The sequence below is a fragment of the Eleutherodactylus coqui genome, chromosome 6, assembly GCF_035609145.1.
Source record: "Eleutherodactylus coqui strain aEleCoq1 chromosome 6, aEleCoq1.hap1, whole genome shotgun sequence".
In the NCBI taxonomy this organism is placed as follows: domain Eukaryota; kingdom Metazoa; phylum Chordata; class Amphibia; order Anura; family Eleutherodactylidae; genus Eleutherodactylus; species Eleutherodactylus coqui.
Genome location: NC_089842.1, coordinates 223,434,646 through 223,578,824, shown reverse-complemented (window position 1 = coordinate 223,578,824; position 144,179 = coordinate 223,434,646). Strand labels below are relative to the sequence as shown.

The 144,179-nt window shown below is 48.4% G+C and overlaps 2 protein-coding genes across 5 annotated transcripts; one reads left to right on the top strand and one right to left on the bottom strand.

Moving 5' to 3' along the window:
• Positions 1-33,800: 33,800 nt before the first annotated feature.
• On the bottom strand, positions 33,801-95,035 carry TRIM46 (tripartite motif containing 46). Of its 4 annotated transcripts, none has more exons than XM_066608941.1 (10): positions 94,875-95,035; positions 56,097-56,340; positions 53,509-53,852; positions 51,585-51,728; positions 50,151-50,246; positions 48,843-49,096; positions 48,613-48,734; positions 47,666-47,965; positions 42,124-42,421; positions 33,801-34,602 (listed from the first exon to the last, which is right to left on the bottom strand). In XM_066608941.1, the coding sequence occupies exons 2-10, from the start codon at positions 56,332-56,334 to the stop codon at positions 34,224-34,226; spliced, it is 2,175 nt and encodes a 724-aa protein (XP_066465038.1). In that variant the 5' UTR covers positions 56,335-56,340; positions 94,875-95,035; the 3' UTR covers positions 33,801-34,223. The 4 variants fall into 4 exon arrangements, with proteins under 4 accessions (XP_066465038.1, XP_066465041.1, XP_066465037.1 ...); XM_066608944.1 differs by lacking the exon at positions 94,875-95,035 and adding an exon at positions 94,541-94,555; XM_066608940.1 differs by lacking the exon at positions 94,875-95,035 and adding an exon at positions 89,390-89,488.
• A 61-nt stretch (positions 95,036-95,096) lies between these two features.
• On the top strand, positions 95,097-99,168 carry KRTCAP2 (keratinocyte associated protein 2). Its single transcript, XM_066608939.1, has 5 exons — positions 95,097-95,209; positions 96,621-96,775; positions 98,656-98,719; positions 98,842-98,908; positions 98,996-99,168. The coding sequence occupies exons 1-5, from the start codon at positions 95,206-95,208 to the stop codon at positions 99,114-99,116; spliced, it is 411 nt and encodes a 136-aa protein (XP_066465036.1). The 5' UTR covers positions 95,097-95,205; the 3' UTR covers positions 99,117-99,168.
• The last annotated feature ends 45,011 nt before the right edge of the window (positions 99,169-144,179 follow it).

The following is a 144,179-nucleotide window of genomic DNA, read 5'->3' as shown; positions in this document are numbered from 1 at the left end:
GGAGCGCGCACATAGACACACTAAGAATCTTTGCATGCATTCCAGATCTCCAGGTCACCTTGTTTGCGCTTGTCCTATCAAACTGGGAAACTCCTCCACCTAGGGCCAGTTGGAGAGGCTACCCTAGGTGAGGATTGCTCCTCTCCCAGGCTGAACTTACCTGTAACTATAGCTCTTTCCGGTGTCCAGGTTTCAGCGGCGGCCTTCCTGGATTCCGGCTCTGCCGGCATCTTCCTTCAACAAGCTTTGGTGGACCGCTACCAGATTCCTGTCCGGCGTCTTGAGAGACTACTCGTGGTAACCACTGTTAATGGTAGTACCCTCTCTGAGATGATCCGGTTTGTCATGGAGCTGCTGGAGTTGAGGATTGGCGCTCTATGAACACTATGCACACTTGGTGATGCAAATTGGTCTGGTCTACCCTCCAGCAGTTTTTCAGGAATTTATTAACGACATTTTCAGAGATCTCCTTCAGCAATGCGTTGTCGGGTACTTGGATGATATCATTATTGTTTTCCCTAGATATACTCTTGCACCGGAGACAGGTTTGCACGGTGCTCCAGCATTGGAGAAATGTGTCTTTGAACAGGAGTCGCTCCCCTTTTTGGGATATATTCTCTCCAAGCAGGGATTGAAGATGGGCCCTGAAAAAGTCTCTGCAGTGTTGAATTGGCCTCATCCCTCCGGCCTTTGGGTAATCCAACGATTCCTGGGCTCTGCGAACAATTACGTCAGTTTATTCCTCACTTCTCCTCTCTCACTTCTCCCATCTCTGCTCTCACACAAAAAGGAACTGATGCCAAGCAATGGCCACCGGAGGCAGAATCCGCTTTTCAAGCTCTAAAGGTAGCCTTCTTATCTGTGTCCGTGCTGCACCGACCAGAGGGTACAAAGCAGTTCTTTCTGAAGGTCAATGCTTCGTCTTCGGATGCACCTCTGTGTATATATTGAGGAGAATCTACCTCACCTCTATGTGCATATACTGAGGAGAATCTACCTCACCTCCATGTGTATATACTGAGGAGACTCTACATAACCTACGTGTATATACAAAGGAGAATCAACCTCACCTCTATGTGTATACACTGAGGAAAATCTACTTCATCTCTATGTGTATATACTGAGGAGAATCTACCTCACCTCTAAGCGTATACTGAGGAGAATGTACCTAGCCTCTATTTGTATATAGTAAAAAGAATCTACCTCACCTCTGTGTGTCTGTACTGAGGAGAATCTACCTCCCCTCTATGTGTATATACTGAGGAGAATCTACCTCCCCTCTGTGTGTATACTGAAGGGAATCTACCTCACCTCTATGTGTATATACTGAGGAGAATCTACCTCACCTCTATGTGCGTACACTGAGGAGAATCTACCTCTTCTGTGTGTGTATATACTGAGGAGAATCTTCCATACCTCTATGTGTATATACTAGGGTTGCCACCTTTGTCATGAAAAAATACCGGGCATGGTAATAAAAATGGGCCGTGGCTTATCACTAGAAAAATAGCGGCCAGGCCAGTGAATTACCAGCCAGGTGGCAAACCTAGTATATACTGAGAAGAATCTAGCTCACCTCTATGTGCATATACTGAGGAGAATCTACCTCACCTCTATGTGTATATACTGAGGAGAATCAACCTGACCTCTGTGTATATACTAAGAAGTATCAACCTCACCTCTATGTTTATGTACTGAGGAGAATCTACCTCACCTTTGTATATATATACTGAGGAGAATCTAGCTCACCTCTCTGTGTATATACTGAGGAAAATATTCCTCACCTCTATGTGTATATACTGAGAAGAATCTACTTCACCTCTATGTGTATACACTGAGGAGAATCTACCTCACCTCTATGTGTATATACTGAGGAGAATCTACTTCACCTCTATGTGTATACACTGAGGAGAATCTACCTTACCTCTCTGTGTATACAATGAGAAGGAGGAGAATACCTCACTTTTCTGTGAATATGCTGAGAAGAATCTACCACACTTCGAAGTGTATATACTGAGGAGAATCTTGCTTACCTCTATATGTATATATTGAGGAGAATCTACCTCAACTCTATGTGTATATACTGAGGACAATCTACCTCACCTCTATGTGTATATACTGAGGAGAATCTTGCTCACCTCTATGTGTATATACTGAGGAGAATCTACTCCACCCCTATGTGTATACACTGGAGAATCTACCTCACCTCTATATCTATACATTGAGTAGAATCTACCTTACCTCTCTGTGTATATACTGAGGAGAATCTTCCTCACCTCCATGTGTATATACTGAGAAGAATCTAACTCACCTGTATGTGTATATACTGAGGAGAGTCTACCTCACTTCTATGTGTATATACTGAGAAGAATCTACCTCATCTCTCTGTGTATACACTGAAGAGAATCTACCTCATCTCTCTGTGTATACACTGCAGAGAATCTACCTCACCTCTATGTGTATATACTGAGGAGAATCTACCTCACCTCTAAGCGTATACTGAGGAGAATGTACCTAGCCTCTATTTGTATATAGTAAAAAGAATCTACCTCCCCTCTATGTGTATATACTGAGGAGAATCTACCTCCCCTCTGTGTGTATACTGAAGGGAATCTACCTCACCTCTATGTGTATATACTGAGGAGAATCTACCTCACCTCTATGTGTATATACTGAGGAGAATCTACCTCACCTCTATGTGCGTAGACTGAGGAGAATCTACCTCTTCTGTGTGTGTATATACTGAGGAGAATCTTCCATACCTCTATGTGTATATACTAGGGTTGCCACCTTTGTCATGAAAAAATACCGGGCATGGTAATAAAAATGGGCCGTGGCTTATCACTAGAAAAATAGCGGCCAGGCCAGTGAATTACCAGCCAGGTGGCAAACCTAGTATATACTGAGAAGAATCTAGCTCACCTCTATGTGCATATACTGAGGAGAATCTACCTCACCTCTATGTGTATATACTGAGGAGAATCAACCTGACCTCTGTGTATACACTAAGAAGTATCAACCTCACCTCTATGTTTATGTACTGAGGAGAATCTACCTCACCTTTGTATATATATACTGAGGAGAATCTAGCTCACCTCTCTGTGTATATACTGAGGAAAATATTCCTCACCTCTATGTGTATATACTGAGAAGAATCTACTTCACCTCTATGTGTATACACTGAGGAGAATCTACCTCACCTCTATGTGTATATACTGAGGAGAATCTACTTCACCTCTATGTGTATACACTGAGGAGAATCTACCTTACCTCTCTGTGTATACAATGAGAAGGAGGAGAATACCTCACTTTTCTGTGAATATGCTGAGAAGAATCTACCACACTTCGAAGTGTATATACTGAGGAGAATCTTGCTTACCTCTATATGTATATATTGAGGAGAATCTACCTCAACTCTATGTGTATATACTGAGGACAATCTACCTCACCTCTATGTGTATATACTGAGGACAATCTACCTCACCTCTATGTGTATATACTGAGGAGAATCTTGCTCACCTCTATGTGTATATACTGAGGAGAATCTTGCTCACCTCTATGTGTATATACTGAGGAGAATCTACTCCACCCCTATGTGTATACACTGGAGAATCTACCTCACCTCTATATCTATACATTGAGTAGAATCTACCTTACCTCTCTGTGTATATACTGAGGAGAATCTTCCTCACCTCCATGTGTATATACTGAGAAGAATCTAACTCACCTGTATGTGTATATACTGAGGAGAGTCTACCTCACTTCTATGTGTATATACTGAGAAGAATCTACCTCATCTCTCTGTGTATACACTGAAGAGAATCTACCTCATCTCTCTGTGTATACACTGCAGAGAATCTACCTCACCTCTATGTGTATATACTGAGGAGAATCTACCTCACCTCTAAGCGTATACTGAGGAGAATGTACCTAGCCTCTATTTGTATATAGTAAAAAGAATCTACCTCCCCTCTATGTGTATATACTGAGGAGAATCTACCTCCCCTCTGTGTGTATACTGAAGGGAATCTACCTCACCTCTATGTGTATATACTGAGGAGAATCTACCTCACCTCTATGTGTATATACTGAGGAGAATCTACCTCACCTCTATGTGCGTACACTGAGGAGAATCTACCTCTTCTGTGTGTGTATATACTGAGGAGAATCTTCCATACCTCTATGTGTATATACTAGGGTTGCCACCTTTGTCATGAAAAAATACCGGGCATGGTAATAAAAATGGGCCGTGGCTTATCACTAGAAAAATAGCGGCCAGGCCAGTGAATTACCAGCCAGGTGGCAAACCTAGTATATACTGAGAAGAATCTAGCTCACCTCTATGTGCATATACTGAGGAGAATCTACCTCACCTCTATGTGTATATACTGAGGAGAATCAACCTGACCTCTGTGTATATACTAAGAAGTATCAACCTCACCTCTATGTTTATGTACTGAGGAGAATCTACCTCACCTTTGTATATATATACTGAGGAGAATCTAGCTCACCTCTCTGTGTATATACTGAGGAAAATATTCCTCACCTCTATGTGTATATACTGAGAAGAATCTACTTCACCTCTATGTGTATACACTGAGGAGAATCTACCTCACCTCTATGTGTATATACTGAGGAGAATCTTGCTCACCTCTATGTGTATATACTGAGGAGAATCTACTCCACCCCTATGTGTATACACTGGAGAATCTACCTCACCTCTATATCTATACATTGAGTAGAATCTACCTTACCTCTCTGTGTATATACTGAGGAGAATCTTCCTCACCTCCATGTGTATATACTGAGAAGAATCTAACTCACCTGTATGTGTATATACTGAGGAGAGTCTACCTCACTTCTATGTGTATATACTGAGAAGAATCTACTTTATCTCTCTGTGTATACACTGAAGAGAATCTACCTCATCTCTCTGTGTATACACTGCAGAGAATCTACCTCACCTCTATGTGTATATACTGAGGAGAATCTACCTCACCTCTAAGCGTATACTGAGGAGAATGTACCTAGCCTCTATTTGTATATAGTAAAAAGAATCTACCTCCCCTCTATGTGTATATACTGAGGAGAATCTACCTCCCCTCTGTGTGTATACTGAAGGGAATCTACCTCACCTCTATGTGTATATACTGAGGAGAATCTACCTCACCTCTATGTGTATATACTGAGGAGAATCTACCTCACCTCTATGTGCGTAGACTGAGGAGAATCTACCTCTTCTGTGTGTGTATATACTGAGGAGAATCTTCCATACCTCTATGTGTATATACTAGGGTTGCCACCTTTGTCATGAAAAAATACCGGGCATGGTAATAAAAATGGGCCGTGGCTTATCACTAGAAAAATAGCGGCCAGGCCAGTGAATTACCAGCCAGGTGGCAAACCTAGTATATACTGAGAAGAATCTAACTCACCTCTATGTGCATATACTGAGGAGAATCTACCTCACCTCTATGTGTATATACTGAGGAGAATCAACCTGACCTCTGTGTATATACTAAGAAGTATCAACCTCACCTCTATGTTTATGTACTGAGGAGAATCTACCTCACCTTTGTATATATATACTGAGGAGAATCTAGCTCACCTCTCTGTGTATATACTGAGGAAAATATTCCTCACCTCTATGTGTATATACTGAGAAGAATCTACTTCACCTCTATGTGTATACACTGAGGAGAATCTACCTCACCTCTATGTGTATATACTGAGGAGAATCTACTTCACCTCTATGTGTATACACTGAGGAGAATCTACCTTACCTCTCTGTGTATACAATGAGGAGGAGAATACCTCACTTTTCTGTGAATATGCTGAGAAGAATCTACCACACTTCGAAGTGTATATACTGAGGAGAATCTTGCTTACCTCTATGTGTATATACTGAGGAGAATCTACCTCACCTCTATGTGTATATACTGAGGAGAATCTACCTCACCTCTATGTGTATATACTGAGGAGAATCTTGCTCACCTCCATGTGTATATACTGAGGAGAATCTACTCCACCCCTATGTGTATACACTGAAGAGAATCTACCTCACCTCTATATCTATACATTGAGTAGAATCTACCTTACCTCTCTGTGTATATACTGAGGAGAATCTTCCTCACCTCCATGTGTATATACTGAGAAGAATCTAACTCACCTGTATGTGTATATACTGAGGAGAGTCTACCTCACTTCTATGTGTATATACTGAGAAGAATCTACCTCATCTCTCTGTGTATACACTGAAGAGAATCTACCTCATCTCTCTGTGTATACACTGCAGAGAATCTACCTCACCTCTATGTGTATATACTGAGGAGAATCTACCTCACCTCTTTACGTATATACTAAGTAGTATTTACTTTAGCTCTATGTGTATATATTGAGGAGAATCTACCTCACCTCTCTGTGTATACACTGAGGAGGAGAATACCTTACTTCTCTGCGTATATGCTGAGGAGAATCTACCCCACTTCTCAGTGTATATACTGAGGAGAATCTTCCTCACCTCTATGGGTCTATACTGTAACAAGTCCTCCAGAGGGTGGGGGGCGGCAAAGACACTCTGGACTAGAAGATGCATAAAACTTACGTCAGTTTTATTTCAGGAAAGCAGACTCCCAGCAAAGTCCATTCAACTTAATATGTGCAGAGATGCACCACGCAGGGTGCTCAGAGGTTTTCACAGGTCTACGCAGTAAGGTTGTGCTTCCTCCTCAGCTTGTGAGACACTGACTCCTTGGAAGCTGCAGTCTATTATGCCCCTATTAATAGGGTCAGTGCCTACAGCTGAGCCTCCTAAGAATTAGGGTGAAGTTCTGGACTGGACCGCCACCCTGTCGTGACCAAGAGCCTGGAAGGGAGATATACTCCATCCACAACTTCACCCTTTAACTGCCTACATATCCCCCCCCCCCCTCTTCTCCAGACTGGTGGGGTGGGCCTTTTTGGTGATCAGACAATGCACCCTAGACAGGGCATCAGCATTACCTTGTGACTTGCCTCATCTGTATTCGAGGGTGAACTTGAGCTCCAGGATACGGGGGCATGATCTGACACCAATTTGAACTCTCTCCCCAAAAGATAGTACCTCAATGTTTCTAGTGTCCATTTTACCGCTAAACATTCACATTCCACAATAGCGTAATTCTTCTCCGCAGGAGATAGATTCCGGCTTAAATGCAATACTGGATGTTCTTCCCCATTTATGGACTGGAACAATACTGCACCCAACCCTACATTAGAAGCATCCGTCTCCACAATAAACTCTTTCGAGAAGTCGGTTGTGATCAATACTGGCTGTTAGCAAAGAGCAGACTTTAAACTTTGAAAGGCCTGCTCAGCCTCAGGTGTCCATGCCACCATTACCGACTTGCCCCCTTTCGTCAAGTCCGTAAGTGGTGCTGCAATGGAGGCAAAGTTAGACACAAACTTACAGTAGTACTCGGTCATTCTTTAAAAAGCTCTGGCCTGTTTTTTTGTTAAAGGTCTAGACCATGCCTGTATGGCCTCTACCTCGTTGACCTGGGGTTTAATGACGCCATGGCCAATAACATAGCAAGGTACTTGGCTTCCTCCAGTGCTAGTGCACATTTTCCAGGGTTTAAGGTTAAACCTGCCCCTTTTATGGCATCCATGACCACCTGTACCTTCCCAAGGTGAATCTCCCAATCAGTACTATAGACTACGACGTCGTCTAGGTACGCGGCAGAATAGTTACAGTGAGAATTCAAAATCCGATCCATTAACCTTTGAAAGGTAGCAGGCGCGCCATGTAGTCCAAACAGCATGTCTTTGTACTGAAACAAGCCCTCTGGGGTTGAGAAAGCCGTTTTCTCTTTGGCCTTGTCAGTCAGAGGTATTTGCCAGTACCCTTTGGTAAGGTCAAGTGTGGTGATATATCTGGCATTACCCAGTCTCTCAATTAATTCATCAACCCTGGGCATGGGATATGCATCAAATTTGGAGATTTCGTTTAACTTCCTGAAATCATTGCAAACCCTTTGTCGATGAACCCTTTGTCAATAGGAGACTTGATCAGATGGCCTCCAAGCTTCTATGTAGAGGTTGTGCCCCTAATATCTGAGGTGGTTAGAAAGACCCGCATGCTTGACCGTGATACATTGCTGACCCCCAAGGTGAGAACATCTAATACTAAAAGGATTCCATTTATCTCCACATACAGTGGATACAGTGGCAAGGTATCATCAATCATTAATAGACATTGGTCGATGTTAACAAGGGGGATCAGTAGTGTACCTGAATTCAAAGAACGCCCTATGATGGTATATAGGAGGCCACCGAACCTACGAGACAGGTTGGTGAAAACCTATATCCCAATTGAAAAATCAATACAGTGACTTCTGGCGACATTGAGACATGGGAATTTCCCATGTCTACATTGTTCCTGCTGTGGGAATTTGGTAAAAAGGGACCTTTTCTCATCCATCCACAGGTAAGAGGTATAAGATTAAAAGACACTATACGTGTGCTTCACACACATTATCTATTTGGTTACTTGCCCATGTGGATTGTGCAATGTGGGCGAGACAATCATGGAGGTTAGGAGCTGAATCACAAAACACAAAAGTACAATACGCACGAAGTGTCTTGATTTGCCAATTCCAAAGCATTTTCACAAAAAAAAAAACATAACATCAGTCAATCACACTTTCGCGTCATTGACAATGTACCTCCATTGGAGAGGGGAGAAAACAGAGAGGCTCTACTTAAAAAACGAGAACTACACTGGATCTTTACCCTGCATACCATGTATCCGCATGAATTGAATATGGAATATAACTATCAGCCGCATATTTAACGCGTATCAGTTTCTTCTGTATGTGTAGTGTGTCCCTGTAATTTGTGTTTTTAACAGTTTGCTGTCTGTCGTTTTTAGGTTCGATGTGTGGTCCACCTTCATATTCCATGTCGCCATCATCTTTTGCAAGTTTGGTGTCATCCCGGATTATTAATTGGATAAATAAATTTTTTTATTGAGGGAGGCAATATAGGGGGCGCTGCGCTGTGGAGGGCTTTGTGGATGAAGGTAGTAAGTTTAAATTGAATTCTGTATTTAACGGGCAGCCAGTTCAGTGACTGGCACAGGGCAGAGGCGTCCGAGTAGAGGCTGGCTGCTGCATTCAGGATGGATTGGAGAGGGTAGAAACTGGTGCAGGGGAGGCCGATCAGCAACGAGTTGCAATAATCGAGCCGTGAGTGGATGAGGGCAACGATAAGCGTTTTTAGCGTGTCTATGGTGAGAAAAGAGCGGATTCTTGTGATGTTCTTGAGGTGAAGCTGACATGTTCGGGCGAGAGATTGGATGTAGGGGGTAAATGAGAGATCGGAGTCGAATATGACCCCAAGGCAGAGGGCATGTTGTCTAGGAGTTATGGTGGCGCCACACACTGAGATGGAGATGTCAGGAGGAGGGCGGTTAGTGGAGGGTGGAAACACCAGTAAGTTAGTTTTAGAGAGGTTTACTTTTAGGTAGAGAGAGGACATGGTGTTAGAGACAGCGGACAGACAGTTGGTGATGTTTGGGAGGAAAGGTGCAGAGATGTCACGGGAAAAGGAGTATAGCTGGGTGTCATCAGCATAAAGGTGGTATTAGAGGCCAAATCTCCTGATGGTTTGTCCAACAGGGGCTGTGTAGAAAGAGAAATGGAGGGGGCGGAGGACCGAGCCTTGGGGGACCCCAACAGCAAGGGAAAAAGAAGGAGAGGTAGAGCCAGCAAAGGAGATGCTGAAAGAGCGGTCAGATAGGTAGGAGGAGAACCAGGAGAGAACAGTGTCCTTTAGGCCGATGGAGTGAAGCATACTGAGGAGGAGTTTGTGGTCGACAGTGTCAAATCGCCTCTCGATTTGGCTGTCAGTAGGTCGTTTTATAGCCTTGTAAGGGCAGTTTCTGTCGAGTGTTGGGGTCGGAAGCCAGACTGTAGGGGGTCGAGGAGAGAGTTCTCTGATAGATAGCTTACAAGGCGGGAGTAAACCAGGTGTTCTAGTAGTTTGGAGATGAAGGGGAGGTTTGAGATGGGTCGGTAGTTGGCAGCATCAGTCGCGCCAAGAGTCGGCTTCTTTAGCAGTGGGGATATGATGGCATGTTTGAAAGATGCCAGAGATCAGAGAGAGGTTGAATATAGTGGTGAAATGGCAGATGACCACTGGGGAGAGGGATCGGAGGAGGTGTGAGGGGAGAGGGTCACTAGCGCAGGTGGTGGGGCGAGCAGAGAAGAGCAATTTGGAGACTTCTTCCTCTGTCATGGGTCTGAGTACAGACAGTAAGCAGGAGCTAGATGTAGTGCTGACAAGACTAGGGTCAGGGCTAGTCTGGGATTGGGAAGTTATTTCTTGACGGATGTCATCAATTTTCTTTTTGAAGTAGGCAGCCATCTCTACAGCACTGAGATCCATCAAAGGGGGCTGCGGTTTAAGGCTGAGAAGGGAGTGAAAAGTATCAAAGAGCTGTTTATGGTTGTGCGATAGTGAGGAGATGAGAGGTGACTTGTTTAGGGCGAGGTTGTAGGTTTTGAGCATGAATTTGTAGTGGAGAAAGTCTGTGGACATTTGCAACTTCCTTCACAGCCGTTCAGCACTTCTAGAGCACCGCCGGATGAAGCGCGTGTAAAGGCACTACTGGCCTTAAAGATGGACTACAAAGACTCCATGTTGTCTCTTTTTACATTTGCTTGTCTGCTATAATACACATATTGATACAAAATACAAAATATAATACACAGAATATATTTGTATGGTTTTCAACTTTCACCTAGAATTATGTTAGATTTCACTCTGAATAATCCACCTGGAAATATTAATTGGATTACCACAAGGTTTCTGTCCTGTTCTTATCTTTAGATAATTCTTGCCGAAGCTTACTAACGAGCTTACAGGAATGTATCTCCAGATTGACACCTGCACAGAGGAGGACATACTTATAAGAAGCGAGATGTTTTAAATCACTATATGTGCTTATTAATTTTAATTGTATTTGGCATAAAGCCACTCGCTTTGTAAAATCCTATAAAGATTGAGTACATTGTACAATAAACCAGAATGCTACACAGATACCAGCATCTCTGTGTGTCCCTGCGTTCTCATGACTGGTCATATCACTTTAATTTGGAGCCAAGCAGCATATAAGCATTCCTTTGAATGTCCCTAACAAACTGACGCCTAACGTGGGGATCGAGATGACTGAAGGATGATTATTGTACCCCGATTCTTGGATCATGGAGGAGAGCAACCTGGAACCACAGACTGAAAAACAGAGCTGTACGGTAAGGCATTATCTTGCCAATCTTATCTGTTTTTCCTGGTTGAACTTTCTCCAGATCTGAGGGTAGGTGTGCATGCTTCCTTGTAATACCTCGAGTCCATAAGAATCTATGGGCTGAGTATGCTGTCTGGGTGGTAACATGTTTGCATGATAGTGGGTTCTTGTTTCTGGTTTTGTTTCGTCCTAAGGTTAGCCTGTAAAATATGGGGAAAGTCCCATTTAATCCTTTAACCGACCTCTGAATGGCACGGTGTAAAACTGAGGAAGCCATAATAATGAATGAAACGGTGTAAAACCGAGGAAGCCATAATAATGAATGGCACGGTGTAAAAACCGAGGAAGCCATAATAATGAATGAAACGGTGTAAAACCGAGGAAGCCATAATAATGAATGGCACGGTGTAAAAACCGAGGAAGCCATAATAATGAATGGCACGGTGTAAAAACCGAGGAAGCCATAATAATGAATGGCATGATATAAAACTGAGGAAGCCATAATAAGGAAGGGCACGGTGTAAAACCGAGGAAGCCATAATAAAAGGGGAAAAACTATAAGTTTAGGAACCCCTGGTAAGCCTCTTATAGGTATAAGAGAAATAGTAGAGGCGGACGGAAGAAGGGTGGAGGCTGGAAGAGTAGGGGAAGCAAAAACTAAAATAAACCATAGTATGCTTATGTTTTGTCTTTATTGCATGATTGTTTGCGTATGAGTGAGTGGCTGAGATGAGTGGAACTGATCTGTGAATCCTGACCTACAGGATGCAAATATAAATCTGTGTCCCACTTAACAGAACTATCAGATCAGCAAAGCTGTAAAGAGGTACCTGCCGACAGGGCAATGAGTCTGGACGTGGCCCCTGGCATTTTTAATGGCCAGGGATTGTTTTATGTGTATGAATGTTTAAAAACAATAAGCCTCTTGGTGTACATAAGCCGCCAGCCGTGGGCAATATTGCTGGTAAAGAGGATAAGGTATGGAAGACTGCAAGGATGCAGTAGGTAAAAGATGTACTAAATTGTTAGAGCAGGCGGGGTATAGCATTAGACCCCCAGCATTGAAACAGGTTTGCAGAAAGCATCTAAAGGGGCAGTAGTGAGCCCTGGAATCTCCCTACTGACCTCTATACAGGTACAACATTTGGGTTGCGAGAAGCCTCGGTAGAACAGGACTAACTTTAAATAGTAACTCCTGGGGAAATCTTCTTTTGTAAAAGAGGAAAAATAGAGTCAGGGAAGGGATAAGAGGGCTCTAAGAACAGACAATATGGGAAACGTACAGGGCAAGGAGTATGCCTATATGGAAAACAGCTAGAGAAATAGTAAAAGACAGAGAAAGCAAGTTAGCCGTGGAGAGAGAATGTAGTAAGTTGTTGAGAAAAGCAGGTGTTTAGAATTTTGGGAAAATGGAGTCTTAGACCAGCAAGTTTGGGAAAGATTCAGAGATAGTCATGAAGGTTGGATAAAAGTATGTTAGACAGATGGATTGAGGCAAGTGTAGATACGGCAGTAATGGGTTATCAGAGAAAGGGAATCCTTTAATAGTCTGTGTTCCCCTGTGACATTAAGCAAGTTAATGCAGAATCTGTGGACAATTATGTGGCAAATAACCACTATTGTATGTCTCGATGTAATCTTTGTTTTACATTTTAGTTTCCTTCATACAAGTGTAAGAAAGTTATACCCCACTCACATCTGTGGGGGCTTTTAAGAATACAAGGGTTAAAAATGCAGAAAATGTTGCGCTGTCCTAGCATGTTTTTTTTTCTATGTGTTTAACTATTCCCTGCCGTTGAACCAAAACAACTTTGTTCAGTCTGTGTTTCATATTCTCAGAGAAATATACCTCTTGTAATTACTAATGAGTAATGCTGTTTAAAGTCTGAATATTCCGGCTGCTTTCTAATATCTTAGCTATTATTCTGTTTCACAGAGAGATAAGTCAGAGTTAGTTAGAAAGGGGGCTGTCATTCTGTGACCGATTCAGGGTCATAGAAAGAAGGAAGTCAAGCGTTAATGAAATAAGAAACTTGTAATGAATTACGTGACTTATACTGTCTTAAAAATAGAAAACATATAGGAATCTTAAGGTATATTCTTGCTGTTCTTTGTGTAAATTTTAGTTCTGTAATTGGTTGGACGTGTGTATAACTGCTAATTGCTGTTAGTATTGTAGTCTGTCTCTGAGAATGTTCTGTAGGAGAAATGCCTCTAGTCAGCCTTTCTGTGGAGGCTTAATATTAATATGAGAGAGACAGACTTGACCGCATGGATGGATGAGAGTTAATGACCAATGTTCAGGCTGCGATGAATGTAAAATGTGTGATGTAGATATTGACTGGGGATAAAAGTTTTTCTCCCCCCTCTGCATAAGACTTTACTTGTTTGTGATGTGGATGTGCAGATTGTAAAGTTTAAATGAAAGCATGAAGAAACACGCAAATGGCCAGTATAGAAGGGGTGGAGCTAGATGATGTAAAAGTATGTAATGGGTCATCCCTCTCTTGTTCACAAAGGAGGGGGTAAGAATCTTGGGCAGTCAGGAAAAGTTTTTTTTCTCAAATTTGATGAGACATTGAAGGCAGGATCAGATTAATAATGAATTTGCTTAAAGGATATCACATTTCCAATGTGGATAGATGTTTGTAGATTATTCTGCCTTGTTGTAATTCATGTCTCTGTTATTGGCACTGATATCTTACAAGCCTTATCTGCATCCATCAAATTCTCACCGGATGGATCGGTACAGGTTGAGACCTCAGGTGCCAGTTTAGAAGAGTTTTGTAAGCTAACTGCTCTGTTGGTGAATTTGGCTCATGTGTTTGTCTTGACAGCTACTGCAGAAACTCAGCTTTTCGCAGGTCCTGACAAATGGTGTGCCACCTCCAAGACAGACATAGGGAAATTGAATGTACCCCCTATGATGGTATATCTGAAGCCAGGATGCACACCCCTGGGTCAAACAGTATCCCCTTAGTTTCCAACAAGAAAAATGCTGATTGGGGAACAAGTGGGAGACTTGGTTCCGATGGGGGCTTTGCGTGAGATACGTTCTCCAGCAATCACCCCTCTTTTTCTAGTCAAGAAAAGACAGGGTCAGCCAGACACCTATCGCATGTAGGTGCTGTGGGCTGATGATTTGGAAGCCTGCCAAGAGGCCACAATTTCACTGTTAAATTTTTTTGCAGAAAAGGTCTGTAAAGCCTCTAAAGACAAACTCCAATTCTGCAAAACAAAGGTTGTTCTTCTGGGTCATTGCTTAGCCCAAGGAACTAGACATCTGACAGAGGAACGAAAGGCTGCTGTCCAGGCAATACCCGTACCTACATCTGTTGCCAGACTCTGCACCTTTCTGAGCCTTGTTTCATACTGCCGCCCATGGATCCACTCTGTTTCCTCTCTTATGCAACCACTCTATGACTGTCTTTCAATCATTCTTTTCTCTCTCACCCCTGAAGCAGCTCTCTAGCCTTGGGTATTCCCAACTACACTTTACCCTTTATTCTTTTCTGTACTGAACTTTCTGGTCGTGTGACGACAGTATTGACACAAAAGCACGGAGGACAACCACGGCCACTTGGATACTACTCCATGAGGCTGGATCCAGTGGCTCGAGGAGCTCCCTCATGTGTTTGTGCAGTGGCAGCAGTACAGGCAATGGTTGACAAATCTTCTGGGTTGGTATTGGACTACCCCATAGTGGTCCTCACCCCTCCTGATATTCAGAGCATACTCACGCAAGTGCAACCCAAGCACTTATCTCTAGCCTGTCAGATCCGGCTACAATGTGCTCTTTTCATGCCCCCCCCCACTAATATTTCTTTTCAATGTTGTACTACCTTGAACCCGGCTGCTCTTCTTCCAATCGAGTATCCTAGTTCAAATGGGGGAGGAGGAGGCATAGGTGATCTAGGTATTACTGATTAGCTATTTTTTAAAAATTTTTGCAATAACATCGTGATCTATTTGAAATAGAATATCAGCATGATTGTCTAGCATTGATGCAACAAGAAAAAACAGTTACTGGAACCCCCTTTTGACAATGCAAATTTGAGCGTTTTGTAGATGGTACCAGGGTGAGGATGGACAACTCCTCACCGGATATGCAGTGGTCACACAATAAGATGTCCTAAACTCAGAAGCTCTGTCTCCGCATGTCACAGCCCAAGAAGCAGAACTGAAGGCCCTCACTGAGGCGTGTAGAGTGGCAGAAGGTAAGACGGCAAACATTTACACTGATTCCCGGTATGCATTTGGCATAGTTCATGATTACGGCTCAATATGGAAGGCCAGACAGTTTCTTACCTCAGCAAGACAGCCAATTAAGAATGGTGCAGCGGTGCAGAGTCTCATGGAGGCCCTACTCCTACCTGACAAAGTGAAAAGCTCACACCAATTCCTACACTGGAGAATCATGAGGCAACACCCTCGCAGACCACACAGCAAAGGCAGTGGCCCTCAAGCCGTGGAAGAAAGAAGAAAAGAAGATGCTGACAGCATAAGTCAGAGACAAAAACTTTGGACATTGACAAAACTTTGGACATTGATAAAAATTTGGACATTGATATGCTAAAGACTTTACAGTTACAAGCCAGCAAGGAAGAAAAGGACAAATGGACTAAATATGGTAAAAGCAGGACAGGACAGCATATGGTGAACAGTCAACAGAACTTGCCTACCCCGGTCCCTGTACCCCAAGATGGCCAAGCTGGTCCATGGAAAGACGCACTTATGAAAAGCAGCAATGATGTTGATGCTTGAACGAGGACGGGTGACTCCTGGGTTCTCTGTAGCTGCTGCATCATTTGTCCAGTCATTTGTCCACCTGGAAATATTAATTGGAATATCACAAGGTTTCTGTCCTGTTCTCATAATTCTTGCCGAAGCTTACTAACGAGCGTACAGGAATGTATCTCCAGATTGACACCTGCACAGAGGAGGACATACTGATAAGAAGCTGAGATGTTTTAAATCACTATATGTGCTTATTAATTTTAATTGTATTTGGCATAAAGCCACTCGCTTTGTAAAATCCTATAAAGATTGAGTATATTGTACAATAAACCAGATGCTACACAGATACCACCATCTCTGAGTGTCCCTGCGTTCTCATGACCGGTCATATCACTTTAATTTGGAGCCCAGCAGCATATAAGCATTCCTTTGAATGTCCCTAACACACGTTTGAGGCGTGAGCCAGGGTTGCCACGTTCTACATCGGATGGCTTGGATCCCGGGGGGGCGCCGCTTCATCCAGGGCATGTTTGAGAGCGGTGTTGTAGTGAGCGGCAGCCAGGTTGGGGCAGGAGAGGAGAGAGATAGGGGACAGAGAGGACTGTAGGGATTCAGCAAAGTCCTGGGTGTGAATGGCTTTAAAGTTCCTGTAGGTACGGTAGGTAGGTGGGTCTGGAGAGATGTTAGGGTGCGTGACAGAGAAAGAGAGGAGGTTATGATTCGAGAGCGGGAGAGGAGAGTTAGTGAAGTTGGAAGCAGAGCAGAGCTGGAGGAAGACCAGATCCAGGGTGTTTCCATCCCTGTGAGTGGGAGAGGCTGTGAGTTGAGATGTTAGGTAGTAAATGTTATGTACAGGGGTACAGGTGATACATGACAGGACTGCAGGAATATGTAGGATAGTAGATGTAATGTACATGAGTATAGGTGATACATGATAGGACTGCAGGTACATGTTAGGTAGTAAATGTTACGTACAGGGGTACAGGTGATACATGATAGGACTGCAGGTACATGTAAGGTAGCAGATATTATGTACACCGGGACAGGTGATACGTGACAGGACTGCAGGTATATGTAGGTTATAGATGTTATGTACAGGGCTACAGGTGATACATGACAGGGCTGCAGTTACCTGTAAAGTAGTAGATATTATGTACATGGGGACAGGTGATACATGACAGCATTGCAGGTATATGTAGGTTATAGATGTTATGTACAGGGGTACAGGTGATACATGACAGGGCTGCAGTTACCTGTAAAGTAGTAGATGTTATGTACAGGGGTACAGGTGATACATGACATGGGTTGCAGGTACATGTAGGGCAGTAGATGATATGTACAGAGATATAGGTGATACATGACAGGACTGCAGGTTCATGTAGGGCAGTAGATGTGTACAGGGGTACAGGTGATACAAGACAGGACTGCAGGTAGATGTAGGTAGTAGATGTTATGTACAGTGGTACATGTGATACATGACAGGACTGTAGGTACATGTAGGTAGTAGATGTTATGTACAGTGGTACATGTGATACATGACAGGACCGCAGGTATATGTAGGTTATAGATGTTATGTTCCGGGGTACAGGTGATACATGATGGGACTGCATGGACATGTAGGGAAGTAGATGTTATGTATAGTGGTACAGGTTATACATGACAGGACGGTAGGTACATGTAGGTAGTAGATGTTATGTACAGTCGTACATGTGATACATGACAGGACCGCAGGTATATGTAGGTTATAGATGTTATGTACAGGGGTATAGGTCATACATGGCAGGACTGCAAGTAAATATAGGGCCATAGATGTTAAATAAACGGGTACAAGTGATACATGACAGAACTGCAGGTACATGTAGGGTAGTACATGTTATGTAAAGTGGTACAGGTGATACATAACAGTACTGCAGGTGCATGTAGGGCAGTAGATGTAATGTACAGGGGTACAGGTGATACATGACAGGACAGCAGGTGCAGGTAGGGCAGTAAATTTAATGTACATGTAGGGCAGTGGATGTGCAGAGGGGTACAGGGGTATAGATGTTAAATAAACGGGTGCAGGTGATACATGACAGAACTGCAGGTATATGTGGGGTAGTACATGTTATATATAGTGGTATAGGTGATACCTAACAGGACTGCAGGTATATGTAGGGAAGTAAATGTTATGTACAGGGGTACAGGTGATACATGTTAGGTCTGCAGGTAGATGTAGGTAGTAGACGTTATGTACAGGAAAAAAAGTAATACATGAAAGGACTCCAGGTACATGTAGGTTATAAATGTTATGAACAGGGGTACAGGTGATACATGACAGGACTGCAGGTACATGTGGGGTAGTAGATGTTATGTACAGGGGTACACGTGATACATAACAGGACTGCAGGAATACGTAGGGTAGTAGATGTAATGTACAGGGTTATAGGTGATACATGACAGGGCTGCAGGAATACGTAGGGTAGTAGATGTAATGTACAGGGTTATAGGTGATACATGACAGGGCTGCAGCTACATGTAGGTAGAAGATGTTATGTACAGAGGTACAGGTGATACATGACAGGACTGCAGGTATATCAAGGTAGTAGATGTTATGTACAGGGTAAAGGTGATACATGACAGGACTGCAGTTGCATGTAGGGCAATAGATGTTATGTACAGGGGTATAAGTCATACATGACAGGGCTGCAGGTATATGTAGAAAAGAAGATATTATGTACAGGGATGCAGGACAGGACTGCAGGTGCATGTAAGGTAGCAGATATTATGTACACGGGGACAGGTGATACGTGACAGGACTGCAGGTATATGTAGGTTATAGATGTTATGTACAGGGGTATATGTCATACATGACAGGGCTGCAGGTATATGTAGTAAAGTAGATGTTATGTACAGAGGTACAGGTGATACATGACAGGACTGCAGGTGCATGTAAGATAGCAGATATTATGTACACGGGGGCAGGTGATACATGACAGGACTACGAGTACATTTGGAAAAGTAGATATTTTCTACAGGGATACAGGTGATACATGACAGGGCTGCAAGTACATGTTGGGCAGTAGATGTGTACAGGGGTACAGGTGATACATGACAGGACTGCATATACATGTAGGGTAATAAATGTTATGTACAGGGGTACATGTCATACATGACAGGACTGCAAGTACATGTAGGGCAATAGATGTTATGTACAGGGGTACAGGTGATAAATGATCGGACTGCAGGTACATGTAGGGAAGTAGATGTTATATAAATGGGTACAGGTGATACATGACAGGACTGTAGGTACATGTGGGGTAGTACATGTTATGTATAGTGGTACAGGTGATACATGTCAGAACTGCAGATACATGTGGGGTAGTAGATGTTATGTACAGGGGTACAGGTTATACATCACAAGACTGCAGGTACATGTAAGGTAGTAGATGCTATGTACAGGGGTACAGGTGAGACATGTCAGAACTGCAGATACATGTGGGGTAGTAGATGTTATGTACATGGGTACAGGTAATACATGACAGGACTGCAGGTACATGTAGGTTATAGATGTTATGTACAGGGGTACAGGTGATACATGACGGGACTCCTAGTACATGTAGGGCAATAGATGTTATTTACAGGGGTACAGTTGATAAATGACAGGAGTGCAGCTACATGTAGGGAAGCAGATGTTATATAAATGGGTACAGGTGATACATGACAGGACTGCAGGTACATGTGGGGTAGTACATGGTATGTACAGGGGTACAGGTGATACATGACAGGACTGCAGGTATATGTAGATTATAGGTGTTATGTACAGGGGTACAGGTGATACATGACAGGACTGCAGGTACATGTGGGGTAGTACATGGTATGTATAGTGGTACAGGTGATGCATAACAGGACTGCAGGTATATGTAGATTATAGGTGTTATGTACAGGGGTACAGGTGATACATGACAGGACTGCAGGTACATGTAGGGTAGTAGATGTTATGCACAGGGGTACAGGTGATACATGACAGGACTGCAGGTACATGTAGGGTAGTAGATGTTATGCACAGGGGTACAGGTGATACATGACAGGACTGCAGGTACATGTAGGGTAGTAGATGTTATGTACAAGGGTACAGGTGATACATGATAGGCCTGCAGGTACATGTAGGGAGTAGATGTTATGTACAGCGGTACAGGTGATACATAACAGGGCTGCATGTACATGTGTGGCAGTATATGTTATGTACAGGGGTACAGGTGATACATGACAAGACTGCAGGTACATGTAGATAGTAGATGTTATGTACAGGGGGACAAGTGATACATGACAGGGCTGCAGGTACATGTAGGGTAGTAGATGTTATGTACAGGGGTACAGGTGATACATGACAGGACTGCAGGTATATGTAGGGTAGTAGATGTTATGCACAGGGGTACAGGTGATACATGACAGGACTGCAGGTACATGTAGGGTAGTAGATGTTATGTAGAGGGATACAGGTGATACATGACAGGGCTGTAGGTACATGTAGGGCAGTAGATGTTATGTACAGGGGTACAGGTGATACATGACAGGACTGCAGGTACATGTAGGGTAGTAGATGTTATGTACAGGGGTACAAGTGATACATGACAGGACTGCAGGTACATGTAGGGTAGTAGATGTTATGTACAGGGGTACAGGTGATACATGACAGGGCTGTAGGTACATGTAGGGCAGTAGATGTTATGTACAGGGGTACAGGTGATACATGACAGGACTGCAGGTACATGTAGGGTAGTAGATGTTATGTACAGGGGTACAAGTGATACATGACAGGACTGCAGGTACATGTAGGGTAGTAGATGTTATGTACAGGGGTACAGGTGATACATGACAGGGCTGCAGGTACATGTAGGGTAGTAGATGTTATGTACAGGGGTACAGGTGATACATGACAGGGCTGCAGGTACATGTAGGGTAGTAGATGTTATGTACAGGGGTACAGGTGATACATGACAGGACTGCAGGTACATGTAGGGTAGTAGATGTTATGTACAGGGGTATAAGTGATACATGACAGGGCTGCAGGTACATGTAGGGTAGTAGATGTTATGTACAGTGGTACAGGTGATGCATGACAGGACTGCAGGTACATGTAGGGCAGTAGATGTTATGTACAGGGGGACATCTAATACATGACAGGACTGCAGGTTCATGTGCGGCAGTAGATGTTGTGTACAGGGATACAGGTGATACATGACAGGGCTGCAGGTACATGTAGGGTAGTAGATGTTATGTACAGGGGTACAGGTGATACATGACAGGGCTGCAGGTACATGTAGGGTAGTAGATGTTATGTACAGGGGTACAGGTGATACATGACAGGACTGCAGGTACATGTAGGGTAGCAGATGTTACGCGCAGTGGGGTTGGCACCAGTGTGGCTGCTAGTTGCATATTTGCCAGGGTTGGGGACTGGCATATTTCAGGTTCTTCAGCTCTCGGCACACCATGACCCGTGTCGCCTGGCGCTCTGCCCTGCACATACTGCTGGGATGATGTCCTGTGCCAGCAGCTGATATTTCCTCCAAACATCAGGGAGTGGCAGCACCGCTCACAGAAGGCCTCCTGCAGACTGGCATCACATCAAGAGTTTCCCCACAACTGGACTGCCGATCCATCTGATGCATGAATATGTGAGCTGCATGGGTGTATTATGTGAGCGCTATATGGTTGTATCATGTGGGAACTGTATGGGTGTATTATATGAGCGCTATAGGAGTGTATTATATGAGAGGTATATGTGTGTATTATGTGTGAGTTATATGGGTGTATTCTATGAGAGATGTATGGGTGAATTATGTCAGGTCTATTTGTATGTATTATGTGAGCATTTTATGGGTGTATTATATTAGGACTGGATAAGTGTATTATGTGAGGGCTGTATGTGTGTATTATGTGAGCACTATATGTGTGTATTAAGTGAGCGCTGTATGGGTGTATTATGTGAGTACTATATGTGTGTATTAGGTGAGGACTGCATGAGTGTATTATGTGAGGGCTGCGTGGCCGTAAATTGTGAGGGCTGTATGGGTGTATTATGTGAGGGCTATATGGGTGTATTATGTGAGGGCTGTAGGGGTGTATTATGTGAGGACTTCATGGGTATATTATGTGAGGGCTGTATGGGTGTATTATGTGAGCGCTGCATGGGTGTATTATGTGAGGGCTGTAGGGGTGTATTATGTGAGGACTTCATGGGTGTATTATGTGAGTGCTGTATGGTTGTACTATGTGAGCGCTCTACGGGTGTATTATGTGTTATCTGTATGTGTGTGTTATGTGAGAGCTGTATGGGTGTATTATGAAAGGCTGTATGGGTGTATTATGCGAGATCTGCATGTGTGTATTATGTGAGCGCTGTATGAGTGTATTGTGTGAGAGCTGTATGGGTGTACTATGTGAGCGCTGTACGTGTGTATTATGTGAGCGCTGTATGGGTGTAATATGTGAGGGCTGTATGGGTGCAATATGTGAGGGCTGTATAGGTGCAATATGTGAGGGCTGTATGGGTGCAATATGTGAGGGCTGTATGGGTGTATTATGTGAGGGGTGTATGGGTGCAATATGTGAGAGCTGTAGGGGTGTAATATGTGAGGGCTGTAGGGGTGTAATATGTGAGGGCTGTATGGGTGCAATATGTGAGGGCTGTATGGGTGCAATATGTGAGGGCTGTATGGGTGCAATATGTGAGGGCTGTATGGGTGTATTATGTGAGGGCTGTATGGGTGCAATATGTGAGGGCTGTATGGGTATATTATGTGAGGGCTGTATGGGTGCAATATGTGAGAGCTGTAGGGGTGTAATATGTGAGGGCTGTATGGGTGCAATATGTGAGGGCTGTATGGGTGCAATATGTGAGGGCTGTATGGGTGCAATATGTGTGGGCTGTATGGGCGCAAAATGTGAGGGCTGTATGGGTATATTATGTGAGGGCTATATGGGTGTAATACGTGTGGGATCTATATGTGTATTAATGGGTGTATTATGTTAAGGCTGTATGCATTTATTATGTAAGGGCTGTATGGGTGTATTATGTGAGCGCTGTATGTGTATATTATATAAGAGCTGTAGGGGTGTATTATATGAGGACTGTATAAATGTATTATGTGATGATTGCATAATTACATTATGTGAGGGCTATATGGGTGTAATATGTGATCGCTGTATGGTTGTAATATGTGAGGGCTCTATATGTGTATTTATGGGTGTATTATGTTAAGCTCTATGGGTGTATTATGTGAGAACTGTATGGGTGTATTATGTGTGGGCTGTTGGTGTGTATTATGTGATCGCTGAATGGGTGTATTATGTGAGGGCTGTATGGGTGTATTATGTGTGGGCTGTTGGTGTGTATTATGTGATCGCTGAATGGGTGTTATATGTGAGAGCTGTATGTGTGCATTATGCAGATTTATTATGTGAGGGCTGTATGGGTGTATTATGTGAGCGCTGTATGGGTGTAATATGTCAGTGCTGTGTGGGTGTATTTTGTGCGGGCCGTACGAGTGTATTATGTGAGGGCTGTATGGGTTTTTATTGTGAGGGCGGTATGGGTGTATTATGTGAGGGCGGTATGGCCGTATTATGTGATGGCTGTATGGGTGTATTATGTGAGGGCTGTATGGGTGTATTATGTGAGGGCGGTATGGGTGTATTATGTGAGGGCGGTATGGCCGTATTATGTGATGGCTGTATGGGTGTATTATGTGAGGGCGGTACGGGTGTATTTTGTAAGCACCATAACGTTGTTTTACGTCAGTCATGTACATAATTGCCTAGTTATTGGGTGCCGATCAGTAAACATATCTACTAGCTTTGTCCACTGTGATAACTTTGGCTCATTCTCAGATTTGGGGTTCAGGGTTAAATAGCTGTCCGTGAAGTTAGAGCATGACAAGAATGAACAATATACCGCCTGGTTTATGCACAATACGCTCCGTTGCGGCGAGTATATTTCCCGCTCGTCTCTGGAATCCCTAATTTCTTCGCACTGGCATATGCACAAGTATGTCCGCCGCTGCGGGGCATAGTTGTGCATGAGGTAAGCCAAACTCTGCACTATTGACCACGCATAAAAAAGGACGAGCGGTAAGTCCCGTATAAAACTGCGTGAGTCGCGCAGAGCTGGCCTAGTAACAGTAATATCACTCAGGAATCACGCCAGGGAAAACAAAGCCATTAAAGTCAATGGTGCTGCCATGTGATTTTCACACCCGGAGGCCATTTTCACATGAGCGCAAATCCTCCGTGACTCTGAACTCGATTCTTTAGAGTAAGCGATGTTTACTCTTGCGGTGATGCAGATCGTGGCGGGTTCTTTTTTTTTCGTGTTCCTCGGGACACATCACAGTGGGCGCCTATAGACGTCACTCGTTTCTCGCAGTCCGTACGATGTTATATACGAGGTTTGCCATTGAAATCAATGGGAACACCTCCGGCCCGCCATTGCGCGAGAGGATGGGAACTTCCCACAAGGAAAGCGAGGCGATTTTGCCTGAAGAGGATAAGTAAGGGCTTAAATACATGGCCTGCGCCGCAACGGCGCATGTTGTCGCATGAACCAATGACGTTTTTTTTAAACGCGCAAGAAAAACAGACCCCTCTTCATGGGCGGGTGTCGTGCTTTACCTTTGCGTAGGAATATTTTGTGAGAATCACGCCCCTGAGAACGAAGAAATCCCATTGAATACAAAATGGCTGCCAGCACGGTCGTGTGGTTATGCCCTAAACGCAGGTTGACGAGTGCGATATTCGGACAAGTTTCTCAGCCCCCGTGTTGCGCTCGCCCTGTGCAGGCCGCCTTACTAGAATGGTGTCTGTCCTGCTAAGGGTTAATGCCCGCTGCGGACGCTCTGTGGCACACCCCTCCTCCAGATGCGAATTAGTACTGAAACACGGAAGCGAGACAGGCCTCATGGGGTGTGATCGTACACGGCGCCAGAGACCTGCACCAGCACTGCAGTGTATTATGTGGGCATTGTGTGATGGTATTACATTGGTACTGTAGTAGTAATTTGGGCACTAAATGGCGGTATTATTTGGGCGCTGTAGTGGTAATGTGGGCATTGGGGATGTATTTTGGGTACAGTATATGGTAGTATTACTTGGGCACTATATGTCACTATATGGTGGTATTACGTGAGCACTGTTTGGCACCATATGTTGGTATTTCATCGGCACTGTATTGCAGTACATGGTATGGCACTTTATAGTGGTATTATGTGGGCACTGTATGGCAGTACATGGTGGTCTTATGTGGGCACTGTATTGCGGTACATGGTGGTATTACATAGGCACTATATGGTGGTATTATGTAGGCACTGTATGACAGTACATGGTGGTATTACGTGGGCACTGTATGGCACCATATAGTGGTATCACATGGGCACCGTATGGCAGTACATGGTGTGAGTACATGGGCACAGTATGGCATTATTAGGTAGTGTTATGTGTGAGAACTATATGTCAATACATAGTGGTATTACGTGGGCACTGTATGGCAGTACATGTTGGTATTACATGGGCGCTGTATGGCAGTACATGTTGGTATTACATGGGCACTGTATGTCACTATATGGTAGTATTACGTGGGCACTGTATGGCAGTACATGGTGGTATTCTGTGGCCACTGTATGGCACTATATGTTGATATTACGTGGGCATAATATGGCAGTACATGGTGGTATTACATGGCCAGTGTATGGCACTATATGGTGGTATTACATGGACACTGTAAGGCAGTACATGGTGGTATTATGTGGGCACAATGTGTCAGTACACGGTGGTATTACATGGGCACTTTATGGCAGTACATGGTGGTATTATGTGGGCACTGTATGGTACTATATGGTGGTATTACGTGGGCACTGTATGGCAGTACATGGTGGTATTACATGAGCACTGTATGGCACCATATAGTGGTATTACATTGGTACCGTATGGCAGTACATGGTAGTATTACATGGGCGCTGTAAGGCAGTACATGGTGGTATTAAATGGGCACTGTATTGCACTATATGCTATTAAGTGGGCACGATATGGCAGTACATGGTGGTATTACATGGGCACTGCATGACACTTTTTGGTGGTATTACGTGTCACTGTATGGCAGTACATGGTGGAATTACATGGGCATCATATGGTGGTACAAGGAGGTGTTATGTGGGAGCCATATGGCACTAAATGGTGGTAGTAAATGGGCACTGTATGTCACTATATGGTGCTAATACATGTGTACTGTGTGGCAGTACATGGTGGTATTACATGGGCACTGTATTGCAGTACATGGTGGTATCACGTGGGCACTGTTTGGCAGTATGTGGTGGTATCATGTAGGCACTGTATGGCAGTACACGGTGGTATTATGTTGGCACTGTATGTCAACATATGGTGGTATTACGTGGGCACTGTATGGCAGTACACGATAGCATTACATGGGCTCTATGTGGCATTATATGGTGGTATTACGTGGGCACTGTATGGCAGTACATGGCGGTATTACGTGAGCACTGTAAGGCAGTACATGGTGGTATTACGTAAGCACTGCATGGCAGTACATGGTGGTATTATGTGGGCACTGTATGGCAGTACATGGTGGTATCACATGGGCATTGTATGGCACTTTAAGGTGGTATTACGTGGGCACTGCATGGCAGTACATAGTGGTATCACATAGGCATTGTTTGGCAGTACGTGGTGGTATTATATAGGCACTGTATGGCAGTACATAGTGGTATTATGTGGGCACTGTATGTCACCATATGGTTCTATTACGTGCGCACTGTATGGCAGTACATGGTGGTATAACGTGATCACTGTATGGCAGTACATGGTAGTATTATGTGGGCACTGTATGGCAGTACATGGTGGTATTACGTGGGCACTGTTTGGCAGTACAAGGTGGTATTGTGTAAGCACTGTATGGCAGTATGTGGTGCTATTATATGGGCACTGTATGTCACTATATGGTGGCATTATGTTGGCACTGTATGACAGTACATGATAGTATTACATGGGCACTGTATGGCAGTATATGGTGGTATTACGTAAGCTCAATATGGCAGTACATGGCAGTGTTACGTGGGTGCTGTATGGCAGTACATGGTGGTATTACGTGGGCACTGCATGGCAGTACATTGTGGCATTATGTGGGCAGTGTATAGCAATACATGGTGGTGATACTTGGGCACAGTATGGCACTATATGGTGATATTATATGGGCACTGTATGGCAGTACATGGTGGTATTACATGGGCACAGAATGGCACTATATGGTGGTATTATGTGGGCACTGTATGGCACTATTTGGTGGTATTATGTAAGCATTGTATGGCAGTACATGGTGGTATTACATGGGCACAGTATGGCCTTATATGGTGTTATAACATGGGCACCGTGTGGCAGTACATGGTGGTATTACATGGGCACGGTGAGTCACTCTATGGTGGTATTATGTGGGCACTGTATGGAAGTACATGGTGGTATTATGTGGGCACTGTATGGCACCACATGGTGTTATTACGTGGGCACTGTATGTCACTATATGGTGGTATTATGTGGGCACCATATGGCAGTACATAATGGTGTTACGTGGACGCCATATGGCACTTCATGGTGGTATTACTTGGGCACGGAATGCCAATACATGGGGGTATTACGTGTGCACTGTATGGCACTATATGGGGGTATAATGTGGGCACTGTATGGCAGTATAGAATTACATTACATGGGCACAGTATGGTACTATATTGTGGTATTAATTGGGGCATTATATGGTAGTAGATGATGGTATAACATGGGCATTGTATGGTACTTTATGGTGGTATTGCGTGGGCATTGTATGGCACTTTATGGTGGTATTACGTGAGTACTGTATTGCACTATATGGTGATATGATGTTGGCATTGTATGGCAGTACATGGTGGTATTATGTAGGCACTGTATGGCAGTACATGGTGGTATTGTCTGGGCACTGTATGGCGGTACATAGTGGTATTATGTGGGCACTGTAGCATGTGACCTACATAGCTAATACATTGGGCTATTTCTGGCTCTGCACATACGCAGATGAGTCTGCGGTAAAGTAGCACCAGTAACACCCGCGGGGTCACCCACATCCATCCTGTAGCTGTGGGGCCCCCTATAGTGCCTCAGTCATAGTACTCGTCTCCTTATAGAGGGAAGAGTCTCTGGATGGGACTGCTCCGCTGCGCCCCCTATAGTTGCTTCCAGCCCAACAATGAAATCATCTTTGGGTAATTCAGGTGTTGGATGGCAACACCCCTGGGCCATGTGACTGTGCTGCAGAGATCATGTATGACACACCTGGGGGAGGCGCTCTCGTCACGCTCCAGTTATTGAGGATTTGCATGCAATTCTCTTCATTCCCGGAGGTGAAATAACGTTTCCTTGTGGCACAGGATGATCACCCCGCCGGCTGCCAACAGAGAGAAGTAGATAAGGGTAGCATTCACACGGGTGAGTGCGACGGCGGTTCAAGAAACTCGGACAGATATTGCGCTCTCAAACGTGCAATTTTCCATGAGTGCACTTGTTAATCAGAACGTGCTGTATGACGGGAGCTGCGCCATTCCTCGCACGCGAAAGAACAGTTACAGTCATTCTTGTAGTTAAAATGTAAAAAAACGCATCACACTCGCATGCCGTGTGAATACTCCCGTAGGCGTCACATGCTCTAAAAATCAGACAGAAAGAGCGCCCATTGGTTTGAGGGGCTTTTTCTCTGCAGCATCTTGTCTTATCCGATTCTCGGACAATTATAGCACCTCAGAGTCCGTGGCTGCCGTGTGCTGGACCTTGTGACCTGCATCCAAGAATATAGTGCCTCAGTGTGCTGGACCATGTGACCTGCACCCAAGAATATAGCGCCTCAGTATCCGCAGCCGCCGTGTGCTGGACCATGTGACCTGCATCCAAGAATATAGCGCCTCAGTATCCGCGGCCGCCGTGTGCTGGACCATGTGACCTGCACCCAAGAATATAGCGCCTCAGTGTGCTGGACCTTGTGACCTGCACCCAAGAATATAGCACCTCATTGTGCCCATCCGCCGTGTGCTGGACCATGTGACCTGCATCCAAGAATATAGCTCCTCAGTGTGCTGGACCATGTGACCTCCACCCAAGAATATAGCGCCTCAATATGCTGGACCATGTGACCTGCACCCAAGATTATAGCGCCTCAATGTGCGAGGCCGACGTGTGCTGGACCATGTGACCTGCATCCACGAATATACTGCCTCAGTGTGCGCCGCCGCCGTGTGCTGGGCCATGTGACCTGCACCCAAGAATATACTGCCTCAGTGTGCGCCGCCGCCGTGTGCTGGACCATGTGACCTGCACCCAAGAATATAGTGCCTCAGTGTGCGCCGCCGCCGTGTGCTGGACCATGTGACCTGCACCCAAGAATATAGTGCCTCAGTGTGCGCCGCCGCCGTGTGCTGGACCATGTGACCTGCATCCAAGAATATAGCACCTCATTATGCGCATCCGCCGTGTGCTGGACCATGTGACCTGCACCCAAGAATATAGTGCCTCAGTGTGCGCCGCCGCCGTGTGCTGGACCATGTGACCTGCACCCAAGAATATAGTGCCTCAGTGTGCGCCGCCGCCGTGTGCTGGACCATGTGACCTGCATCCAAGAATATAGCACCTCATTATGCGCATCCGCCGTGTGCTGGACCATGTGACCTGCACCCAAGAATATAGTGCCTCAGTGTCCGCGGCCGCCGTGTGCTGGGCCATGTGACCTGCATCCAAGAATATAGCTCCTCAGTGTGCTGGACCATGTGACCTGCACCCAAGAATATAGTGCCTCAGTGTCCGCGGCCGCCGTGTGCTGGACCATGTGACCTGCACCCAAGAATATAGCGCCTTAGTGTGCGCGGCCGCCGTGTGCTGGACCATGTGACCTGCACCCAAGAATATAGCGCCTCAGTGTGCGCGGCCACCGTGTGCTCGACCATGTGACCTGCATCCAAGAATATAGCTCCTCAGCGTGCTCGACCATGTGACCTGCACCCAAGAATATAGCTCCTCAGCGTACTGGACCATGTGACCTGCATCCAAGAATATAGTGCCTCAGTGTCCGCGGCCGCTGTGTGCTGGACCATGTGACATGCACCCAAGAATATAGCTCCGCTGTGTGCTGGACGATGTGACCTGCACCCAAGAATATAGCGCCTCAGTGTGCGCCGCTGCCGTGTGCTGGACCATGTGACCTGCACCCAAGAATATAGCTCCTCAGTGTGCTGGACCATGTGACCTGCATCCAAGAATATAGCTCCTCAGTGTGCTGGACCATGTGACCTGCATCCAAGAATATAGTGCCTCAGTGTCCGCGGCCGCCGTGTGCTGGACCATGTGACCTGCACCCAAGAATATAGCGCCTCAGTGTGCGCGGCCGCCGTGTGCTGGACCATGTGACCTGCACCCAAGAATATAGTGCCTCAGTGTCCGCGGCCGCCGTGTGCTGGACCATGTGACCTGCATCCAAGAATATAGCTCCTCAGTGTGCTGGACCATGTGACCTGCACCCAAGAATATAGCTCCTCAGTGTGCGCGGCCGCCGTGTGCTGGACCATGTGACCTGCACCCAAGAATATAGCTCCTCAGTGTGCTGGACCATGTGACCTGCACCCAAGAATATAGTGCCTCAGTGTCCGCGGCCACCGTGTGCTGGACCATGTGACCTGCACCCAAGAATATAGCGCCTTAGTGTGCGCGGCCGCCGTGTGCTGGACCATGTGACCTGCACCCAAGAATATAGCGCCTCAGTGTGCGCGGCCGCCGTGTGCTCGACCATGTGACCTGCATCCAAGAATATAGCTCCTCAGCGTGCTCGACCATGTGACCTGCACCCAAGAATATAGCTCCTCAGCGTGCTGGACCATGTGACCTGCATCCAAGGATATAGTGCCTCAGTGTCCGCGGCCGCTGTGTGCTGGACCATGTGACATGCACCCAAGAATATAGCTCCGCTGTGTGCTGGACGATGTGACCTGCACCCAAGAATATTGCGCCTCAGTGTGCGCCGCCGCCGTGTGCTGGACCATGTGACCTGCACCCAAGAATATAGCTCCTCAGTGTGCTGGACCATGTGACCTGCATCCAAGAATATAGCGCCTCAGTGTCTGCGGCCGCAGTGTGCTGGACCATGTGACCTGCATCCAAGAATATAGCTCCTCAGTGTGCTGGACCATGTGACCTGCACCCAAGAATATAGCGCCTCAGTGTGCGCGGCCGCCGTGTGCTGGACCATGTGACCTGCATCCAAGAATATAGCTCCTCAGTGTGCTGGACCATGTGACCTGCATCCAAGAATATAGTGCCTCAGTGTCCGCGGTCGCCGTGTGCTGGACCATGTGACCTGCACCCAAGAATATAGCGCCTCAGTGTGCGCGGCCGCCGTGTGCTGGACCATGTGACCTGCACCCAAGAATATAGCGCCTCAGTGTCTGCGGCCGCAGTGTGCTGGAACATGTGACCTGCACCCAAGAATATAGCGCCTCCATATGCTGGACCATGTGACCTGCACCCAAGATTATAGCGCCTCAATGTGCGCGGCCGCCGTGTGCTGGACCATGTGACCTGCATCCAAGAATATAGCTCCTCAGTGTGCTGGATCATGTGACCTGCACCCAAGAATATAGCGCCTCAGTGTGCTGGACCTCGTGACCTGCACCCAAGAATATGCGACCTCATTGTGTGCAACCACCATGTGCTGGACCACCTTAACTGCGCCAAAGAATATTCCACTGCAGCCCGCTCCTTTTCCTGATGACGAAGCATGTCGGGGCGCGTGTCCTGATTTGTTGCCACGTTCACCCCTTCATACGAGTTGGGAGACTGCTCCCCTATTGGATGGCTCGGAGCGCCACCCACTGGTACCTACCTTCCATGAGCTGGATGTGATGTAAGTGGCCGGCGGGGACAACCCAGACGTTTGTGTTTCCTCTTTATTTCTTCATCCCAGTATATTGCCCTGCGCGGCTCCGTACGTCCGTGAGGAAGACTACGGCGGTATTTACAACTATGGTCTGTACTTTGCGAGGCGCACAGAAATACAAGCTGTTATACGCTGTGGGAGCGTCCGTGCGCCAAATCTGTTGCCTGGCGTGTTCTACCTTTGGGCACATTTCACGGGCAATCTTCCTACATGACGTCTGCGCTGCGAGAGGCAAGGAATTTGCATGGGAAAAGAAGCCATTGTGGCTAATTGGGCCCGGCCCACTGCGACAAATTCCAGCCCGCCCTGTTCTTCTGCGATTGTTTGAAGTGTCGCCCGCTCTCCCTTTGGTAGCAGAGAACACAGCGCCCATCGCGCTCACACGGACATGCGAGTCTCAAGGCAGCACGATGCGATGTTTGATTGCATCTCACTCACAAAGTGCGGGAACACAAGTGCGATCCGTCCGAGGGTCGCGCCAATGTGTGGAAATGTAGTTTTCAGGCCGTATTTACACAGGCGAGTCTGATCAGTCTGGGCGATTCGCACCAACATCGCGCCCGTATGCCCTGCGGTTTCTATGAGAGTGTGACGCGCTTTGGTGTGAAAATCGCATCACTGAACATGTAATTAGGGTGACTTTACACGGGACGACTTTCGGCCTGTAAACCTGGCCACCGAGCACGCGACGGGCAGAAACTCGCTGAAGAGTCGCCTCCGCTCACCTAAAACAGTCGCTGGCTGATCAAAAGTCACCTGATGTGAACCGTCCGCGACTACCTGCAGTATACAGGTCACTGCCCCATGTGTTCTGCTTGTGGTCCCTCTTGTAGGGCCACTATAGAGCGGCGCCCCCTGCTGGTGACAAACTGGTCGGGAAGCTTCTACACAGCTGCAGCTCACGCTACTCACCATCAGCCACCTACCTGCCCCGATGTAAGAGACCCTCACCTAGTGCTGGGGAGAGAAAGCTATGTCACTTGTATCTAATCCCACGTGACACGGTCTGCTCTGTATCTAATCCCATGTGACACAGCCTGCTCGGTATCTAATCCTGCGTGACACGCCCAGTTTGGTATTTTATCCCATGTGACACGGCCTGCTCGGTATCTAATCCAGCGTGACACGGCCTGCTCGGTATCTAATCCCACGTGACGCAGCCTGCTAGGTATCTAATCCCACATGACGCGGCCTGATCTGTATCTAATCCCACATGACACGCCCTGCTCGGTATCTAATCCCACGTGGCACGGCCTGCTCGGTATCTAATCCCACGTGACAGGGCCTGCTCGGTATCTAATCCCATGTGACACAGCCTGCTCGGTATCTAATCCTGCGTGACACGCCCAGTTTGCTATTTTATCCCATGTGACACGGCCTGCTCGGTATCTAATCCCACGTGACGCGGCCTGATCTGTATCTAATCCCACGTGACGCGGCCTGATCTGTATCTAATCCCACGTGACGTGGCCTGATCTGTATCTAATCCCACGTGACGTGGCCTGATCTGTATCTAATCCCACATGACACGCCCTGCTCGGTATCTAATCCCACGTGACAGGGCCTGCTCGGTATCTAATCCCGTGTGAGACGGCCTGCTTGATATCTAATCCTGTGTGACACTTCTATCTGTGTATCTAATTCTGTGATACTCTCTGCCAAGCTGTGTATCCAATCCTATCCTGTATGACCCTGTTTGTCATGTATCTAAACCTCTGCTGTTTGATACTGTCTATGTATCTAAACTCCTGAGAAGGGAATAACCAAGCTGCTGCGGCACCTCTTTGCTCCTCTTTATTATGGTCAGACTATGTATAGTGGATGTTGCGCCAGCCCCAGTCCGTAGGTGCGTGATGTCCTCCACACCCATCATATGCTCGTGAAGGGTTAACACGCGGGATGGACGACTGGTTAACCCCTTCATAGACAGGAGCATGCAGGGGCCACGCCGGCTCTATGCACATGCGTGTGTTCATGCGTGTTCTGTGCATCTTATGTGTCGTCTTCTGAGGTTCACGTGTAGAAAAAGGCAGGCGGCCGCTCACCGTCCACAGAGAGAAAAGTGCGTAAAAAGTGGTGACGAGACATGGTGCCGGGGGCGGGGAGGAGACGGTGGGTCCAGCCCGGATGGAAGAAGGGTGAAGAGACGAGGACACCGGCCGCAGGGCCACATAACTGTCCACTACTGGTCCACTGGGTGCGGCTCCCTCACTCCGCTTTGGTGAAGCCTCCGATGGTCACTCTGCGCTCGTGCTTGATGGCCACCAACTCCTGCAGCTGCAGCGCCCCCCCTCCAATGAAGCAGAAGGCCGGACACACGGGGCCGGAGCAGTCCACGCCGCCCTCCCACAGGCTGCGGTGCGACACCGCGTCAAAAAAGCCCACACGGCCCTTCTCATAGTCCAGGCAGATGCCAAGCCGTGGGGGCAGAGGGACCGTGCAGCCCGAGGGGTCGCGGGAGGTCGGGGTCGTCCCATGAGGCTGCAGGATCTTCCCCATCCCAATGGTGAGGAAGCAGAAGGATGGAGACATGTCCATGGCCGCGTCCTCCGCCCCAGAATCATGGCCGCTGTCCGGATCGTACCTACTGGAGACAGGGAGGAGAAGACACTCAGCCAAAGACCTGAAAACACACAGATCCCTACCGCAGCCGTACCAGACGCACACAGATCCCTACCGCAGCCGTACCAGGTGCACACAGATCCCTACCGCAGCCGTACCAGGTGCACACAGATCCCTATCGCAGCCGTACCAGACGCACACGGATCCTTACTGGAATCGTACCAGACGCACACGGATCCCTACCGCATCCGTACCAGATGCACACGGATCCCTACCGCAGCCGTACCAGACGCACACGGAACCCTACCGCAGCCGTACCAGACACACACGGATTCCTACCGCAGCTGTACCGAGCGCACACGGATCCCTAACGCAGCCGTACCGGACGCACACAGATCCCTACCGCAGCTGTACCGGACGCACACGGATCCCTACCGCAGCCGTACCGGATGCACACAGATCCCTACCGCAGCTGTACCGGACGCACACGGATCCCTACCGCAGCCGTACCAGATGCACACAGATCCCTACCGCAGCCGTACCAGATGCACACGGATCCCTACCGCAGCCGTACCAGACGCACACGGAACCCTACCGCAGCCATACCAGACACACACGGATTCCTACCACAGCTGCATCGGAACACACACGAAAAGTTCCGCAGCCGTACCAGATGCACGCAGATCCCTACCGCAGCCGTACCAGATGCACGCAGATCCCTACCACAACCGTACCAGGCGCACACGGATCCCTACCGCAGCCGTACGGGACACACATGGATCCACACTGCAACAGTACCGAATGCACACGGATCCCTTCCGCAGCCATACCAGACGCACATGGATCCACACATCAGCCGTACCGGATGTACACGGATCCGTACTGCAGCTGTACCAGACGTTCATGAAATGCTTCCGCAGTCCTACTGGACTCATGCAGGCCGCTAATGTAACTCTAGTGGATGAACATGGATCCCTACCACAACTGTATGGGACGCACACGGATCCCTATCCCAGACGCGAACGAATCCACACCGCAGCCATACCAGATGCACACAGATCCACACCGCAGCCGTACCAGACGCACACGGATCCTTACTGGAATCGTACCAGGCACACACAGATCCCTACCGCAGCCGTACCGGATGCACACGGATCACTACCGCAGCCGTACCGGACGCACACGGATCCTTACCGGAATCGTACCAGACTCACACGGATCCCTACCGCAGTCGTACCAGACGCACACGGATCCCTACCGCAGCCGTACCAGACGCACACGGATCCCTACCGCAGCCGTACCAGACGCACACGGATCCCTACCGCAGCCGTACCAGACGCACACGGATCCCTACCGCAGCCGTACCAGACGCACACGGATCCCTACCGCAGCCGTACCAGACGCACACGGATCCCTACCGCAGCCGTACCAGACGCACACGGATCCCTACCGCAGCCGTACCAGACGCACACGGATCCCTACCGCAGCCGTACCAGACGCACACGGATCCCTACCGCAGCCGTACCAGACGCACACGGATCCCTACCGCAGCCGTACCAGACGCACACGGATTCCTACCGCAGCCGTACCAGACGCACACGGATTCCTACCGCAGCCGTACCAGACGCACACGGATTCCTACCGCAGCCGTACCAGACGCACATGGATTCCTACCGCAGCCGTACCAGACGCACACGGATTCCTACCGCAGCCGTACCAGACGCACACGGATTCCTACCGCAGCCGTACCAGACGCACACTGATCCCTACGCAGCCGTACCAGACACACAGGGATCCCCACCGCAGCCGCACCGGATGCACACAAATCCCTACCGCAGCCGTATCGGACGCACACGGATCCCTACCGCAGCCGTACCGGACGCACACGGATCCCTACACACATGGACTGCTAGTGTAACTGTAGTGGACACACACAGATCCACACCGCAACCGTACCAGACACACACTGATCCCTACTGCAGCTGTACCGGACGCACACGGATCCCTACCGCAACTGTACGGCACGCAAACGGATCCCTATTTCAGCCGTACCAGACGCGCACTGATGCACACCACAGCTGTACCAGACGCACACAGATCCACACCGCAGCCGTACCAGACGCACACAGATCCACACCGCAGCCGTACCAGACGCACACAGATCCCTACCGCAGCCGTAACGGATGCATACAGATCCCTACCACAGCTGTACCTGATGCACAAGGATTCCTACCGCAGCCGTATCGGAATGCACACAAAACGCTTCTGCAGCCGTACCAGATGCACGCAGATCCCTACCCCAACTGTACCAGGCGCACACGGATCCCTACCGCAGCCGTACCGGACACACACGGATCCACACCGCAACCGTATCGGATGCACACTGATCCCTACTGCAGCCGTACCAGACGCACACGGATCTCTACTGTAGCCGTACCTGACGCACACGGATCCCTACTGCAGCCGTACCAGATGCACACGGATCCCTACTGCAGCCGTACCAGACACACACGGATCCCTACTGCAGCCGTACCAGATGCACACAAATCCCTACAGCAGCCTACCGGAAGCACACGGATCCCTACTGCAGCCGTACCAGACACACACGGATCCTTACCGCAATCGTAGCGGATGCAGTCGGATCCCCACCGCTGCCGTACCAGGCGCACACAGATCCCTACCACAGCCGTGCCGAACGGACATGGATCCACAACGCAATCGTACCAGCCACACACGGATCCCTACTGCAGCCGTACCAGATGTACACGGATCCTTACCGACGCTTATGAAATGCTTCCGCAGTCGTACTGGGCTCACACGGACCGCTTGTGTAACAGTAGTGGAAGCACACGGACCGCTACCACAGCTGTACTGGACGCACATGGACCACAAGAGTTACTGTAGTGGGCGCACACAGATCCACACCGCAACCGTACAAGACGCACACGGATTCCTATTGCAGCTGTACCAGACGCACACGGATCCCTACCGCAGCCATACCGGATGCACACCGATCCCTACCGCAGCTGTACCGAGCGCACACGGATCCCTAACGCAGCCGTACCGGACGCACACAGATCCCTACCGCAGCTGTACCGGACGCACACGGATCCCTACCGCAGCCGTACCGGATGCACACAGATCCCTACCGCAGCTGTACCGGACGCACACGGATCCCTACCGCAGCCGTACCAGATGCACACAGATCCCTACCGCAGCCGTACCAGATGCACACGGATCCCTACCGCAGCCGTACCAGACGCACACGGAACCCTACCGCAGCCGTACCAGACACACACGGATTCCTACCACAGCTGCATCGGAACACACACGAAAAGTTCCGCAGCCGTACCAGATGCACGCAGATCCCTACCGCAGCCGTACCAGATGCACGCAGATCCCTACCACAACCGTACCAGGCGCACACGGATCCCTACCGCAGCCGTACGGGACACACATGGATCCACACTGCAACAGTACCGAATGCACACGGATCCCTTCCGCAGCCATACCAGACGCACATGGATCCACACATCAGCCGTACCGGATGTACACGGATCCGTACTGCAGCTGTACCAGACGTTCATGAAATGCTTCCGCAGTCCTACTGGACTCATGCAGGCCGCTAATGTAACTCTAGTGGATGAACATGGATCCCTACCACAACTGTATGGGACGCACACGGATCCCTATCCCAGACGCGAACGAATCCACACCGCAGCCATACCAGATGCACACAGATCCACACCGCAGCCGTACCAGACGCACACGGATCCTTACTGGAATCGTACCAGGCACACACAGATCCCTACCGCAGCCGTACCGGATGCACACGGATCACTACCGCAGCCGTACCGGACGCACACGGATCCTTACCGGAATCGTACCAGACTCACACGGATCCCTACCGCAGTCGTACCAGACGCACACGGATCCCTACCGCAGCCGTACCAGACGCACACGGATCCCTACCGCAGCCGTACCAGACGCACACGGATCCCTACCGCAGCCGTACCAGACGCACACGGATCCCTACCGCAGCCGTACCAGACGCACACGGATCCCTACCGCAGCCGTACCAGACGCACACGGATCCCTACCGCAGCCGTACCAGACGCACACGGATCCCTACCGCAGCCGTACCAGACGCACACGGATCCCTACCGCAGCCGTACCAGACGCACACGGATCCCTACCGCAGCCGTACCAGACGCACACGGATCCCTACCGCAGCCGTACCAGACGCACACGGATTCCTACCGCAGCCGTACCAGACGCACACGGATTCCTACCGCAGCCGTACCAGACGCACACGGATTCCTACCGCAGCCGTACCAGACGCACACGGATTCCTACCGCAGCCGTACCAGACGCACACGGATTCCTACCGCAGCCGTACCAGACGCACACGGATTCCTACCGCAGCCGTACCAGACGCACACTGATCCCTACGCAGCCGTACCAGACACACAGGGATCCCCACCGCAGCCGCACCGGATGCACACAAATCCCTACCGCAGCCGTATCGGACGCACACGGATCCCTACCGCAGCCGTACCGGACGCACACGGATCCCTACACACATGGACTGCTAGTGTAACTGTAGTGGACACACACAGATCCACACCGCAACCGTACCAGACACACACTGATCCCTACTGCAGCTGTACCGGATGCACACGGATCCCTACCGCAACTGTACGGCACGCAAACGGATCCCTATTTCAGCCGTACCAGACGCGCACTGATGCACACCACAGCTGTACCAGACGCACACAGATCCACACCGCAGCCGTACCAGACGCACACAGATCCACACCGCAGCCGTACCAGACGCACACAGATCCCTACCGCAGCCGTAACGGATGCATACAGATCCCTACCACAGCTGTACCTGATGCACAAGGATTCCTACCGCAGCCGTATCGGAATGCACACAAAACGCTTCTGCAGCCGTACCAGATGCACGCAGATCCCTACCCCAACTGTACCAGGCGCACACGGATCCCTACCGCAGCCGTACCGGACACACACGGATCCACACCGCAACCGTATCGGATGCACACTGATCCCTACTGCAGCCGTACCAGACGCACACGGATCTCTACTGTAGCCGTACCTGACGCACACGGATCCCTACTGCAGCCGTACCAGATGCACACGGATCCCTACTGCAGCCGTACCAGACACACACGGATCCCTACTGCAGCCGTACCAGATGCACACAAATCCCTACAGCAGCCTACCGGAAGCACACGGATCCCTACTGCAGCCGTACCAGACACACACGGATCCTTACCGCAATCGTAGCGGATGCAGTCGGATCCCCACCGCTGCCGTACCAGGCGCACACAGATCCCTACCACAGCCGTGCCGAACGGACATGGATCCACAACGCAATCGTACCAGCCACACACGGATCCCTACTGCAGCCGTACCAGACGCACACGGATCCCTACCGCAGCCGTACCAGACGCACACGGATTCCTACCGCAGCCGTACCAGACGCACACGGATTCCTACCGCAGCCGTACCAGACGCACACGGATTCCTACCGCAGCCGTACCAGACGCACATGGATTCCTACCGCAGCCGTACCAGACGCACACGGATTCCTACCGCAGCCGTACCAGACGCACACGGATTCCTACCGCAGCCGTACCAGACGCACACTGATCCCTACGCAGCCGTACCAGACACACAGGGATCCCCACCGCAGCCGCACCGGATGCACACAAATCCCTACCGCAGCCGTATCGGACGCACACGGATCCCTACCGCAGCCGTACCGGACGCACACGGATCCCTACACACATGGACTGCTAGTGTAACTGTAGTGGACACACACAGATCCACACCGCAACCGTACCAGACACACACTGATCCCTACTGCAGCTGTACCGGACGCACACGGATCCCTACCGCAACTGTACGGCACGCAAACGGATCCCTATTTCAGCCGTACCAGACGCGCACTGATGCACACCACAGCTGTACCAGACGCACACAGATCCACACCGCAGCCGTACCAGACGCACACAGATCCACACCGCAGCCGTACCAGACGCACACAGATCCACACCGCAGCCGTACCAGACGCACACAGATCCCTACCGCAGCCGTAACGGATGCATACAGATCCCTACCACAGCTGTACCTGATGCACAAGGATTCCTACCGCAGCCGTATCGGAATGCACACAAAACGCTTCTGCAGCCGTACCAGATGCACGCAGATCCCTACCCCAACTGTACCAGGCGCACACGGATCCCTACCGCAGCCGTACCGGACACACACGGATCCACACCGCAACCGTATCGGATGCACACTGATCCCTACTGCAGCCGTACCAGACGCACACGGATCTCTACTGTAGCCGTACCTGACGCACACGGATCCCTACTGCAGCCGTACCAGATGCACACGGATCCCTACTGCAGCCGTACCAGACACACACGGATCCCTACTGCAGCCGTACCAGATGCACACAAATCCCTACAGCAGCCTACCGGAAGCACACGGATCCCTACTGCAGCCGTACCAGACACACACGGATCCTTACCGCAATCGTAGCGGATGCAGTCGGATCCCCACCGCTGCCGTACCAGGCGCACACAGATCCCTACCACAGCCGTGCCGAACGGACATGGATCCACAACGCAATCGTACCAGCCACACACGGATCCCTACTGCAGCCGTACCAGATGTACACGGATCCTTACCGACGCTTATGAAATGCTTCCGCAGTCGTACGGGGCTCACACGGACCGCTTGTGTAACAGTAGTGGAAGCACACGGACCGCTACCACAGCTGTACTGGACGCACATGGACCACAAGAGTTACTGTAGTGGGCGCACACAGATCCACACCGCAACCGTACAAGACGCACACGGATTCCTATTGCAGCTGTACCAGACGCACACGGATCCCTACCGCAGCCATACCGGATGCACACCGATCCCTACCGCAGCTGTACCGAGCGCACACGGATCCCTAACGCAGCCGTACCGGACGCACACAGATCCCTACCGCAGCTGTACCGGACGCACACGGATCCCTACCGCAGCCGTACCGGATGCACACAGATCCCTACCGCAGCTGTACCGGACGCACACGGATCCCTACCGCAGCCGTACCAGATGCACACAGATCCCTACCGCAGCCGTACCGGACGTACACGGATCACTACGCAGCCGTACCGGACGTTCATGAAATGCTTCTGCAGTCATACTGGACTCATACGGACCGCTAGTGTAACAGTAGTGGATGCACACGGACCACTACCGCAGCTGTACTGGATGCACACGGACCACTACCGCAGCTGTACTGGATGCACACGGACCACTACCGCAGCTGTACTGGATGCACACGGACCACTACCGCAGCTATACTGGATGCACATGTACCACTACCGCAGCTATACTGGACGCACACGGACCACTACCGCAGCTATACTGGATGCACATGTACCACTAATATGACAGTATTGGACACACACGGATTGCTAGTGTAACAAGGGCGCACACCGGAGTGACCGGCTCTCACCTGGGACTGACCACATCCTGCGGCATCTGGAAGAGCTCCTGCAGTTTACTCTCCTGCCCGACACCCACTTTGACCACATAGGAGCTGGGGTCCACTGAACACTCCCAGTAGTATCGCCCCTGTGTGATGGCCACGTCCCCCAGCACCAGCTCCATGGACACGTGGCAGCTCGTCATTAAGCGCTCTGCGGCGAACAGCATGGGCACCCCGGGGACGCTGCGCACCGCCCTGCGATCCTTACTGACCACCAGCCGATCTCGCGGAAATCCACAACTACCATCCAGGAAGAAGTTCAGCACTGAAGAGAGAAGACGACAATCCAGATGTGTACACAGGTTGACGGTGTGATGTGTACACGACGTGATGGTGTGATGTGTACACGGGGTGACGGTGTGATGTGTACACGGGGCGACGGTGTGATGTGTACACGGGGTGACGGTGTGATGTGTACACAGGTTGACGGTGTGATGTGTACACGACGTGATGGTGTGATGTGTACACGGGGTGACGGTGTGATGTGTACACGGGGCGACGGTGTGATGTGTACACGGGGCGACGGTGTGATGTGTACACGGGGCGACGGTGTGATGTGTACACGGGGTGACGGTGTGATGTGTACACGGGGCGACGGTGTGATGTGTACACGGGGCAACGGTGTGATGTGTACACTGGGTGACGGTGTGATGTGTACACTGGGCGACGGTGTGATGTGTACACGGCGCAACGGTGTGATGTGTACACTGGGCGACGGTGTGATGTGTACACTGGGCGACGGTGTGATGTGTACACGGCGCAACGGTGTGATGTGTACACTGGGTGACGGTGTGATGTGTACACGGCGCAACGGTGTGATGTGTACACTGGGTGACGGTGTGATGTGTACACGGCGCGACGGTGTGATGTGTACACGGCGCAACGGTGTGATGTGTACACTGGGCGACGGTGTGATGTGTACACTGGGCGACGGTGTGATGTGTACACTGGGCGACGGTGTGATGTGTACACTGGGCGACGGTGTGATGTGTACACTGGGCGACGGTGTGATGTGTACACTGGGCGACGGTGTGATGTGTACACTGGGCGACGGTGTGATCTGTACACGGGGCGACGGTGTGATGTGTACACAGGGCAAGAATGTGATGCGTACACGGGGAGACGGTGTGATGTGTACACTGGGCGACGGTGTGATGTGTACACTGGGCGACGGTGTGATGTGTACACTGGGCGACGGTGTGATGTGTACACTGGGCGACGGTGTGATGTGTACACTGGGCGACGGTGTGATGTGTACACGATGTGATGGTGTGATGTGTACACTGGGCGACGGTGTGATGTGTACACGACGTGATGGTGTGATGTGTACACAGGGCAAGAATGTGATCTGTACACTGGGCGACGGTGTGATGTGTACACGACGTGACGGTGTGATGTGTACACTGGGCGACGGTGTGATGTGTACACGACGTGATGGTGTGATGTGTACACAGGGCAAGAATGTGATGTGTACACGGGGAGACGGTGTGATGTGTACACAGGGCGACGGTGTGATCTGTACACAGGGTGACGGTGTGATGTGTACACGGGGAGACGGTGTGATGTGTACACAGGGTGACGGTGTGATCTGTACACGAGGTGACGGTGTGATCTGTACACGGGGCGACGGTGTGATCTGTACACGGGGCGACGGTGTGATCTGTTCACGGGGCGACGGTGTGATCTGTACACGGGGCGACGGTGTGATCTGTACACGGGGCGACGGTGTGATTTGTACACGGGGCGACGGTGTGATCTGTACACGGGGCGACGGTGTGATGTGTACACGGGGCGACGGTGTGATGTGTACACGGGGCGACGGTGTGATGTGTACACGGGGCGACGGTGTGATGTGTACACGGGGCGACGGTGTGATGTGTACACTGGGCGACGGTGTGATGTGTACACTGGGCGACGGTGTGATGTGTACACTGGGCGACGGTGTGATGTGTACACTGGGCGACGGTGTGATGTGTACACTGGGCGACGGTGTGATGTGTACACGACGTGATGGTGTGATGTGTACACAGGGCAAGAATGTGATGTGTACACGGGGAGACGGTGTGATGTGTACACAGGGCGACGGTGTGATCTGTACACAGGGTGACGGTGTGATGTGTACACGGGGAGACGGTGTGATGTGTACACAGGGTGACGGTGTGATCTGTACACGGGGTGACGGTGTGATCTGTACACGGGGCGACGGTGTGATCTGTACACGGGGCGACGGTGTGATCTGTACACGGGGCGATGGTGTGATCTGTACACGGGGCGACGGTGTGATCTGTTCACGGGGCGACGGTGTGATCTGTACACGGGGCGACGGTGTGATTTGTACACGGGGCGACGGTGTGATGTGTACACGGGGCGACGGTGTGATGTGTACACGGGGCGACGGTGTGATGTGTACACGGGGCGACGGTGTGATGTGTACACGGGGCGACGGTGTGATGTGTACACGGGGCGACGGTGTGATGTGTACACTGGGCGACGGTGTGATGTGTACACGGGGCGACGGTGTGATGTGTACACTGGGCGACGGTGTGATGTGTACACTGGGCGACGGTGTGATGTGTACACTGGGCGACGGTATGATGTATACTCTGGGCGACGGTGTGATGTGTACACGACGTGATGGTGTGATGTGTACACAGGGCAAGAATGTGATGTGCACACGGGGCAAGAATGTGATCTCTACACTGGGCGATGGTGTGATGTGTACATAGGGCAAGAATGTGATCTGTACACTGGGCAACGGTGTGATTTGTACACAGGGCAAGAATGTGACGTGTACATGGGCGGAAATGTAATGTGTGCTCAGGACGAGAATGTGACATGTACATTGGGCGAGAATGTGATGTGTACATGGGATGATAATGTACTCTGATAACAGTGATGTGTAAATAGCATGATGATAACATGATCACTCGACGCCATGTGATAACATCACATAACTAACTAGAGCAGAACTGTGTACATGGGATGATAATGTACTCTGATAACAGTGATGTGTAAATAGCATGATGATAACATGATCACTCGGCGCCATGTGATAACATCACATAACTTTAACTAGAGCAGAACTCGTTTTACAGCTGAGGTGATGTCACAGCGGCCATTTAATTGCGAAACACAAAACACATAAAAGTGGATGACCCCTCCAAGAAGTAAGAGCGGTGAGATGAGGAAGTGCGAAGCTGGATGGCAAAGAGCGGAGGCTACAATACAGAACATATCGGAGGAGGATAGCTCTCCATTTAGAAATTGCTGGCAGCAACACATCTCACAACAGTTGTGGCAGGGCCGTGTCTACCATTGTGTGGCATCCCCTCTTCTGGGGAGTGAGGGGACCAATTACTGCAGTTTTGGGAGAGAAATGTTGTCCCATTCTTGTCTGATGGAGGATTCTAGCTGCTCCACAGTCCTCGGTCATCTCTGCCGGATTTTCTGTTCCATAATGCGCCAAATGTTTCCTATTGGTGGAAGGTCCGGACTGTAGGCGGCCGGTTCACCCCGGACTCTTCTTTTGTGAAGCTGTTCTGATGCCTTCCACCATATACTGCATCCATCACAACAGCATGACTTCACAGAAGAAGAGTCCGGGGGTGAACCAGCCTCCTGCAGTCCAGACCTTCCACCATATACTGCATTCATCACAACAGCATGGCTTCCAGAAGAAGAGTCCGGGGGTGAACCAGCCTCCTGCAGTCCGGACCTTCCACCATATACTGCATCCATCACAACAGCATGACTTCACAGAAGAAGAGTCCGGGGGTGAACCAGCCTCCTGCAGTCCGGACCTTCCACCATATACTGCATCCATCACAACAGCATGACTTCACAGAAGAAGAGTCCGGGGGTGAACCCGGCCGCCTGCAGTCCGAACCTTCCACCATATACTGTATCCATCACAACAGCATGACTTCACAGAAGAAGAGTCCGGGGGTGAACCAGCCTCCTGCAGTCCGGACCTTCCACCATATACTGCATCCATCACAACAGCATGACTTCACAGAAGAAGAGTCTGGGGTGAACCAGCCGCCTGCAGTCCGGACCGTCCACCATATACTGCATTCATCACCACAGCATGGCTTCCAAAAGAAGAGTCCGGAATAACTCTTCTTCCAGAAGGGTCCTGCAGTCCAGACCTTCCACCAATACAACATCCATCACAGCGGCATGGCTTCACAGGAAAAGAGTCCGGGGTGAACAAGCAGCCTGCAGTCTGGACCTTCCACCACATACTGCATCCATCACAACAGCATGGCTTAACAGGAGAAGAGTCTGCGGTGGACCAGCCGCCTGCAGTCCGGACCTACCATCACAACATCATGGCTTCCAGAAGAAGAGTCCGTGGTGAACCGTCCACCTGCAGTCTGGACCTTCCACCACATACTGCATCCATCACAACAGCATGGCTTCCAGAAGAAGAGTCCAGGGGTGATGGATGCAGTATGTGGTTTAGCCTTGCCTTACTGAAACATACAAGGTCTTCCCTGAAAGAGACGTTGTCTGGATGAGGTATATGTTGTTCTACAACCTCTATACTGCTCAGCATTGGTAGTGTAAGCTGGCCATGCCATAGGCATACCACCAGAGATGTAGAACTGAGTGCTGATAACATGCTGGATGCTCCTGTTCCTCTTGCGTCTGCAGGACACGGCGTCCGTGGCTTCCAAAAAGAATGTCACATTTTGATTCATCACAGAACAGTTTTCCATTTTGCCTCAGGCCATTGTAAATGAGCTTTGGCCCAGAGAAGACGCCGGTGTTTCTGAAGTGTGTTGGTAAACGGCTTCTTCTCTGCATGATACAGCTGTAAGTTGTATTTGTGGATTGTATATTCACAGACAATGACTTCTGGAAGTATTCCTGAGCCCATGCAGGGATTACATTACAGAATCATGCCTGTATATAATGCAGCGACGCCTGAGGGCCCGTAGATCTCCAGCACCCAATACTGAGCATCGGCCTTGCCCACATAAATCTCTCCAGATTCTCGGACTATTGATGATATTATGTGCTGTAGATGGGGGGATATTCAAAGTCTTGGCAATTTTACTTTGAGGAACATTTTTGGGGGTTTCACAATTTTTAGACTCTGTGAAGTTTTTCACAGATTGGTGATCTCCGAACATCTTTATGAGAGACTCGGCCTCTCTAACATACTCTTTTTATATCCAGTCATGTGACGTAGTAGAAAATTGACCCTCCAGCTGTTTTTCATTAGTACCACTTACTTTTCCAACCTTTTGTTACCCGTCTGAACGTTTGTGAGATGTGTTGCTGCCCGCAGTTTCTAAATGGAACAATGTCCCCTTCCCCTCTGGTATGTTTTATGGGGAATACAATATCCAAGCTGAGATTTCCAAATCATTACATTCTTTTTTCTTTCCAAGTATTTACATTTTACACAGCGTGACAACTTTTTTGGAATTGGGTTTACATGGTGGCTGCTTCATCTAAGAGTGACATGTCTATGCACCTAGCAGTAACAGCGAGCACTTACCTGGCGCCAGTGGGGTGTGCAGGTAAATGTCCTCGCTGTACTCCCCGTACCCGGCCTTGTTGTAGCCTCTTACCCTCAGCACATACACGCTGTCGATATCTGGGCCCTCTAAGACGGTGCTGAGGCTCCATACCTCCTCTCGTCGCTGCCACAGTTTTAGGGTCTTGTGTTTGGGATCGATTTTCCGGTACTCTATAGTGTAGTGCCAGGCGGGGGCGGAGTCCTGCGGGAGGCGCCAACTCAGGTAGATCTGATCATAGGCGTACGTCCGCTGTGTGTCAATGACAGGAGCATCTGGAGCTGCAGTAGAAGCATTGATAACATCAGAGGGGAAGATGGTGGAGGAAGGAGGAAAGAGAAGTGGGACGCAAGGGGCTTTCCATGCTAAGATAGAGGGAAAAGAGAGCCCCTGTTACTGAAGACCCCAGAGAGCGAGCAGGAAGACGCAGGCAGAGAGTCAGTCCAAGGAGCGACGAGGAGGGTGGAGGGAGAAGGAACAGACAAGGCTACGCAGGATGAGGAGTTAGCCAGAGTCTGGGCACAGACTGCCGGGGACCCTCAGCAGTGAAGGGGGGTAGAGTTGGGGGTAAGGGGGTCTCCGGGCAGGAGATTGGTCACTTGCCTCTGCTATCTCCTGGACTGTGCGTCACCCTGAGAGCCCTACAAACAGAGAGAGGGACATACGGGTGTGAGAAGGGCCATGGATGGGCTAACAGGGACCTTCCAGGAGGTTGCGGGGTCTCCACCAACTACAGACATGGAGGCTCCTCGCGTCGACACCTTGAAATGGATGGAAGTCAATGACAAAGCGTTAACATTCAGCACATGCAGCAGATGTCCCGGCCCTCCGAACAACGGCCCGGCGGAGCACTGGAGGTCGTAATGAAGGGGTCATGGATGGGGATGACCCTGGAGATGGCAACGCCACGTCACATGGGCGCATTTACCTCTGACAAAGTTGAGTTCCGTCAGTAACTTCAGCTCTCGGCTCACATCCAGCTTGACCGTTGGCAGGGGAGCGAAGGCCGCAGACCGGAAGCTCTGGACAGACTCGATAGCTCGGACGATGCTGGGAACGAACGAAGGTCAAGGTTACTGAGATGCCCTCTATGTCCTGCACTACATCCATGGACTCCATCCACCAGTGACCCTCCCACCGTCCCCCCAGGGCTCATACCGCTCGTGTAGCTGTTTTGCTGCAAGAACAAAACATGGCTGCTCCGTCTCCTTCATCACCTCGTGGGCGTAGCTGACCAGTCCAGAATTCTCTAGCAAGGTCTGGCGCTCCCACACTTGGGCCTCCAGGATGCAGCGGCGCTCGCGTTGTCGTTCCGTGATGTCCCGCGTCAGCGACACTTGCTTGTCATCGAGGGCAGAGCGCAGAGCACTGACCAGCTGCAGAACCTCTTCCTGAGCTTTGGCTCCATTCAGCTGTGGAGAGGATTCTGGGTGATGACTGCAAATCATTGACCCTGAGGGGGGCGGGGCAATGAGTTGTATGGGGCGGCCGGTCAGCTAAGAGGTGGAGTCAGGCAGCTACTATAGACCTGTTGTGGGAGCATATTTTGTATTTCAGCCGCACTTCAGTAGCGGTGAGCGATTCCAGCGACCTCATTGGTTGTTGGTTACACACCCCCCTTTGGAGATGTGCACGAGTGGGCGGCCCGTTAAATAAGCAGCAGTAGGGTCGTAGGAGGGTCGGCAACTAACCCCAACCCTAAACCCTAACCCTAAACCCAAACCCAAACCCAAACCCTAACCCTAACCCTAAACCTAACCCTAAACCCTAACCCCCCGCGGGTCTCGTGAAGTAGCACTCCTGCACATCTCCAAAGGGGGGGGGTGTACCCAACAACCAATGAGGTCGCTGGAATCGCTTACCGCTACTGAAGTGCAGCTGAAATACAATATATGCGTTGGGGGATGAGTTTAATCAGCCCTGCAGAGGGTGGAGCCAGAGATAGGAAGGGGAGGGTTAGAGATGTGGGAGGTTTGGAGAGTCAGGAGGTTGGGGGGTCATTTAAGAGGCGGGATTGAAGAAAAAAGCTGGGTGAGGTCATAGTCTGGAAGTTGGAGGGAGGGGCAAAGAATCAGAGGATGGAAGGGGTCAGAAGGCCAGGGTATGTGAGGAGACTGAGGATTTAGGGATGGGAGGGGTCAGGAGGTGTAAGAAGTCAGAGGATGGTAGAGGTCAGGGGGGAAGAAGAGTTGGGGGGAAGAGGTCAAAGGGTGGGAGAGGTCAGAGGTTGGTAGAGGTCAGGAATGGTAGAGGCCAGAGGATGGGAGAGGTCAGAGGATGGGAGAGGTCAGAGGATGGGAGAGGTTAGAGGACGGGAGAGGTCAGGAGTGGGAAAGGTCAGAGGATGGGAGAGGCCAGAGGTTGAGAGAAGTAAGAGGATGGTAGAGGTCAGTCGGTGGGAGAGGTCAGAGGACGGGAGAGGTTAGGAGTGGGAGAGGTCAGAGGACGGGAGAGGGTCCATCTCACCTCCGTGTGCTTCATGCTCTCCTCCAGCTCACTTATCTGTCCTTGTAGGAGGTGCTGACTGCCCAGGATGTAGGTGATCGTCTTACTGAGTTTATCCTGAAAACACGCCAGATATTACTAAAGAGAATGCACCCATATATACCTGTAATCCCATACACGGCGTACCGCATATATACCTGTAATCCCATACACGGCGTACCGCATATATACCTGTAATCCCATACACGGCGTACCGCATATATACCTGTAATCCCATACACGGCGTACCGCATATATACCTGTAATCCCATACACGGAGTACCGCATATATACCTGTAATCCCATACACGGCGTACCCCATATACACCTGTAATCCCATACACGGCGTACCGCATATATACCTGTAATCCCATACACGGCGTACCCCAAATATATCTGTAATCGCATGCATGGTGTGCGTCATTATATACCTGTAATCCCATACACGGAGTACCGCATATATACCTGTAATCCCATACACAGCGTACCGCATATATACCTGTAATCCCATACACGGCGTACCGCATATATACCTGTAATCCCATACACGGAGTACCGCATATATACCTGTAATCCCATACACGGCGTACCCCATATACACCTGTAATCCCATACACGGCGTACCGCATATATACCTGTAATCCCATACACGGCGTACCCCAAATATATCTGTAATCGCATGCATGGTGTGCGTCATTATATACCTGTAATCCCATACACGGAGTACCGCATATATACCTGTAATCCCATACACAGCGTACCGCATATATACCTGTAATCCCATACACGGAGTACCGCATATATACCTGTAATCCCATACACGGCGTACCGCATATATACCTGTAATCCCATACATGGTGTGTGTCCATATGTATCGGTAATCCCATACATGGCGTACCCCATATATACAGGTAATCCCATACACAATCGTTCTTCTGTTGGATTGGGCGAGATAGAAGGCCTGCACCCCCTACATTAGAGCCTCGGGCGTCCATTACCGGCTCCTTTATGACGCAGACCTTCTCTAACAACTCCATAAAATGTATAAAACAACATGACACACTTTATCGTATTGTCATAAAGGAGACGTCCGTCCTTCACTAGACGTCTTCCAGGACCAGTGGCCACATCACTATTGTCTGATATTAGAGGTACTCCCATTTACTGACCCCTGCTGGGGAATATGTGTGCAGTAAACAGGACCTGTGGTCCAGGTATAAAGGCCAGGGGCCCTCAAAATCAGCAGTACTCTGATCCTCCGCGGTATTATCAGGGCAGTGCTATGTTGGGCTGTGTCTCCATCTAGTGGTCATTTGTATTATACTCTGCTGTGATTGGAAGAATCTCCAGTAGAACAAACTGCAGCTATACTAATCATCGGGTCATCACATGGGAGGATTCTCCAGTCAGCCTCACCTTCAGGGCCTGGTAGGCGCTGATAATCGGAGTGATTTTGTGTCCGCTGTGCGTCCGCCGCACCCGACAGATCTGACACACCAGCCTCTGACAGGTCTTACAATACAGCATGACCTCCTCCTTATGGTCCGGACACATAAGACCCTGCAGATAGAGGATAACATAGGGTCATGACACTGAGAGCTCGGGGGGTTACCAGAGAAAAGAAGGTCACCGGTTGAGAGGGGGTCCCTAAAGGATAGGAGGTCAGTGGGTCACCAAAAGTCAGAGTTTCAGCATAGGTTAGGATCTCACCATGGGTCAGGAGGACAGGGCCTCAGCAGAGGTCATAAGATCAGGGTCTCAGCAAAGGTCAAGAGGACAAGGTCTCACCTGAGGTCATAAGGTCAGGGTCTCACCAGATGTCAGGTTCTCAACAGATATCAGTGTCTCAGCAGAGGTCAGGAGGACAATGTCAGAAGGTTAGGGTCTCACTAGAGGTTGGGGTCTCACCAGAGATCAGAAGGACAGGTTCTCACCAGATGTCAGGAGGGCAGGGTCACACCAGAGCTCAGGTTCTCAACAGATGTCAGGGTCTCAGCAGAGGTCAGGAGGGCAATGTCAGAAGGTCAGGGTCTCACTTGAGGTCGGAGTCTCACCAGAGGTCAGAAGGACAGGTTCTCACCAGATGTCAGGAGGGCAGGGTCACACCAGAGCTCAGGTTCTCAACAGATGTCAGGGTCTCACCAGAGGTCAGAAAGACAGGGACTCACCAAAGGTCAGAAGGACAGGGTCTCACCAGATGTCAGGGTCCCACCAGAGGTCAGGAGGACAGGGTCACACCAGAGTTCAGGTTCTCAACAGATGCCAGGGTCTCACTAGTGGACAGGGTCCCACCAGAGCTCAGGTTCTCAACAAATGTCAGGGTCTCACTAGTGGACAGGGTCCCACCAGAGGTCAGGAGGACAGGGTCACACCAGAGGTCAGGTTCTCAACAGATGCCAGGGTCTCACTAGTGGACAGGGTCCTACCAGAGCTCAGGTTCTCAACAGATGTCAGGGTGACATGGGGAAAGCAAACCACCCAACAAAAACAGTCTGCCAATCAGTTGACCACACTCTCGTAGATTGAGAGAAGTAGTGAACGATGTGTGGCGGTAGCCCCATCTTGCAGAACACGTAGCCTGTCTGAGGCTCAAGGGCCTCATCCAATACTAAGCTTGACACCTATTCAGGAGGGAACACTCGGTTCACTGGGGTCCCCCACTGACACGAGCCATAGAGTTTTTTAAAAAAGGTGTTATATATCAGGTGTTATAATTGTTACAGATAAAATGTTGTACCTATCTCCTCTCCACCCCACCCCACCCCCAGTTATAAATAAAGAATTGTTAAAAAAAAAAAACCAGTCTGCCAAGAGAACGTCATGATGTGATGTCACCCTAGGAGTCAGTCATGACTCGGTGCTTGCACCAGGGGACTTTATCTTTAGAGGTCAGGGTCTCAACAGAGGTCAGGAGGACAGAATCACACCAGAGTTCAGGGCATCACCAGAGGTCAAGGCATCACCAGAGGTCAGGGTCTCACCAGAGGTCAGGGTCTCACCAGAGGTTAGGGCATCACCAGATATCAGGGAGTCACCAGATATCAGGGTATCATCAGAGGTCAGGGCGTCACCAGACATCAGGGTCTCACCAGAGGTCAGGGCGTCACCAAATATCAGGGTCTCAGTAGATATCATGGCGTCACAGAGGTCATGACATCACCAGATATCAGAGTCTCACCAGAGGTCAGGGCGTCACCAGATATCAGGGTCTCACCAGAGGTTAGGGCATTACCAGATGTCAGAGTCTCATCTGATATGAGGGTCTAAGCAAAGGTCAGGGTCTCACCAGATATCAGGGTTTCAGCAGAGGTTAGGGTGTCACCAGGGGTCAGGGTCTCACCTTTGGTTTGAAGGTCAGGGTTGGAGGAGTGGGTTCGTGCTGGGCCTTCTGGGTGCCCCAGGGGTGGTAGAGTTTGAAGCACTCGTTGCAGAAGGTGGCTCTACACTCGGTGCAGCCCTTGCTGGCCTCCTGCTGTGGCGGTTTACAGAACTGGCACATGATGGCGGTACTGATATTGACTGTCTGCCGGTAACGCTCCACGACTCGCTCCAAGGTCAGGTTTCGGAAAAGGTTACCCAGACCCCTCTCCCCAAGGTCCACATCACGATGACAGGAAGGACATGGGAAAAGGACACTCTGCGTGTGGGCATTACAGCGCTTTCTGCCTGGGTATGTGCCAAAACCTGCAGGAGAGACAAGGGTTGATGATGAACTATTAAGGTGACCAGATGTCGTGATATAGGCGGCACAGTCCCGTTTTGGGACCAGTGGTCCCAAGCTTTCCCTAGGGCCCCAAGCGGGACAGCCATTTGTCACACTTTCAGGACATCTGTCCCACCTTCGGGACGCGGGGTCACCATGAAGGTAATTTCCAGCCAGGGTGTCCAAGCTCCCCGACTAGTAATCACTCAGCGGCATTACAGGGGACACTATTACTACTGGGGCCACTATGGGGTTCACTATTACTACTACAAGTGTAGCAGAATAAGTTGGGGCTATACTGTGGGGGTCACTATTACTACTGGGGCCACTGTGGGGGACACTATTACTACTGGGGCCATTGTGGGGGACACTATTACTACTGGGTCCAATATAATGTCACTATTACTACTGAGGTCACTATTACTACTGGGACCAATATAGGAGGTCACTATTACTACTGAGGCCAATATAGGGGTCACTATTACTACTGGGGCCACAGTGGGGGTCACTATTAATACTGGGGCCACAGTGGGGGGTCACTATTAATACTGGGGCCACAGTGGGGGGTCACTATTACTACTGGGGCTACTGTGGGGGTCACTATTATGACTGAGGCCACTGTGGGGACACTATTACTACTGAGGCCACGGTGGGGGTCACTATTACTACTGAGGCCACTGTGGGCGTCACTATTACTACTGAGGCCACTAAGGGGGTCACTATTACTACTGAGGCCCACTGTGGGGGTCACTATTACTACTGAGGCCCACTATGGGGGTCACTATTACTACTGAGGCCACTGTTACTACTGAGGCCACTGTTGGGGACACTATTACTACTGAGGCCCACTATGGGGGTCACTATTACTACTGAGGCCACTGTTACTACTGAGGCCACTGTGGGGGACACTATTACTACTGAGGCCATTGTGGGGGTCACTATTACGACTGAGGCCACTGTGGGGGTCACTATTATGACTGAGGCCACTGTGGGGGTCACTATTATGACTGAGGCCACTGTGGGGGTCACTATTACTACTGAGGCCACTGTGGGGGTCACTATTACTACTGAGGCCCACTGTGGGCGTAACTATTACTACTGAGGCCACTATTACTACTGAGGCCACTGTGGGGGACACTATTACTACTGAGGCCATTGTGGGGGACACTATTACTACTGAGGCCACTGTGGGGGTCACTATTATGACTGAGGCCACTGTGGGGGTCACTATTATGACTGAGGCCCACTGTGGACGTTACGATTACTATTGGGGCCACTATGGGTGTCACTGTTACTACTGGGGCCACTATGGGTGTCACTATTACTACTGTGGCCATTATGGGGGTCACTATTACTACTGAGGCCACTGTGGGGGGCACTATTACTACTGAGGCCACTGTGGGAGACACTATTACTACTGAGGCTACTGTGGGAGACACTATTACTACTGAGGCTACTGTGGGAGACACTATTACTACTGGGGCCACTGTGGGTGACACTATGACTACTGAGGCCACTGTGGGGGACACTATTAGTAGTGGGGTCACTGTGGGGGACACTATTACTACTGAGGCCAGTCTGCACATGGAAGCATGTCTTTTTTGTGCCAGCACTGTACATTTTATAAAAACTGAGGTAAAATCATATATTGTGATACGCCCCGCTGCAACCACACCCCTTTGTCCCGCTCTGACCCTGGGAAAATCTGGTCACCTTAGAATTATGCAAGCACTACCCGAAGGGCCTGAGGGTTTGTTACAATGTATCAGACAATCCTCTGTGAGGTGAACATAGTAGCAGCACAAGTTGCCACTGCACCCAGCGGTACGGAGCTGCGCCTGAACGAGGGAAATTTCAGGAGTTTGAAAAAGGCTGCGGTAAGACAGGTGCCGCCCGATCTTCCCGGCAGCATGTATTCTGTACGTGTGGGAAGATAGGGCAGGTCCTATTTGTTCTCAGCCGAGAAATCACCGCAAAAAGAAACAAAAGCACTGACTTCCGATAGAAGCCAGCAGTTTAGTTGTATCCAGTTATACGGATGTAATAATGACTACGTCCATGCATCTCTGCCCTTCTAATATATCACTCTGGGGTCCAGAGAGCATTTCTAGACTGATACACTGTAACAAAGCCTCAGCTGTGAGATATATTGGGTTAGGGAACAGTATTCACACTCACTGACAGCAAGCAAAGTGGTGGAGGACACGCTGGAATGGTGCAGTTACCTGACTTTATAAGTCGCTCCTGCTTGGGGACCACTCTCCTGCCCATCCGCGGGCTCCGTGTGGAGGGTGAGGATGCGGGGGAGTTGGGCTCGGAGTTGGGGTCGCACACATAGCCTCTCTGCAGCAGGATCTCGCTGGCACACACATGGCACACATTGTGCTTACATGGCAGGATCACAGGGTGCTTGTACATCTCCTTACACACTGGGCACAAGAGCTCACGCTCCATGTTCTTCATGCTCGTCTGAAAGACAAGAAAACTTTTGGTCATCATCACCCCAACACCGCATGATATCTGCTCTGTGTATCATAGTGTGTGTATACACCGACGTGCCAGAAGTCACGGGACCCCTCCAGCCCAGCAGGGTGCATTAACTCATCGTGGCATTGATTCCACAAGGGGATGGAAGACTTCTGGAGGGATGTTGAGCCGTCCGCATAGCCCCCACAGCTCCGGTGTATTTGTAGCTACAGGATCCTCTCCACTACACCCCATAAATGCTCCACTGTGCTTATGTCGGGTGACCATGCCGGCCGCGCCATTTATAGGAACTCTCCAGAGTGCTCCAACCAATGCTGGACAACTTGGACCCGTCGGCGCAGAGCATTATTCTGCGGGAATATCCCATCATTGTGGGAGACATGAGCCAGCACCGGTCACGGATGTGGCAGACCAGTGGACCCAACACCAGTATGGAGGCTGATCGCGGCGCTGACCTGCGGGGTCTGCAGATGGCTCTACCTGCTTGTCTGTTTGCACGGACAATTCTAGCCAGATGTTGATCGGCTGCCATCATTAAGCACCTGAGGGCGGTCACTATCAGCCCCATTCGATAATTCCCATTGCCTCACTGTGAGCATGCAGGGCGCTGTTCAACCTCACAACCTGTAGAGGCGTTCCTGAGCCGCCCCGTCAGTGGTGGGGTACACTGAGCTATCCCAGGACTTCTGGCATGGCCGTGTACAGTGATATGTACAACCTGTATATACTATATATATCTACCCTGTATAGCCTTTGTATGAGGGGTCTCGTCTTATACCCCCGTACTGTACAGAGAGTAACCTCATCTACAAGCGGGATCACACGTGGCATTTCCTCTGCCGACTCCCTGCTTCTGCTGAAGGGACGCCTGCTACTGCTTTCTCTGGCGCCCTTTAATACGGCTGTACTGACCTCCCGCCGCACCGCCTGGCCCACAATGACTGAGGCCGGTACGGCGCTTTGTCCAGGACGCGCTTGTGCAGCACTTTGGCGGGCCACTAGAGTGCGCTGCAAGCGGACGCCGGAGTGCCTACAACATATAGTCTGCAGGTAACTGGGAGAAGCCGAAGCTGGGCGAGAGATATACGTCCATCTATAACATGGAAGGTTAGGATAGTTGTGAATGACCCCCCTAATCCGGTTGAAAACAAAATTGCCACAAGGGCTCCTCGTTACACTATGACCCTGGGAATAGGTAGACTCTGTACCTGCCTGGCGCTCCTGAGAGCCAATCCTGCTCCATACAGGACCGGTATTGGCACCAGCTGCGAGCAGCGCTAATCCACATCGGTGCTGTTAACCCTATAAATTAGCACAGGCCTGTGGCTGATGCCAGTTATACCACCTCTAGCTTGGATACAGGATGTGATACGGGTGGGCATGGAGACTCTAGTACCCTGTTGTACCACCTCTAGCTTGGGTACAAGATGTGATACAGGCAGGCATGGAGGCTCTAGTACCCTGTTGTACCGCCTCCATCTTGGATACAAGATGTGATACGGGCGGGCATGTAGGCTCTAGTACCCTGTTGTACCACCTCTAGCTTGGATACAAGATGTGATACAGGCAGGCATGGGGGCTCTAGTATCTGTCATGTCCAATCAGGACAAGCTGGATCCATAACCCTGAAAGAGTCACAGGCTGTGAACAAACAGACCACAACTGCACACAAAACAGTGGTAAACAATAAAGAAAACAGACAGCAGGGAAACACTGTCCCTATAAACCGTTTACCCAGGCAAGTGACCTGCTGATACACAGATAACCTGCCCTAACAAGGGTGAACCTGACCACTCACCTATTTCACTAGCAGACCCTACGTGGGAGAAAACCACAGAGAACTGGATATCAACATTAGTAACCGCAGTACTTAGCTTTGTGAAGAATCGGGACAACTGGAGATCTAGCACCAAACTCTACCTTCCACCACAGTCAGAGGAAGACTGAATTAAACAGCACTGAGCTAAGCACCAGGCCAGATTAAATAGTACCCCCAAATTACCCACAGGTGAAACCAAGCAAGTCTCCCCTAATACCACTCCTACCGGGCCAGAAGATGGAGAAACCAAATACAAGACCTGAACCAGATTACTAGAAAGGAACAGATCCCAGAAAAACCACAACAATACCTCCCCTATCTCTGTCCTCTCCTGCTCCAACCTGGCTGCAGCACATTACAGCACCACTCTCAAGCATGCCCTGGATGAAGCAGCACCCCCTGTGACTCAAGCCATCCGGTGCAGGCCGTGACAACCATGCTCACGCACCGAACACGCTTAATCCGGCGGTGCTCTAGGTGAGCTGAATGGCTGTGGAGAAAGTCACAAACGTCCGCAGACTTTCTCCACTTCAAATTCATGCTCAGAACCTATGACCTAGCCCTCCACCATGCCAAAGAGGTCTACTTCACCTCTCTCGTCTCCCCTTCAGGCGTGCTCTAAAAACGCACCTCTTCAAGGAGGCTACATCTCCTAAACCAAACCTCTCTGTACTCTGCCGGATAACATGCTCCCTGACCTACTGACTGCAACCCCTGCCAGCCACCATCAACCGCCCCCTGCAGGCATACCGACTCAGCCACTATACAGCCTGTCTGTGGGGCAGTAACTTGTCTGCCCCCTCCTGAGCAAAGACATCAGCGAAATCAGCAATATACTCAGGCAAATCATCAATCTGCATGGAAGACACCTTTAGAGCTCCTTCATGCTGGCGAGAGAATCAGGCAACTATCTTGCATTGCAAGATGGAGGGAAAACGCATGATTATAAAACCAAGGAATTTCAATGGTTTCATTCTCATTTGTGATGTTTTCACGTCTGCGTTGCTGCGTGAAAAAAAAAAATCGCAGCATGTCTGTTCATTCTGCGATATCCATTGTTTTCAATTCGGGTGGAGGCAGCAGCACCGGCCCCATCAAAAGCAATGACAGAACATCGCAATCTCCTGCTGACAGCTGCAGGAGGGGATTCCTTCATCCCCGCAGGGAGTCCCCTCATCACTGAACATTGTAACAGCACTGGGACTTCCCGTAGGGATGAATGAATCCCCTGCCACAGCTGTCACAGTGTTCAGTGATGAGGGGACTACACGTCGGGATGAAGAAATATATATATTCCTTAGTATAGGACATAGTTTGCTGACTGCTCACCATCTTGGTATCTCTTCTCTGGACTTTCTCCACTTTGTTGATGTTTTTTTTTTTTTTAAATCGGGGTGCCCGGGGCTGGACACAGTATTCCAGATGAGGTCTGACTAAGAGTAGAGGGGAATAATTACCTCACGTGATCTAGACTCTATGCTTCTCTTAATAAATCCCAGAATTGCGTTTGCCTTTTTTTTGCTGCTGCATCACATTGTTGACTCATGTTCAGTTTATGATCTATTAGTATACCCAAGTCTTTTTTCATATGTGCTGCTGCTTAGCCCAATTCCTCCCATTTTGCATGTGCTTTTTTATTTCTTTTGCCCAGATGTAGGACTTTGCATTTCTCCTTGTTAAATTCTGTTAGTCGCCGCCCACTGTTCAAGCTTTTCTAGAACTTTTTGAATACTTTCTCTTCCCTAGTGTTATCCCTTTCAGCTTTGTGTCATCAGCAAATTTGATCAGTTTCCCCTCAATTCCCTCCTCCAGATCATTTATAAAAATGTTGAACAACACTGGGCCTAGGACAGAGCCTTGTGGTTCCCACTTGATACATTCTTCCACTTGGATGTGCAGCCATTTATGACCACTCTTTGAGTACGATCACTCAGCCAGTTGTGAATCCACCTAACAGTTGCCTTGTCAATCCCATATTTGGTCATTTTATCAATAATTATAGTATGAGATACTTTGTCAAATGCTTTACTAAGGTCAGGATATACTATATCCACCGCATTTTCCTGATCAGCCCAGTCAGTGATTCTATCATAAAAGGAAATTACAGGAAATTAGTCTGGCATGACTTGTTTGCTACAAACCCATGCTGGCTCTGGCTAATTACTCCATTCTCATCCAAGTACTTGCATACATACTGTTTAATAATCTGTTCAAAGATCTTTACCAGTATAGAAGTCAGGCTGACAGGCCTGTAGTTTCCTGTAGTTGCCTGTAGTTAACTTCTCCCTTTTTTTGAAGCTAGGGATCACATTTGCCCTCTTTCAATCAAAGGGGTCTGATTTTTAGAAGGTGTCAGTCAGGAGAAGGGGATCAAAACATCTCCAAGGCATCACATATACCGTGGAACACGGTGAAGACATCATCAAGAAGGGAATTAATAGCACAAGAGTGGCATCACCAAGAACTGGATGTCCCTCAAAACCTGATGAAAATAACAGAAGAAAATTGGTGTGGAGACAGCCAAGAGGCCATTAAAGAAGCTGCAGGAGTTTCTAACAAGTACTAGTTGTGTAGTCATGTGACAATATCTCCCGTTTTTTCATATGTCTGGGCTGTGGGGTAGGGGGCAAGAAGGAAGCCTTCTCTAACATCCAAGTCTGGCCATGTTTTACCAAAACCTCCATCCTGTCCTGTGAATAATATATAGTATATATGTTCCCGGTGTAATTTAAGTGTACTGAATAGTATATATAATATATATCTGCTCCATGTGATATATATATATATAATTTTTTGAGTATTATATATAGTATATATCAGTCCCATGTAATACATCTGTCCTGTGTATTATATATAATTAACATCAGCACTATGTAATCTATCTGCCACATGTATTATGGATAGTACCTTGTTTACCTGAAAATAAGACAGGGTCTTATATTAATTTTTGCTCGAAAGATTTTACTTTTTTACATGCATAACTGCCTGGACACTATTTACATAATTTTTTTAAAAATTAACTGTAAATAGGGCTTTATTTTGGAGTAGGGCTTATACCTCGAGCATCCTCAAAAATCCTGAAAAATCATTCTGCATCCTCACAAATCCTAAAAAAAATCATGATAGGGCTTATTTTCAGGGTATATCTTATTTTCAGAGAAACAGCGTATATATCAAATTTATGTAATATATCTATCCTGTGTATTATATATAGTATACATCAGCCAGTTGCAATACATCCACCGCGAGAAAAATAAATAGCATGCATTCGTCGCATGCAATGCATCTGCTCCATGCATTATCTATAGTACACATCAACCCTCATGTAATATATCTGTACTCTGTATTATATATAGTATATATCTGCCCTATGTAACATATCTATCCTATGAATTATATATAGTATATATCAGCCCCATGCAATATATCTATTGTGTGCATTAGGCCTCAGTCAGACGACCGTTTTTTGCCGCGATTTGCGGATCGCATGACGGATGCGGATCCGCAAATCGCGTGACCGGGCCGATGATTCGCCGAAAAATCTGTAGCTAGCAGCGTTTTCAGCGAAACGGGCCCGATCAAAGGAGCGCTGTCCAACCCATTGAAATTCAATGGAGCCGGCAATACAGCCGGCTCCACTGAAAGCAATGGGCTGCCGGCGAGCGCGGCATGAATTTTCGGGAAGGGCTTAAAAATATAAGCCCTTCCCTGAAAAACATCCAAAAATGTGTAAAAAAAAAAAAATATATATATATACTCACCTTGCCTCTGATTGGTGAGGGCTGTGACCAATCAGAGGGAGCCCATTCAGCAGGCGGGGATTTAAAATCCCCGGCTGCTGAATACTACACAGAGCAATTCAGGAGAACTGCCAGCCGGCCGCGGCTGAACTCCGGCTGAGTATATATATATTTTAATTTTTACACATTTTTGAATGTTTTTCAGGGAAGGGCTTATATTTTTAAGCCCTTCCCGAAAATCCATGCCGCGCTCACCGACAGCCCATTGCTTTCAATGGAGCCGGCTGTATTGCCGGCTCCATTGAATTCAATGGACGAACATCGTTCAGAGGAGAATGATCTTTGTAGTATATGTTCTCAATGGGGTCGGCGCTGCTGCCGCCGGCCCCATTGAGCGCATATATAGAACACAAGGAATCGCACAACGCAGATAGGCGCGATCTGCGATTTCTCATGTCCTATAATTTATCGGACATCCGCATAAAAAGCGGCTATGTGACCGATCCCATTGCGAAGCAATGGTTCTATATATGCGCAGATCGCATGCGCAAATCGCACGAAAAAACGCCCGTCTGACCGAGGCCTTAGAGCGTTCCAAACAGCCATATGTGCAACTACACTTGATGCTACAGAAAGTAGTTGCACATGGATTGTTTTTTTAGCTCCTTCTCGGGCTTTTCAAAGTCCGCACCATAACGCAGGAGTATGAAAAAAACCCCAAAAAACAGCAGGATCGGTAGCTAATACTACGTGCAGGAAAATACGTAATTAATACTATGTGCAGGAAAATACGTGGATAATACTATGTGCAGAAAGATATGTAATTAATACTATGTGCGGGAAGATAGGTAGCTAATACTGCGTGCGAAAATATAGGTAACTAATACTACATGCGGCAAGATAGGTAGCTGATACTATGTGCGGGAAGATAGGTAGCTGATACTATGTGAGGGAAGATAGGTAGCTGATACTACATGCGCCAAGATAGGTAGCTAATACTACGAGCGGGAAGATAGGTAGCTGATACTACATGCGCCAAGATAGGTGGCTGATACTGTGTGCGGGAAGATAGGTAGCTGATACTATGTGCGGGAAGATAGGTAGCTAATACTACGTGCGGGAAGATAGGTAGCTGATACTACATGCGCCAAGGTAGGTGGCTGATACTGTGTGCGGGAAGATAGGTAACTAATACTACATGCGGCAAGATAGGTAGCTAATACTGTGTGCGGGAAGATAGGTAGCTAATACTACGTGCGGGAAGGTAGGTAGCTGATACTACATGCGGGAAGATAGGTAGCTGATACTACGTGTGGGAAGATAGGTAGCTGATACTACGTGCGGGAAGATAGGTAGCTGATACTACGTGTGGGAAGATAGGTAGCTGATACTACATGCGGGAAGCTAGGTAGCTAATACTACGTGCGGGAAGATAGGTAGCTGATACTACGTGTGGGAAGATACGTAGCTAATACTACATGCGGGAAGATAGGTAGCTGATACTACGTGTGGGAAGATAGGTAGCTGATACTACGTGTGGGAAGATACGTAGCTAATACTACGTGCGGGAAGATAGGTAGCTAATACTACATGCGGGAAGATAGGTAGCTAATACTACATGCGGGAGGATAGGTAGCTAATACGGTTTGAGGAAACATACGCAGCTAACACTTCGTGCTGGCAGAAAGGTGACTAATACTACGTGCCGTAAGATAGGTAGCTAATACTACGTGTGGGAGGATAGGTAGCTAATACTACGTACGGTAAGATTAGAGATGAGCGAGCACCAAAATGCTCGGGTGCTCGTTGCTCGAGTCAAACTTTTCGTAATGCTTGAGAGCTCGTTTCGAGTAACGAACCCCATTGAAGTCAATGGGTGACTCGAGTATTTCTGTACGGGACCGATGCTCCACATTGGTGATGCCTTGTGAAACACCAGAAAACATCAGAAAGTCATGGAAACACCACAGAAACGGATAGGGAAGAGCAGGGGCAGCATGCATGGCTGCATCTGAGGCTCCCAGGTCCCACTATTAAGCCAAAATGTGGACAAGAGTCTGGCGGTCATCCCCCTAACAATTTACTTGGGACAAACCCTCCTTAGGCACACGCGCTGGCACATCTTAGCTAAGCACCAAACTACCTGCAACCAAGGACAATCACTGCCTGTGGGTGACACCACAGCCTCTTCTCCTGGGTTACATACGGGCATTGCTGTCCAACCCCCCCGCATGACCCTGCGTCCACAGCGCACACAAAAGTGTCCCTGTGCAGCCTTCAGCTGCCCTCATGCCACACGCTCACTTCATAGCCACACCACCCTCATGTCTAAATATAAGTGCGTAGTGGATGAGGAGGAACTGGAGGCACACACTGCAGAGGGTTGGCAGGGCCAGGCAGTGACCCTCTTTGAAAGGGGGGGGGGGGGGTGATACCCACAATGCTGTTGAGAATTGATGATAAATTGACGTACAATCATCATTCCAATCCCATGCCACCTCCATCACAAAATTGTCAGGAGCCGCAAACGTGGGCATAAAGGGGACCCAGGTGCCAGCACTTCTACACATCTCCACAATGCAGCAATACTCTGTGTGGGAAGCACGTGAGCGGGCCCAGGGTCAGGCTCGGTCCCAGCCTCCATCTTGTGTGACTCAAGGTGCCATGAGTTACATAGCATTGGGAAATCCATGTGTCCCCACACAATATATTCTGTGTAGGTGTCAGATAGCTCAACACCGCAGTGGGAAGTCTTTGAGTTCCTTGGGCTCGCCTATGCTGTGGGTGCACAAAGATGGTATTACATAGGAAGAAATCAAAGTGCCCAAACATGGCAGAGTTTCACCCCGCCAAGGACCTCGGCCTTGGCCCACATTTCTGCCCAAGTCAGTCAGTGTATTTGTGCCAGATAGGTAAAACACCGCGATGGGAAGTCTTTGTGCACCCACAGCATAGGCAGACCCCAGTAACATTTCTGTAGCAAGAGTATAGGCGGACCCCAGTAACATTTATGTAGCAAAAATATAGGCGAACCCCTCTAACCATTCAGTAGAAACTGCATAGGGAGACCCTAATTACATTTCTGTAACAAAGGTATAGGCAGACCTCTGTAACATTTCTGTAGCAAGAGTAAAGGCGGAACCCCGTTAAAATTTCTGTAGCAAAAGTATAGGCAGACCCCTGTAACATTTCTGTAGCAAGAGAATAGGCGGACCCCAGTAACATTTCTGTAGCAAAAGTATAGGGAGACCCCAGTAACATTTCTGTAGCAAGTGTATAGGTGGACCCCAGTACCATTTCTATAGCAAGAGTATAGGCGGACCCCAGTAACATTTCTGTAGCAAAAGTATAGGCGAACCCCTAAAACTATTCAGTAGAAACTGCATAGGTAGACCCCAGTAACATTTCTGTAGTAAGAGTATAGGCGGACCCTAGTAACATTTCTATAGCCAAAGTATGGGCGAACCCCTTTAACAGTTCTGTAGCTAGAGTATAGGTGGACCCCAGTAACATTTCTGAAGCAAAAGAATAGGCAGACCCCTGTAACATTTCTGTAGCAAGAGTATAGGCGAACCCCTCAAACCATTCAGTAGAAAAGGTATAGGCAGGCCCTAGTAACATTTCTGTAGCAGGAGTATAGGCGGACCCCAGTAACATTTCTGTAGCAAAAGTATAGGCGAACCCCTCAAACCATTCAGTAGAAACTGCATAGGCAGACCCCAGTAACATTTTTGTAGCAAAAGTATAGGCAGACCCCAGAAACATTTCTGTAGCAAAAGTATAGGCAGACCCCAGAAACATTTCTGTAGCAGAAGTATAGGCGAACCCCTGAAGCATTCGTGTACCAAGAGTATAGGCGAACACCTTAAAAAATGTGGTTACCAAGAGTGTATGCAAAGGCCAGAAAAATTAGATAACAGTGTAGGCGAGGGACAGAAAAATTGGTGTACCAAGAGTACAGGTGTACCCCTGAAAAATTGCTCAACCGCGAGGGCAGGTGAAACCCATAAACATTTTTTTAAAGACACAGCTCGCTGTTGCTTAATTTGTAACAGAGCCTGGAGGCAGCCCTGTGAAAAAAATTGGTTTCTGTTAAAGAATCAATACTTTTAAAACTTTGAAAAATTGTAAAAAACTTTTAAGCAGAGCCTTTTGGGCCGCAGAAAAATTGGCAGTTCAGCGTGATGATATGCTGTTTTAGGAGTAGGAGGAGGAGTAATAATATCCGAGAGTGATTGACAAAGCTAATTCCCGCTTTTTTGTGGTGATAGAGGATGCATTTTTCTCCTGTTGCAGTGAAAAGAATAATTAAATTCTGCTTCTTTCCGCCAGTGGAGAAGAGAAGTCTGGGGAAATCCAGCCTTGTTCGTCTTTATGAGTATAAGCATGTCGGTTTACAGGCACGTATGCTTATCCGTGATGATTCCCCCAGCTGCACTAAACACCCTCTCTGACAAGACGCTAGCGGCAGGGCAGGCCAGCACCTTCAGGGCGTACAGCGCAAGTTCGTGCCACGTGTCCAGCTTTGACACCCAATAGTTGTATGGAGCAGAGGCATCATGGAGGACGGTGGTACGATCTGCTACGTACTCCCTCACCAGCCTTGACTGGGAAGTGGTGACACAGTCTTGCTGGGGAGCCATAAAGCTGGCAAAGGCCTTGGAGAGTGTTCCCCTGCCTGCGCTGGACATGCTGTCTGATACTCGCTCCTTCCCTGCTACTTGGCCCTCTGAACTGCGTCTTCTGCCACTAGCGCTGTCAGATGGGAAGTTTAGTATCACTTTTTCCACCAAGCCCCTGTGGTATTGCATCACTCTCGTACCCCTTTCCTCTTCAGGAATGAGAGTGGAAAGGTTCTCCTTATACCATGGATCGAGAAGGGTGTACACCCAGTAATGTTGGCCAGAATGCGTCTAAGGCGAGGGTCACGGGAAAGGCAGCCTAACATGAAGTCAGCCATGTGTGCCAGGGTCCCAATACGCAACACATCGCTGTCCTCACTAGGAAGATGACTTTCAGGATCCTCCTCTTCAGCCCATACACGCTGAACAGATGAGAGGCAAGCAGCATGAGTACTCTCTGCAGTGTGGCCAGCTGTCTCTTCCCACTCCTTCTCTTCCCCTCCCCCTCTTCCCCCTCCCCTTCCTCCAAAACGCGCTGAGATATAGACATGAGGGTGGTCTGGCTATCAAGCGACATACTGTTATCCCCTGTCTCCTGTTCCAACCGCAAAGCGTCGGCCTTTATGCTTAGTAGCGAACTTCTCAGCAGGCAAAGCAGCGGGATGGTAGCGCTAATGATTGCCGCATCGCCGCTCACCATCTGGGTATACTCCTCAAAGTTTCCGAGGACCTGGCAGATATCTGCCATCCATGCCCACTCCTCAGTAAAGAATTGCAGAGGCTGACTACTACTCCGCCGCCCATGTTGCAGCTGGTATTTCACTATTGCTCTACGCTGTTCGTACAGCCTGGCCAACATGTGCAGCGTAAAATTCCAGCGTGTGGGCACGTCGCACAGCAGTCGGTGCACTGGCAGCTGAAACCGACGTTGCAGGGTCCTCAGGGTGGCAGCGTCCGTGGTGGACTAGAGGAAAAGTGTTCAGACTTGGCGCACCTTGCCGAGCAGGTCAGACAAGTGGGGGTAGTTTTTCAGAAACCGCTGAACCACCAGATTGAAGACGTGGGCCAGGCATGGCACATGTGTGAGGCTGCCGAGCTGCAGAGCCACTACCAGGTTATGGCCGTTGTCACACATGACCATGCCCGGTTGGAGGCTCAGCGGCAAAAGCCAGAGGTCGGTCTGCTCTGTCAGACCCTGCAGCAGCTTGGGGGCCGTGTGCCTCTTGTCACCTAAGCTGATTAGTTTCAGCACGGCTTGCTGACGCTTGCCCACCACTGTGCTGCCGCGCGCTATCGACTGCTGGCGACATGCTCACACTTCTTAATTGAGAGGTGGAGGTGGCAGAGGATGAGGAGGGGGAGGGTTTGGAGGAGGTGGCATAAAACGCCGCAGATACCAGCACCTAGGTATGACCCGCTATTTTGGGCGTGGGTAGGACGTGAGCGGTCCCAGGCTCTGACTCGGTCCCAGCCTCCACCAAGTTCACCCAATGTGCCGTGAGGGAGATATAGTGGCTCTGCCCGCCAGTACTTGTCCACGTGTCCGTGGTTAAGTGGACCTTCCCAGTAACAGCGTTGGTGAGGGCACGATTTATGTTGCGGGAGTGTAGGGCTGGGACGGCACACCGGGAAAAATAATGGCGACTGGGGACCGAGTAGCGCGGGACCGCCGCTGCCATCATGTTTTTGAAAACCTTCATTTCCACAAGCCTGTACGGCAGCATCTCCAGGCTGATTAATTTGGCAATGTGCACGTTTAAAGCTTGTGCATGCGGGTGGGTGGCGGCGTATTTGTGCTTTTGCTCCAACGCTTGTGTTAGAGTCAGCTGAACGCTGCGCTGAGAGACATTGCTGGATGGAGTGGAGGACGGTGGAGGTGAGGGTGTGGGTGCAGGCCGTGAGGCGCTCATGCCTGTATCCTGGGAGGGGGATTGGATCTGTGTGCCAGGTTGTGGCACAGGGGAAGAGGCAGTGGTGTGACCCGGAGGCGGTGAATGGCCTTCGTCCCACCTTGTGGGGTGCTTGGCCATCATATGCCTGTGCATGCTGGTGGTGGTGAGGCTGGTAGTGGTGGCTCCCCGGCTGATCTTGGCGCGACACAGGTTGCACACCACTGTTCGTCGGTCGTCAGCGCTCTCACTAAAAAACATCCACATCTTTGAAAACCTAGCCCTCTGCACGGAGGCTTGCCGCCAGGGGGTGCTTTGGGAAACAGTTGGGGGATTCTTCGCTCTGGCCCTGCCTCTACCCCTGGCCACCCCACTGCCTCTTCCAACCTGTCCTGCTGCTGCACTTGCCTCCCCCTCTGAAGACCTGTTCTCAGTAGGCTTAGCAAACCAAGATGGGTCTGTCACCTCATCGTCCAGCTGCTCTTCCTCCAAATCCTCTGTGCGCTCCTCCCTCAGACTTACTGCCCTTACTACTACCTCACTGACAGACAACTGTGTCTCATCATCCTCATCCACAAAAAGCTCTTGAGACAGTTGCCGGAAGTCCCCAGCCTCATCACCTGGACTCCGGGAACTTTCCAAAGATTGGGCATCGGTCACAACAAACTCCTCAGGTGAGAGAGGAACCATTTTTTCCCACTCATGGCAGGGACCTGAGAACACTTCCTGGGAGTCTGCCTGCTTAGAATATGTCATTTTCATGGAGTGTGGAGGCTTGGAAGAAGGAGGAGCAGCAGCCAGAGGATTCAGAGTTGCAGTCCCTAGGCCGGGAGTAGTGGACTGCGTAGAAGACTGGGTGGTCGATACATTGCTGGCCGCGTTTTCTGCCATCCACGACAGGACCTGCTCACACTGCTCTGTTTGCAAGAAAGGTCTACCACGTGGACCCATACATTGTGATATGAAGCTGGTGAGCCCAGAAACTTGCCTCTCTCCTAATCCCGCAGCAGCCGGCTGTGATTCACCACGCCCAGGAACTCGGCCTGTGCCCACACCCTCACTTGGAAGCCCGCATCCGCGTCCTTGACCCTTACCCCTACTCCTCATCATGGAGGATTAAGAATAGAGCAGGGCCCAAATAAATTACCCCACAGTACAGCACTGACAACTGTGGCTTAATTCACCGCATACAGAGACTTGTAGATAGCGGAGGCTCTATGCTGTGACTAGAAAAAATTAATCGGCAGTCTTGCGCTGATTCCTAGGGGTAATTTACTGCTCGCAGAGGCTTGTAAATAAGAGAGCCAGTGGATAGTGCTGGTAACTGCGGCTATCTCAACCCCACCAAGGAAAGGGTATTGTGAGACGCTCTGCACAGCGGCAGAGGTGAAATACTTTGCAGTGGCCCAGGAAATATTACAGTACAGTTTAGCGGTGAGACCTCTGTCTAATGCACTGCAGACACAGAACGGTATAACTGAAGTCGTTTGCAGTAGGCTAGGAAATGTTAGAGTGCAGTTTCACGGTGAGAGCTGGTTGTACGGCACTGCAGGCTGAGAAAACTATTACTGAAAGGCTGGGAACAGGCCGAAATGCGTAATACAAAAATTGATGCACTACTACTCCCAGCCAGCCACAACTGTAAAGCACATTGTCAGATGTAGCCTTAAGAAGGACCGTTGGGGTTCTTGTACAGAGGATCAGGAGGACTGTAAAACTTTCCCTATATAAGTAGCTGTGTCCCTACACTCTGTGTTATGCACTGCACACACAGAACAGTATAGCTAAAATGCTCTGCACAGCCCTAGATGCTTAAAAAAAATGGTGCACTACTGCTCCCAGCCAGCCACAACAGTAATGCACACTATGAAGAGTAGCCCTAAGAAGGACCGTTGGGGTTCTTGACGACAGGATCCTACTCTAACACTGTCCCTATATCAGCAGCAGCACTATCCCTAACCTCTGCCAGCATGCGTCTGAGGCGAGCCGCCAGTGGGACCAGTTTAAGTACTTGGCGGTCACCTGATCGGCCCAGCCACTCACTACTGTAGGGGAGGGAAAGGGCTGGCACGTCACAGCAGGAAGTGGTAATGCCTTCCCCTCATGTCTATTGGCTAGAAAATGGCGCTAAATATGCAGGGAAGGAAATGCAATTGTCTCGAGTACCACGTGGTGTTCGACTCGAGTACCGAGCATCTCGAGTACCCTAATACTCGAATGGGCATCAAGCTTGGACGAGTGTGCTCGCTCATCGCTAGGTAAGATACATAGCTAAAACTTCGTGCGAGAAGACAGGTAGCTAATACTACGGGCGAGAAGACAGGTAGCTAATACTACGTACGGGAAGATAGGTAGCTAATACTACGTTTTGAAAGATAGGTAGTTAATACTGTGTGCGGGAAGATAGGTATCTAACACTACGTGCCGGAAGATAGGTAGCTAATACTGTGTGCGGAAAGATACTTAGCTAATACTACGTGCGGGTAGAAAGGTAACTAATACTACGTGCGGGAACATACGTAGCTAATACTATGTGGGAGAAGATAAATAGCTAATACTATGTGCAAGAAGATAGGTAGCTAGTACTACGTTTCGAAAGATAGGTAGTTAACACTGCGTGCGGGAAGATAGGTAGCTAGTACTAAGCACAGGAAGATAGGTATCTAATACTATGTGTGGGAAAGCAGGTAGCTAATACTACGTGCGGGAAGATAAGTAGCTAATACTACATGAAGGAAGATAGGTAGCTAATACTACGTGTGAGAAGATAGTTAGCTAATACTACGTTTCGAAAGATAGGTAGCTAATACTGCGTGCGGGAAGATAGGTAGCTAATACTACATGCGGGAAGATAGGTAGCTAATACTATGAGCGGGAAGATAGGTAGCTAATACTGCGTGCGGGAAGATAGGTAGCTAATACTAACTGCAGGAAAATAGGTATCTAACACTACGTGTGGGAAGGTAGGTAGCTAATACTACGTGCGGGAATATAAGTAGCTAATACTACATGAAGGAAGATAGGTAGCTAATACATGAAGGAAGATAGGTAGCTAATACTACATGCGGCAAGATATGCAGCTAATACTGTGTGCGGAAAGATACGTAGCTAATACTACGTGTGAGAAGATAGGTAGCTAATACTACGTTTCGAAAGATAGGTAGCTAAAACCGTTTGCGGAAAGATACTTAGCGATAACTACGTGCAGGAAGAAAGGTAGCTAATACTACGTGCGAGAACATACGTAGCTAATACTATGTGGTAGAAGATAAGTAGCAAATACTACGTACAGGAAGATAGGTAGCTAATACTACGTGGGAGAAGATAAGTAGCTAATACTACATGTGGGAAGATAGGTAGCTAGTACTACGTACAGGAAGATAGGTAGCTAATACTACGTACAGGAAGATAGGTAGCTAATACTACGTGGGAGAAGATAAGTAGCTAATACTACATGTGGGAAGATAGGTAGCTAGTACTACGAGGGAGAAGATAAGTAGCTAATATTGCGTGCGGTAAGATAGTTAGCTTATTCTACGTGTGAAAAGATAGGTAGCTAATACAACGTGCAGGAAGATAAGTAGCTTATACTATGTTCGGGAAGATATATAACTAATACTGCGTGCAGGTAGGTACGTAGCTAATACTACGTGCATGAAGATAAGTAGCTAATACTACATGCGGTAAGATAGAAAGCTAATACTGTACTTCATGCGAGAAGATAGGTAGCTAATTCTACGTATGGCAAGATAGGTAACTAATACTACATGCGGTAAGATAGCTAAAACTTCATGCAAGTTTTAGTAATACTACGTAAAGAAAGGTAGGTAGTTAATACTGTGTGGGAAAAGATAGGTAGCTAATACTACGTGTGGTAAGATATGCAGCTAATACTGTGTGCGGAAAGATACGTAGCTAATACCACGTGCGAGAAGACAGGTAGCTAATAATACGTCCGGGAAGATACGTAGCTAATACTACGTGGGAGAAGATAGGTAGCTAATACTACGTGCGGCAAGATAGGTGGCTAATGCTACATGTGGTAAGATATGCAGCTAATACTGTGTGCGGAAAGATACGTAGCTAATACTACGTGGGAGAAGATACGTAGCTAATACCACGTGCGAGAAGACAGGTAGCTAATAATACGTCCGGGAAGATACGTAGCTAATACTACGTGGGAGAAGATAGGTAGCTAATACTACGTGCGAGAAGATAGGTAGCTAATACTACGTGCGGGAATATATGTAGCTAATACTATGTGCGGGAAGATATATAGCTAATACTGCGAGCTGGAAGATAAGTAGCTAATACATGCCGGAAGATAGGTAGCTAAGATATGCGGGAAGATAGGTAGCTAATACTACGTGCGGCAAGATAGGTAGCTAATACTACGTGTGGTAAGATATGCAGCTAATACTGTGTGCGGAAAGATACGTAGCTAATACTACGTGGGAGAAGATACGTAGCTAATACCACGTGCGAGAAGATAGGTAGCTAGTACTAAGCACAGGAAGATAGGTATCTAATACTATGTGTGGGAAGGCAGGTAGCTAATACTACGTGCGGGAAGATAAGTAGCTAATACTACATGAAGGAAGATAGGTAGCTAATGCTACATGCGGCAAGATATGCAGCTAATACTACGTGTGAGAAGATAGTTAGGTAATACTACGTATCGAAAGATAGGTAGCTAATACTGCGTGCGGGAAGATAGGTAGCTAATACTAACTGCAGGAAAATAGGTATCTAACACTAAGTGTGGGAAGGTAGGTAGCTAATACTACGTGCGGGAAGATAAGTAGCTAATACTACATGAAGGAAGATAGGTAGCTAATACTACATGCGGCAAGATATGCAGCTAATAATGTGTGCGGAAAGATACGTAGCTAATACTACGTGTGAGAAGATAGGTAGCTAAAACTACGTTTCGAAAGATAGGTAGCTAAAACCGTTTGCGGAAAGATACTTAGCGATAACTACGTGCAGGAAGAAAGGTAGCTAATACTACGTGCGAGAACATACATAGCTAATACTATGTGGTAGAAGATAAGTAGCAAATACTACGTACAGGAAGATAGGTAGCTAATACTACGTGGGAGAAGATAAGTAGCTAATATTGCGTGCGGGAAGATAGGTAGCTAGTACTATGTGCTGTAAGATAGTTAGCTTATTCTACGTGTGAAAAGATAGGTAGCTAATACAACGTGCAGGAAGATAAGTAGCTTATACTATGTTCGGGAAGATATATAACTAATACTGCGTGCAGGTAGGTACGTAGCTAATACTACGTGCATGAAGATAAGTAGCTAATACTACATGCGGTAAGATAGAAAGCTAATACTTCATGCGAGAAGATAGGTAGCTAATTCTACGTATGGCAAGATAGGTAACTAATACTACATGCGGTAAGATAGCTAAAACTTTATGCAAGTTTTAGTAATACTACGTAAAGAAAGGTAGGAAGCTAATACTACGTGTGGTAAGATATGCAGCTAATACTGTGTGCGGAAAGATACGTAGCTAATACCACGTGCGAGAAGACAGGTAGCTAATAATACGTCCGGGAAGATACGTAGCTAATACTACGTGGGAGAAGATAGGTAGCTAATACTACGTGGGAGAAGATAGGTAGCTAATACTACGTGCGGGAATATATGTAGCTAATACTATGTGCGGGAAGATAAGTAGCTAATACATGCCGGAAGATAGGGAGCTAAGATATGCGGGAAGATAGGTAGCTAATACTACGTGCGGGAAGGTAGGTAGTTAATACTACGAGTGGGACAATAGGTAGCTAAGATATGCGGGAAGATAGGTAGCTAATAGTACATGCAACAAGATAGGTAGCTAATACTATCTGCGAGAAGATAGGTAGCTAATACTACGTGCGGGTAGGTACGTAGGTAATACTACATGCGGGAAGATAGGTAGCTAATACTACGAGCGGGAAGATAAGTAGCTAATACTACATACGGGAAGATAAGTAGCTAATACTACATGCGAGAACATAGGTAGCTAATACTACATGCGTGAAGTTATGTAGCTAATACTATGTGTAAGAAGATAGATAGCTAATACTACGTGGGAGAAGATAAGTGGAAAATACTACGTAAAGAAAGATAGATAGCTAATCCTACGTGCGGGAAGATAGGTAGCTAATACTAAGTGCGGGTAGCTACGTATCTAATATTACGTGTGGGAAGGTAGGTAGCTAATACTATGTGTAGGTAGGTACGTAGCTAATACTACGTGCGAGAATATAGGTAGCTAATACTAAGTAAGGGTAGGTACTTATCTAATACTATGTGTGGGAAGATAGGTAGCTAATATTACGTGTGGGTAGGTACGTAGCTAATACTATGTGCGAGAAGATAGGTAGCTAATACATGCGGGAAGATAGGTAGCTAATACTACATGCAGCAAGATAGGTAGCTAATATTACGTGCGGAAAGGTAGGTAGCTAATACTACGTGCGGGAAGATAGGTATCTAATACTAAGTGTGGGAAGATAGGTAGCTATTACTACGTGCTGGAAGATAGGTAGCTAATACTACGTGCGGGAAGATAGGTAGCTAATACTACGTGCAGGAAGATAGGTAGCTAATACTACGTGCAGGAAGATAGGTAGCTAATACTTCGTGCGGGAAGATAGGTAGCTAATACTTCGTGCAGGAAGATAGGTAGCTAATACTACGTGCGGGAAGATAGGTAGCTAATACTACGTGCAGGAAGATAGGTAGCTAATACTACGTGCAGGAAGATAGGTAGCTAATACTTCGTGCAGGAAGATAGGTAGCTAATACTACGTGCGGGTAGGTACATAGCTAATAGAGATGAGCAAGCATACTCACTAACGGCAATTACTTGAGCGAGTATTATCCTTAGCGAGTACCTGCCCGCTCGAAAGAAAAGAGTTGAGTGCTGCTCACTCCCGCAACTCACCGCTCACCGGCGCCGGCACCCGAATCTTTTTTTTTTCAAGCGGGCAGGTACTTGCTAAGGACAATACTCGCTCGAGTAATTGCCCCTAGCGAGTATGCTCGTTCATCTCAGGTATCTATTACTACGTGCAGGAAGATAAGTAGCTAATACTACGTGCGAGAGAATAGGTAGCTAATAGTAAATTCGAGAAGATAGGTAGCTAATACTACGTGCAAGAAGATAGGTAGCTAATACTACGTGCGGGAAGACAGGTAGCTAATACATTTGGAAAAGATAAGTAGCTAATACTACATGCAGCAAGTTAGGTAGCTAATAATGCGTGCAGGTATGTAGCTAATACTACGTGTGGGAAGATAGGTAGCTAATACTACATGCGGGAAGGTAGGTAGATAATACTACGTTCAGGTAGGTACGTAGTTAATACTACGTGCTGGAAGATAGGTAGCTAATACTGCGTGCAGCAAGATAGCTAGCTAGTACTAAGTGTGGGAAGGTCAGTAGCCAATACTACGTGCGACAAGATGGGTAGCTAATACTACGTGCGGGCAGATAGGTAGCTAATACTAAGAGTGGGACGATAGGTAGCTAATATATGCAGGAAGATGGATAGCTAATATTTAAATGCAGGATAATAGGAAGCTAATACTACGAGCAGGTAGGTACGTAGCTAATACTACGTGCGGGAAGATAGGTAGCTAATACTACATGCAGGAAGATAGGTAGCTAATACTACGTGCTGGAAGGTAGGTAACTAATACTATGAGCGGGACGATAGGTAGCTAATATATGCAGGAAGATAGGTAGTTAATACGTGGGAGAAGATACGTTGCTAATACTATGTGCGGGAAAATAGGTAGCTAATACTATGTGCGGGAAAATAGGTAGCTAATACTACGTGCGGGAAGATAGGTAGCTGATGCTGCGTCTAGGAAGATAAGTAGTTAATACTACGTCAGGGAAGGTGAGTAGCTAATACTATGTTCGGTTAGATAGGTAGCAAATACTACGAGCAGAAAGACAGGTAGCTAATACTAAGTGCGGGAAGGTAGGTAGCTAATACTTCGTGCAGGAAGATAGGTAGCTAATACTACGTGCGGGAAGATAGGTAGCTAATACTAAGTGTGAGAAGGTAGGTAGCTAATACTACATGCAACAAGATGGGTAGCTAATACTTCGTTCGAGAAGATGGGTAGCTAATACTAAGTGTGGGAAGATAAGAAGCTAATACTTCGTGCAAGAAGCTAGGTAGCTAATACTAAATGCGGTAAGATAGGTAGCTAATAGTGATGAGCGAGCGTACTCATCCGAGCTTAATGCTCGTTCGAGTATTAGGGTACTCGAGATGCTCGTTACTCGAGACGAGCACCACGCGGTACTCGAGTCGATTCCATTTCCTTCCCTGAAAGTTTTGCGCCATTTTATGGCCAATAGACATGCAGGGAAGGCATTACAACTTCCTCCTGTGACGTGCCAGCCCTATCCCACCCCCCTGCAGTGAGTGGCTGGCGAGATCAAGTGACCGCAGAGTAAATAAAGCAGTCCCGCCCGCGGCTCGCCTCAGACATACGCTGGCAGAGATTAGGGACGGTACTGTTGCTCATTCAGGCATAGTGTTAGCGTCTTCAAGAACCCCAACGGTCCTTCTTAGGGCCACATCTGACCGTGTGCATTACTGTTGTGGCTGCTGTTTTTTTTTTTATATCGGGCGTGCAGTCCCATCCCAGCTATAGCGTTCTCAGGCTGCAGTCTGTACTACATAGTATAGGGGCAGTGGGGCTGAGACAGGGACAGTGGTAGTGTGGAATCCTGTCTACAAGAACCCCAACGGTCCTTCTTAGGGCTATCTGTGACCGTGTGCATTTAACTCCGTGGCTGCTGGGAGTTGTAGTACCTCACTATTGCACAGCTAGGCCTGCTTGCAGCCTTCCGTATAATTTATTTCTGGCTGCAGTTTGCGTAACATAAGCGCTGTCAGCCTCCAACTGCACGCCAATAATTCAAAAATTTTTTACACCGCTCTGTGTCTGCCGTCAACTGCCTGCACAGCGTACGGCGACAGCCCCTGATAGAGGGAAAGTCAGATACACGCTATATAGCCTGCATTGCATTTCCCCAAAAAATTATTTTTTTTAAATCCTTCTTACGGCTACCTGTGACCATCTGCATTTCACTGCGTGGCTGCTGGGAGTTGAAGTGCATCACTATTGCATATTGCACAGCTAGGCCTGCTTGCATCCTTCCGTATAATTTATTTCTGGCTGCAGTTTGCGTAACATAAGCGCTGTCTGCCTCCAACTGCACGCCAATAATTCAAAAATGTTTTACACCGCTCTGTGTCTGCCGTCAACTGCACACACAGCGTACGTCGACAGCCCCTGATAGAGGGAAAGTCAGATACACACTATATAGCCTGCATTGCGTTTCAAAAAAATTACAAAAAAAATCCTTCTTAGGGCTACCTGTGACTGTGTGCATTTAACTGCGTAGCTGCTGGGAGTTGAGGTGCATCACTATTGCCGCTGCAACTGAAATGTTACTGGGGTCTGTCTATACTGTTACTACTGAAATGTTACTGGGCTCTGCCTATACTGCTGCAACTGAAATGTTACTGGGCTCTGCCTCTACTGCTGCAACTGAAATGTTACTGGGGTCTGTCTATACTGTTACTACTGAAATGTTACTAATACTGGGCTCTGTCTATACTGCTGCTACTGAAGTGTTACTGGGCTATGCCTATACTGCTGCAACTGAAATGTTACTGGGGTCTGTCTATACTGTTACTACTGAAATGTTACTGGGCTCTGCCTATACTGCTGCAACTGAAATGTTACTGGGCTCTGCCTCTACTGCTGCAACTGAAATGTTACTGGGGTCTGTCTATACTGTTACTACTGAAATGTTACTAATACTGGGCTCTGTCTATACTGCTGCTACTGAAGTGTTACTGGGCTATGCCTATACTGCTGCAACTGAAATGTTACTGGGGTCTGTCTATACTGTTACTACTGAAATGCTACTAATACTGGGCTATGCCTATACTGCTGCTACGGAAATGTTACTGGGGTCTGTCTATACTGTTACTACTGAAATGTTACTGGGCTCTGCCTATACTGCTGCAACTGAAATGTTACTGGGGTCTGTCTATACTGTTACTACTGAAATGTTACTGGGCTCTGCCTATACTGCTGCAACTAAAATGTTACTGGGGTCTGTCTATACTGTTACTACTGAAATGTTACTAATACTGGGATGTGCCTATACTGCTGCTACTGAAATGTTACTGGGGTCTGTCTATACTGTTACTACTGAAATGTTACTAATACTGGGCTCTGCCTATACTGCTGCTACTGAAATATTACAAGGCTCTGCCTATACTGCTGCAACTGAAATGTTACTGGGGTCTGTCTATACTGTTACTACTGAAATGTTACTAATACTGAGCTATGCCTATACTGCTGCTATGGAAATGTTACTGCGGTCTGACTTACTGTTACTACTGAAATGTTACTAATACTGGGCTATGCCTATACTGCTGCAACTAAAATGTTACTGGGGTCTGTCTATACTGTTACTACTGAAATGTTACTAATACTGGGCTATGCCTATACTGCTGCAACTGAAATGTTACTGGGGTCTGTCTATACTGTTACTACTGAAATGTTACTAATACTGGGCTCTGCCTATACTGCTGCTACTGAAATGTTACTGGGCTCTGCCTATACTGCTGCAACTAAAATGTTACTGGGGTCTATCATAGTGTTACTACTGAAATTTTACTAATACTGGGCTATGCCTATACTGCTGCTACGGAAATGTTACTGGGGTCTGTCTATACTGTTACCACTGAAATGTTACTAATACTGGGCTCTGCCTATACTGCTGCTACTGAAATGTTACTGGGCTCTGTCTATACTGCTGCTACGGAAATGTTACTGGGGGTCTGTCTATACTGTAACTACAGAAATGTTACTGGGGTCTGCCTAGACTTCTGCAACATAACTGTTAGTGGGGTCAGCTTATACCTTTGCTACAGGAATATTACAGGGGTCTGTGCATAGTATGGGTGCACTAAGTTTTCCCATCGCGGTGTTCTACGTATCTGGCCCTAAAAAAAAAACCCAGACTGACTAGGGAATGCAGTGTGGGCCGAAGCCAACCTGTACTTCATCTCACATTAGCTCAGCTATCCGGGGCACTGTAATGGGATTTATGTACCGTCGGTGGGTTCCAGGGAGCCACCCATGCTGTGGGTGCATACAGACTTCCCATAGTGGAGTTGTACCTGCCCGTGACTATGAAAAAAGGCCAGACTGACTAGGGTATGCGTGTGGGCCGAAACTAACCTGTACTTTATCTCACGTTACCTCAGCTATTCGGGGCACTGCAATGGGATTAATTTATGTACCGTCGGTGGCTTCCTGGGACCCACCCATGCTGTGGGTCCACACAGACTTCCCATAGCGGAGTTGTACCTGCCTGTGACTATGAAAAAAGCCCAGACTGACTAGGGTATGCAGTGTGGGCTGAAGCCAACCTGTACTTTATCTCACGTTACCTCAGCTAGTAGGGGCACTGCAATAGGATTTATTTATGTACCGTCGGTGGGTTCCAGGGAGCCACCCATGCAGTGGGTGCACACAGACTTCCCATAGCGGAGTTGTACCTGCCTGTGACTATGAAAAAAACCCAGCCTGACTAGGGCATGCTGTGTTGGCCGAAGCCAACCTGTATTTTATCTCACGGTACCTCAGCTGTCCAGCGCACTGCAATGGGATTTATTAATGTACCGTCGGTGGCTTCCTAAGACCCACCCATGCTGTGGGTCCACACAGACTTCCCATAGCGGAGTTGTACCTGCCTGGCACTATAAAAAAAAAAAAAACAGACTGACTAGGGCATGCACTGTGGGCTGAAACCAACCTGTACTTTATCTCACGTTACCTCAGCTATCCGGGGCACTGCAATGAGATTTATTTATGTACCGTCGGTGGCTTCCTGGGACCCACTCATGCTGTGGGTCCACACAGACTTCCCATAGCGGAGTTGTACCTGCCTGTGACTATGAAAAAAGCTTGACAAAGACTCATTCTTTAGAGTCGAAACGTCGCCATCTTGTGTGTTGAGGAGGCATTACTATCTGTGTATTCTCATGAATGCACAAAATACAATCGCACCAAACCTGCTGCCTGATGTCTTTCTTACTATATGAAAAAAGCCCAGACTGACTAGGACATGCAGTGTGGGCCGAAGCCAACCTGTACTTTATCTCACGTTAGCTCAGCTATCCGGGGCACTGCAATGGGATTTATTTATGTACCGTTAGTGGGTTCCAGGGAGCCACCCATGCTGTGGGTGCACACAGACTTCCCATAGCAGAGTTGTAGCTGCCTGGCACTATGAAAAAAACCACAGACTGACTAGGGCATGGAGTGTGGGCCAAAGCCAACCTGTATTTTATCTCACGTTACCGAAGCTATCAGGGGCACTGCATTGGGACAAACAAGAGGAGTGATACAGCACTAATGAGACGTTCACAGCTACACTAGCATTGGAGTCCGCTGTAGGCCCGCGATTGCTGAGGGTTTGTGCAGAGGCCTATGTCCTGGGGGCAGTGAAAGTCCGCTTCCTGCCTACGATTGCTGAAGCTGTTGGCCGAGGTCTATGTCCCGGGGGCACTGCAACTGCGCCAGGTTGGGGCTGTGCAACTTTTTCCTGGCTAATCCAGTCATTGGAGTGGGGAAAGAAAACGTAACTGATTTACTGAGCCCGTCGCAGATGAACTAGCATCGAAGTCCGCTTCATGCCCGCGTTTGCTGAGGGTGTGGGCTGAGGCCTATGTCCCGGGGGAAGTGCAAGTACACCAGGTTGGGGCTGTGGAACTTTTTTCTGCTAATCCAGTCATTGGAGCGGTGAAAGGAAAGGTAACTGATTTACTGAGCCCGTCGCAGATGAACTAGCATCAAAGTCCGCTTCATGCCCGCGTTTGCAGAGGGTGTGGGCTGAGGCCTATGTCCCGGGGGAAGTGCAAGTACGCCAGGTTGGGGCTGTGGAACTTTTTTCTGCTAATCCAGTCATTGGAGCGGTGAAAGGAAAGGTAACTGATTTAATGGGCCCGTCGCAGATGAGCTAGCATCGAAGTCCGCTGCATGCCTACGATTGCTGAAGCTGTGGGCCAAGGCCTATGTCGTTGGTGCGGTACAAGTCTGCCATGTTTGGCCGCTCTGATTTATTGTTCATGTCTTGGGCTGCCTAGGACCCACCTATGCTGTTGGTGAACACTTAGTTCCCATCGTGGTGTTTGACCTGTCTGGCACAAAGACACTGACTGACTTGGGTAGGGGGCAGAGTGCAAATGGCTTTCCCCTTGCGGTGTCGATTGAGCAATGCGACACCTAGACAGAATGAATACTGTGTGGCACATGGATTCCCCATAGCTATGTAACTCATGCCCACGTTTGCAGCTCCTGACGGAGGTGGCACAGGATTGGAATGAAGATCGAACGTCAATTTCTCATTGATTCTCTACAGCATTGTGGGCTATCGCCCCGCTGCTTTTAAAGAGGGTCACTGCCTGGCCCTGCCAACCCTCTGCAGTGTGTGCCTGCGGTTCCTCCTCATGGCAGACGCACTTATAAATAGAAATGAGGGTGGTGTGGCTATGAGGCCAGCGTGTGGCATGAGTGCAGCTGAAGGCTGCGCAGGGACACTTTGTGTGCGCTGTGGACGCAGGGTCGTGCGGGGGGTTGGGCAGCATGTAACGCAGGCAGTGCTTGTGCTTGGTTGCAGGTAGTGTCGTGATTAGCTAAGGTGTGCCTGGCTAATGAGGGTTTGTCCGAAGTAAAAATTGTTAGGGAGGGGGCTCACTCTTGCCGCTATTGTGCCTTAACAGTGGGACATGGCAGCCTGAGATGCAGCCCAGCATGTTGCCCTCGCCTGCCCTATCCGTTTTGTGTCGTTTCCATCACTTTCTTGGCTTTTCCAGATTTTCACAAATGAAAACCTTAGTGGAGCATGGGTCATATACAGAAATGCTCGAATCGCCCATTGACTTCAATGGGGTTCCTTACTCGAAACGAACTCTCGAGCATCGTGAAAAGTTCGACTCGAGCATTTTGGTGTTCGCTCATCTCTAGTAGCTAATACTACATGCAGGAAGATAAGAAGCTAATACTTCGTGCGAGAAGATAAGTGGATAATACTACATGTGGGAAGATAGGTAACTAATACTATGAGCTGGAAGATAGGATGGTAATACTACGTGTGGGAAAAAAGGTAGCTAATACTACGTGCGAGAACATAGGTAGCTACCAATACGTGCGAGAAGGTAGGTAGGTAATACTACGTGCAGGAAGATACGTAGCTAATACTACGTCCGAGAAGGTAGGTAGCTAATACTATGTGCGGCTAGATAGGTAGCTAATACTAAGTGTGGGAAGGTAGGTAGCTAATACTATGTGCGGGAAGATAGGTAGCTAATACTATGTGCGAGAAGACAGGTAGCTAATACTATGTGCGGGAAGGTAGGTAGCTAATACTATGTGCAGGAAGGTAGGTAGCTAATACTATGTGCGGCTAGATAGGTAGCTAATACTAAGTGTGGGAAGGTAGGTAGCTAATACTATGTACGGGAAGAAGGTAGCTAATACTATGTGCGAGAAGACAGGTAGCTAATACATTTGGGAAGATAAGTAGCTAATATTACATGCAGCAAGATAGGTAGCTAATACTACTTGCCGGAAGATAGGTAGCTAATACTATGTGAAGGTAGGTACGTAGCTAATACTACGTGCGGGAAGATAGGTAGCTAATACTACGTGCGGGAAGATAGGTAGCTAATACTACATGCGGGAAGATAGGTAGCTAATACTACGTGTGGGAAGATAGGTAGCTAATACTACATACGGGAAGACATGTAGCTAATATTACATGCAGGTAGGTACGTAGATAATATTTCGTGCAGGAAGATAGGTAGCTAATACTATGTGCAGGTAGGTACGCAGCTAATAATACGTGCAGGAAGATAGGTAGCTAATGCCACGTGCTGAAAGGAAGGTAACTAATACTACGAGCGGGACGATAGGTAGCCAATACTACATGCGGGAAGAAAGATAGCTAATACTACGTCAAGGAAGATAAGTAGCTAATACTACGTCCGGGAATATATGTAGCTAATACTACATGCGGGAAGATACGTAGCTAATACTACGTTCGGTTAGATAGGTAGCAAATACTACGTGCAGGAAGACAGGTAGCTAATACTACGTGCGGGAAGATAGGAAGCTAATACTACGAGCAGGTAGGTACGTAGCTTATACTACAAGCGGGACGATAGGTAGCCAATATTACGTGCGGGAAGATAATTAGCTAATACTACGTCCAGGAATATATGTAGCTAATACTACATTTGGTTAGATAGGTAGCAAATACTACGAGCGACAAGATGGGTAGCTTATAGTACATGTCGGAAGGTAGGTAGATAATAGTACATGCAGGAAGATAAGAAGCTACTACTACGTCCGGGAAGATAGGTAGCTAATACTACGTGCGGGAAGAAGGTAGCTAATACTACGTGCGGGAAGATAGGCAGCGAGTACTATGAGGGAGAAGATAAGAAGCTAATATTGCATGCGGGAAGATAGGTAGCTAGTACTATGTGCGGGAAAATAGGAGGCTAATACTACATGCGGGAAGATAGGTAGCTAATACTACGTGGGGGAAGATAGGTAAATAACACTACGTGCAGGAGGATAGGTAGCTATAGTACATGCGAGAACACAGCTAATACTATGTGCGTGAAGTTAGGTAGCTAATACTACGTGCGGGTAGGTACATATCTAATACTATGTGCAAGAAGATAGGTAGCTAATACTACGTGCGGGTAGGTACATATCTAATACTATGTGCAAGGCGATAGGTAGCTAATACTACGTGCGGGCAGGTACATATCTAATACTAATTGCGAGAAGATAGGTAGCTAATACTAAGTGCGGGTAGGTACGTATCTAATACTACGTATGGGAAGATAGGTAGCCAATACTACGTGCGGAAGATAGGTAGCTAATACTACGTGTGGGTAGGTACGTAGCTAATACTATGTGCAAGAAGATAGGCAGCTAATACATGCGGGAAGATAGGTAGCTAATATATGCGAGTAGATAACTAGCTAATACTACGTGCGGGAAGGTAGGTAGCTAATACTATGTGCAATAAGATAGGTAGCTAATACTATGTGCAATAAGATAGGTAGCTAATACTACGTGCGAGAAGACAGGTAGCTTATACTACGTGCGAGACGACGGGTATCTAACACTACATGCGGGAAGATAGGTAGCTAATACATTGGGGAAGATAAGTAGCTAATACTACATGCAGCAAGATAGGTAGCTAATACTGCGTGCGGGAAGATAAGTAGCTAATACTACATGCAGGAAGGTAGGTAGATAATACTACGTGCAGTACGATAAGTAGCTAATACTACGTGCGGGAAGATAGCTAGCTAATGCTACGTGCGGGGAGAAGGGTAGCTTATACATGTGGGAAGATAGGTAGCTAATATATGCGAGTAGATAACTAGCTAATACTACGTGCGGGAAAATGGGGAGCGAACACTATGTGCGAGAATATAGGTAGCTTATGCATGCAGCAATATAGGTAGCTAATATTTCACGCGGGAAGATAGGTAGCTAATACTACGTGCGATAATAAAGGGAGCTAATACTATGTGTGATAATATAGGTAGCTAATACTATGTGTGATAATATAGGTAGCTAATACTACGTGCAGGAAGGTAGGTAGCTAATACTACATGGGAGAAGATAGGTAGCTAAGACTATGTCCAGGCAGATAGGTAGCTAATAGAGATGAGCGAACGTACTCGGTTCCGGTGTTTTTGGACCCGAGCACCGCTTTTTCCGAGTAACTGACTACTCAGGCGAAAAGATTTGGGGGGCGCCGGGGGTGAGCGGGGGGTTGCAGAGGGGAGTGGGGGGAGGAGAGAGAGATCCCCCCTGTTCCCCACTGCTACCCCCGCTCCACCACGCCACCCTCCGAATATTTTCGTCCGAAAAGTCAGTTACTCGGAAAAAGTGGTGCTCGGGTCCAAAAACACCGGAACCGAGTACGTTCGCTCATCTCTAGTAGCTAATACTATGTGCAGCAAGATAAGTAACTAATACTATGTGCAGCAAGATAAGTAACTAATACTATGTGCAGCAAGATAAGTAACTAATACTATGTCCGGGAAGGTAGGTAGCTAATATTACATCCGAGAAGTTAGCTTGCTCATATTTTTTGCGGGAAGATAGGTAGCTAATAGTACGTGCGAGAAGATAGGTAGCTAATACTAAGTGCGGGGAGATAGGTAACTAATACTACATGCGGCAAGATAGGTAGCTAATACTATGTCCAGGAAGATGGGTAGCTAATATTATGTGCGGGAAGGTAGGTAGCTAATACTATGTGCGGAAAGATAGGTAGCTAATACTATGTGCGAGAAGATAGGTAACTAATACTACATGCGGCAAGATAGGTAGCTAATACTATGTCCAGGAAGATGGGTAGCTAATATTATGTGCGGGAAGATAGCTAGCTAATACTATGTGCAAGAGGATACATAGCTAATACATGCAAGAAGATAGGTAGCTAATACTATCTGGGAGAAGATAAGTGGATAATACTACGTGAAGGAAGATAGGTAGCTAATACTACGTGTGAGAAGATAAGTGGATAGATAAGTGCATAATACTACATGAAGTATGATAGGTAGCTAATACTACAAAGTGGACAGGTATCTAAAACCACGTGCGGGTAGATACGTAGCTAATACTATGTGCGAGAAGATAGGTAGCTTATACTACGTGCGGGAAGACAGGTAGCTAATACTACGTGCGGGAAGATAAGTAGCTAATACTTCGTGCGGGAAGATGGGTAGCTAATACTTTGTGTGGGAAGATAATTAGCTAATACTATGTCCAGCAATATAGGTAGCTAATACCACGTGTGGAAAGATAGGTAGCTAATACATGCAGTAATATAGGTAGCTAATACATGCAGTAATATAGGTAGCTAATACTATGTACGGGAAGGTAGGTAGCTAATAGAGATGAGCGAACATACTCGGTAAGGCCAATTTCGCAATCGAGCACCACGATTTTCGAGTACTTCACTACTCGGGTGAAAAGATTCGGGGGTCGCCGAGGGGCGGGGCGTGGTGTAGCGGGGGGCAGCAGCGCGGAACAGGGGGGAGCTCTCTCTCTCTCCCTTCCCCCCTACTCCCCTCTGCGACCCCCCGCTCACCCACAGCGCCCCCGAGTACTTTTCACCCGAGTATGGAAGTACTCGAAAATCGCGGCGCTCGATTGCGAAATCGGCCTTACCGAGTACGGTCGCTCATCTCTAGTAGCTAATACTACGTGCAGGTAGATAGATGGCCAATACTACGTGCGGAAAGATAGGTAGTTAATACTACGTACGGGTAGGTACGTAGCTAATACTATGTGCGGATAGATAAATGGCTAATGCTATGTGCGGGAAGATAGGTAGCTCATACTACGTGCAGGAAAATAAGTAACTGATACTACGTGCCGTAAGATAGGTAGCTGATACTACGTGTGGGACGATAGGTGGCTAATACTACGTGCACAAAACAATCATAATCAAGCTGCGCTACGGACAGCCAGAGTGGGTTGTATATACTCTTAAGAGAGGGGAGTAATGCGGGTAGGTACGTAGCTAATACCAGGTGCGGGAAGATAGGTATTTAATAGTATGTGCAAGAAGATAGGTTGCTAATACTACGTAGGAGAAGATAAGTGGATAATACTTCGTGCGGGATGATAGGTAGCTAACACTATGTGCAGGTAGGTACGTAGCTAATACTACATTCGGGAAGTTAGGTAGCTAATACTACGTGAGGGAAGATAGGTAACTAATACATGTGGGAAGATAGGTAGCTAATACTATGTGCAGGTAGGTACGTAGCTAATACTACGTGCGGGAAGATAAGTGGCTAATACTACGTGCGGGAAGGTAGGTAGGTAATATGTGCGGGTAGGTACGTAGCTACTGCATGCGGGAAGATAGGTAGCTTATACTACGTGTGGGAAGATAGGTTGCTAATATTATGTGCGGGTAGGTACGTAGCTAATACATGCGGGAAGATAGGTAGCTAATATGTGCGGGTAGGTACATAGCTACTGCATGCGGGAAGATAGGGCAAGTCCTGTATTTTCTTGGTTTAGTCTTCACACCTGAGAAATGAGCTGGTGAACATTAAACTATTGAAATGAATGGTTTTATTTTGCGCCCCTGATTATGCACGTCAATGTGTTTATATACGGTATATATTTGCCCCATGTAATATATCAATAGTGAGAATAATAGATCATATCTGCTCTGTGTATTATGTCTGTTATGTGTATTATCTATTATACATATCTGCCCTATGTAATATATCTGTTGTTTATTACATATGGTATATAACAGGCCCGTGTCATATAATCGTTGTGTGTATTACATATAATCTATATCTGCCCTATGTAATATATCTGTTGTGTGTATTATATACAGATTATATCTACCCTATTTAAACTATCAGTTGTGTGTATTACATATTGTATATAACAGCGCTGTGTAATATATTGTGTGTATTATGTACAAATCATATCAGCCCAATGTAAGATCTTTGTTGTGTATGTTACATATAATCTATAGCTGCTCTATGTATTATATCTGTTGTGTGTATTATATATAGATCATACCAGCCCCATGTAAGATCTCTGTTGTGTATATTACATATAATCTATAGCTGCTCTATGTATTATATCTGTTGTATTATATATAGATCATATCAGCCCCATGTAAGATCTCTGTTGTGTATATTACATATAATCTATAGCTGCTCTATGTATTATATCTGTTGTATTATATATAGATCATATCAGCCCCATGTAAGATCTCTGTTGTGTATATTACATATAATCTATAGCTGCTCTATGTATTATATCTGTTGTATTATATATAGATCATATCAGCCCCATGTAAGATCTCTGTTGTGTATATTACATATAATCTATAGCTGCTCTATGTATTATATCTGTTGTATTATATATAGATCATATCAGCCCCATGTAAGATCTCTGTTGTGTATATTACATATAATCTATAGCTGCTCTATGTATTATATCTGTTGTATTATATATAGATCATATCAGCCCCATGTAAGATCTCTGTTGTGTATATTACATATAATCTATAGCTGCTCTATGTATTATATCTGTTGTGTACATTACACATAATCTATAGCTGCTCTATGTATTATATCTGTTGTATTATATATAGATCATATCAGCCCCATGTAAGATCTCTGTTGTGTATATTACATATAATCTATAGCTGCTCTATGTATTATATCTGTTGTGTGTATTATATATAGATCATACCAGCCCCATGTAAGATCTCTGTTGTGTATATTACATATAATCTATAGCTGCTCTATGTATATCTGTTGTGTGTATTATATATAGATCATACCAGCCCCATGTAAGATAACTGTTGTGTATATTACACATAATCTATAGCTGCTCTATGTATTATATCTGTTGTGTACATTACACATAATCTATAGCTGCTCTATGTATTATATCTGTTGTGTGTATTATATATAGATCATATCAGCCCCATGTAAGATATCTGTTGTGTGTATTACATATAATCTATAGCTGCCCCATGTAATATATCCAATCCTCCCTCTGTATATGATGCATGCTCTGGGTATCTCTGGGCCCGGCGTTCACCTTGCTCCCTCTCCTGGCAGCCATGTTCTCCTAGGTGACAGGGAAGGGAGGGGCTCTGGCTGCAGATCACCAGGAAGATGGAGGATGCAGTTGCCATGGTGATCGCAGATTGTGCTGCAGCTCCTGGCTGCTCCTCGCATCCTCCCCTCCCCCCGGAATGTCCCTAACCTGATAGAAATGCCAAGAGAGACTACTACCCCCATCCTCCGCCCCGCACACTTACACTGATCCGCACCAGAGCATCCATGATGGAGGTGAATGCCTGCAGCTCGTCCCCTTCAGCCATGCTGCTCTGTCGCCGCTGGGAGCTGGAGACCAGGAGGAGGAGGAGAGCACCGGACTGATGGAAGCAGCAGGATGGAGCATGAGCAATGTGGAGCAGGGGAGGGGGGCGGCAAGACCCCCACATGTCCCCTCCCCCTCCTCATCACATCGGGGAGGGGGGGGCCCAGGATATACATCAGATGGACTACTACTCCCAGTAGCCACACAGTATTACACACCTGACAAGACTACTTCTGGTAGACACGTAAGATATGGACTACTACTCCCAGTATCCACACAATATCACACTCCTGACAGGACTGCTCCAGGTAGAGCCGTAAGATATTGATTACTACTCCCAGTATTCACACAATATCACATACCTGACAGGACTATCTCTGGTAGACAAGTAAGATATGGACTACTACTTCCGGTATCCACACAATATCACACACCTGACACAACAACTCCTGGTAGACAAGTAGGATATGGACTACTACTCCCAGTATCCACACAATATCACACTCCTGACAGGACTGCTCCAGGTAGAGCCGTAAGATATGGACTACTACTTCCAGTATCCACACAATATCACACACCTGACACAACAACTCCTGGTAGACAAGTAGGATATGGACTACTACTCCCAGTATCCACACAATATCACACTCCTGACAGGACTGCTCCAGGTAGAGCCGTAAGATATGGACTACTACTTCCAGTATCCACACAATATCACACACCTGACACAACAACTCCTGGTGGACACATATGATATGGACTACTACTGCCAGTATTCATACATTATCACACACCTGACAGGACTACTTCCCAAACCTCCCTCCTCCTTTTCATCAAATTAGGGAGACGGAAGCAGTTCTTACAGTGTGTCAGCGTCTCCTTGGTGTCGTTACAGTGTGTCAGCGTCTCCTTGCTGTCGTTACAGTGTGTCAGCGTCTCCTTGCTGTCGTTACAGTGTGTCAGTGTCTCCTTGCTGTCGTTACAATGTGTCAGAGTCTCCTTGGTGTCCTAATAGTGTATCAGCATCTCCTTTGTGTTGTTACAGTGTGTCAGCACCTCTGCCTTGCCCTTACAGTGTGTCAACCTCTCCTTGGTGTCGTTACAGTGTGTCAGTATCTTCTTGGTGTCCTTAGAGCGTGTCAGCGTCTACTTGGTGTTGTTACAGTCTGTCAGAGCCTCTTCCTTGTCGTCACGTGTCAACATCTCCTCAGTGTCGCTACAGTGTGTCTGCGCTTCTTCGGTGTCGTTACAGTGTGTCAGCGTGTCGTTACACTATATGAGCGTCTCCTCTGTGTTGTTATAGCATGTCAGCATCTTTTCAGTGTTGCTACAGTGTGTTAGCACCTCTCCCTTGTTGTAATAGCGTATCAGCGTCTTCTCTGTGTCGTTACAATGTGTCAGCGTCTTCTCTGTGTCCTTAAAAGGTTTCAGCGTCTCCTCGGTCATTACAATGTATGAGCATTTCCTTGTTGTTACAGTATGTCAGCATATTCTTGGTGCTGTTACAGTGTGTCAGCGGTTCTTCGGTGTCGATACAGTGTCAGCATCTCTTTGGTGTCATTACAGTGTGTCAGTGCCTCTTCCTTGTTGTTACAATGTGTCAGCATCTCCTTAGTGTCGTCACAATGTGTCAGTGTCTCCTCTGTCGTTACACTGTATGAGTGTCTCATTGGTGTTGTTATAGTGTGTCAGCGTCTTCTCGGTGTTGTTACACTCTGTCAGTGCCTCTTCCTCGTTCTTATAGTGTGTCAGCGTCTTCTTTGTGTCGTTATAGTGTGCCATTGCCTCCCGTTGTTACATTGTATGAGCTTCTCCTCGGTGTCGTTACAGTGTGTCAGCATCTTCTCTATGTTGTTACAGTGTGTCAGCATCTTCTCTGTGTCATTACAATGCGTCAGCGTCTTATCTGTGTTGTTATAACATGTCAGCGTCTCCTCAGTGTGGTTACAGTGTGTCAGCCTCTTCTTTGTGTTGTTACAACATGTCAGCGTCTCCTCAGTGTCGTTACGGTGTGTCAGCGTCTCCTCTGTGTCGTTACAATGTGTCAGCGTCTCCTCTGTTGTTACACTGTATGAGGGTCTCCTCAGTGTTGATACAGTATGTCCACGTCTCTTTGGTGTCCGGTGTTACAGTGTGTCAGCATCTCTTCCTTGTTGTTACAGTGTGTCAGCATCTCTTCCTTGTTGTTACAGTGTGTCAGCATCTCTTCCTTGTTGTTACAGTGTGTCAACATCTCTTCCTTGTTGTTACAGTGTGTCAGCATCTGCTGAGCGTCGTTACACTCTGTCAGCACCACTTCCTTGTCCTTATAGTGTGTCAACCTCTCCTTGGTGTTGTCACAGTGTGTCAGCACCACTTCCTGGTCGTCACAGTGTGTCAGCACCTTTTCCTTGTTCTTATAGTGTGTCAACCTCTCCGTGGTGTCGTCACAGTGTGTCAGCATCTCCTCAGTGTCGCTACAGTGAGTCAGCATTTGCTAGGTGTCGTTACAGTGTGTCAGCGTCTCCTCTGTCGTTACACTATATGATCTTCTCAGTGTTATTACAGTGTGTCAGCACCTATTCCTTGCCGTTACAATGTGTCAGAATCTTCTCTGTGTTGTTACAATCTGGCAGCGTCTCCTCAGTGCCATTACAGTATGTCAGCGTCTCCTCAGTGTTGTTACAATGTGTCAGCATCTCCTTAGTGTCGTTACAACGTGTCAGCGTTTCCTCTGTCATTACACTGTATAAGTGTCTCCTCTGTGTTGTTACAGTGTGTTAGCATATCTTGGGTGTTAGTACAGTGTGTCAGCACCTCATCCTTGTCGTTATAGTGTGGAAGTGTCTCCTCGGTTTTGTTACAGTGTGTCAACACCTCTTCGTTGTCCTTACAGTGGCCTCTCCTTGGTGTCCTTAGAGCGTGTCAGTGTCTCTTCGTTGTCACAGTGTATCCGCATCTCCTTAGTGTCGCTACAGTGTGTCAGTGTCTTCTCTGTCATCTATATATATAAAGACGAAAGCCCTCACTGACTGACTGACTCACTGACTGACTGACTGACTCACTGACTGACTGACTCACTGACTGACTGACTGACTCGCCAAAAGTTCTCCAACTTCCCGATGTCGTAGAAACATGAATTTTGGCACGAGCATAGATTATCTCCAAAATAGGAAAAGTAATTGGCTCCCAACTCCATTATTCAATTCTAAGCGCAAAAGAATTGGCGTCGAAATTTTACGTACGGAATGTAATTCTCTCACTTCCTGATGTCATTTTATATAAAGGAAACATCGCATGGTTACCTCCACGTGGTGTTTCCTGGGTAACGCAAAGAACCATGCAAAATGGTGAACATATTTTTTTCCTCAGTATCTCTAAAGTAACCACGACTTCATAAGATTTCCGTGTGAACACCAGATAAACACCAGTACCAAATTAACTCGGGCGAAGCCGGGTATATCAGCTAGTATACTATATGAGAGCCTCCTCAGTATTGTTACAGTGTGTCAGTGTCTTCTTAGTGTTGTTACAGTGTGTCCGCACCTCTTCATTATCGTTACAGTGTGTCAGTGTCTTCTCTGTGTCGTTACAGTGTGCAAGCTTCTCTGTCGTTACAGTGTATGAGCGTATCCTCGGTGTTGATACAGTGTGTCAGCATTTTCTAGGTGTTGTTACAGTGTCAGCGTCTCTTTGGTGTCGTTACAGTGTGTCAGTGCCTCTTCCTTGTTGTTACAGTGTCTCAGCATCTCTTTAGTGTCATAACAGTGTGTCAGCGTCTCCTCTGCCGTTACACTGTATGAGCATCTCCTCTGTGTTGTTATAGTGTGTCAGTGTCTTCTCTGTGTTGTTATAGTGTGTCAGCATCTCCTCGGTGTCTTTACAGTGTGCCAGTGCCTCTTTCTTGCTGTTACAGTGTGTCAGCGTCTCCTTGGTGTCATTACAGTGTGTCAGTGTCTTCTCTGTGTTGTTACAGTGTGTCAGCGTCTCTTCAATGTCAGTGCCTCTTTCTTGTTGTTACATTGCGTCAGCATCTCCTCTGTGTCGTTACAGTGTGTCAGCATCTCCTCGGTGTCGTTACAGTGTGTCAGCGTCTGCTCTGTCGTTAGACTGTATGAGCGTCTCCTTGGTGTCATTACAGTGTGTCAGCATCTTCTCTATGTTGTTACAGTGTGTCAGCACCTCTTCCATGTCGTTAGTGTGTCAGCGTCTCTTCAGTGTCAGTGCCTCTTTCTTGCTGTTACAGTGTGTCAGCATCTCTTCCTTGTTGTTACAGTGTGTCAGCATCTCCTCAGTGTCGTTACAGTGTGTCAGCATCTCTTCCTTGTTGTTACAGTGTGTCAGCATCTCCTCAGTGTCGTTACAGTGTGTCAGCATCTCTTCCTTGTTGTTACAGTGTGTCAGCATCTCCTCGGTGTCGTTACAGTGTGTCAGCATCTCCTCGGTGTCGTTACAGTGTGTCAGCATCTCTTCCTTGTTGTTACAGTGTGTCAGCATCTCCTCGGTGTTGTTACAGTGTGTCAGCATCTCTTTCTTGTTGTTACACTGAGTTAGCATCTCCTCGGTGTCGTTACAGTGTGTCAGCATCTCCTCGGTGTTGTTACAGTGTGTCAGCATCTCTTTCTTGTTGTTACACTGAGTTAGCATCTCCTCGGTGTCGTTACAGTGTGTCAGCGTCTGCTCTGTCGTTAGACTGTATGAGTGTCTTCTTGGTGTCATTACATTGTGTCAGCGTCTCCTTTGTGTCGTTACATTGTGTCAGCACCTCTTCCTTGTCGTTACAGTGTGTCAGCGTCTCTTCGGTGTCAGTGCCTCTTTCTTGTTACAGTGTGTCAGCGTCTGCTCTGTCGTTAGACTGTATGAGTGTCTCCTTGGTGTCATTACAGTGTGTCAGTGTCTCTTCGGTGTCAGCATCTCTTCCTTGTCGTTACAGTGTGTCAGCGTCTGCTCTGTCGTTAGACTGTATGTCTCCTTGGTGTCATTACATTGTGTCAGCATCTCCTCGGTGTCGTTACAGTGTCAGCGTCTCTTCAGTGCCAGCACCTCTGTCTTGTTGTTACATTGTGTCAGCGTCTTCTTTGTGTCCTTATAGTATGTCAGTGTCTCTTACTTATCGTTACAGTGTGTCAGCGTCTCTTCGGTGTCATTACATTGTGTCAGCATCTCCTCGGTGTCGTTACAGTGTGTCAGCGTCTCTTCAGTGCCAGCACCTCTGTCTTGTTGTTACATTGTGTCAGCGTCTCCTTTGTGTCTTTATAGTACGTCAGTGTCTCTTACTTATCGTTACAGTGTGTCAGCATCTCCTCGGTGTCGTTACAGTGTGTCAGCGTCTCTTCGGTGTCGTTACAGTGTGTCAGCGTCTCTTCGGTGTCAGCACCTCTGTCTTGTTGTTACATTGTGTCAGCGTCTCCTTTGTGTCCTTATAGTACGTCAGTGCCTCTTACTTATCGTTACAGTGTGTCAGCGACTTCTCGGTGTTGTCACCATGGCACTCTGAGGCTCAGCAGCCGTTACAGTGTATCAGCCTCTCCTCTGTGTCGTTACAATGTGTCACAGTATGCCTCTAATAGGTGGCAGTATAGAGCCATCCTTCCATCCTCTTCATTACCACCTCCTCTGTGTCGTTGCAGTGTGTCAGCACCGCCCCCCGAAGCCTAGTACACGTCACTTCCCGGCTGTAGGTGTCGCTGCAGTCCTCCTCCGCCAGGGGGAGCGCTGGGCAGCGGCTCCTCCTCAGGCGGTGCAGTTGCAGGTGAAAGAAGGCTGTGAGGAGCGATGGGTGAGAGCGGGAGCTGACGTGTCCTCAGCTGCAGGGGGCGCCGTCAGCACAGGGGTCTCATTGGGGCATAGCGCCCCCTGTATGACATGCGGTCCCCCTTCACCCCCCCCCCTCGTAGTGGTCAGCACTGGGATCTCAGTGGGGTATAATGGGTATGCCTTGATGGGGGTAGTGCCCCCTGTATGACATGTGGTGCCCCCCCAGCAGTCGTCAGTACTGGGATCTCAGTGGGGTGTAGTGGGTATGGTTTGGGGTGTAGCTTCCCCTGTATGACATGTGATGCCCCCCTCTGCAGCAGTCAGCACTGGGAACTCAGTGGGGTATAATGGGTATAGTTTGGGGTATAGCGCCCGCTGTATGATGTGTTCCTCCCCACCTCTTGTAGTGGTCAGTACTGGGATCTCAGTGGGGTATAGCGGATATGGTTTGGGATGTAGCGCCCTCTGTATGACATGTTTCCCCCTCCTTTGCAGTGGTCAGTATTAGGATTTCAGTGGGGTATAGCGGGTATGGTTTTGGGTGTAGCGCCTCCTGTATGATATGTGGTGTTCCTCCTGCAGTGGTCAGTACTGGGATCTCAGTAAGGTATAGTGGGTATGGTTCTGGGTGTAGCGCCCCCTGTATGACATGTGCCCTCTTTGCAGCAGTCAGTACTGGGAACCCAGTGAGGTATAGCGGGTATGGTTTGGGGTGTAGCGCCCCCTGTATGACATGTGATGCCCCCCTCTGCAGCAGTCAGCACTGGGAACTCAGTGGGGTATAGCGGGTATGGTTTTGGGTGTAGCGCCTCCTGTATGATATGTGGTGTTCCCCCTGCAGTGGTCAGTACTGGGATCTCAGTAGGGTATAGTGGGTATGATTTTGGGTGTAGCGCCCCCTGTATGACATGTTCCCTCTTCCCCTTGCAGTGGTCAGTACTGGGATCCCAGTGGGGTATAGCGGGTATGGTTTGGGGAGTAGCGTTCCCTGCATGACATGGCCCCCCCCCCCTCCCCTTGCAGTGGTTAGTACTGGGATGCCAGTGGGGTATAGCGGGTCTGGTTTGGGGTGTCGTGCCCCCTGTATGACATGTGGCGTCCCCTCTGCAGCGTTCAGCACTGGAATCTCAGTGGGGTATAGCGGGTATGGTTTGGGGTGTCGTGCCCCCTGTATGACATGTGCCCCCTCTTCAGCGGTCAGTACTAGGATTTCAGTGGGGTGTAGCTTCCCCTGTATGACATGTGGTGCCCCTCCTTTAGCGGTCAGTACTGGGATCTCAGTGGGGTATAACAGGTATGACTTTGGGGGTTGCGCCCCCTGTATGACATGTTCGGTCCCCCGTACAGTGGTCAGTACTGTGATCTCAGTGGGGTATGGCGGGTATGGTTTGGTTGTAGCGCCCCCTGTATGACATGTGGTGTCTCCTCCGCAGCGGTCAGTACTGGGATCTCGCTGGCGCTCTCCTCGCTGGTTTCGCTCCTCCTCTTCGCTGGGATGCAGATGTACAGCCGGCAGCTGGCTTCTTCCGAGTGGCTGACCATCCTGGGGGGCCTGCTGGGCTCCGGAATATTCTTCTTCTCCCTCACTGTATCCTTCTATCTACACTGAACATCCTGCATCCAACCCTGGAGCTGCACTATAATAGTGCCCAGTACTCTGCCCTCCGGACCATGATAACATCCTGCACCCAACCCCGGAGCTGCACTATAATAGTGCCCAGTACTCTGCCCTCCGGACCATGATAACATCCTGCATCCAACCCTGGAGCTGCTCTATAATAGTGCCCAGTACTCTGCCCTCCGGACCACGATAACATCCTGCATCCAACCCCGGAGCTGCTCTATAATAGTGCCCAGTACACTGCCCTCCGAACCATGATAACATCCTGCATCCAACCCCAGAGCTGCTCTATAATAGTGCCCAGTACTCTGCCCTCCGGACCATGATAACATCCTGCATCCAACCCCGGAGCTGCTCTATAATAGTGCCCAGTACACTGCCCTCCGAACCATGACAACATCCTGCATCCAACCCTGGAGCTGCTCTATAATAGTGCCCAGTACTCTGCCCTCCGGACCATGATAACATCCTGCATCCAACCCTGGAGCTGCTCTATAATAGTGCCCAGTACTCTGCCCTCCGGACCACGATAACATCCTGCATCCAACCCCGGAGCTGCTCTATAATAGTGCCCAGTACACTGCCCTCCGAACCATGACAACATCCTGCATCCAACCCTGGAGCTGCTCTATAATAGTGCCCAGTACTCTGCCCTCCGGACCATGATAACATCCTGCATCCAACCCTGGAGCTGCTCTATAATAGTGCCCAGTACTCTGCCCTCCGGACCATGATAACATCCTGCATCCAACCCCGGAGCTGCTCTATAATAGTGCCCAGTACTCTGCCCTCCGGACCACGATAACATCCTGCATCCAACCCCGGAGCTGCCCTATAATAGTGCCCAGTACTCTGCCCTCCGGACCACGATAACATCCTGCATCCAACCCTGAAGCTGCTCTATAATAGTGCCCAGTACTCTGCCCTCTGGACCATGATAACATCCTGCATCCAACCCCGGAGCTGCTCTATAATAGTGCCCAGTACTCTGCCCTCCGGACCACGATAACATCCTGCATCCAACCCCGGAGCTGCTCTATAATAGTGCCCAGTACTCTGCCCTCCGGACCATGATAACATCCTGCATCCAACCCTGGAGCTGCTCTATAATAGTGCCCAGTACTCTGCCCTCCGGACCACGATAACATCCTGCATCCAACCCCGGAGCTGCTCTATAATAGTGCCCAGTACTCTGCCCTCCGGACCGTGATAACATCCTGCATCCAACCCTGGAGCTGCTCTATAATAGTGCCCAGTACTCTGCCCTCCGGACCACGATAACATCCTGTATCCAACCCCGGAGCTGCTCTATAATAGTGCCCAGTACTCTGCCCTCCGGACCACGATAACATCCTGCATCCAACCCTGGAGCTGCTCTATAATAGTGCCCAGTACTCTGCCCTCCGGACCACGATAACATCCTGCATCCAACCCTGGAGCTGCTCTATAATAGTGCCCAGTACTCTGCCCTCCGGACCATGATAACATCCTGCATCCAACCCCGGAGCTGCACTATAATAGTGCCCAGTACTCTGCCCTCCGGACCATGATAACATCCTGCATCTAACCCCGGAGCGGGACTAGAATGGTGTTTGGTAGCACCCTGCCCCCCCCCCCCCCTTCCTCCCACAACACCCTGCAAAATGATAACATCCCGCGTCCAACCCCGGACCATGATAATATACTGTCTGACGCACTATAATAGCACCCAGTACTCTGCCCTCCGGACCATAATAACATCCTGCATCCAATCCCCGGAGTGGGACTATCATAGTGTCTGGTACTGCGTTCCGCTGTCTGCACCCGGGCACACAACTTCATGGGTGACTCCTTAACCATGACTTCAGGCCTTCAACAACCTGGAGAATCTGGTCTTCGGTAAGGGTTTCCAGGCCAAGGTGTTTCCAGAAGGTGAGCGGGTCGGGTGGTTGGGGGGAGTATGGGATCTTGGGGTCTCCAGCTGGAGGTGGCAGTCGGTGATGGCGGGCGGGGGGACGCTGGCTCACTTGGTGATGTCTCTATTTGTGTTGCAGTCCTCGTCTGCCTCTTCGTCGCGCTCTTTGCCTCCGGTTTGGTCCACAGAGTCTGCGTCACCACATGGTCAGTATGTGCCAGGGCGGTGTGTGGGTGAGGGAAGGTATTTGTGGGTGCACACAATGACACCACTTGTCACTCCTTGTTCTACAGCTTTATCTTCTCTGTCGTGGACCTCTACTACGTCAACAAGATCTCGTCCGCTGTGTACCAGACGGTGACCCCCGCTGTACCCGCCGGGAAGGTGGTGGGGAAGAACAAGAAGCGGGCGTAACCCCATCATCTACATTCCTTGTGTTGTCTAATAAAAAGTACGGACTTTGTAATGTGTTGTGGGGAGTGAGTTTATTTTTAGGTCATGTGATGGCGATGTGTGCGACGGAGCTCAGTCCTCTCATAGAAGTTAGTGCCGCTATAGATGCCATCAAGCACAGCGTTGTACAGTGGGAGGTCACTGCACGTGCTGGGCGAAGGAGTGGAGTGGTTGAGGTCACGGCACGTACGGGAGGAGGAGGTGGTCACGGCACGTACGGAGCTGGTGGGTAGAGGATAGTTGAGGCCAGTGCACGTGGGGGAGGGAGGGAGGGTCACTGCACATGCTGGGCAAAGGAGTGGTTGAGGTAACGGCACGTACGGGTTGAGGATAGTTGAGGCCAGTGCACGTGGGGGGGGGGGGGGAGGTTAGTTGAGGCTAGTGCATGTAGGATGGGGAAGGGGGGTGGGGGGTCACGGCACGTGCTGTGCAAAGGAGTGGAGTGGTTGAGGTCATGGCAGGTATGGGGCTGGTGGGTAGAGGATAGTTTAGTCCGGTGCACGTGGGGGGGCGGGATAGTTGAGGCCAGTGCACGTGGGGGGGCGGGATAGTTGAGGCCAGTGCACGTGGGGGGGCGGATAGTTGAGGCCAGTGCACGTGGGGGGGGCGGGATAGTTGAGGCCAGTGCACGTGGGGGGCGGGATAGTTGAGGCCAGTGCACGTGGGGGGGGGGGGGGTTAGTGGGGGCCAGTGCACGTGGGGGGGGGGGGAGGTTAGTGGGGGCCAGTGCACGTGGGGGAGGGTTAGTGGAGGCCAGTGCACGTGGGGGAGGGTTAGTGGAGGCCAGTGCACGTGGGGGAGGGTTAGTGGAGGCCAGTGCACGGGGGGGGGGGAGGGTTAGTGGAGGCCAGTGCACGTGGGGGGGGGGGGGGAGGGTTAGTGGAGGCCAGTGCACGTGGGGGGGGAGGGTTAGTGGAGGCCAGTGCACGTGGGGGGGGAGGGTTAGTGGAGGCCAGTGCACGTGGGGGGGGGAGGTTAGTGGAGGCCAGTGCACGTGGGGGTGGGAAGGTAGTTGAGACCAGTGCACGTGGCGGGGGGGGGGGGGGTGAGGAGGGTAGTTGAGGCCAGTGCACGTGGCGGGGGGGGGGAGGAGGGTAGTTGAGGCCAGTGCATGTGGCGGGGGGGGGGAGGAGGGTAGTTGAGGCCAGTGCACGCGGGGGGGGGGGGGGGAGAGGAGGGTAGTTGAGGCCAGTGGGGGGGGGAGGAGGGTAGTTGAGGCCAGTGGGGGGGGGGGAGGAGGGTAGTTGAGGCCAGTGGGGGGGGGGGGAGGAGGGTAGTTGAGGCCAGTGCACGGTGGGGGGGGGGAGGAGGGTAGTTGAGGCCAGTGCACAGTGGGGGGGGGGAGGAGGGTAGTTGAGGCCAGTGCACGGTGGGGGGGGGGAGGAGGGTAATTGAGGCCAGTGCACGGTGGGGGGGGGGGGGAGGAGGTCAGTTGAGGCCAGTGCACGGTGGGGGGGGGGGAAGAGGGTAGTTGAGGCCAGTGCACGGTGGGGGGGGGGGGGAGGAGGGTAATTGAGGCCAGTGCACGGTGGGGGGGGGGGGGAGGAGGTCAGTTGAGGCCAGTGCACGGTGGGGGGGGGAAGAGGGTAGTTGAGGCCAGTGCACGGTGGGGGGGGGGGGGGAAGAGGGTAGTTGAGGCCAGTGCACGGTGGGGGGGGGGGGAGGAGGGTAGTTGAGGCCCGTGCACGTTGGGGGTGGGGGGAGGAGGGTAGTTGAGGCCCGTGCACGGTGGGGGGGGGGAGGAGGGTAGTTGAGGCCCGTGCACGGTGGGGGGGGGGGAGGAGGGTAGTTGAGGCCAGTGCACGGTGGGGGGGGGGGGGGAGGAGGGTAGTTGAGGCCAGTGCACGGTGGGGGGGGGGGGAGGGTAGTTGAGGCCAGTGCACGGTGGGGGGGGGAGGAGCGTTGTTGAGGCCAGTGCACGGTGGGGGGGGGGGGGAGAGGAGGGTAGTTGAGGCCAGTGCACGGTGGGGGGGGGTTGGAGGGTAGTTGAGGCCAGTGCACGGTGGGGGGGGGGGAGGAGCGTAGTTGAGGCCAGTGCACGGTGGGGGGGGGGAGGAGCGTAGTTGAGGCCAGTGCACGGTGGGGGGGGGAGGAGCGTAGTTGAGGCCAGTGCACGGGGGGGGAAGGGTAGTTGAGGCCAGTGCACGGGGGGGGGGGGGGGAGGGTAGTTGAGGCCAGTGCACGGGGGGGGGGGAGGGTAGTTGAGGCCAGCGCACGGGGGAGGAGGGTAGTTGAGGCCAGCGCACGTGGGGGGGGAGGAGGTTAGTTGAGGCCAGTGCACATGGGGGGGGGGGGAGGTTAGTTGAGGCCAGTGCACGTGGGGGGGGGGGGGATAGTTGAGGCCAGTGCACGTGGGGGGGGGGGTAGTTGAGGCCAGTGCACGTGGGAGGAAGTTAGTTGAGGCCAGTGCACGTGGGGGAGGAGGTTAGTTGAGGCCAGTGCACGTGGGCGGAGGGGGAAGGAGGTTAGCTGAGGCCAGTGCACGGGGGGAAGGAGGTTAGTTGGTTAGTTGAGGCCAGTGCACGTGGGGGGAGGGGTTAGTTGAGGCCAGTGCACGTGGGAGAGGAGGTTAGTTGAGGCCAGTGCACGTGGGGGGAGGAGGTTAGTTGAGGCCAGTGCACGTGGGGGGGGGGGAGGTTAGTTGAGGCCAGTGCACGTGGGGGGGGGGAGGTTAGTTGAGGCCAGTGCACGTGGGGGGGAGGTTAGTTGAGGCCAGTGCACGTGGGGGGGGGGGAGGTTAGTTGAGGCCAGTGCACGTGGGGGGGGGGGAGGTTAGTTGAGGCCAGTGCACGTGGGGGGGGGGAGGTTAGTTGAGGCCAGTGCACGTGGGGGGAGGTTAGTTGAGGCCAGTGCACGTGGGGGGGGGGAGGTTAGTTGAGGCCAGTGCACGTGGGGGGGGGGGAGGTTAGTTGAGGCCAGTGCACGTGGGGGGGAGGTTAGTTGAGGCCAGTGCACGTGGGGGGGAGGTTAGTTGAGGCCAGTGGGGGGGGGGGGGTTAGTTGAGGCCAGTGCACGTGGGGGGGGAGGTTAGTTGAGGCCAGTGCACGTGGGGGGGGGGAGGTTAGTTGAGGCCAGTGCAAGTGGGGGGGGGAGGTTAGTTGAGGCCAGTGCACGTGGGGGGGGGGGTTAGTTGAGGCCAGTGCACGTGGGGGGGGGGAGGAGGGTAGTTGAGGCCCGTGCACGGTGGGGGGGGGGGAGGAGGGTAGTTGAGGCCCGTGCACGGTGGGGGGGGGGGAGGAGGGTAGTTGAGGCCAGTGCACGGTGGGGGGGGGGGGGGAGGAGGGTAGTTGAGGCCAGTGCACGTGTGGGGGGGAGGTTAGTTGAGGCCAGTGGGGGGGGGGTTAGTTGAGGCCAGTGCACGTGGGGGGGGAGGTTAGTTGAGGCCAGTGCACGTGGGGGGGGGGGGAGGTTAGTTGAGGCCAGTGCAAGTGGGGGGGGGAGGTTAGTTGAGGCCAGTGCACGTGGGGGGGGGGGGGAGGTTAGTTGAGGCCAGTGCACGTGGGGGGGGGGGTAGGTTAGTTGAGGCCAGTGCACGTGGGGGGGAGGAGGTTAGTTGAGGCCAGTGCACGTGGGGGGGGGGTTAGCGGTTGCTGTCACTGCGCGGACGGGGGGGGGAGGAGTACAGTTGACGCCAGTGCACGTGGGGGGGGGGTAGTTGAGGCCAGTGCACGTTGGGGGGGGGGTTAGTTGAGGCCAGTGCACTTGGGGGAGGTTAGTTGAGGCCAGTGCACGTGGGGGGGGGGGGGAGGTTAGTTGAGGCCAGTGCACGTGGGGGGGGAGGTTAGTTGAGGCCAGTGCACGTGGGGGGAATGGCGGGGCGTTACAGAAAACCCGTGAGTTCTCCAATTAATATCCATGGGGTCCAGAATAGAGTTTTTTGTCCGGCCTCTTAATAGATTCGTGATAACTCACACGCAATCCCCGACCCTCCAAAAAGTCTTTAGAGAAGAAATCACTAACCTACTACATATGGGGGCAATAGTGGAGGTTCCCGCTGTAGAACAGGAATTAGGGTACTACTCTCCCCTTTTTCTCATTAAAAAACCAAATGGGTCACATTGGATGATCGTTAACCTTAAAGGCCTAAACAAATATATCTTTTATAAAAAGTTTAAGATGGAGACCATTAGATCAGCAGTAACCCTAGTCAACAGGGGGGATTACATGTGTACAATCGACCTAAAGGATGCATACTATCATGTCCTGATTCTTCCTGAACATCATAAATACCTGCGATTCGCGGTAGAAATCGGGAGCTGCCTATATCATTTCCAGTTCCAGTGCTTACCATTTGAGATATCTACCGCGCCAAGGGTCTTCTCGAAAATCGTGGTCGAGATGGTAGCGCATCTCCATGCATCAGGCATCAATATTGTTCCCTATCTGGACGATTTTTTGCTGATAAGCCCCTCGGAAAAGGCCCTGAAGGAAGATACCGCTCGTTCAGTCGCCCTGTTCCAAAAACTGGGGTGGATCGTGAACTTCCAAAAATCCAGTCTTCTTCCGGAAACTCGGAAAATATTCTTGGGGGTCCAGATAAACTCAGAGTCCCAGACTCTATCTCTGCCGTCACCCAGTAAGGAGAGTCTAGGACAGACAGTCCGTAAATACGTGCGAAACAAAACTTATCATTTCGAGAAGGAATGAGACTGTTGACATCATGCATACAGATTATACCATGGGCCCAAGCACATTCAAGAACACTGCAAAGGGCTGTCCTGGGTAACTGGGATGGAGCGGCGACCTCACTAGATAACAAAATGCACCTGTCATTGTTAGTCGTCCGGACCCTTCGCTGGTGGCTGTCGGCACATAACCTAAATGCGGAATCCCAGTGGGTTTCCGAACCCTTCATTAGCGTAATCACGGATGCTAGCCAGCTCGGTTGGGGAGCACAGATAGGACAACATCTGTTACAAGGGAAATGGGCCCCAGAAACTAAAACACAGACCTCAAACTTTAGGGAACTTATGGCTATCTGGGAAGCGCTGTGCAGGTTACAAGACACCTTAAGAGGCAAACAAAAAGTCTTCTCAGATAACATGACTGCGGTTTCCCTTATTCATCATCAGGGAGGTACCAGGAGCTTCCATCTCCTAAAACTAACAGCCCGGTCTTCCGGTGGGCCGAAGTCATGGTGCAGTCTCTTAACAGCAGTCCATCTCAGAGGGTCTTAGAACGTGACGGCAGACTACCTCAGCCGAAAACACCTGGATCCGGGAGAATGGTCCCTGAACCAAGAAAAGTTCCGACATATCGTGGACACCTGGGGCATAACGCAAGTAGACCTTTTCGCGAGCAGGTCAAACGCAAAATGCCAGAAATACTTGTCCCTCAACCCAAAAGACAAAGCCGGGGGGATGGACGCTTTCTCTCAAACGTGGAATATGGATCTGATCTGGCCTACGCCTTCCCTCCCATTCCTCTTATCCCAAGGGTCCTGCAGAAAATCCGGAGAAGTCACGTGACAGTTATACTAGTCGTCCCGTACTGGAAGAAGTGCGCATGGTTTCCCCTTCTGAACCTAGCTATTGCTGACCCAATTCGACTCTCAGCCAGAGAAGATCGCCTGTCGCAGGGCCCAGTTCTGTGTCCCAACGTGCAGAAGCTGAATTTAACAGCCTGGATGTTGAGAAACAGATGCTACTAAACCAAGATTTGTCTGCCAGGGTAGTGTCAACTCTGTGTCAGAGCCATAAGCCAGTAACCACCGCCATCTATAATAAAATATGGAAAAAGTTTACTTCCTGGAGGAAGCCGAAAGTTTCTAACTTTGACACCTCTATAACGGAGATTTTGGACTTCCTTCAGGAAGACCTGGAAAAAAAAACCTAAGCCCAGGGACCCTTAAAGTCCAGATTTCAGCCCTTTTGTGCTTTCTGGATCAGCCGTTAGCCGAACACAAGCTAGTGCGGAGGTTCATGAGGGTGGCGGAGAGGATAAGGCCAGTAGTCCATAGTTCGGTACCTACGTGGGTTTTAAACCTAGTACTTAAAAGCCTCTGTAGGCCCCCCTTCGAACCCATAGAACAATCGTCGGTTAAAACACTATCCCTTAAAACGATACTCTTGGTTGCGGTTACGACGGCAAGACAGGTTAACGAGATCCAGGTCTTTTCATGCAGAACACCGTATTTATTAGTACTGGACGATAGGATCGTCTTAAAAATGGACCCCTTTTTCCTACCCAAAGTGGCCTCAAAGTTCCATAGACAGCAGGAAGTTATCCTTCCCTCCTTCTGTCAGAACCCCCGAAACGACAAAGAGAAAGAATATCACAGCCTGGACGTGAAAAGAGCCATTCTGCATCATTTAGAATGTACATCTCCCTTTAGAAAATCTGACAATCTCTTTGTTCAATTTCAGGGGCCGGGCAAAGGAAAGGCAGCTTCTAAGAGATTCATTAGCCGCTGGATAAAAACAGCAATCCAGCAAGCCTACTCTTCCAGCAACAAGGCGGTTTCGGCAGGACTGAGGGCTCATTCAACGAGAGCCGCATCGTGCTCTAAGGCCTCATGTCCACGGGGAAAATCAGATCCGCTGCAGATTCTACATGTAGAATCTGCAGCGGGTCCCTCCTGCCCCGCGGACATGAGCGCCGAAAATAAGAATTTAAAAGTATTTACCATCCGGCGCGGGCGGAGAAGATCAGCTGTTCCTCACGGCCGGATCTTCATTTTCGGCCGGCGGATGAATTCCTGACGCCGGCGGCACGTCGCCGGCACGTCGCCGACGTGCCGCGCGCATGCGCCGGGCACATCCGCCGAGCCGAAGCAAGGAAGATGCGGCCGTGAGGAACAGCTGACCTTCCCCGCACGCGCCGGATGGTAAATACTTTAAATTCCTATTTTAGGTCTCCCGCGGATCCGGACGGCTTCCATAGGCTTCAATAGAAGCCCGCGGGAGCCGTCCCCCGCGGGAGACCCGCACGAAAATGGAGCATGGTCCAGATTTTTCCATGCTCCATTTTTTTTAAAATCCCTTTTATTGACGATCCGCGGGTATTTATGTACCCGCGGGTGGTCAATGCATCCCTATGGGATGCGGATCCGCATGCGGGAGATCCGCTGCGGATCTTAAATCATATTTTGCCCGTGGACATGAGCCCTTAGGCAGAAAGGGCTATGGCTTCACCAGAACAGATATGCAGGGTGGCCACATGGTCTAGCCCGCACACATTCGTGAAGCACTACAGGCTAAATACCGATCATTCCTCGGACATATCGTTCGGTAGAAAAGTCTTACAGGCGATAGTCCCACCCTAGGTTAGTAATTTGGTGTGGCTCCATGTATTGACGTCATGACGACGCCGGGGAAAAGGATAGAATTTCTTAGCGGAAATTCCTTTTTACCGAGTCATCATGACGGCACGTCATTTACCTCCCGTTAAAAAAAAAAATTTTTTAAAAATCTATATATCTATATATGTAAAGACGAAAGCCCTCACTGACTCACTGACTGACTGACTGACTGACTGACTGGCCAAAAGTTCTCCAACTTCCCGATGTCGTAGAAACATGAAATTTGGCACAAGCATAGATTATCTCCAAAATAGGAAAAGTAATTGGGTCCCAACTCGATTATTTAATTCTAGCGCAAAAGAATTAGCGTCCAAATTTAACGTGCATAATCTAAATCTGTCACTTCCCAATGTCATAGAAACTTAAAATTTGGCACGAGCATTGATTATGTCATAAATAGGAAAAGTTAATGGGTCCCAACTCCATTATTCAATTCTATGCGCAAAAGAATAAGCGCCCAAATTTTACGTGCGTAATGTATTTTCCTCACTTTCCGGTGTCATAGAAACGTGAAATTTGGCACGAGCATTGATTATGTCATGAATAGGAAAAGCTAATGGGTCCCAACTAGAGATGAGCGAGCATTGCCTTCATCGAGTACCTGCCGGCTCGAGATGAAACGTTCGGGTGCCGGCGGTGGGCAGGGAGCTGCGGGGGAGAGCGGAACGGAGGGGAGATCTCTCCCTCCCTCTCTCCCCTCCACTCCCTCCTGCTGACAGCCGCTACTCACCGCTCCCCCGCGCCAGCACCCGAACGTTTCATCTCGAGCGGGCAGGTACTCGATAAAGGCAATGCTCGCTTGAGCAATTGCCTTTACCGAGTATAATCGCTCATCTCTAGTCCCAACTCGATTATTCAATTCTAAGCGCAAAAGAATTAGCATCTAAATTTTACGTACGGAATCTAAATCTCTCACTTCCCGATGTCATAGAAACCTGAAATTTGGCACGAGCATTGATTATGTCATAAATAGGAAAAGTTAATGGGTCCCAACTCGATTATTCAACTCTATGCGCCAAAGAATTAGCGTCCAAATTTTACGTACGGAATGTAATTCTCTCACTTCCGGATGTCATTTTATATAACGGAAACGTCGCATGGTTACCTCCACGTGGTGTTTTCTGGGTAACGCAGAGAACTATGCAAAATGGTGAACATATGTTTTTCCGGTATCTCTAAAGTAACCACGGCTTCATAAGATTTTCCGTGTGAACACCAGATAAACACCAGTACCAAATTAACTCGGGCGAAGCCGGGTATATCAGCTAGTAATTATATATGTTTATTGATAAATGCAGTATTAATGCATAATACTTCTGTTTGGGTAACTCACCCCTCTTTTTTCTTACGTTTCAAAAAAAAAAAAAAAAGACATATTTGTTTAACGTGAACTAACAATGTTTTTTTCTTGAGTGAATAAAGGTTTTCATGATAGACCAGAATATGTCCATGTAAGTAATTTGGAAAACACTGAGGAATGGAAGGGAGGAAGAGCCTTTTCAAGTCTCTTGCTTCCTGTCCCTACAAGGTCAGAGGGCAACCTCCATGTATTGCCGTCATGATGACTCGGAAAAAAGTAATTTTCGGTAAGAAATTCTATCCTTTTTACGCTATCATATTGGTGAACTCTGATTAGTCAGGACCTGGAGACAGCTAAGAAGAAAGAGGGGGAAGGGGGGGGCAAAGGAAAGAGAAAAAAAATGAAAAAAAATAATGAAAAATGTGAAAAATAAAAAAGCCTAAATAAAATAGAAAAAATAAAAGGATAGAAAAGGAAGATGATGAAAGACCAGGATGATAGAAGTAAAAATAAAAAATGAAAAGCGGAAAAAGAAAGAAAGGGAGTGGAAATAGTAGAAGAAGGCTGGAATCGGCACATGTGACGGAGGCGGAGCTATGCGGTGACACGTACAAGGGGGCGGAGCCAAAACACCGCTGCTGCCGAGCGGAGCCGAAGGGAGAAGACCCATCTGTGCAAGCGCGTCTAAAAAAGCAAGAAGACACCGAAATTAGACGGAGCCATGGAGACGGGGACGCCAGCAACGGAGCAGGTAAGTGAATAACTTCTGTATGGCTCATATTTAATGCACAATGTATATTACAAAGTGCATTAATATGGCCATACAGAAGTACTTAACCCCACTTGCTTTCGCGAGACAACCCCTTTAACTGTACAATTTTTGAATAGATCTAAGCAAAGCAGTAGGAAAAAACTATTTTCATTTTTTGGGCAATTGCGTCAATTTAAAAACAGGTTTTTTTGTACAGCACACATATAAATGAAGACTTTCACCCCAAAATGGATACCCCTGTTTGTTCCGTGTTCAGAACCATACCCATTGTGGCCCTAATCTACTTACAGGACACATGGCTAGGCCTATAATGGAAGGAGCACCTGTTGGATTTCAGGGCACAACTGAATAAATTCCAGGCCCCATTGCCCACTTAAAGAGCCATTGAGCGGCCAAAACGATAAGGAACCCCCTCAAATGACCACATTTTGAAAACTAGACCCCTTAATGAATTCATCTAGGGGTGTACTGCGTATTTTGACCACACAGTATTTGACTGAATCTTATCAAAGCAGAAGAAAAAAAGTACGATTTTCAATTTTTTTGCAATTTTTTAAAACTTAAAAACAGGTTTTTTTGTACAGCACACATAGGAATGAAGATTGTCACCCCAAAATGGATACCCCCGTTTGTCCCGAGTTCAGAAACATACCCATTGTGGCCCTAATCTACTTACAGGACACATGGCTAGGCCTATAATGAAAGGAACACTCGTTGGATTGCAGGGCACAACTGAATAAATCCCAGGCCCCATTGCTCATTTGTACGGAATAAAAATTGACTCCCTAAAAATATCCCCCCCCCCTCCCCCCCCCCCACTTCCTTTTCGGGTTTCCCCAAATCTTAGATAGAAGTAATAATGTGAACTGTGTGGTAATTACGGAGGCCGGTTAGAATGGGCACATGGGGCAATAAAACCGGTATCCCCCCTCCTCTCATGCTTTTTGGGGGTCATTTCTTGACCCCAGCCGCAGGGATGGAGTGTAAAAAGTGGCGCTCTGTGAGTCTCCGTAAGCTTGCTGAGGTGCGGCGGTCTCACACAGAGGGCGCTCAACAAGCTGCTCCTGGAACTGCATGAAGGCGAGCGTTCCCGGGGCTTCTTGTAAATTGCGTATTACAGGTAGCGGTCTGAATAACGCCGGGCTCACACGGCCGGATGTGGAATCCACTTGTGGAGGCCCGCAGCGGATTCCCGGCTGTGAGCCCGGCCGTGGCCCTGCGTACGGCGCGTAATGTACTGCGCATAACTGCCTACTCACACAGGCGGTCATTCGCAGTACAGTTTTTTTTTTGTTTGTATTTCCGTCACCATCTCTTAGCGGGGACGAGGGTACCTGCAGCCCGTATACAACGTAGTTGCGTATGGGCTGCGGGTATATCCTCGACCACGGAGCACAATGGGCTCTATGTCACAGATATCTGCAGTAAAATAGAACCTACTGCGTTCTCTTTTCTGCGAGTGGGTTACACAATTCCGACCCGCTAATGTGAGGGGAATTGTGTAATCCAATGCGATTGATCTGCGTAATACCGTGAATCAGACGCATGCGGAATCCGTAATTCCTATCCAGTCATGTGAGACCGACCTATGTTAGATCGCTACTTTTTTGTTACGTGACCGTGGACCGCTCAACGGGGCCACCCGTCACTGCTGCAGGCTCTCGGCGACCGTTGGTCGCTGAGAGCAAGGAGATTTGAAGTTCCTGGGCTCCCCGACTCCTGCGCATGTGTCCGGCATTTTGCCGGCGGTCGCATGTGCAGAATCCGGGTAAGTTCACGGAGGGGTTCAAATACAGAGGCCTCTGGTAAAAAGTTTAATCTCCTCTCACCGATCGCATCGGTGAGGGGAGATGACACTTCAATTTTTTTAAAAACTTTTACGTCATCGCCATTATCCATTGTATAACGGCGAACACGTGACCAGGAACCGCCCACCGCGGCCCCCCGTGAAATCTCCAGGCTCTTGTCTCAGTTTTGTAGCCAGGAGCAGGGAGAATTTCAATTATCCTGGCAATCCACAGCTAGCTTTTGCGCATGCGTCCGCCATTTTGGCGACTGGCGTGTGCGCAGAAGCTGGGGTAAGGTCCGTGGATAAATCCGGGGGCCTTATGTACGTACTTTCATCCTCCCTTACGGATATGATCTGTGAGGGGAGATGATTTTAAAAACTTTTTTTAACTTTTTTTTTTTTTTTTTTTTTTACTTTTTTACACTTTTTTTTTTTACTTAACATGATCACTGTTATCCAAAGGATAAACAGTGATCATGTCCCCGGTGAAATCTGTCTGCTCCTGGCTACACATGGCAGCCAGGAGCAGAGGGATTTTGAATTTCCCCGAGGCTCGAGCCCCTCTGTGCACGCGCCGGATGTCAATCATCAGGCGCGCATGAGCAAAAGGCGACTTCGGGGTCCTGGAACACCGGGGACATCGGCGGACCTGAGGTGAGTATTTTCACCTCCCCTCCCCCTGTTCTTTTTTTTTTTACTTTTTTAAACTTTTTCGTGATCGCCGCTTTCCATTGGATAGCGATGATCACGGGGCCGGGGGACCGCCTCACCGCGGTCCCCAGTAACATCTCCTGGTTCCCGGCTACCTTCAGAAGAGTGGCGGCGGGTCTGAGAGGACTCCGTCACCGCAGAAGACCCCGGAGAAGGCGGGGTGAGTAATTTCAGCTGCCCTGATGGATCCGATCCATCAGGGCAGCTGAATCTTTAACTTTTTAAAAACTTTTTTTTCACTTTATTGCGATCGGCGCTATCCATTAGCCCCGCCCCCGTCCTGCCTCCTTTCATTGCAAATAGTGCAGAGGGGCGGAGAGGGAGGCAGAGAGGGAGTGGGAGCTCAGTTCCTGCTCCTGGCTCTTCTATCCTCCCCCCCCCCCCCTGCACATGAGTACGACGTATATCGGCTCGGCGTGAAAAACCGAGCCGATATACGTTCATGTGAATATAGCCTAAAGAAGAAGTTACAGGTCTGTGAGACCCAGAAATCTTGCTTCTTTGTAGCTGACCAAATACTTATTTTCCACCATAATTTGCAAATAATTTCGTTTAAAAATCAGACAATGTGATTTTCTGGATGTGTTTTTCTTATGTTGTCTCTCATAGTTGAGGTCCACCTATGATGTCATTTACAGGCCTCTCTCATCTTTTTAAGTGGGAGAACTTGTACAGTTGGTATCTGACTAAATACTTCCCCCCCCCCCCCCCCCCCACTGTATGCCAACCCACACGGGCAGCTGATTAGGTATACTACATATGCAGACGTACAGGAATAGCGTTCCTTTTTGAATTGGACACCATGGTGCTTAAGGGTCTCAATCTAGAGTATTTATATATGCCGCCTATTTAGAATTAGGATCCTTGAAGCATTCTGCCTGTTTAGGGGATTTGTACCCCTATTTTATTTGTTTTGTTGGTAGGTGGTTGTCTTTCCACATTTGATCCCGTCCAGTTGTCCATTTTTGATTATTTTCATTTAAATTATTGATTAATAAAAATTATTTGCAGTACTATTTATGGTGTGGAAACGGGAGTTTTTCAAGGTTCATCTATTCTTTGTAATGTGGACCAGCAGTTCTCTTTTTTTCCCTCTTCCATCCTTTCCCCCCCTTTTTTCTTTTCTGTTCTTTTTCTTGTTTCCTTTCCCCCCACCCCCTTTTCCTTCTCCTATTACCCCTCCCTTTCCCCCGTTTCCTTCTCTTTTTGATTTTCTTTTTTTATTTTCATTTCTATCATCCTGGTCTTTCATCATCTTCCTTTTCTATCCTTTTATTTTTTTCTATTTTATTTAGGCTTTTTTATTTTTCATTATTTTTTCACCATTTTTTTTTTTTTCTTTTTTTTTCATTATTTTTTCTCTTTCCTTTTTTCCCCCCCTCTTTCTTCTTACTTAGCTGTCTCCAGGTCCTGACTAATTGAGATCAGAGTTCGCCATTATGATATATGCATCAGCATGTTATATGCCTTGGTATGCAGTGGGCTTCAGCATTAGATAGCCTGCACGCACAGCCCTTCCTGGTTCTATATGCCACACAAAACATGAAGTGGCTGAATGGGACATGCTGCCACACACAAGATGGCGCCATACTGCGAGATTTGCCCAGATAACTTACGCAAACGCTGCATTAGGACACCGGTATCTGACGGATGGGCATGTAGGGATCAGCGTGGCAAAACAACATTTCATGTATGTTTGCTTGTGGGCTAGCTTGAAAAAGACCATTCAGGTGGAAATGTTGCTGCCTTCAGCCTTGTCTGTCATGGGAGAATAAAGAAATTTTGCACCCAGCAACTTGTATGCTGCCGCATAACTCGCATTGTGTGGATTCAGCAAGGAATATGTTCAAATTAGCCCTTTTTGGGGGAAAATTCCTTCCCGACTCCCTAATGGCAATCAGACTATTCCCTGGATCAACCCCTAATAGTTCCTACCTGTCTGTATACCCGGATTAACAATTAACCTAAGATTTATAGCCTATAATATCCTTCCTCTCTAGAAAGACGTCTAGTCCCCTTTTAAACTCCTCTATGGATTTTGCCATCACCACGTCCTCAGGCAGAGAGTTCCACAGTCTAACTGCTCTTACAGTAAAGAATCCCCTTCTGTGTTGGTGATGAAACCTGCTTTCCTCTAAACGGAGCGGATGCCCTCTTGTTACCGTCGCAGTCCTGGGTATAAACAGATCATGGGAGAGATCCATGTATTGTCCCCCTCATGTATTTATACATAGTTATTTGGTCGCCCCTTAACTGTCTTTTTTTCTAGAGTAAATAGTCCCAATTTTGATAGCCTCTCTGGGTATTCCAGTCCCGTCATTCCATGTATTAGTTTAGTTGCCCTTCTTTGAACCCCCTCCAGCACTGTAACATCTTTCCTGAGCCCCGGTGTCCAGAACTGTACACAGTATTCCATGTGAGGCCTGACAAGTGCCTTATATAGTGGGAGGATAATGTTCTCGCCCCTTTACCTCTTTTAATGCATCCCAAAACTTTATTTGCCTTTGCAGCAGCTGACTGGCATTGGTTACTCCAGTTCAGTCTATAATCCACTAGGACCCCCAGGGTCTTTTTCCATATCACTTTTCCCTAGCAGTACCCCATTTAGTGTATACTGGTGACATCCGTTTCTTCTGCCCATGTGCATAACCTTACATTTATCGACATTGAACTTCATTTGCCATTTTTCTGCCCAAGCCCCCAGCTTATCTAGGTCCGTTTGTAACCGTACATTGTCCTCCGTTGTATTTAATATCCTGTATAATTTTATATCATCTGCAAATATTGATATTTTGCTGTGCAGCCCCTCTATCGGGTCATTGATAAATATGTTGAACAGAATGGGGCCCAATACTGAACCCTGTGGCCCCCACTAGTGACTGTGGCCCAATCAGAGTACGAACCATTTTTAATTTTTGGTTGGAGTGGTTGAGGTCACTGCACGTACAAGGAGGGGAGTTGTGAGGTCACCGTATGTACAGTGGGGGAGTGGTTATGGTCACTGCAAGTACAAGGGGGGTGGTTGAGGTCACTGTGCGTGCAGGAGGGGGGGGGGGGGGTAGAGTGTTTTAGGTCACTACAGGTACAGGGGGGAGTGGTTGAGGTTACTGTATGTACGGGAGGGGGGAGTGGTTGAGATCACTATGTACAGTGGGGGAGTATTTGAGGTCACTGCACATACAGAGAGGAAGTGGTTTAGGTCACTGTGAGTACAGGAGGGGGGTAGAGTGGTTTAGGTCACTACAGGTACAGGGGTAATGGTTGAGGTCACTATACATACGAGGGAGAGTGGTTGAGGTCGTTACATGTACAGGGGGGAGTAGTAGTCAAGGTCGTTGCACGTACAGGGGGAGTAGTAGTCAAGGTCGTTGCACGTACAGGGGGGTAAAGTGGCTAGGGTCACTGTGCATACACGCAGGGGAGTTGTTGAGGTCACTGCACATAAAGGTGTTAGAGTGGTTGAGGTCACTGTATGTACAGTGGACGAATGGTTAAGGTCACTGCAAGTACAAGGGGGGTGGTTGAGGTTTTTGCACGTACAGAGGGAGTGGCTGAGGTCACTGCACGTACAGCGGGGGGTAGAGTGGTTGCGGTCACTGCACATACAGGGAGATGTTAAAGTGGTTGAGGTCTGCACGTACAGTGGGGGAGTGGTTGAGGTCACTGCACATACAGGGAGATGTTAAAGTGGTTGAGGTCTGCACGTACAGTGGGGGAGTGGTTGAGGTCACTGCACATACAGGGGTGGAGTTGTTGAGGTCACTGTGTGTACAGTGGGGGGGGGGGCGGTTAAGGTCACTACTTGTACGGGGGGGGGGGGGGGGTACAGTGGTTGGGGTCATTGCACGTACAGGGGGAGTGGGTGAGGTCACTGCACCTTCAGGGAGGGGCTGAAGTGGTTGAGGTCACTACACACATCGGGGGGAGTGGTTGATGTCACTGCACAAACAGGGAGGGGAGTTGTTGAGGTCACTGCACATTCATGGGTGGAGTTGTTGAGGTCACTGTATGTACAGTGGGGAAGTGGTTGAGGTCACTGCACATACAGGGAGGAGTTAAAGTGGTTGAGGTCACTGCACACATAGGGGGGAGTGGTTGAGGTCACTGCATGTACATGGAGGGAAGTTGTTGAGGTCACTCTATGTAAGGGGGTAGAGTGGTTTTACCTTCACATAAGCTGACCCTCTTGAGACCAACAGCATAAACCGCGCCGCCAGCCTGACTTTTTACTCCACTCGCCTCCATAGCTGCAGTCACAACGCTGATTCATGGGGCTTGGTGTGGACATGGGAGTTGTTTCCCGTGTGTCCGGCGTACACGTGCCGCAGGTTCATCGTTGTACACTGTTAGTCTTAGGTGAAGGCTTCACAGCGACTTTGGTCATGTGACCAGAATACATGGGGGACATCTTGTGCTGCTATACTATAGGTGTAACATTTTTTGAGGTCCGTTGTGGCAGAGTTGCATCCAACAGATGTGCATGGTGAGGCGACATTGCCATCTCTGCGTTGTGTAGCCAACGTCACCAGGTAACCGGAGTCCAATACTGGAAACGACGTCGAGGAGACAAGTGTATATAGCAGCTCACAGACACATAACTGGACGCACGGCTTCACCTGGCTGCCATGATGGGGAGGACAGTCTCCTTGGAGCGGGACACAACCTTTTCCAGTATCCAAGACTTTTCTTGTAAGTGGGGGAGGAGCTTGTTTAGGGACTGCAACTCTCATCATTGTATGAGTTGTTGCAGATGCTCCTTGCATTGCCACGTTTGCCCTCCGCACGTGCCGGGCGCTGACGGCATCATTCACTGGTCTCTGATATGACTGTAAGGACGGTCCTTAGGCAGGTTTGATTGGGCTGAAAAAAAACCAAGTCACAATCTGCCCATATAAACTTGCCACTCGCAGTTTATTTTATTACATGTGAGGGAGATGGAATAATACCCCCACAGCGCCACCTATTGGAAGGCAGCATTCCTTCAAGCCAAAGTTAGACTCTTTATACAAGCCTTGTAACAATGACTGGGAATTAAAAGCCAGACTCCATGCACAGACAGCTGTTTCAGGGTATTTTCCCTTCCATTTTGTGTGCTTTAAGCATAATGTTTGGATAAGCCATCCAGTAGAAAAATCAGGCTGACAACCACAGGAGCTGACAATCTAGAAGAAGACAAGGTGTAACACTGCATATGGCCACTAGAGGGCAGGCGTGGCCAATGAATCTTGCTTTATGTTCCCGGGGCTTACAATCTAAGGACGCGGTCACATGGGCGTATTTTCTGGCAAAATTTTTTCTACTGCCGGCACACGAACCCATTGAATTAAATGGGAACAAATAAAACCAGGGTGCACATTTCTATTGCTGACCCCCTTTTTTTTCTTTTTTTGTACAAATATTGTGAAGTTTTGGCTACCTTCACTTGGTCGTGCACACCTGCCGCCCATTTACCTTCTGTCCCTCCTATTGGACCATATAAATGGTATCCTACCTTCCCTGGCTTTATTTGTAGGCTTAGTCCCAAGAGAGGAGCATTCTGAGAGGTAGGAACTCAGCTTTCCCAGGTTGAGATTTACCACCTGGTATTAGGGTTAGGACCCATCTAAGCTTGGTCACCTGGACGATGGTAGATGGGCCAATGTAATTTGATCAAATTATATACCAAGAGCCTTGCATTATTTAATGTGGTTAGAGTATTGATCTGGGCATGTATACCTCTGATGGGAAATGTATTTTGCGTGCTGTTGCCATTTTTGGTTTCTGTTTCATGTCCATTGTGACAAACTGTCTGTCGCTGCGGTCTTCCTGGCATAAACATGCCTCCGCCGGTTGTAGTCTGCGCACCACAGGAGCTTACAATCTACCACGTCATGTTACAGGGCCTCTTAGGTCAAACATTGACTACCTGCCACTTGGTGGCGCTGCAGAGGCGTTGTACCATCTCCTGTATGGATGGCGCTATTGCCAGCACCGGTATGTGACAAGCACTCATGGAGGAATGAAGCTTTATGGTGCCCTGCTCCCCCATTATAACATGTTCCTGCTGGTCACAAGAGCTGACACTCTGTAGCCCTCCAGGTGGTGGTGGAGTCAGCAAGAGACGTCTAGACGAAAGCACAGAACACCTGGCGGTAGGGAAGTCATGTGACTAGAGTGTCAGCTATGTAGTCCAGACGCTGAACGCAGCAGCAGTGTGTGACTAATGTGCCGTCATCCTACCACACCTGATGGAGCAGCTCAGTGTCGGGCCTCCCGCACACGGGCGGAATTTTGCTGTGGATTCCAGAGCGGGGGTCCGCAGCAATAACCCTTCATAGTACGCTATGCAAAAAAGATTCTTCATGCGCATGAGCGGAAACCAATTGCGGTTTCCGCTTACGGATGAAAAATCGCAGCATGCTCCATTTTTCTGCAGTGTCCACACGGACAGTTTCCATTCAAGCCAATAGAAGCCGTCTGACCTGCGGCCCGTCCGCAACTGACATTGCGGACACAGAGTTTAAAAAAATCTGTACTGCACATGTCCGACAGCGGGTCATGCAGACCATCCGCAGTACAGAGAAGCTAGAAGAAGACAACAAGTACGCAGGGTCACCCGCCGCGGTTCACGACCAGGTTCCATGCGGGATTCCTCACACGAAATACGTGCACGCCAGTCATGTGTGTCACACTTGTCATAGACTCCGCAGCCTGTCACCCACTGGCCTCACAAGAGCTTAGGACAAGCTCTGTTAGTTCTGCAGGGAAAGCCGCTCGTCCTACTTCACACGGCTGTCGCTCTATCAGCGCTACCAACATGCTTTTCGTGTCATTTTAAAGCGAAGATTCTTAGCTAAGAGACGTGTACAACTCCCTCCATCACACTGAGCACGTATTGTATTCTGCGGCGTTGTGCGCTGGTGTCACATGCACACTGTATGGTGCTATTATGCACACTGTGGCAGTATGTGGGAGCTGTGATTGTATTATAGGCACTGTAGTATTATTTAGTGTGTAATTGTTTTACATGGGCACTGTGTGGTGGTATGACTGGCACTCTGGTGGTATGATGGGCTTTATATTGTTGTACAATGGGCACTGTGTTGTGGTTCTATGGGCACTGCGAGGTGGTATGATGGGCACTGTGAGGTGGCATGACTGGCACTCTGTGGTAGTATGACTAGCTCTGTGTGGTGGTATTACACCAAAGGTATGCTGTTAGTGCTTTTTGTAAAAGAAACTGTTCATAGTCTCCTAAAATGGTAAAACAGAATAAAAGCTGTAGAAATGTGGGGATGCGATAATCAATGTGACCGTAGAATAAAGGGAACATAATATAGCAGATGGGAGCGACGTAAAAATACATCAGGTGTACAGCGGACAACGGGGTCTGGCAGGGGGATGTCACCAGGTGTAGAGCTGACAACGGGGTCTGGCAGGGGGATGTCACCAGGTGTAGAGCTGACAACGGGGTCTGGCAGGGGGATGTCACCAGGTGTAGAGCTGACAACGGAGTCTGGTAGTGGGATGTCACCAGGTATAGAGCTGACAACGGAGTCAGGGGGGGAGGCTGTCGCCAGGTGTAGAGCTGACAACGGGGTCTGGCAGTGGGAAGTCACAAGGTGTAGAGCGGACAACAGTGTCTGGCGGATGGATGTCACCAGGTGTAGAGCTGACAACGGGATCTGGCGGGGGGATGTCACCAGGTGAAGAGCTGACAACGGGGGTCTGGCAGTGGGATGTCACCAGGTGTAGACCTGACAACGGGATCTGGCGGGGGGATGTCACCAGGTGTAGAGCTGACAACGGGATCTGGCGGGGGGATGTCACCAGGTGTAGAGCTGACAACGGGGTCTGGCAGTGGGATGTCACCAGGTGTAGAGCTGACAACGGGGTCTTGGGGGGGGGTGTCACCAGGTGTAGAGCTGACATCAGGGTCTGGCAGGGGGATGTCATAAGGTGTAGAGCTGACAACAGGGTCTGGCAGGGGGATGTCACCAGGTGTAGAGCTGACAACGGGGTCTGGCAGTGGGATGTCACCAGGTGTAGCGCTGACAACATCTCATAGATGTGTGGAGGGATTTGCTTCCAAACCTGTACGAGAGCCTTATATAGTGATAGAAGATGATGGGCATGTACTGGAATGTCTCTGTACCCATTGCTGGAGGATGGACTTCAGTATAACCAATTATCCTTGTCCTTCCCCACAGAAAACACTCGCACCAGTGTCTGGCAGGGGGGTTGTCACCAGGTGTAGAGCTGACAACAGGGTCTGGCAGTGGGATGTCACCAGGTGTAGCACTGACAACGGGGTCAGGCGGGGGGGGGGGGGGGGGGACAGCAGATAGAGGATGATGGGCATGTACTGGAATGTCTCTGTACCCATTGCTAGAGGATGGACTTCGGTATAACCAATTATCCTTGTCCTTCCCCGCAGAAAACACCCACACCAGTGTCTAGCAGGGGGGATGTTACCAGGTGTAGAGCTGACAACAGAGTCTGGTGGTGGGTTGTCACCAGGTGTAGCGCTTACAACAGGGTCTGGCAGTAGGATGTCACCAGGTGTAAAGTTGATAATGGGGTCTGGCAGTGGGATGTCACCAGGCATAGAGCGGACAATGGGGTCTGGCGGTGGGATGTCCCTAAGTGTAGAGCTGACAACGGCGTCAGGCGGGGGGATGTCCACAGGTGTATAACTGACAATGGTATCTGGCGGTGGGATGTCACGAGGTGTAGAACTGACAACGGGGTGTGGCAGGGAAATTTCATCAAGTGTAGAGCTGACAACAGGTCTGGTGGTTGGATGTCACCAAGTGTAGAGCTGACAACCGGGTCTGGTGGTTGGATATCACCAGGTGTAGAGCTGACAACAGGGTCTGGTGGTGGGATGTCACCAACCAATCAGTACAGACATCACAGCTTCTGGACCTTCCAGAGTCTACTGTTGGCCATGTTATTGGGAGATGGTAGCCATCCGGTGTGTGCGGGGCAGCCACATTCAGGGAGACCTCGTAAACTAACAGAACGTGGATAACGAAGCCTTGTACCAGCTGTGAAGACATCACATACAATATCTGCCCTTGCTCAGGGGTTCTTACTGGCCATTGGACATCCATTAGTACCAGAACCATCCGTAGGGAACGGCATGTGAACGGTTAGTGTGGACGAGCGGCTGCACACAACATCACAGCAGTGAATGCACAGCGACGCCTGCGATGGGGCTCGGAGCGACGGACTGTAAGTGTGTGGAAGCAAGCAAGTATTGTGGATGAATCACAGTAACCATCTTTTTATCGGATGGCGCTCTTGGGTGTGACGGTTGCCTGGAGAGTGGTTTCTACGTGACTGCACCATCCCAATATTGAAGTTTGGAGGAGGTTCTGTTATGGTGGTGGTGGTGGGGTTCTGCTGGAAAGGACAAGGATAATTGGTTATAGTGAAGTCCATCCTCTAGCAATGGGTACAGAGACATTCCAGTACATGCCCATCATCCTTCATCACTATCTGAGGCTCTCACACAGGATTGGAAGCAAATCCCTCCACACATCTATAAGAATTTAGTAGAAAGCAGCCGCGGAGGGTGTCTACAGTCATTGAGGCGCCCAACACTGAAAAATATGAATAACATCCAATTTCACCCCCTTCTATGCCCCAATACGTCTGCCAACACAGTGCAGATACTTCAAACTGGTTCCTATAAATACCAGAACTCCCATAAAATACAAGATGTCATATAGATAAAAAGGGGAAACAATTTACTGGCTCTTAAGACTAGAATTAGTTACCATGGGGTTAAAATGTGACTGAGTTCTTTATGTGAGACAGAAATTCAAAATCTACAATAAAAAACTGATATTTATGAAAAGGTTTTTCCAATGTTAACGTGCCTAATAGGGGGTTAAAATCTCCCTATAACTCAGCCCCCACAGGGAGAAATAGGTCGGACACTGACTTATAGGGAAGTTGTCTTCCAATAGTCAGCGCTCCAGAGACATTATACCATCCGCTATTTGCATACCAAGGTTCCCAGAGAGCACTGCATGGCCTAGAAGTCTCCCTGTGTCAACCTGGTGTTCTCCACAAGGAGACACAGTCCCCCCCTGACTCCTAGCACACCCCATACTGTATACCTATCAGCGGTCACCTACTGTCAGCCCAGCGGCGTAGCTCAGAGGACTAAAAGCAGGTGACAGATTTCCTTTAAGGGCGCATTTTCTTTTATCTCCACATTTCGAGAATGTTTTTATGATTTTGTCTTCACAGCCGTATGAAGGGTCATTTTCCGGACCTGAGTTTTTTTTTAATGGTGCCATTTTGGGGTATGTGATGAATTGTGCAGCTTGCATTTTTTTTGTTGAAAGGGATTGAAAAAAACAACAATTCTGCCATTATTTGTAGACGTTACGGCTTTTGCCATGCTGAGTCAATTACAGGATAACTTTTTGAGACGGCGCAGGACGATTACTGCAATACTGATATTGAACTCTTTTATGCTTTATAATAATAAAAAATATATATTTTTGTGTTTCTCTTGGTTGTTGCTTCTGCACTGACACATCCCAGGACCTGTAACCTTCCTATTTCTCCATGGTAGCGGCTGCTGGATGGCTTGTTTTTAGCAGGACAAGTTCTGGTCGTCAGCGGTGGTGCTCCGGAGAACTTACAACTCTCTAATTTTTTAGGAGCAATGGGACAAATAAAAACCAGCAATTCTGATATAGTTAAAACATCCACCTCATACTGTGTCCCCTTCTGTACCGCCTGGATGCCCGGACTCCAGCAGACCGCTGAGGAGTCCTGTGCTATCAGCCCCAGATCCTATAAGTTGCTTGGTGTGGCCTCCATAGTTTGGAGATCTGGAGGAGAAGTCATCACCTTCATCTCTCCGGCCGGTTCATCAGCAGTCCCTGCAGTGCGGAGCATTATCCTGCTGAGGGCGCTGCCATTAGGGAAACCTGCTGCCATGAAGGGAGTTGTTGTCTGTACAATGTAAGGTAGGTGGTACCTGTCACATTCACATAGTCTCACTGGGTAAGTGACACCTAGCCGTCCACATGATGCCAGGACACAAGTAGTCAGCAGGACATCACCCATCACACTGCCCTCCCGGCTTGTCTTCTTCCCTTCCTGGTACCATCTCTTCCCAGGTAAGTGACGCTCCCGGCACATGATGTAAGATATGATCCATCAGACCGGCCACTTTCTTCCATAGCTCCAGTTCTGATGCCCATCATAGACACTTTCGGTGTTGGACTGGGGTCACATGAGCGCTCTGATCTGTCCGCCGCCCCCGTACACAGCGAGCTGCGATGTCCTGTGTGATCCGACACCTTTCTATCACCACCAGCAGGGCCGTCATCAGTAATGTGTCCTACAGTCGCTCTTCTGTGAGAATTCGCTCACACATTGCTGCGCTTCACCAGTTGTCCTTTCTTGGACCACTCACCAGCTTTCTTGCTTCTAACATCAATTTCAAGAACTGATGTAACACTTCCTGCTTGATATCTGTCCATCTTTATCTGTTTAGTCGGGGCAACTCTCAGACACTTCATGGATGAGCCCTCTGCACGCAGCTATGTTCTTTCAAGCCAGCGCTGTCTTTGGTGGCTGCGGTCTTCTTCTGCTGCTGACCACTCCAAGCATTATCCATGTTTGTAATGAATTGGCTGGCATTATGCGGCAGAAGTAGGAGAGTCTCTGTTTCGTAATTTTGTCCAACCTTCGCAGTCAGAAAGGCAATTGGTCTCCCCTTCCCCTCGACCAGAGATGTGATGTAAATAACCCACTTTCCTTATTCTTCCCTACTCGTCCATGTCATTTAGAATTAGCACGAGGATACCAAATTATGAGACCATTTACTTATAATGAAGTCTAAGGAAAATCATTCACCTAGGCTGGGTTCTCACAGACACTCCGGATCCAAGATTCCAATTAGGGAAAAATCTTTTAATAAGGATTATTGGTCGTGTGAAGGTCCTAGCCCGATATGAATTATATTTTCGGAATCAGGCGGGCCAGCTGAATAAAACACATCTAAATACATTGGGGTGCGAGCCCCAAAACACCCCCAAATGGTGTATCTGCATACCTGGTTATAATTTCCGTGTCGCGTTTGATATAGCTGAGTAGATGAAAACATAACTGGAAATGTGTCAGGCATATATTCCCGATTGGAGGATCTCCTGCAGAGATATGGCCAAAATGGGAAATTATGGTTTCTTATGTATGCATTTACCACGTCCTTCTCTGAATAATCTCAGAGGGGTGGGGGGAAAGGGGTGTTCTGGGGAAACTTAAAAACTTGGTGGTCAGAGAGGTCTAGTATCAGACCCTTAGATATATACACATGGATTTTCCCAATTCCAGTGACTATGCACAATCAGAACCTTGGACCGAACAAACCTGGTATCTTTATTTCCTCGTTTTATTTTAAGTACCGTCTGTTGTGTATACCTGTAAACCTTATCTCCACTGTAACATCGTCTTCTGTGTGTATATATATATATATATATATATATATATATATATATTTAGCACTGCAATCCGCAATTTATTAGTCAAACTTTGTCCGCTTTAAAACACACCATAACTCCAAAGATTGTGTTAATAATTCATAAGTGTGGGTTCCAGCTTACCTGGAAAACAAAAGATGGTGACATGAGGGGACAGACAGACCTGCAGAGGCGGCAGCTTCCAGGACCTCTGATGATGTCACGTCCTGTGATTCCCTGTGTGGGAGGAGTCAGGGATCATATGACCATGGGGGAGCTCAGTAAATGTAGGACTCTGCTGTGTTCTGTGTGTTGGAGCTGTGAGGGTCAGGATGGATGGATGGATGGATGGAGTGAGAGAGTGAGTGGAGCTGTGGGGGTCAGGATGGATGAAGTGAGAGGAGCTGTGGGGATCAGGATTAGAGATGAGCGAACGTACTCGTTTCGAGTACTTACGCACCCGAGTACCGCCATTTTCGAGTACTTCAGTACTCGGGTGAAAAGATTCGGGGGGGGGGGCGGGGAGAGGCGTGGCGGTGTGCGGGGGGTAGCAGCGGGGAACAGGGGGGAGCCCTCTCTCTCTCCCTCTCCCCCCCACTCCCCACTGCTACCCCCCGTTCCGCCACGGCGCCCCCCGAATTTTTTCGCCCGAGTACGGAAGTACTCGGAAATCGCGGTATTCGGGCGAAAAAAGAGGCGTGGCCGAGCACGTTCGCTCATCTCTAATCAGGATGGATGTAGCAGAGCTGTGTGTGTGATGTCTGGGGATCAGGATGGATGTAGCAGAGCTGTGTGTGTGATGTCTGGGGATCAGGATGGTTGTAGTGGAGCTGTGTGTGTGATGTCTGGAGATCAGGATGGATGGAGTAGAGCTGTGTGTGTGATGTTGTGGGGATCAGGATAGATGTAGCGGAGCTGTGTCTGTGATGTGTGGGGATCAGGATGGATGTAGCGAAGCTGTGTGTGTGATGTCTGAGCGTCAGGATGGATGTCCGTCCAGCCCTGCAGTGACAGTATTGGGACCCGAGGATGAGAGCAGAGGAGCAGTAAATGTGGTACAAAGAGGTATGTACCATGTACTGCATGTAATCTTGTATGTTTAGGTGGTATACGTTATACCAGCTGTACATATATTTTATGTACAGGACATATCCAGGTTATATCAGCATCACTATATACAGGGGATGTATATCTCCTGTATATAGTGATATGGAGCATGCTGATATAACCTGGGTATCTCCTGTATATAATTATATATGTACTACTGGTATAAGCTAGACATCCCTTGTATATAGTGATGTGGAGCATGCTAGGGTAACCTGGTATATCACTATATACAGAAGCTGTACACACATAATAATATACAGGAGATACCCAGGTTACGGCTCCTTCACACGGGCGAGCGCGATATGTGAATTACGGCCCAATATCGCACTCCCCACCATGTGAAAGCCCTGTGGATGCAAGGAGTTTTCATGTGAAAACAGCCACGCATCACTGCAGGGATGGAGGGAATCCCCACCACAGCTGTCACAGCCGCAGCAGAGGATTGAGAGCTTAGTATCTATTTTTTGGCTTTTTTTTTAGATGTTTTTGCTTAGACTTCTCAATGAATAATGGCAGAAAAAAATGCATGCTAAACATAAGTAAACAAATAGTCTCCACCCAAAAAACACCTGTGAAAAACTATTGTGTCCATTAAAAAATGTTGACATTTTTTATTTCCATTTTTGGAGGGGAAAAATAAATCACCCAAAAATTGATGGTTCAGGGAAACCATAAAAGAAATGTATCATCCGTATTCTTTTTACTAAGGAAAACAAGATAGTAAGAAACATATTCCCTTTTTTTCCTATTTTTATTTTCTCATTATAGATTTTCTTTTCATTCTATTGTCTGTACACGACCATCTTCTCTTTACTGCAGTTCACAACATTTAGAGAAATGCTGTACTCATGGGCCTTTCACACAGTGGACAGAAGCTGACCTATTAATTTCTACGGGAGACTATTCCAGCGTGCACTGTAACCTGTGCAGGGAGGGGGAGGAGGTGAGCTGTGACTATCACTTTAGCCTTAAGATTCTTGTTAACGTTATGTGTTTCAGTAGCATCGTGTGAGAGGCGTTTTTCAAAAAAAATTTCGGCATCGGGTACCACCTGACCTTGCTACGCCACTGGTTCAGGATCTTCCTGCAGATCTGAGATTGTTGATACTTCTTCCACTTGACTTCATCTGCATTGCATTCCCTGAAGATGGCCTCTGCTTACAGGCTGCACAGTCAGGAGATTAGATGTGGTCTTAGCCTTTCCTAATTCTGAACCATGGTGTGCCCTCATTGGAGGTCCTGACCGCAGCCTCTGGGGGGTCTTCATATAACAACTCTACAAGTTGCCCCAGATATCTCGGGAATCCCATTTGTTTTGGGCGGCCAAAGGCTTTGCTGTATAGATAAAGCACATGTCCACCCCCTTCTGGTATTCCCCAGCCTTCCATGATGCATCAGAGGTTTATAATTTGGTCTCTTGTTCCTCTTCCTTTATGTAAACCGGTTTGTTCCTCAGGGAGTTGCTGTTCCGCTATCCGCTACCTGCCGGATATATCCCATAGCATCCTCTTCACCTACGCCAGGGGAGCTTACAATCTAAATCCTGCCCAAATACACTAGGGTAGTACCCACCTGTAGGAACCATTACTAAAGTGGGCTTCAGCACTATTAGTGATGTCATCCATAGGAGCTCAATCTCCAGCATTTATCCACCTGCAGGGGGCGCAGTACTAATGGCAGCAGCGCCACCAGCATCTCACATATATGGCAGCCAAGAAACTTTGTTGATAAGGAATTGTTGACATCTAGGACAACGGTGGGAAACGTCGGCTCTGTACGGTCCCACCTGTCAGTCCTTTAGCTGGTGGGATGTACAAGGAGCCCCTTCAGAGGGGTGTGCAGGTCAGGGGGGTCAGGCCTGGGGTTGTTGCATAGGAACATACAGACATATAGTGGGAACCTCCAGAGGCAGGAAACCGGCTGCTTCCTCCCTTGCATGCTGCACAAACATGCGGATCCTGTTATTGTCACCAAAGCTGGAGAGCAAGCACGGCGGGCACAGGATACAGCCATCACAGACCAGAGTGGGGGGGACTGCTGGACAGCGGGGCATAGCCATAATGACTGCGGACCAGGGGGCACAGGACACAGCCTCAGGGGTGCACTGCTATGATCACAGACCGGGGGGCAGAGGATGAGGCCACAGGGGTGCACTGCCATAATCACAGACCAGCTGGCACAGGACAAGGCCACAGGGGTGCACTGCTATAATCACAGACCAGGTGGCACAGGACGAGGCCACAGGGGTGCACTACTGTAATCACAGACTGGGTGGCACAGGACGCAGCCACAGGGGTCCACTGCTATAATCACAGACCCAGGGGCACAGGACCAGGCCACAGGGGTGCACTGCTATAATTAAAGTACAGGGGGGCACAGGACGCGGCGACGGGTGCACTGCTATAATAACAGTACAGGGGGGCACAGGACGCGGCGACGGGTGCACTGCTATAATCACAGTACAGGGGGGCACAGGACACTGCCACAGGGGTGCACTGCTATAATCACAGTACAGGGGGGCACAGGACACTGCCACAGGGGTGCAATGCTATAATCACAGACCATGGAGTACAGGACACAGCCACATGGGTGCACTGCTATAATCACAGTACAGGAGGATACAGGACACTGCCACAGGGGTGCACTGCTATATTCACAGACCAGGTGGCGCAGGACCAGGCCACAGGGGTGCACTGCCATAATCACTGACCAGGTGGCACAGGACGAAGCCACAGGGGTGCACTACTGTAATTACAGACTGGGTGGCACAGGACGCAGCCTCAGGGGTGCACTGCTATAATCACAGGACGAGGCCACAGGGGTGCACAGCTATAATTACAGAACAGGGGGGCCAGGACACGGCGACAGGGGTGCACTGCTATAATCACAGTACAGGGGGGCACAGGACACTGCCACAGAGGTGCAATGCTATATTCACAGACCAGGTGGCACAGGACAAGACCACAGGGGTGCACTGCTATAATCACAGACAAGGTGACAAAGGACACGGCCACAGGGGTGCACTGCCATAATCACAGACCAGGTGGCACAGGACGAGGCCACAGGGGTGCACTGCTATAATTATAGCACATGGGGGCACAGTACTCAGCCACAGGACTGCACTGCTATAATCACAGACCAAGAGGCACAGGACGCGGCCACAGGGGTGCACGGCTATATTCACAGTACAGGGGGGCACAAGACGGGGCCACAGGAATGCACTGCTGCAGTGTTTGAGGATCGGGCCCTAGCCTAGGAGACGGGGAAGATGAGTTTTAGACCTTGTCACAGTGGCTCTACCGTCTCCCACCCGGAGAGTAACCAGGGACACGTCCAAGGGGCCATGGGCAGGCTATTAAGTAGGAAAACCCAACAGTGGTTTACCTGTAGTCCTTTTGTCACGGGTGACGCCACCGTTTCGTCCTCCGCGGTGAATTCTTGATGATGGAATAAATGATCCACAAACACAGGGAGACTTACTTGGGAAATTCACACCAGCAGGAAAATGGTGCAAAATCACAAAGTGGTGTGACAGGGAGGAAATCACAGGATATCAGAAGCTACAGTCCTAGTTATCTGTAGTGTTCTGTTCCCGGTACAAACTCCTTCACACTCACCAGCTCTCTACCGGTCGGCACTCACATTTGGCAGACAGGCATTCCATGCTGCATGGTGGTTCTAGTCTTTCTCGCCTCTCCTCAGTGGTTCAGGATACCACTGGCATCTCCTGGGTAAAGTACGCCCAGGGAAGGCTGAGGATACCTTTCAGCCTCGTCTATTCCGGTGCACACAGAACTGATGGTGTCTGTGTGGCTCACTTGCAGCTCCACAAACGCTCCTTACTCTTGTAAGATCAGAACAGAAGATTTTTGCACACACCTTGCAATCACATATATGATGCACGATCACATGACAAACAACAAGATACATTTCTCAGAGATCTCACATACCAGTTAACCCATTCAGCGCTGCGGAATAAGTTGTCCCTATACAAATAAAGCTTATTATTATCATATTTAGGCCTAATTCCCACAGGTGGATTTCCGCAGTGTATCACGCGGTGGAAATCCGCGGCGTTTCCCCGCAGCTATTAGATTCTATTGAACCAAATAGCGCAATGCTCATGGTGCGGAAATCACCCGTAATCATTCTATTTGCCGCGGGCATACATGCGGACGGCTTCCATTGCCATCAGTGGAAGCCGTCCGTCACGCTATCTTCCGTCATGCGCTGTACTGCGCATGCACGCTGGAGCGGGAATGCGGGACATTGGGCAGCAGATCCGGAGGTGAGTATGGGGTCTCTGGGGGGGGCGCCGTGACGGACTCCGCTGTGGAATTCTGCTTGCGGAGCCCATCATGGCCATGGGCACTAGGACTTATACAACATAGAAGACACTGACAACACACAGGCACAAGACAAATGCATTCATATATTATGGAGGGGCCCAGTTAACTCCGGGCCACTGCTATAATCATAGTACAGGGAGGCACTGCTATAATTACAGTACAGTTCATGTGAACTAGCCCTTAGGGCGCCCACCCACTGGCGATTTTTTTTTCTTTGCGTTTTGCGTTTTTTCTCAAGAGCAATTAGAATTGAATGTACTCCTGTCCACTGGCGTTTTTTTTTTGCGTTGCGTTGCGATTTTTAACATAGGAACTGTCAGTTGCATATGTGTCCTTATTTTTCTCCTAATGCACCCATGAAAGTCAATGGAAATTAATGGAAAAGCCGCGAAAACGCGGCGTTTTTCATGCACGAAAATCGCAAACGCCAGTGGGTGGGCGCCCTTAGAGGCAGACACATAATCCACCAGGTGTAGCTGAGATGCACTGCATAGTGTAGATGTGGAACACTCTGATTGTGGGTAAGATATTCAGCAAGGGATCTTCCTACGATTAATAAAGATGATTTTGGGGTGGCAGGATGATCCAGAGATTTTCCACTTTAATAGGCAATATTGGGATGGTCGCCATCCTCCAGAGATCCTGTCACACAGTGTATAGTCGCCATCCTCCGGAGATCCCATCACGCAAAATTGGCATAATGTAGTATATGGTTGCCATCCTCCAGAGATCTCTCTAAAAAGAATATAGACACCATCCTATGGAGATCTCTTCACGCAGTATATGTTCGCCATCCTCTGGAGATCTCAGCACTCAGTATATAGTCGACATCCTCCAAAGATACTGTCACGCAGTATGGGGATGGTCACCATCCTCTAGAGATCACATCACGCAGAATTTTGTCACCATTCCTCTTAAGATCCTGTCCCGCAGTATTGGGATGTCGTCATCCTCCGGAGATCCCGTCACGCAGTATATGGTAGCCATTCTCCGAAGATCCCGTCACACAGTGTTGAGATAGTTGCCAACCTCTGGAGATCCTGTCACGCAGAATTGGGATGGTCCCCATCCTCCAAATATCTCTTTACGCAGAATTGGGATGGTCGCCATCCTCCAGAAATTCTGTCATGTCGTATATGGTCGCCATCCTTCGGATATCCCATCACGCAGCATTGGGATGGTGGCCATCCTTCAGGTACTGCGTCACACAGTACTACAATGGTGGTAATCCTCCAGAGATCCTGTCACCCACCTTTGGATGTTTGCCATCCCCCAGAGATCCCCTCATGCAGTATATGGTCACTATCTTCCGGAGATCTCATCACGTAAAATATAGACACCATCCTACAGAGATCTCATCACGCTGCATATGTTCGTCATCCTCTGGACATCTCTGTACACAGTATATGGTCGCCATAATACAGAGACCCTGTTATACAGAATATAGTCATCGTCCGGAGATCTCGTCACGCAGAGTTGGGATGGTCACCCTCCTCCGGAGATCACGTCCCGCAGTATGGGGATGGTCACCATCCTGTAGAGATCCCGTCACGCAGAATTTAGTCACCATTCCTCTGAGATCCTATCATGTAGTATATGGTCGCCATCCTCTGAAGATCCAGTCCCGCAGTATTGGGATAGTCATAATCATCTGGAGATTTTAACACGGAGTAATGGGATGTTCTCCATAACTCAAAGATCTCCTCACCCAGTATCTAGTTGCCATCCTCCAGAGATACCGTCACCCAGTTTTGGTTGGTTGCCATCCTCCGGAGGTCTCGTCACGCAGAATATGGTTGCCATTCTCTGTAGATTCCGTCACACAGTATTAGGATGATCGCTATCCTCCGGAGATCCTGTCATGCAGTATATGGTTGTTATCCACTGGAGATCCTGTCACAAATTATGTGGTCAGCATACTCTGGAAATCCTGTCACTCATCCTGTCAAAGTATGCTAACTTTCCTCCGGAGAACTCGACACACAGAATATGTTAGCCATCCTCCATAGATCTTGTTATGCAGTATATGGTGTAGGAAGTTAAAGGGTGAAGTGGTGGATGGAATATATCTCCCTCCCAGGCTCTTAATCTGGACAAGGTGGTGATCTAGTCCAGAGTTTCAGCCTGGCTCCCAGAGAACTCAGCTGTAGACACTGACCCCATTACTAGGGCATATAAGACTGCAGCCCTAGGGAGTCAGTGTCTGACAGCCTGAGGAGGGAATACCACTTCACAGCAAGACCTAGAGACACCTCTGAGCACCCTGCGTGGTGCAGCATATGTTGTATTATATGGACTTTTCTGTTGCTTTCTGCCTGGAGTGTGCTTTAAAAATAAAAACTGAAGTAAGTTTTACGCGCCTTCGAGTCCAGAGTGTCGTTGCCGTCCCCACCCCCTGGAGGACTTCTTACATTTGGTGCTCGGATGCGGGCAGCAATCCGGACTGCTGAGGGCAACGACACCTGGTGAATGTCCTGGGTGAAGTGTGCAATTGCAATGCAGGCACCAACCTCAAGCTATGGAGGAGCTGTTGGTGCGGATGGACCGGCTGACGGATGTCCTCCTAAAGCATCCGGCCTTAAAGAGGTTGTCCCGCGCCGAAACGGGTTTTGTTTTTTTTCAATAGCCCCCCCGTTCGGCGTGAGACAAACCCGATGCAGGAATAAAAAAAAAAAAACGGCCAGTACTTACCCGAATCCCCGCGCTCCGGCGACTTCTTACTTACCTAAGTAAGATGGCCGCCGGGATCTTCACCCACGGTGCACCATGCGGTGCACCGTGCGGTCCATTGCCGATTCCAGCCTCCTGATTGGCTGGAATCGGCACACGTGACGGGGCGGAGCTACGAGGAGCCGCTCTCCGGCACGAGCGGCCCTATTCAGAAAGGAAGAAGACCGGACTGCGCAAGCGCGTCTAATCGGGCGATTAGACGCTGAAAATTAGACAGCACCATGGAGACGATGACGCTAGCAACGGAACAGGTAAGTGAATAACTTCTGTATGGCTCATAATTAATGCACAATGTACATTACAAAGTGCATTAATATGGCCATACAGAAGTGTATACCCCCACTTTGTTTCACGGGACAACCCCTTTAAGGAAGGAAGGAGCTCCGTCTACCACTAGGCTCAGAGAGACTGTGCAGAAATTTCTGCAAAAGATGACTCCTAATGATGATATTGAGGCCTATCTGACCGTGTTTGAGAGAAACTTCCCAAGGCTGAGTGGGTCTTGGTTCTAGCACTGTTCCTCAGGGCGGAACCACAGAAGGCGTACCATGACGTCAGTACTCACGAGGTAAACGACTACGCCAGATTAAAAGCAGAGACCCTGGCTCGTCTGGGTGTTATAGCGGTGGTCTGAGCTCTAAGGGCGAGCACCCACTGGCGTTTGCGTTTCCCGCGGGAAAAAAACGCAGCGTTTTCGCCGCGTGTCCCGCGGTTTTTCCGCGCGTTTTTCGCGGCGTTTTCGCGGCTTTGCCATTAATTTCCTTGGAGAAAAATAAGGACACATATGCAACTGACAGTTCCTATGTTAAAAACGCAAACGCAATGCAAAAAAAACGCCAGTGGACAGGAACACATGTTATCTCTATGCCTGTGCAGGAAAAACGCAAAACGCAAAACGCAGGTAAAAAAACGCCAGTGGGTGCTCGCCCTAAGAGTGCATAATTGGAGCTACAGGTCTGACCAATCAGCCAGGTCACAGATGTTTGACCTGTATCATCTGGTAAAAGAATAGCTGGAATCGGACGTTTGCACACCCACTTAGATGGTCGATTAGGTCATGGTGGATCGCTATACCCATGCCCTGCCGGCAGATCTGCAACGCTGGGTCGGCCATGGAGGACCCAAGGATGCTAACCAGCTGGTAGATCTGGTCGACCGATACACTGCCGTCCCCACCCCCTGGAGGACTTCTTATAATGGTTACCATCCTCCACAGAGTTCAACACGCAGTATATGGATGCCATAATACGGAGAGCACAGCACGCAGAATATGGTTGCCATCTTCCAGAGATCCTGTCACACAGTATTGGGATGGTAACCATCCTTCAAAGATCCTGTCACGCAGTATTGGGATGAACACCATCCTACAAAGATCCCAACACGCAGAATATGGTCTGCATTCTCCGGAGATACTGTCACGCAGAATGGGTATGGTCACCATCCTGCGGAGATCATGTTACGCAGAATTTATTCACCATTCCTCGGAGATCCTGTCACGCAGTATTTAGTCGCCATCCTCCAGAGATCCTGACGAGCAGTATTTGGATAGTCATCATCCTCCAGAGATCACGTCACACAGAGTTTAGTCACCATTCCTCGGAGATCCTGTCATGCAATATATGGTCGCCATCCTTTTAAGAACACGTCCCACGTGGGATGGTCGTCATCCTCCGGAGATCTGATCACAAAAATTGTGAAGGTCGTCTCGCAGTATATGGTTGCCATCCTCCAGAGATTCTGTCACGCATTATATTGTCGCCATCTTCTGGAAATCCTGGAGATCTCATTACGTAGAATATGGTGGCTAACCTCCATAGATCTTGTCATGCAGTATATGGTCACTATCCTAAAGAGATCTCATCATGCAGTATATGGTCACCATAATATGGAGTACCTGTCATGCAGAATATGTTCGCCATCCTCCGGAGATCCTGTTACACAGTGTTGAGAATTGGAGATCTCGTTATGCAGAATTGGGATGGTCACCATTCTCCAGAGATCCTGTCACGTAACATATGTTTGCCATCCTCTGGAGATCTTGTCATGTATTATATGGTTTTCATCCTCAAGAAATCCTGTCATGCATTATATGGTTGACATCCTCTTGAATTCCTGTCATGCAGCATATGGTCGCTTTCCTCCGAAGATCATGTCATGCAGAATATGGTCGCTATCTTCCGGAGATCTTGTTAAGCAGTATATGGTCACCATCCTACGGAGATCACATCATGCAGTATATCATAGAATGGTAGAGTTGGAAGGGACCTCCAGGGTCATCTAGTCCAACCCCCTGCTCAGTACAGGATTCACTGAATCATCCCAGACAGTTATTTGTCCAGCCTTTGTTTGAACACTTGCACTGAAGGAGAACTCACCACCTCCCATGCTAGCCTGTTCCACTCATTGATCACTCTCACTGTCAGAAAGTTTTTTCTAATATCTAATTTGTGTCTCCTCCCTTTCAATTTGATCCCATTGCTTCTAGTCTTTCCTTGTGCAGATGAGAATAGGGCTGATCCCTCTGCACTGTGACAGCCCTTCAGATATTTGTAGACAGCTATTAAGTCTTCTCTCAGCCTTCTTTTATGCAAGCTAAACATTGCCATATCCTTTAACCGTTCCTCATAGGATATGATTTGCAGACCGCTCACCATCTTGGTAACTCTTCTCTGAACTTGCTCCAGTTCGTATATGTCTTTTTTAAAGTGGGGTGCCCAAAACTGGACACAGTATTCCAGATGAGGTCTGACTAAGGAAGAGTAGAGGTGGATAATTCCCCCGTAAGATCTAGACTCTGCTTCTCTTAATACATCCCATAATTGTGTTTGTCTTTTTGGCTGCTGCATCACATTGTTGACTCATGTTCAGTCTATGATCTATTAGTATACCCAAGTTTTTTTCACGTGTTGCTGCTTATCTTAATTCCTCCTATTCTGTATGTGCTTTTTCATTTGTCTTGCCCAGATGTAGGACTTTGCATTTCTCCTTGGTAAATACCATTCTGTTAGTTACCGCCCACTGTTCAAGCTTTTCTAGATCTTTTTGAATACTCTCCCTCTGTTCCCTAGTGCTAGCTATCCCTCCTAGCTTTGTGTCGTCTGCAAATTTGATCAGTTTCCCATCAATTCCCTCCTTCAGATCATTTGAAAAAATATTGGAAAACACTCGACCTAGGACAGCGCCTTGTGGTACCCCACTTGATACATTCTTCCACCTGGATGTGCAGCCATTTATGACCACTCTGAGTACGATCACTCAGCCAGTCGTGAATCCACCTAACAGTTGCCTTGTCAATCCCATATTTGGTCATTTTTTCAATAAGTATGGTAAGAGATACTTTGTCAAATGCTTTACTAAAGTCAAGATATACTATATCCACCACATTTCCTTGATCAACCCAGTCGGTGATTCTGTCATAGAAGGAAATTAGATTAATCTGCCATGACTTGTTTGTTACAAACCCATGCTGGCTCTGGTGAATTACTCCATTTTTATCCAAGTACTTGCATACATGCTGTTTAATAATTTGTTCAAAGATCTTTCCTGGTATAGAGGTCAGGCTCACAGGCCTGTAGTTTCCTGGATCCATCTTCTCCCCTTTTTTGAAGATAGGGACATTTGCCCTTTTCCAATCTTCTGGGACTTCTCTTGTTCTCCAGGAATTTTCAAAGATTATGGTGAGTGGTTTAGCAATTACCTCCGCTGCTTCCTTTAGTATCATAGGATGTAATTCATCTGGACCTTGAGACGAATTCATGTAAGTAAGTGTCCCTCACCATCTCTCTGCTTATAGATAGCCTGCATTCTTTTATTCCCCCATTAGCACAGTGAACGTCAGTTGATGTTCCATCTAATTTCTGAGAGAAAACAGATACAAAATAGGAATTTAAAAGTTCAGCCTTCTCAACATCATTCTTAACCAATTCACCATTTTCATCTTGTAAGCATCCAATAGCATCTTTGAGTTGGCTTTTGACATACCCCCAAAATCCTTTTTTATTGCTTTTGGCCTTTGTTGCATTATTAGCTTTTCTAACACTTGCCCTACAGTTTCAGCAGGCCCCCTGTCCACAGCCGAAGCGGAATATCGCTAGCAATATTCTGCCGTGGGAGAGGAGGGGGGAGAGCTGACAGGTTTCCGAGATGAGCCTATCTAATACATAGGCTCACCGCAGAGAATCGCAGCAATTGTAGCATGCCATGATTTAAATCCTGTGAGCGGAGAATCGCTATGATTTTCTGCTCATGGACGCTGGCACTGTGCTTTCCATTGTAACCCTATGGAAAGCTTTACAGAGCGCGATCCGCGGGCGATAAATCGCCCATGGACAGGCAGCCTTATATTCTTCTTTAGATATTCCCCCCTCTTTCCATTTGATAAACATATTTTTCTTTGTTTTTAACATGTGTGCAAGTTCTGTGTTCATCCATCCTGGTCTCTTTAAATGCTTCCCATTCTTCCTTCTTTTAGGGATTGTTAACGATTGTACTTTGGGAATCTCATTTCATAATATTTCCCAAAATTCTTGGACATTTCTGTCCTTAACACCTTAGTGACGGCCCCATAGTGTTTTTACGTCCTAGCTAACTGGGCTTTAATCCTAGAGGACATAAAAACATGAATCCTCTTAGGATTAAAGCCCTGTGGGCGGAGGATGTGGCAGCTTCCGGCAATGGGAACGGCGCTGTCCAATAAATAACGCTGATCGCAATAAAGTAAGTAACAAGTAAAAAAAGTTAAAGATTCAGCTGCCCTGATGGATTGGATCCATCAGGGCAGCTGAGATTACTCACCCTTGTTCTCCCTGATGTCCAGCGGTGATCTGGTTATTCGGGACCCAACGCCGCTCTTGTGCGCTTGCACGCCAAACGTATGACATCACATGAATGCACAGAAGGCCGTGAGCCCTGGGAAATTTCAAATCTCCTGGCTGCCCTCGCTCCTGAAGGTAGAAGGGGGGGCAGGAGATGGCACCGGGGACCCGCAGTGAGTGATCCCAGGGCCTGTGATCACCGGTATCTAATGGAAAAGTGAAATCCAAAAGTGAAAAAAAGTTAAAGTTTCGGCTGCCCTCATTGATTGGATCCATGGGGACAGCTGAAAATACTCACCACGGTCCTTTGTGATGTCCCACAGTTACCGGGACCACCCGTGGTTTCTGCGCATGCGCCGATGTGGTGCGCATGCGCAGAAAAGCCAGAGAGCCCGGCAAATTTACAATCTGCCTGCACCCGGCTGTCAAAGATAGCCGAGTGCAGGGAGATGTGAGCGGTTACCGCTGTATGCGGTTTCCGGTCACATGATCACTGTTAAACATTGGATAACACTGATCATGTAAAATTTTAAAAAGTGAGAGGAGCTACGAATTTGCGGCCTTCCTGAATCCATCCAAGACCTCCAGTCTACCCCAACGGCCCTATTCCAGGAACTCTACCCTAACATCCCTATAGAGAGGCTGGAGATGGACCGAGTCCACAGGGCACTGCGAGCCCATAAACCAGGAGGTCCATAGTTCTAAAAATGCACTTTCATCGCACCAAAGAACAACTTCTGCGGGCAGCCCATACCACTTCAAAATTAATATTCCAAGGACACGAATAGCAAATCTTTCCTGATCTAGCCCCCTCAACACTAGCAAAAAGAAGAGCCCTCGAGCCTTATTTGGAAATTATACAGCAGAAGAGAATACAATATAGGTGGGGATTCCCATTCCAGCTAACATTCACCTTCCATGACAGATCTCACACCATTTTATCCACAGAAGGAGCGTGACGCCGCTTTGAAGATCTGTAGTTTCAACAACCTGCTCAGATGTCGGACTCTCCAACTAATTCACAGCCCTCTAGATCGCCCAGGAGATCCAATGGGAACGAAAAAGAGCCATAAATTTACCCACAAAAATATCACTATTCAGGACGCACTATTCACTATCCCAAACCACTCCCCTCCTGAATCCTTTTTCGCGAAAACTGAAGCTGTCTCAGGCTCCCTGACAAGCTTTCGTGAAAAAGCAAGAAATGCTTAATCTCTCTTTTTCTACGGAGACTTTTAGCAGGACTTGGGCATTAAATACATTTGGAGTCCTTCCACTAGTCACTTTTATTGCCACGCTGGTTATGGTAAATGCCATCCTTTCTCTAGTTCGAGACAGTAGTCTCTATCCAAGACACATCGACTTCAGTGAAAATAATCCATTGTCCTGCAGGCCTTCTCTGTTCGACTAAGAGCCACGAATAAAAACATGAATTTACTCTTACTCAGGATGTTCTATACCTTCTCCTTTACAACTTAGGTTCTCTGACAATCCTTCATGAGAATGCATGTAATGCCTAACCTTCCTTTCTTTATAGAGGCTCGTGGCAGGACTTGGACATTGAACGTGTATGGGCCCTCCCATTAGTCCTAAATAACGCCACACTGGCAGTGGTATATGATGTCCCTTCTTTTATACAGGACAATCACCATTACGCAGATCACATGGACTTTTGTGAAATTTATCTACTGTCCTGCAAGTATATTTTGTTACGGTTATTTCTCTTTTATTCTCTGAATTTGACCTATATAAGGTTCGATAACAGGTCTCCTGAGACAGATGTCTGTTATCCAGTCTCAGTTGCAAGCCTACTATCTGGATGTTGCAGAGAGTCGGATGTTGGCTCCACTGATTGTTGTCTATCACATGTTAATCACTACTGTGGGCAGTAAGTTGTTCTCTCCTCCCATCTCTCTTTTTTTTTTTCTTCTCTTTCTTCTTTCTATTCAATTTATCTTTCCCTCCTAATATCCTCTTTCCCTTCTCTTGTGTCTTCCCCCTAAAAGTAGGGGTCTCCTTACCTCAATTTTCCTATCATAATTCTCGGTTCCTCTGTGGCACCTTCGCAGTGTGCCGTTACTGTTAGCAATTGCTGCCATGACTACTACTGCAGCCTCTCTTATACAAGTTACTTGTCTTATTGACAATGCTATCTTATTTTGTTGGCCATTCTTTCCACCCCGTCTATCCTTCACTCCCCCCCCCCTCTCTCGGGACTGGGGTCTCGGAATATTCTTCATTTTCCATAATTTCCCAAACACGCCCCCATGGATTTAAAAATCATTTCCCACAATGTACAGGGGTTCAACTCCCCCAATAAACGATCCAAAGCCTTCCGCTATTATAAAAGTATTCCCGCCGATATTGTATGCCTACAAGAGACCCGCTTCTCTGACCACTCCTCCCCACGCTATTTCCTCATTATCCCACCTTCTTTTTAGCAATGGGACCATCTAAAACAAAAGGAGTGACTATCTGTTTTGGTCTCTCTGTTCCTTTTACTCACACATCAACTATATCAGATCCTGAAGGTTGCTTCCTAATTCTAACAGGTGTAATTCAAGAAGTCCCGGTTACCATCGTAGCATATTATGCCCCAAATTCCAGACAAATTAATTTTCTTACAATGCTACTTGAAACGGTAGAAGCTAGTAAGAGTGGTACAGTTATCCTGTGCGGAGATTCCAACTGTATCTTAGACCCGAGCCTGGACAGAAACGCCCCATATACAACCACAACATTCCATTTCACACAACTTTAAAAGACTTCTCTCGCAATACCATCTTGTTGATTCCTGGCGGGAGGTTAATCACACTGTCAAGGACTTCACACACTTCTCTGCCCCACATTCGCTACACCGGAGAATAGACCACATACTAGTACCGGTTTCATTTCTGCCACAAATTTCACATTCTAAAATCCTCTCTGTCCCTTGGTCCAACCATAGCCCAGTATCCATAATTTGCGACTACTTAATGTCAAAACCTACTAATACCTCTTGGACTATTAACGATTCTTTATTAGCGCTTCCTGATATAGTGTCTTCAATAACATCTCAACTTGAGGGATATTTTACTATCAATAGCCCTTCTGTTTCATCCCCAATTTCCCTATGGGAAGCCTACAAAGTAGTACTTCGTGGTATCCTAATCCAGACATCCTCTCGGAAGAAAAGGGAAAGCTTGCAAAGACAATTAGATCTAGAACAGAAAGTTCTACAATTAGAAAATGATGCAAAAAAATGTCCATCTCGTGAAAATATAAGGGTGCTTACACAAGCTAAGACGGAGCTGGATCTATGTATAACAGACCTAGTCGAAAGAAAATTACGTTGGCCTCGCCAACGATATTACATACTAAATAATAAACCGACAACGCCACTAGCTCGCAGACTCCATGCTCACCCTAAAGTGAGCCCCTTCTTTAGGCTCCGTCCAAAGCATGGCACAGTCACAGCAAACCCATTGACTATAACAGCCGAATTCAGACAGTTTTTAGCCAAATTATACTCTCAACCACGAAATACGCCAACAGATTTACGGAACATATACGTCCGAAACACAACACTCGCCACACTCCTAGAAGCATTTTTTGAACAATCGGCTGCAAAAATTACTCCAGATGAGATAAAAACACTGAAAGTGAATAAGCACCCAGGGCCGGATGGCTTCTCTGCTACTTACTATAAAAGATTCTCCCCATTACTTCATACCCACCTTGCTAATTATTTCAACGCGATGCGAGACGGACAACATGTTGGACAAGCATCACTTACGGCAGCCATTTCCATGATCCCCAAGCTTGAAAGAGATCTGCTGGACAAACAAAGTTACCGGCCTATCTCTCTAATCAATATTGATATAAAACTCCTCACTAAAATTCTAGCCCCGCGATTAAATACGGCTTTACCATCTATAATCGGGAAGGACCAGGTAGAATTTATCCCAGGCCGCCAAGCTCCAGTTAGCATCTGTCAGATAACACACCTCACACATATCTGTCAAACCAGGGGCATCCCTGCAATGTTGCTCTCCCTGGACATCTATAAAGCCTTTGATACCTTGAGCTGGTCATACCTGTTCTCAGTATTAGACCATTGGAAGTTCCCTGCCGAGTTTTTAACTTGGTTACAAATTCTATATAACTCCCCTAAAGCTTTTGTTCGTTATAAGGGCTTTTGCTCTGCTAACTTTACAATCCAGCGGGGCACGAGGCAGGGCTGCCCACTTTCCCCACTCCTCTTCAGTTTAGCTTTAGAAGCACTAGCTATAAAAATCCATAATAACCCTGGCATTAGAGGAGTTGAAATTGCGGGGATCCACCACAAAATCAGCATGTTTGCAGACAATATACTTGCTATAATATCATCCCCCCACACCACAATTCCGAATCTCATGGTGGAGCTGTCCAGGTTCGGGTCAATCTCCGGCTTGAAAATTAACGAAACGAAATCAAAAGCTTTAAATCTTACCATGCCCCCACATACACTCTCTTTACTACAATCCAACTTCCCATTTCAATGGTTGACGGGGTCAGTAGGCTATCTAGGGGTAAGTCTGACTAATTCCTATGATATGCTGTACACACAAAACTATATACCACTCCTCCGGAAATTTTGCCTACTGTTGGAAAGCTGGGACCGATACCACATGGAAGAGTGAACTCCTTAAAGATGTGGTTTCTTCCTAAACTTCTCTATTTTTTTAGAGCTCTTCCAGTTCAGGTTCCTGGGCATTTTTAAAAAACACTTCAACAGATGACAGTCCGCTTTACCTGGAATAACTCTATCACCAGAGTATCACTTTCCACTTTGTACAGACACAGGTGACAAGGAGGTATGGGAACCCCACAGCTTACAAAATATTACCAGGCGGCCCAGGTGGCCTCCCTACATTCCACCATAAATGCTCCTCTTTGGCTTTCGATAGAGGCCATGGAAATCCACCCCCTCACAGTAGATTCACTATTGTGGATCCCCCTGACTCATAGGCCTGCAATATCTAATCCAATTATAAAACATTTTCTTAGCGTCGGGGACTCCATAAGATACTCAGGGAATCTGCTCTCCTCTCATCTACCTCTGCTACCACTCTTACGTAATCCGTTATTTCCCCCAGGCCTTGATTCCCCTTTAGCTTTTCAAAATTGGACACATAGAGCCATTACTAAGGTTCACCATTTACTCTCTCGGGAAGGTGTGACTACATTCCCTATCCTACAGAAAGACAAGGATTTGCCATCCTCAGAAATATTCCGCTATTTACAGTTAAAAAACTTGCTGTCCTCCCTATTGAAAATACAAAATTTCTGCACACCCTTACCCCCTTTGAATCCTTCTGCCTTAAACACCCACAGGCAAAAGGTCTCATCTCTCAAATATACTCGCACCTTGTTCACACTACATACCGCACACAATTGTCATATGTAACCAAGTGGACTTGAGGGACATTCTAAGTAAAGAGGAGTGGTCTCAGATTTGGAGTTCTACCAATCAAGTGGTCTGTAACATATTAATGTTCTAAACTTCATATAAAATCCTTCTTCGTTGGTATTTGGTCTCAACTTGAATTGCACATGAGGTCCCCGGCTAGTCTAAAGAATGCTTCAGAGGTTGTTCTTCCCCTGGAGACATGCTCCATATATGGTGGTCCTGCCCCAGAGTCAAAAGACTTTGGATTAGAACATACTCCCTAATTTACCCAGTAACGTTCCATAACCTACGCAAAAATCCATGGGAGGCTCTGTTGAACAAAAAGATCAAGGATATATCCTCAAATTCCAGAAAATTGATATACTTCCTCTTCTTAGCTACAAAACAAACTATTGCTCATTCCTGGAGTAAAGCTTCTCTAGACTTTTCTGAAGTTAAATGCCGCATGAATTGGTATTTGACAAATGAAAGGCTAACCTCGATAGCAAAAGATAAAAATGATAAATTTCTGAGTATATGGACTCCATGGATAAATTATGCCCTTCCTACGACGGGGATGAGCCTATTGACCTAAACATGATTTTCTGATGCCTTTGCCCCTGGGGGCGGCAGCCCTGAGAGAGAGGGAACACCCCACTATCTAACCCTTCACTTTTTCCCCCTTGAAATACTATTTGGCCCTGGCCAGGCCATTATTATTTATTGCATAATGTTCTTCCTGAAAATAGCACCGAAAACTGTGATCCAAGATTACAATTGATCGCTATTATTCTGTTATATACTCCATTTCAGAAGATACAAGGCTCATAGCCACATTTTTGTACTAGGACAGAAAATCTTCCCATACTGCTATGCTTTTGTATGAATATTTGAAAACTCAATAAAAATTATTGTTAAAAAAAAAAAAGTGAGGGATGAAATTACATAACTAAGGTCCACGGATTTGTCCCACAATGGGATCTTTATCCGCGGACCTTACTCTGACATCGGCGCATGCGCCCGTCAAGAAAATGGCGGACGCATGTGCAAAAGTCAAGGATTGCCCCGGAAATTTAAAATCTCCCTGTTCCTGGCTACCGAAGGTAGCCAAGAGCTTGGAGATGTCACAGGGGCCTGTGGTATGCGGCCCCCAGTCACGTGATATATAATGGATAATGGGGATCATGTAAAAGTTTAAAAAATGTTGAAGTTTCATCTCCCCTTACCGATGTGAAAGTTTTTCAAATGTGCGTTCAGAATAAAGTAAACAGATGGAAATATATATCTTATTCAAAATTTCCCCAATTTTGGCACTTTTAATAAATATATACATAAATTCTATCGGTCTATTTTTACCACCTAAATGAAGTACAATATGTGGTGAAAAAATAATTTCGGAATCACTTGGATATCCAAAACCTTTAGTGACTATGTGAGGTTTACAAAATTTGGCTCCGTCACTAAGGGGTTAAGAACATCTAGCCATTGGATTCTTTCTGAGGTCTTTAAAATCTGTCTTTCTGAAATGTAACCTTGAGGTCTGAGTCTTCTCAGGTCTTCCTCCCCTTTTTACTCAAAATTCAAGGATATCATGATCACTGCCTCCTAAGGTCCCAGCCACCCTTACTTCCTCAACCATTCCCTCCCTGGTAAGAATTAGGTCCAAGATAGCAGATCCCCATGTTTCCTCTTCTACCTTTTGGAAGATAAAGTTGTCCTCAAGAGCGGATAAGAATTTGTTGGATCCATTACTTTTACCGGAGAGAGATTCTCAACTAATGCCTGGATGGGTAAAATCTCCCATGATTACTATGACATGCTTTTTTAAGAGCTTGGCCATCTGATGTAGAAACCGCAGGATATGGTTGCCATCCTCTGGATATTCTGGCATGCAGTAATGGGATGGTCGTCAGCCTTGGGAGATTCCATCATGCAGAATATTGTCGCCATCACCTGGAGACCTTGTTACACAGTATATGGTAGCCATCCCCCGGAGTTCCAGTCACACAGTGTTGGAATGGTTGCCATCCTCCAGATATCTCGTCACGCAAAATTAGTATGGTCGACATCATCCAGAGATCCCGTCACGCAGTATATGGTTGACATCCTCCATAGATCTTGTCATACAGTATATGGTCACCATATTACGGAGATCTCATCATGCAGAATATGGTCGCCATCCTCCATAGATCTTATCATACAGTGTAAGATCACCATAATACAGAAATCTCATCACGCAGTATATGATTGCTATTATCCGGGGATCTCAGTA

Excerpts from the sequence above, each read along its gene's own strand:
- TRIM46 (XM_066608940.1), bottom strand. The coding sequence starts at position 89,452 with ATGGCTGAAGGGGACGAGCTGCAGGCATTCACCTCCATCATGGATGCT. Across the intron at positions 53,853-56,096 it reads GGAGCGACTTATAAAGTCAG|GTTTTGGCACATACCCAGGC; the intron begins GTAACTGCACCA and ends TCTCTCCTGCAG. Across the intron at positions 51,729-53,508 it reads CCCTGACCTTCAAACCAAAG|GGTCTTATGTGTCCGGACCA; the intron begins GTGAGACCCTGA and ends CTCTATCTGCAG.
- KRTCAP2 (XM_066608939.1), top strand. Across the intron at positions 96,776-98,655 it reads TATTCTTCTTCTCCCTCACT|GCCTTCAACAACCTGGAGAA; the intron begins GTATCCTTCTAT and ends CCATGACTTCAG. Across the intron at positions 98,720-98,841 it reads GGCCAAGGTGTTTCCAGAAG|TCCTCGTCTGCCTCTTCGTC; the intron begins GTGAGCGGGTCG and ends TTTGTGTTGCAG.